The following is a 142758-nucleotide window of genomic DNA, read 5'->3' on the forward strand; positions in this document are numbered from 1 at the left end:
ATTCACAGTGCAACATTGTGCTTAGGAGGGCCTGTTCGTCGCTATTCTATCTTTCCAGGTAAAATGCATGGAAGAATCGCATTCGTTTAGTGTTAGGGTTAGGGTTGGGATTAGGTTAGGGGTTAGGTCCCCATGAAGTCGGCGGAAAATGAAGGGGCCAATGAATTCACGGCAACATTATGCTTAGGAGGGTTAGGGTTAGGGGTTGGGTTAGGGTTGGGGTTGGGGTCCCCATGAAGTCGAGCGGAAAATGGATGTCTCCAATGAATTCACAGTGCAACATTTTGCTTAGGAGGGTATGACCTTTTCAGTCAGGCTATTCTATCTTTCCAGGTAAAATACATGGAAGAATCGCATTCGGGTTTAGTGTTAGGGTTAGGGTTGGGATTAGGGTTGGGGTTGGGTTGGGTCCCCATGAAGTCGAGGCGGAAAATGATGTGCCAATGAATTCCAGCGCAACATTATGCTTAGGAGGGGAGGGTTGGGCCTTTGCGGGCCGGGCTATTCTCTGTCGGGTAAAATACATGGAAGATCGCGTTCCGCCGGTTAGGGTTAGGAGGTTAGGGTTGGGGTTAGGGTTAGGGTTGGGTCCCCATGAAGTCGAGCGGAAAATGGATGTCGCCAATGAATTCACAGTGCAACATTATGCTTGGGAGGGGTAGGGCTTTCGGGTCGGCATTCTACGTTCAGGTAAAATACAGGAAGGGGGAATGCGGTCTGCGGTTGGGTTAGGGTTAGGTTAGGGTTAGGGTTGGGTTGAGTTGGGTCCCCATGAAGTCGGGCCGGAAAATGGATGTCTGCCAATGAATTCACAGTGCAACATTGTGCTTAGGAGGATATGACTTTTCAGTCAGCTATTCATCTTTCCGGGTAATACATGGGTGGTTTAGTGTTAGGGTTAGGGTTGGGATTAGGGTTGGGTTAGGTCCCCATGAAGTCGAGCGGAAAATGGATGTCGCCAATGAATTCACAGTGCAACATTGTGCTTAGGAGGGTATGACCTTTTCAGTCAGGCTATTCTATCTTTCAGGTAAAATACATGGAAGATCGCATTAGGGTTGTGTTGGTTGGGTTGGGTTAGGGTTAGGGTTGGGTTGGGTCCCCATGAAGTCGAGGCGGAAAATGGATGTCGCCAATGAATTCACAGTGCAACATTGTGCTTAGGAGAGGTGTGACCTTTTCGGTCAGGCTATTCTATCTTTCCAGGTAAAATACATGGAAGAATGCGTAATTCCGGTGGCTTGGGTTGGGGGTGGGGGTTAAGTTAGGGTTGGGTTAGGGTTAGGGTTCGGGTGGGTTGGGTCCCCATGAAGTCGAGGGCAGAAAATGAAGTCGCCAATGAATTCCGCGCAACATTATGCTTAGGAGGGTAGGGTTAGGGTTGGGGTTAGGGTTGGGGTTAGGTCCCCATGAAGTCGAGCGGAAAATGGATGTCTCCAATGAATTCACAGTGCAACATTGTGCTTGGGAGGGTATGACCTTTTCAGTCAGGCTATTCTATCTTTCCAGGTAAAATACATGGAAGAATCGCATTCGAGGTTTAGTGTTAGGGTTAGGGTTCGGTTGGGATTAGGGTTAGGGTTAGGGTTGGGTCCCCATGAAGTCGAGGCGGAAAATGGATGTATGCCAATGAATTCACAGTGCAACATTATGCTTAGGAGGGTATGGCGTTAGCGCTAGTTGAGCCCCCCCCCCCCCCCCCCCCCCCCCTCGGGTAAAATCTGGAAGCGCGTTCGGTTTAGTGTTAGGGTTGGGGGCCGTTAGGTGTGGTCCCCATGGTCAAAAATACATGGTCGCCAATGAATTCCGGCGCAACATTATGCTTAGGAGGGTTAGGGTTGGGGTTAGGGTTGGGTTAGGGTTAGGTCCCCATGAAGTCCCCCCCGCCCCGGCGGAAAATGGATGTCTCCAATGAATTCACAGTGCAACATTTTGCTTAGGAGGGGTATGACCTTTTCAGTCAGGCTATTCTATCTTTCCAGGTAAAATACATGGAAGAATCGCATTCCAGGTTTAGTGTTAGGGTTGGGGTTGGGATTAGGGTTGGGGTTGGGTCCCCATGAAGTCGGGGCGGAAAATGAATGTCGCCAATGAATTCACAGCGCAACATTATGCTTAGGAGGATGGTTAGGGTTAGGGTTAGGGTTGGGCCCCCCCCCCCCCCCCCCCCCCCCCCCCCCCCCCCCCCCCCCCCCCCCCGCCTTTCAGGAACGTGGGGGCGAATGCGGGTTGCCGTTAGGTTAGGGTTAGGGTTAGGGTTAGGGTTGGGCCGCCCCCAGGAAGTCAAGAAGAATGAATGCCAGTGCAAAATCAGGCGGCGGCCAGGCTTGGGGGCCGGGTTAGGTTAGTTAGAGTTAGGGTTAGGTCCCCATGAAGTCGAGCGGAAAATGGATGTCTCCAATGAATTCACGGTGCAACATTGTGCTTAGGAGGGGTATGACCTTTTCAGTCAGGCTATTCTATCTTTCCAGGTAAAATACATGGAAGAATGCATTCGAGTTTAGTGTTAGGGTTAGGTTGGGATTAGGGTTAGGGTTAGGGTTGGGTCCCCATGAAGTCGGGCGGAAAATGAATGTCGCCAATGAATTCCGTGCAACATTATGCTTAGGAGGGTATGGCCTTTTCAGTCAGGCATTCAGCTTTCCAGGGAAAAGACATGGAGAATCGCTTCGAGGTTTAGTGTTAGGTTAGGGTTGGGATTAGGGTTGGGGTTAGGTCCCCATGAAGTCGGGCAGAAAATGGATGTACCAATGAATTCACGGTGCAACATTATGCTTAGGAGGGTAGGGTTAGTCAGGGTGGGGGTTGGGCCCCTCCCGGGTTTGGGGTTAGGGTTGGGGTGGGGTTAGCGTTGGGTTTGGGTTGGGTCCCCATGAGTCGGGCAGAAAATGGCGTCGCCAATGAATGCCCGGCGCATTATGCTTAGGAAGTAGGGTTGGGTTAGGGTTAGGGTTAGGGTTAGGGTTGGTCCCCATGAAGTCGAAGCAGAAAATGGATGTCTCCAATGAATTCACAGTGCAACATTGTGTTTGGGAGGGTATGACCTTTTCAGTCAGGCTATTCTATCTTTCCAGGTAAAATACATGGAAGAATCGCATTCGGTTTAGTGTTAGGGTTAGGGTTAGGATTGGGATTAGGGTTAGGGGTGTGGTCCCCATGAAGTCGAGCGGAAAATGAATGTATGCCAATGAATTCACGGTGCAACATTATGCTTAGGAGGGGGTATGACCTTTTCGTCAGGCTATTCTATCTTTCCAGGTAAAATACATGGAACGCATTCAGGTTTAGTGTTGGGTTAGGGTTGGGTTGGGGTCCCCATGGGTCGAAGCGGAAAATGGATGTCCCAATGAATTCACGCACCAGGGGAGGAGGGTGGAAACTGGGCGGTCGGGCCATTGAATTCCCAGGCAACATTATGCTTAGGCAGTTTAGTGTTAGGGTTAGGGTTGGGTTGGGTTAGGGTTAGGTCCCCATGAAGTCAAGCAGAAAATGGATGTCTCCAATGAATTCACAGTGCAACATTGTGCTTAGGAGGGTATCTATCTTTCCGGGAGGGGGCGGGGGTTGGGGTTCGGTTCGGGCTAGGGTTGGGTCCCTATGACTTTCCGGAGTAAATACATGCCAAGAATTCCCGCGCGTTAGTGTTTAGGGTTAGGGTTGGGATTGGGTTTAGGGTTGGGTCCCCATGAAGTCGAGGCGGAAAATGGATGTCGCCAATGAATTCACAGTGCAACATTGTGCTTAGGAGGGTATGACCTTTTCAGTCAGGCTATTCTATCTTTCCAGGTAAAAATACATGGAAGAATCGCATTCACGGTTTAGTGTTAGGGTTGGGGTTGGGGTTGGGTGGTTGGGTCCCCATGAAGTCGGCCGGAAAATGGATGTCCCAATGAATTCACAGTGCAACATTGTCTTGGGGGTTAGGGTGGCCTTTTCAGTCAGGCTATTCTATCTTCCCAGGTAAAATACATGGAAGAATCGCATTCGGGTTTAGTGTTGCCCCGCGCACAGGCTAGGGGGGGGTTAGGGTTAGGGTTAGGGTTGGGTTAGGTCCCCATGAAGTCGAAGCGGAAAATGGATGTCTCCAATGAATTCACAGTGCAACATTGTGCTTAGGGTGTGACCTTTTCAGTCAGGCTATTCTATCTTTCCAGGTAAAATACATGGAGAATGCATTGGTTTAGTGTTAGGGTTAGGGTTGGGATTAGGGTTGGTTGGGGTTAGGTCCCCATGAAGTCGAGGCGGAAAATGAACGTCTGCCAATGAATTCACAGTGCAACATTGTGCTTGGGAGGGTTATGACCTTTTCAGTCAGGCTATTCTATCTTTCCAGGTAAAATACATGGAAGAATCGCATCGTCGCCTGCCGAGGGTTGGGGTTGGGTTGGGGGGGGGGGTAGCGGGTTAGGGGTTAGGGTTAGGGTTAGGGTTAGGGTTGGGGTTGGGTCCCCATGAAGTCGAGGCGGAAAATGGATGTCTCCAATGAATTCACGGTGCAACATTGTGCTTGGGAGGGGTATGACCTTTTCAGTCAGGCTATTCTATCTTTCCAGGTAAAATACATGGAAGAATCGCATTCAGGTTTAGTGTTAGTGTTAGGGTTGGGATTAGGGTTAGGGTTAGGTCCCCATGAAGTCGAGACGGAAAATGAATGTCGCCAATGAATTCACCGCACATTATGCTTGCTTAGGAGGTTAGGGTTAGGGTTAGGTTGGGTCCCCGGTCGGCCGGGAAATGGAGTCTCCAAGAATCACGCGCCTTGTGGGGGTTAGGGTTGGGTTAGGGTTAAGGTTGGGTTGGTCCCCATGAAGTCGGCAGAAAATGAATGTTCGCCAATGAATTCACGGCGCAACATTATGCTTAGGAGGGATAGGGTTAGGGTTGGGGTTAGGGTTGGGGTTGGGTCCCCATGAAGTCGAGCGGAAAATGGATGTCTCCAATGAATTCACAGTGCAACATTTTGCTTAGGAGGGTATGACCTTTTCAGTCAGGCTATTCTATCTTTCCAGGTAAAATACATGGAAGAATCGCATTCAGGTTTAGTGTTAGGGTTAGGGTTGGGATTAGGTTGGGTTGGGGTTGGTCCCCATGAAGTCGAGGCGGAAAATGGCGTCGCCAATGAATTCACAGCGCGACATTATGCTTAGGAGGTGGGTTAGGGTTTTTCGGTCGGGCTTAGGTTGGTTGGGTCCCCAGAGGTCGAGGCGGAAAATGGGCGGCCAAGAATTCGCGCGCCAGTATGCTTAGGGGATAGGGTTGGTTAGGGTTAGGGTTGGGGTTGGGTTAGGGTAGGGTTGAGGTCCCCATGAAGTCGGCAGAAAATGGATGTCTCCAATGAATTCACAGTGCAACATTTTGCTTAGGAGGGTATGACCTTTTCAGTCGGGCTATTCTATCTTTCCAGGTAAAATACATGGAAGAATCGCATTCGGTTTAGTGTTGGTTAGGGTTGGGGTTAGGGTTAGGTTAGGTCCCCATGAAGTCGAGCGGAAAATGAGCGTCGCCAATGAATTCACGCGCAACATTATGCTTAGGAGGGATAGGGCCTTGGGGGAATGCTTGGGGCCCGGTTAGGGTTAGGGTTGGGGTTGGTTGGTCCCCATGAAGTCGAGCGGAAAATGGATGTCTCCAATGAATTCACAGTGCAACATTGTGCTTAGGAGGGTATGGCCTTTTCGTCAGGCTATTCTATCTTTCCAGGTAAAATACATGGAGATCGCATTCAGTTTAGTGTTGGGTTGGGTTGGGTTAGGGTTAGGGTTGGGTGCCCCAGGTCGGCGGAAAGGGGTCCCCAGGAGTGCCAGGCTGAGGTCCCGAATTCACGGCGCAACATTATGCTTGGAGGGTGGTTAGGGTTAGGGTTGGAGTTGGGGTTAGGGTTAGGGTTAGGTCCCCATGAAGTCGAGCGGAAAATGGATGTCTCCAATGAATTCACAGTGCAACATTTTGCTTAGGAGGGGTATGACCTTTTCAGTCAGGCTATTCTATCTTTCCAGGTAAAATACATGGAAGAATCGCTTCCAGGTTTAGTGTTAGGGTTAGGGTTGGGATTAGGGTTAGGGTTGGGTCCCCATGAAGTCGGCGGAAAATGGGCGTCGCCAATGAATTCACAGTGCAACATTATGCTTGGGGGGTATGCTTAGTGGGGCTTTTCTTTCTTCCCCCCCCCCCCCCCCCCACACCCACAAAAAAAAAAAGGTGGGGGCAGGAAGCGCGGTTGGCCTTTTCAGGGTTGGGGTCGGGCAGGGTTGGGTCCCCCCCCCCCCCCCGTTTTCTCTTCCCCTTTCTATCTTTCCAGGTAAGTACATGGAGGAATCAGCGTGTTAGTGTTAGTGTTAGGGTTGGGATTAGGGTTAGGGTTAGGGTTGGGTCCCCAGGAAGTCGGGCGGAAAATGAATGTGCCAATGAATTCACAGCGCGCTTATGCTTAGGAGGATAGGCGTTAGGCTGGCTTGTGGGGTGAGGGTTTGGGTTCCCCCAGGTTAGGGTTGGGGGTTAGGTCCCCATGAAGTCCAAGCGGAAAATGGATGTCTCCAATGAATTCACAGTGCAACATTGTGCTTAGGAGGGCTATGACCTTTTCAGTCAGACTATTCTATCTTTCCAGGTAAAATACATGGAAGATCGCATTCAGGTTTAGTGTTAGGGTTAGGGTTGGGATTAGGGTTGGGGTTAGGTCCCCATGAAGTCGAAGCGGAAAATGGATGTAGCCAATGAATTCACAGTGCAACATTATGCTTAGGAGGGTGTGACCTTCGTCGGCTGTTCTATCTTTCCAGGTAAAATCAGAAGGCTTCGGTTTAGTGTTAGGGTTAGGGTAGGTTAGGATTAGGTTAGGGTTAGGTCCCCATGAAGTCGGCGGAAAATGAACGTCCCAATGAATTCCCAGCGCAACATATGCTTAGGAGGATAGGGTTAGGTTGGGTTAGGGGGTGGGGTTGGAAGGTCCCCATGAAGTCAGCCGGAAAATGGATGTCTCCAATGAATTCACAGTGCAACATTTTGCTTAGGAGGGGATGACCTTTTCGTCAGGCTATTCTATCTTTCCAGGTAAAATACATGGAAGAATCGCATTCAGGTTTAGTGTTAGGGTTAGGGTTGGGATTAGGGTTAGGGTTGGGGTCCCCATGAAGTCGAAGCGGAAAATGGATGTCGCCAATGAATTCACAGTGCAACATTATGCTTAGGGGAGGGCATGACCGTCGTCGGCATTCTATCTTTCCAGGTAAAATACATGGAAGAATCGCATTCAGTGGTTTAGTGTTAGGGGTTAGGGTTGGGGTTAGGGTTAGGGTTAGGGTTAGGTCCCCATGAAGTCGAGCGGAAAATGGATGTCTGCCAATGAATTCACAGTGCAACATTGTGCTTAGGAGGGGTATGACCTTTTCAGTCGGGCTATTCTATCTTTCCAGGTAAAATACATGGAAGAATCGCATTCCGGTTCAGTGTTAGGGTTAGGGTTGGGTTAGGGGTTAGGGTTAGGGTTAGGGTTGGGTCCCCATGAAGTCGAGGCAGAAAATGGCGTCTCCAATGAATTCACAGTGCAACATTATGCTTAGGAGGGGTATGGCCTTTTCGTCAGGCATTCTATCTTTCAGGTAAATCAGGAGGATCGCTTAGTGTTTAGGTTAGGTTTGGGTTAGGGTTGGGTTAGGGTTGGGTTAGGGTTAGGTCCCCATGAAGTCGGCGGAAAATGGATGTCGCCAATGAATTCACAGTGCAACATTTTGCTTAGGGGGTGTGCTTTTTCGGTCGGCTATTCATCTTTCCAGGTAAAATCTGGAGAATCGCTTCGGGGTTAGTGTTAGGGTTAGGGTTGGGTTTAGGGTTAGGGTTAGGGTTAGGTCCCCATGAAGTCGAGCGGAAAATGGATGTCTCCAATGAATTCACAGTGCAACATTGTGCTTAGGAGGGGTATGACCTTTTCAGTCAGGCTATTCTATCTTTCCAGGTAAAATACATGGAAGAATCGCATTCAGGTTTAGTGTTAGGGTTAGGGTTGGGATTAGGGTTAGGGTTGGGTTAGGTTCCCCATGAAGTCGAGGCAGAAAATGAACGTCCCAATGAATTCACAGCGCAACATTATGCTTAGGAGGGATAGGGTTAGGGTTAGGGGTTAGGGGTTAGGGTTAGGGTTAGGGTGGGTCCCCATGAGTCGAGGCGGAAAATGGATGTCCAATGAATTCACGGCGCAACATTATGCTCCCCCCTCTTTCAGGTAGAATGCGGGGGGTCGCCGTGGTTTAGGGTTAGGGTTAGGGTTAGGGTTGGGTTAGGTCCCCATGAAGTCGAGCGGAAAATGGATGTCTCCAATGAATTCACAGTGCAACATTTTGCTTAGAGGGGGTATGACCTTTTCGTCAGGCTATTCTATCTTTCCAGGTAAAATACATGGAGAATCGATTCAGGTTTAGTGTTAGGGTTAGGGTTGGGATAAGGTTAGGGTTAGGGTTAGGTCCCCATGAAGTCGAGGCGGAAAATGGATGTCGCCAATGAATTCACAGTGCAACATTATGCTTAGGAGGGTATGACCTTTTCAGTCAGGCTATTCTATCTTTCCAGGTAAAATACATGAAGAATGCATTCGGGTTTAGTGTTAGGGTTAGGGTTGGGATTAGGGTTAGGGTTAGGGTTAGGGTTGGTTGGTCCCCATGAAGTCAAGCGGAAAATGGATGTCCCAATGAATTCACAGTGCAACATTGTGCTTAGGAGGGGTTGACCTTTTCAGTCAGGCTATTCTATCTTTCCAGGTAAAATACATGGAAGAATCCCGTTATGGTTTAATGTTAGGGTTAGGGTTAGGATTAGGGTTGGTTGGGTCCCCATGAAGTCCAGGCGAAAATGTGCGCCCAATGAATTCCCGTGCAACATTATGCTTAGGAGGATAGGTTAGGGTTGGTTGGGTTAGGGTTGGGTCCCCATGAGGGAGGGAAAATGGTGCCCCATGAGGTCGCGCAACATTATTCTATCTTTCAGGCGAATGCTTGCGGGTGCGCTTAGGGTTTAGTGTTAGGTTAGGGTTAGGGTTAGGGTTGGGGTTAGGTCCCCATGAAGTCGAAGCGGAAAATGGATGTCTCCAATGAATTCACAGTGCAACATTTTGCTTAGGAGGGGTATGACCTTTTCAGTCAGGCTATTCTATCTTTCCAGGTAAAATACATGGAAGAATCGCAGTGTTAGTTGGTTAGGGTTAGGGTTGGGTCCCCACCCCGTTAATGAGCGTCGCCAATGAATTCACGCGCACTTATGCTTAGGAGGGATAGGTTGGGTTAGGGTTAGGGTTAGGGTTAGGTCCCCATGAAGTCGAGGCGGAAAATGGATGTCTCCAATGAATTCACAGTGCAACATTTTGCTTAGGAGGGGTATGACCTTTTCAGTCAGGCTATTCTATCTTTCCAGGTAAAATACATGGAAGAATCGCATTCCAGGTTTAGTGTTAGGGTTAGGGTTGGGATTAGGGTTAGGTTGGGTTGGGTCCCCATGAAGTCGAGGCGGAAAATGGAGCGTGCCAATGAATTCACAGCGCAACATTATGCTTAGGAGGGGGAGGGTTAGGGTTATGGGTTAGGTCCCCGTGGGTGGGGGCGATTCTGGCGCCTTCGGTGGGACGGCTTGGGTTAGGGTTAGGGTGGGTTGGGTTAGTGGTGGGGTCGCGAGTCGATGGAAAATGACGCCCAATGAATTCACGCGCAACATTATGCTTAGGAGGGTAGGCCTTTTCGTCGGCTGTTCTATCTTTCCGGTAAAATCGAAACATTCAGGTTTAGTGTTGGTTAGGGTTGGGGTTAGGGTTAGGGTGGTTGGGTCCCCATGAAGTCGAAGCGGAAAATGGATGTCTCCAATGAATTCACAGTGCAACATTTTGCTTAGGAGGGGTATGACCTTTTCAGTCAGGCTATTCTATCTTTCCAGGTAAAATACATGGAAGAATCGCATTCGCGTTTAGTGTTAGGGTTAGGGGTTAGGGTTGGGATTAGGGTTAGGGTTAGGTCCCCATGAAGTCGAGCGGAAAATGAACGTCCCCAATGAATTCACAGCGCAACATTATGCTTGGGAGGAAAATGACCTTTTCGCCAATGAATTCCCAGGCAACATTATGCTTAGAGGATACGTTAGGTTTAGGGTTAGGGTTGGGTTGGGTTAGGGTTAGGTGGTCCCCATGAAGTCGAAGCGGAAAATGGATGTCTCCAATGAATTCACAGTGCAACATTTTGCTTAGGGGGTATGACCTTTTCAGTCAGGCTATTCATCTTTCCAGGTAAAATACATGGAGAGTCGCTTAGGGTTTAGTGTTAGGGTTAGGGTTGGGTTAGGGTTAGGGTTAGGGTTGGGTCCCCATGAAGTCGAGGCGGAAAATGGATGTTCCAATGAATTCACAGTGCAACATTGTGCTTAGGAGGGTATGACCTTTTCGTCGGCTATTCTATCTTTCCAGGTAAAATACATGGAAGAATCCTCATTGGGTTTAGTGTTAGGTTAGGGTTGGGATTAGGGTTAGGGTTGGGTCCCCATGAAGTCGAAGCGGAAAATGAATGTCTGCCAATGAATTCACAGCGCAACATTATGCTTTAGGGGGTTAGGTTAGCCTTTTCGGTCGGCTGTTCTAGGGTGCTCCCCAGAGTAGGAAGACATGGAGCCGGAATGCCGCGCACGTAGTGTTAGGGTTAGGGTTAGGGAGGTTAGGGTTAGGGTTAGGGTTGGGTCCCCATGAAGTCGAGCGGAAAATGGATGTCTCCAATGAATTCACAGTGCAACATTTTGCTTAGGAGGGTATGACCTTTTCAGTCAGGCTATTCTATCTTTCCAGGTAAAATACATGGAAGAATCGTTTTAGTGTTGGTTTAGTGTTAGGGTTAGGGTTGGGATTAGGGTTATGGGGTTGGGTTAGGTCCCCATGAAGTCGAGGCGGAAAATGAACGTCGCCAATGAATTCACAGCACAACATTAGGCTTAGGAGGATAGGGTTAGGGTTAGGGTTAGGGTTAGGGTTAGGGTTAGGGTGGGTTGGGTCCCCATGAAGTCCCGGAAAATGGATGTCTCCAATGAATTCACAGTGCGGTGCTTAGGAGGGAGTATGACCTTTTCAATTGAGCTATTCTATGCTTTCCAGGTAATACAATGGAAGAATCGCATTAAGTAGTTTCACGGTTAGGGTGGGGATTAGGGTTGAGGTTGGAGTCCCATGAAGTCGAGGTGGAAAATGAACGTTGCCAATGAATTCACAGTGCAACATTAGCTTTAGGAGGGTATGACCTTTTCAGTCAGGCTATTCTATCTTTCCAGGTAAAATACATGGAAGAATCGCATTAGAGTGGTTTAGTGTTAGGGTTAGGGTTGGGTTAGGGTTAGGGTTAGGGTTAGGTCCCCATGAAGTCGAGGCGGAAAATGAATGTGCCAATGAATTCACAGCGCAACATTGTGCTTAGGAGGGTATGACCTTTTCAATTAAGGCTGGTTCTATCTTTCCAGGTTACATGGGAACCGCATTGGGAGGTTCAGGGTTAGGGTTAGGGTTAGGTGGGTTGGAGTCCCCATGAAGTCGGGCGGAAAATGAAGCGTCGTAATGAATTCACAGCGCAACATTATGCTTAGGAGGGAGGGTAGGGTTAGGGTTAGGGTAGGGTTAGGGTTAGGGTTAGGGTTAGGTCCCCATGAAGTCGAAGCAGGAAAATGGATGTCTGCAATGAATTCACAGTGCAACATTTTGCAGGAGTGGAGGGTATGTACAGTCAGGCTATTCTATCTTTCCTTAGGTAAATACATGGAAGAATCATTCGGGGTTTAGGGTTAGGGTTAGGGTTGGGATTAGGGTTAGGGTTAGGTCCCCATGAAGTCGAGGCGGAAAATGAACATGTATCCAATGAATTCACAGTGCAACATTGTGCTTAGGAGGGGTATGACCTTTTCAGTCAGGCTATTCTATCTTTCCAGGTAAAATACATGGAAGAATCGCATTCGAGTTTAGTGTTAGGGTTAGGGTTGGGATTAGGGTTAGGGTTAGGGTTAGGTCCCCATGAAGTCGAAGCGGAAAATGAATGTCTCCAATGAATTCACAGCGCAACATTGTGCTTAGGAGGGTAGGGTAGGGTTGCTTATTCAGAGTATTCTTCTCAGGTAGGGGTCACAGGGTTTAGGGTTAGGGTTAGGGTTAGGGTTAGGTCCCCATGAAGTCGAAGCGAAGAAAATGAGCATGTCTCCAATGAATTCACAGTGCAACATTGTGTGCTTAGGAGGGTATGACCTTTTCAGTCAGGCTATTCTATCTTTCCAGGTAAAAATACATGGAAGAATCGCATTCGTGTGGTTTAGGGTTAGGGTTAGGGTTAGGGTTAGGGTTAGGGTTGGGTCCCCATGAAGTCGAAGCGGAAAATGGATGTCTCCAATGAATTCACAGCGCAACATTATGCTTAGGAGGGGGTATGACCTTTTCAGTCAGGCTATTCTATCTTTCCAGGTAAAATACATGGAAGAATCGCATTCGAGGTTTAGTGTTAGGGTTAGGGTTGGGATTAGGGTTAGGGTTGGGTCCCCATGAAGTCGGAGCAGAAAATGAGCGTCGCCAATGAATTCACAGCGCAACATTATGCTTAGGAGGGATAGGGTTAGGGTTAGGGTTAGGGTTAGGGTTAGGTCCCCATGAAGTCGAGCGGAAAATGGATGTCTCAATGAATTCACAGTGCAACATTTTGCTTAGGAGGGATGACCTTTTCAGTTGGGATTAGGGTATCCCCATGAAGTCGGGCGGTAAAATACATGGAATGAATTCACATTCAACATTAGTGCTTAGGGTTAGGGTTGGGATTAGGGTTAGGGTTAGGTCCCCATGAAGTCGAGGCGGAAAATGAACGTCGCCAATGAATTCACAGTGCAACATTGGGTTTAGGAGGGGTATGACCTTTTCAGTCAGGCTATTCTATCTTTCCAGGAAAATACATGGAAAATCGCGTTCCAGTGGTCAGGGTTATGCTTAGGAGGGTTAGGGTTAGGGTTAGGGTTAGGTTAGGTCCCCATGAAGTCGAAGCGGAAAATGGATGTCTCCAATGAATTCACAGTGCAACATTGTGCTTAGGAGGGTATGACCTTTTCAGTCAGGCTATTCTATCTTTCCAGGTAAAATACATGGAAGAATCACATTAGTGGTTTAGTGTTAGGGTTAGGGTTGGGATTAGGGTTAGGGTTAGGTCCCCATGAAGTCGAGGCGGAAAATGAATGTCGCCAATGAATTCACAGCGCAACATTGTGCTTAGGAGGGTATGACCTTTTCAGTCAGGCTATTCTATCTTTCCAGGTAAAATACATGGAAGAATCGCATTCAGGGTTTAGTGTTAGGGTTAGGGTTGGGATTAGGGTTAGGGTTAGGGTTAGGGTTAGGGTAAAGGTCCCCATGAAGTCGAGCGGAAAATGAATGTCGCCAATGAATTCACAGTGCAACATTGTGCTTAGGAGGGGTATGACCTTTTCAGTCAGGTTATTCTAGGGTTCCAGGTAAAATACATGGAAGAATCGCATTCGAGGTTTAGTGTTAGGGTTAGGGTTGGGATTAGGGTTAGGGTTAGGGTTAGGGTTGGGTTCCCCATGAAGTCGAGGCGAAAATGAATGTCGCCAATGAATTCACAGTGCAACATTATGCTTAGGGAGGGATAGGGTTAGGGTTAGGGTTAGGGTTAGGGTTAGGGTTAGGGTTAGGTCCCCATGAAGTCGAAGCGGAAAATGGATGTCTCAATGAATTCACAGTGCAACATTGTGCTTAGGAGGGTATGACCTTTTCAGTCAGGCTATTCTATCTTTCCAGGTAAAATACATGGAAGAATCGCATTCGAGGTTTAGTGTTAGGGTTAGGGTTGGGATTAGGGTTAGGGTTAGGTCCCCATGAAGTCGAGGCGGAAAATGAACGTCGCCAATGAATTCACAGCGCAACATTATGCTTAGGAGGGGTAGGACCTTTTCAGGAGTCAGGCTAGGGTCTAGGGTTTCCCCATGTAGTTGGAAGAAAATGATGTCGCTAATAATGCACAGCGCAACATTATGGGGATTAGGGTTAGGGTTAGGGTTAGGGTTAGGGTTAGGTCCCCATGAAGTCGAAGCGGAAAATGGATGTCTGCAATGAATTCACAGTGCAACATTTTGCTTAGGAGGGGTATGACCTTTTCAGTCAGGCTATTCTATCTTTCCAGGTAAAATACATGGAAGAATCGTGATTCGAGGTTTAGTGTTAGGGTTAGGGTTGGGATTAGGGTTAGGGTTGGGTCCCCATGAAGTCGAGACGGAAAATGAACGTCGCCAATGAATTCACAGCGCAACATTATGCTTAGGAGGGATAGGGTTAGGGTTAGGTTAATGGGTTAGGGTTAGGGTTAGGGTTAGGGTTAGGTCCCCATGAAGTCGAAGAAGAAAATGGATGTCTGCAATGAATTCACAGTACAACATTATGCTTAGGAGGGATAGGGTTAGGGTTAGGTTGGGATTGGTAGTAAATAAGGAGTTCGCAATGAATCACAGTTAGGGTTAGGGTTAGGGTTAGGTTAGGTTAGGGTTAGGTCCCCATGAAGTCGAAGCGGAAAATGGATGTCTCCAATGAATTCACAGTGCAACATTGTGCTTAGGAGGGTATGACCTTTTCAGTCAGGCTATTCTATCTTTCCAGGTAAAATACATGGAAGAATCGTATTCGAGGTTTAGTGTTAGGGTTAGGGTTGGGATTAGGGTTAGGGTTAGGGTTAGGTCCCCATGAAGTCGAAGCGGAAAATGAATGTACGCAATGAATTCACAGGCAACATTATGCTTAGGAGGGTAGGATTTTAGGGTTAGGGTTAGGTTTAGGGTTAGGGTTAGGAAAATCCCCATTCAGAAGTCGTTTAGGAGCGGAAAATGGATGTCTCCAATGAATTCACAGTGCAACATTGTGCTTAGGAGGGTATGACCTTTTCAGTCAGGCTATTCTATCTTTCCAGGTAAAATACATGGAAGAATCGCATTCGTAGGTTTAGGTGTTAGGGTTAGGGTTGGGATTAGGGTTAGGGTTGGGTCCCCATGAAGTCGAGGAGAAAATGAATGTCGCTGCCAATGAATTCACAGCGCAACATTATGCTTAGGAGGGATAGGGTTAGGGTTAGGGGTTAGGGTTAGGGTTAGGTCCCCATGAAGTCGAAGCGGAAAATGGATGTCTCCAATGAATTCACAGTGCAACATTTTGCTTAGGAGGGTATGACCTTTTCAGTCAGGCTATTCTATCTTTCCAGGTAAAATACATGGAAGAATCGCATTAGTGGTTTAGTGTTAGGGTTAGGGTTGGGATTAGGGTTAGGGTTAGGTCCCCATGAAGTCGAGGCGGAAAATGAAAGTCGCCAATGAATTCACAGTGCAACATTGCGCTTAGGAGGGTTATGACCTTTTCAGGGTCAGGCTATTCTATCTTTCCAGGTAAAATACATGGAAGAATTCATTCAACATTTAGTGTTAGGGTTAGGGTTGGGATTAGGGTTAGGGTTAGGGTTAGGGTTAGGTCCCCATGAAGTCGAAGCGGAAAATGGATGTCTCAATGAATTCACAGTGCAACATTGTGCTTAGGAGGGTATGACCTTTTCAGTCAGGCTATTCTATCTTTCCAGGTAAAATACATGGAAGAATCGCATTCGAGGTTTAGTGTTAGGGTTAGGGTTGGGATTAGGGTTAGGGTTAGGTCCCCATGAAGTCGAGGCAGAAAATGAATGTCGCCAATGAATTCACAGCGCAACATTATGCTTAGGAGGGATAGGGTTAGGGTTAGGGTTAGGGTTAGGGTTAGGTCCCCATGAAGTCGAAGCGGAAAATGGATGTCTCCAATGAATTCACAGTGCAACATTGTGCTTAGGAGGGGTATGACCTTTTCAGTCAGGCTATTCTATCTTTCCAGGTAAAATACATGGAAGAATCGCATTCGTGGTTTAGTGTTAGGGTTAGGGTTGGGATTAGGGTTAGGGTTAGGTCCCCATGAAGTCGAAGCGGAAAATGGATGTCTCAATGAATTCACAGTGCAACATTGTGCTTAGGAGGGGTATGACCTTTTCAGTCAGGCTATTCTATCTTTCCAGGTAAAATACATGGAAGAATCGCATTCGAGGTTTAGTGTTAGGGTTAGGGTTGGGATTAGGTTAGGGTTAGGGTTAGGTCCCCATGAAGTCGAAGCGGAAAATGGATGTTCCAATGAATTCACAGTGCAACATTGCTTATGCTTAGGAGGGATAGGAAGACGTTAGGGTTAGGTTAGGTTAGGTTGGGATTAGGGTTAGGGTTAGGTCCCCATGAGTCGAATCAGAAAATGGATGTCCAATGAATTCACAGGAACATTTGCTAGGAGGGTAAGGGTAGGTTAGGGTTGGGCCCCATGAAGTCGAGAAAAATGAATGTCGCCAATGAATTCACAGCGCAACATTATGCTTAGGAGGATAGGGTTAGGTTAGGGTTAGGGTTAGGGTTAGGTCCCCATGAAGTCGAAGCGGAAAATGGATGTCTGCAATGAATTCACAGTGCAACATTTTGCTTAGGAGGGTATGACCTTTTCAGTCAGGCTATTCTATCTTTCCAGGTAAAATACATGGAAGAATCGATTCAAGGTTTAGTGTTAGGGTTAGGGTTGGGATTAGGGTTAGGGTTAGGTCCCCATGAAGTCGAGGCGGAAAATGAACGTTCAGGCAATGAAGGTTCAGTCAGGCTACAACATTATGCTTAGGAGGGATAGGGTTAGGGTTAGGGTTAGGGTTAGGGGTTAGAGGGTTAGGTCCCCATGAAGTCGAAGCGGAAAATGGATGTCTGCAATGAATTCACAGTACAACATTATGCTTAGGAGGGATAGGGTTAGGGTTAGGGTTAGGGTTGGGATTAGGGTTAGGGTTAGGTCCCCATGAAGTCGAGGCGGAAAATGAACGTCGCCAATGAATTCACAGCGCAACATTATGCTTAGGAGGGATAGGGTTAGGGGTTAGGGTTAGGGTTAGGGTTAGGTCCCCATGAAGTCGAAGCGGAAAATGGATGTCTCCAATGAATTCACAGTGCAACATTGTGCTTAGGAGGGTATGACCTTTTCAGTCAGGCTATTCTATCTTTCCAGGTAAAATACATGGAAGAATCGCATTCGGGTTTAGTGGTTAGGGTTAGGGTTGGGATTAGGGTTAGGGTTAGGGTTAGGTCCCCATGAAGTCGAAGCGGAAAATGGATGTCTCAATGAATTCACAGTGCAACATTATGCTTAGGAGGGACCTTTTCAGGGTTAGGTAAAATCATGGTTGGGTTAGGTTAGGGTTAGGGTTGGGTTAGGGTTGGCCCCATGAAGTCGAGGCGAAAATGAAGTCGCCAATGAATTCACAGCGCAACATTATGCTTAGGAGGGATAGGGTTAGGGTTAGGGTTAGGGTTGGGTTAGGGTTAGGTCCCCATGAAGTCGAAGCGGAAAATGGATGTCTCCAATGAATTCACAGTGCAACATTGTGCTTAGGAGGGTATGACCTTTTCAGTCAGGCTATTCTATCTTTCCAGGTAAAATACATGGAAGAATCGCATTCGAGGTTTAGTGTTAGGGTTAGGATTAGGGTTAGGGTTAGGTCCCCATGAAGTGAGGGAAAATGAGGTCGCCAATGAATTCAGGCAACATTGCTTAGGAAAAGTCAGGCAATGACTGTCGCCAATGAATTCACAGCGCAACATTATGCTTAGGAGGGATAGGGTTAGGGTTAGGGTTAGGGTTAGGGTTAGGTCCCCATGAAGTCGAAGCGGAAAATGGATGTCTCCAATGAATTCACAGTGCAACATTGTGCTTAGGAGGGTATGACCTTTTCAGTCAGGTTATTCTATCTTTCCAGGTAAAATACATGGAAGAATCGATTCGAGTTTAGTGTTAGGGTTAGGGTTGGGATTAGGGTTAGGTTAGGTCCCCATGAAGTCGAGGCGGAAAATGAACGTCGCCAATGAATTCACAGCGCAACATTATGCTTAGGAGGGATATGACCTTTTCAGTCAGGCTATTCTATCTTTCCAGGTAAAATACATGGAAGAATCGATTCAGGTTTAGTGTTAGGGTTAGGGTTGGGATTGGGTTAGGTTAGGGTTAGGTCCCATGAAGTCGAGCGGAAAATGGATGTCTCCAATGAATTCACAGTGCAACATTGTGCTTAGGAGGGTATGACCTTTCAGTCAGGCTATTTATTTTCAGGTAGGATCTCAGGGTTAGGTTAGGGTTGGGATTAGGTTAGGGTTAGGTCCCCATGAAGTCGAGCGGAAAATGGATGTCGCAATGAATTCACAGGCAACATTATGCTTAGGAGGGATAGGTTAGGGTTAGGTTTAGGGTAGGGGTTAGGGTTAGGGTTAGGGTTGGGCCCCATGAAGTCGAGGAGAAAATGAATGTCGCCAATGAATTCACAGCGCAACATTATGCTTAGGAGGGATAGGGTTAGGGTTAGGGTTAGGGTTAGGTTAGTCCCCATGAAGTCGAAGCGGAAAATGGATGTCTGCAATGAATTCACAGTGCAACATTTTGCTTAGGAGGGGTATGACCTTTTCAGTCAGGCTATTCTATCTTTCCAGGTAAAATACATGGAAGAATCGCATTCGAGGTTTAGTGTTAGGGTTAGGGTTGGGATTAGGGTTAGGGTTAGGTCCCCATGAAGTCGAGGCGGAAAATGAATGTCGCCAATGAATTCACAGCACAACATTATGCTTAGGAGGGATAGGGTTAGGGTAAGATAGGGTTAGGGTTAGGGTTAGGGTTAGGTCCCCATGAAGTCGAAGCAGAAAATGGATGTCTGCAATGAATTGACAGTGCAACATTATGCTTAGGAGGGATAGGGTTAGGGTTAGGGTTAGGGTTAGGGTTAGGGTTAGGGTTAGGTCCCCATATAGTCGAGGCGGAAAATGAACGTCGCCAATGAATTCACAGCGCAACATTATGCTTAGGAGGGATAGGGTTAGGGTTAGGGTTAGGGTTAGGGGTTAGGTCCCCATGAAGTCGAGCGGAAAATGGATGTCTCCAATGAATTCACAGTGCAACATTTTGCTTAGGAGGGGTATGACCTTTTCAGTCAGGCTATTCTATCTTTCCAGGTAAAATACATGGAAGAATCGCATTCGAGGTTTAGTGTTAGGGTTAGGGTTGGGATTAGGGTTAGGGTTAGGTCCCCATGAAGTCGAGGCGGAAAATGAACGTCGCCAATGAATTCACAGTGCAACATTATGCTTAGGAGGGTAGGACCTAGGGTTAGGCTAGGGTAGGGTTAGGTCCCCATGAAGTCGAAAAAATGGAAGTCTGCAATGAATTCACAGTGCAACATTATGCTTAGGAGGGGTAGGGTTAGGGTTAGGGTAGGTTCCCCATGAAGTCGAGCGGAAAATGGAGTCCCAATGAATTCACAGGCAACATTAGTGTTAGGAGGGTAGTTGGTTTTGGGTTAAGGAAGAATTCAGGATGTTAGGGTAGGTTGGTTAGGGTTAGGTGGTTGGTCCCCATGAAGTCGAAGCGGAAAATGGATGTCTCCAATGAATTCACAGTGCAACATTGTGCTTAGGAGGGTATGACCTTTTCAGTCAGGCTATTCTATCTTTCCAGGTAAAATACATGGAAGAATCGATTCGAGGTTTAGTGTTAGGGTTTAGGGTTGGGATTAGGGTTAGGGTTAGGTCCCCATGAAGTCGAGGACAGAAAATGAACGTCGCCAATGAATTCACAGCACAACATTATGCTTAGGAGGGATAGGGTTAGGGTTAGGGTTAGGGTTAGGGTTAGGTCCCCATGAAGTCGAGGGAAAATGGATGTCTCAATGAATTCACAGTGCAACATTGTGCTTAGGAGGGTATGACCTTTTCAGTCAGGTTATTCTATCTTTCCAGGTAAAATACATGGAAGAATGCTTCACAGGATTATGTAGGAGGGATAGGGTTAGGGTTAGGGTTAGGGTTAGGGTTAGGTCCCCATGAAGTCGAAGCGGAAAATGGATGTCTCCAATGAATTCACAGTGCAACATTTGCTTAGGAGGGTATGACCTTTTCAGTCAGGCTATTCTATCTTTCCAGGTAAAATACATGGAAGAATCGCATTCGAGGTTAGTGTTAGGTTAGGGTTAGGGTTAGGTCCAGTTGGGATTATGGGTTTAGGTAGGTTAGGTCCCCATGAAGTCGAGGCGGAAAATGGATGTCTCCAATGAATTCACAGCGCAACATTATGCTTAGGAGGGTATGACCTTTTCAGGGCTATTCTATCTTTCCAGGTAAATACATGGAAGAATCCATTGGGTTTAGGTTAGGGTTAGGGTTAGGGTTAGGGTTAGGGTTAGGTCCCCATGAAGTCGAAGCGGAAAATGGATGTCTCCAATGAATTCACAGTGCAACATTGTGCTTAGGAGGGTATGACCTTTTCAGTCAGGCTATTCTATCTTTCCAGGTAAAATACATGGAAGAATCGCATTCAGAGGTTTAGTGTTAGGGTTAGGGTTGGGATTAGGTTAGGGTTAGGGTTAGGGTCCCCATGAAGTCGAAGCGGAAAATGGATGTCTCCAATGAATTCACAGTGCAACATTGTGCTTAGGAGGGTATGACCTTTTCAGTCAGGCTATTCTATCTTTCCAGGTAAAATACATGGAAGAATCGCATTCGGGTTAGTGTTAGGGTTAGGGTTAGGGTTAGGGGTTAGGTCCCATGAAGTCGAGGGAAAATGAGTCCCAATGAATTCACAGCAACATTATGCTTAGGAGGATAGGTTAGGGTTGGTTAGGTGGTTGCCCATGAAGTCGAGGCAGAAAATGAATGTCGCCAATGAATTCACAGCGCAACATTATGCTTAGGAGGGATAGGGTTAGGGTTAGGGTTAGGGTTAGGGTTAGGTCCCCATGAAGTCGAAGCGGAAAATGGATGTCTGCAATGAATTCACAGTGCAACATTGTGCTTAGGAGGGTATGACCTTTTCAGTCAGGCTATTCTATCTTTCCAGGTAAAATACATGGAAGAATCGCATTCGAGGTTTAGTGTTAGGGTTAGGGTTGGGATTAGGGTTAGGGTTAGGTCCCCATGAAGTCGAGGCGGAAAATGAATGTCGCCAATGAATTCACAGCGCAACATTATGCTTAGGAGGGATAGGTTTTCAGGGTTAGGGTGGTTTCCCAGAAGTCGAAATAAAATGATGTCGAATGAATTACAGCAACATTATGCTTAGGATAGGTTAGGTAGGGGTTAGGAATGATGCAGAATACGCCAATTATGTTAGGGTAGGGTTAGGTTAGGGTTAGGGTTAGGGTAGGTCCCCATGAAGTCGAAGCGGAAAATGGATGTCTCCAATGAATTCACAGTGCAACATTGTGCTTAGGAGGGTATGACCTTTTCAGTCAGGCTATTCTATCTTTCCAGGTAAAATACATGGAAGAATCGCATTCGAGGTTTAGTGTTAGGGTTAGGGTTGGGATTAGGGTTAGGGTTAGGGTTAGGTCCCCATGAAGTCGAGCGGAAAATGGATGTCTCCAATGAATTCACAGTGCAACATTATGCTTAGGAGGGGTATGACCTTTTCAGTCAGGCTATTCTATCTTTCCAGGTAAAATACATGGAAGAATCGCATTCGAGGTTAGTGTTAGGGTTAGGGTTGGGATTAGGGTTAGGTCCCCATGAAGTCGAGGCGGAAAATGAATGTCGCCAATGAATTCACAGCCAACATTATGCTTAGGAGGGATAGGGTTAGGGTTAGGTAGGGTTAGGTCCCCATGAAGTCGAGCGGAAAATGGATGTCTCCAATGAATTCACAGTGCAACATTTGCTTAGGAGGGGTATGACCTTTTCAGTCAGGCTATTCTATCTTTCCAGGTAAAATACATGGAAGAATCACATTCGTGGTTTAGTGTTAGGGTTAGGGTTAGGGTTGGGATTAGGGTTAGGGTTAGGTCCCCATGAAGTCGAGGCGGAAAATGAACGTCGCCAATGAATTCACAGCGCAACATTTGCTTAGGAGGGGTATGACCTTTTCAGTCAGGCTATTCTATCTTTCCAGGTAAAATACATGGAAGAATCGCATTCAAGTTTAGTGTTAGGGTTAGGGTTGGTTAGATTAGGGATTAGGGTTAGGTTAGGTAAGGTCCCCATGAAGTCGAAGCGGAAAATGGATGTCTCCAATGAATTCACAGTGCAACATTGTGCTTAGGAGGGGTATGACCTTTTCAGTCAGGCTATTCTATCTTTCCAGGTAAAATACATGGAAGAATCGCATTCGCCAACATTATGCTTAGGAGGGATAGGGTTAGGGTTAGGGTTAGGGTTAGGGTTAGGTCCCCATGAAGTCGAAGCGGAAAATGGATGTCTGCAATGAATTCACAGTGCAACATTTTGCTTAGGAGGGGTATGACCTTTTCAGTCAGGCTATTCTATCTTTCCAGGTAAAATACATGGAAGAATCGTATTCGAGGTTTAGTGTTAGGTTAGGGTTGGGATTAGGGTTAGGGTTAGGGTTAGGTCCCCATGAAGTCGAGGCGGAAAATGAACGTCGCCAATGAATTCACAGCGCAACATTATGCTTAGGAGGGATAGGGTTAGGGTTAGGGTTAGGGTTAGGGTTAGGTCCCCATGAAGTCGAAGCGGAAAATGGATGTCTCCAATGAATTCACAGTGCAACATTATGCTTAGGAGGGTATGATTTTAGTAGGTTTCTACTTCAGGAAAATACATGGAAATGATTCGAGGTTAGGTTAGGGTAGGGTTGGATTAGGGTTAGGGTTAGGTCCCCATGAAGTCGAAGCGGAAAATGGATGTCTCCAATGAATTCACAGTGCAACATTGTGCTTAGGAGGGGTATGACCTTTTCAGTCAGGCTATTCTATCTTTCCAGGTAAAATACATGGAAGAATCAATTCAAGGTTTAGTGTTAGGGTTAGGGTTGGGATTAGGGTTAGGTTAGGTTAGGTCCCCATGAAGTCGAAGCGAAAATGGATGTCTCCAATGAATTCACAGTGCAACATTGTGCTTAGGAGGGTAGATTTTCAGTAGGGTATTTATTCAGGAAAATATGGGCAGTTAGGGTTGGGAGGTTAGGGTTAGGGTTAGGGTTAGGGTTTAGGTCCCCATGAAGTCGAGGCGGAAAATGAACGTCGCCAATGAATTCACAGCGCAACATTATGCTTAGGAGGAAGGGTTAGGGGTTAGGTTAGGGTTAGGTCCCCATGAAGTCGAAGCGGAAAATGGATGTCTCCAATGAATTCACAGTGCAACATTTTGCTTAGGAGGGGTATGACCTTTTCAGTCAGGCTATTCTATCTTTCCAGGTAAAATACATGGAAGAATCGCATTCGTGGTTTAGTGTTAGGGTTAGGGTTGGGATTAGGTTAGGTTAGGTTAGGTCCCATGAAGTCGAGGCGGAAAATGAATGTCGCCAATGAATTCACAGCAACATTGGCTTAGGAGGTATGACCTTTTCAGTCAGGCTATTCTATCTTTCCAGGTAAAATACATGGAAGAATCGCATTCAACGTTTAGTGTTAGGTTGTTAGGGTTGGGATTAGGGTTAGGGTTAGGTTAGGTCCCCATGAAGTCGAAGCGGAAAATGGATGTCTCCAATGAATTCACAGTGCAACATTGTGCTTAGGAGGGTAGGTTTAGGTATTTTCAGTAGGTTAGGTTAGGGAAGTCATGAGAAGAAATGAATGTCGCAATGAATTCAGCCAACATTATGCTTAGGAGGATAGGGTTAGGGTTAGGGTTAGGGTTAGGGTTAGGTCCCCATGAAGTCGAAGCGGAAAATGGATGTCTGCAATGAATTCACAGTGCAACATTTTGCTTAGGAGGGTATGACCTTTTCAGTCAGGCTATTCTATCTTTCCAGGTAAAATACATGGAAGAATCGCATTCGAGGTTTAGTGTTAGGGTTAGGGTTGGGATTAGGGTTAGGGTTAGGTCCCCATGAAGTCGAGGCGGAAAATGAACGTCGCCAATGAATTCACAGCACAACATTATGCTTAGGAGGGATAGGGTTAGGTTAGGTTAGGGTAGGGTTAGGTCCCCATGAAGTCGAAGAAGAAAATGGATGTCTGCAATGAATTACAGCAACATTATGGTAGGAGGTGGTAGGGTTAGGGTTAGGGTTAGGTTAGGTGGTCCCCATGAAGTCGAGGCGAAAATGAACGTCGCAATGAATTCACAGCGCAACATTATGCTTAGGAGGGATAGGGTTAGGGTTAGGGTTAGGGTTAGGTTAGTCCCCATGAAGTCGAAGCGGAAAATGGATGTCTCCAATGAATTCACAGTGCAACATTGTGCTTAGGAGGGTATGACCTTTTCAGTCAGGCTATTCTATCTTTCCAGGTAAAATACATGGAAGAATCATTCGAGGTTTAGTGTTAGGTTAGGTTGTAGTTGGTAGTAGGATTAGTTCACAGCACTTATTTAGGAGGTAGGGTTAGGGTTAGGTTGGTTAGGTCCCCATGAAGTCGAGCGGAAAATGGATGTCTCCAATGAATTCACAGTGCAACATTGTGCTTAGGAGGGTATGACCTTTTCAGTCAGGCTATTCTATCTTTCCAGGTAAAATACATGGAAGAATCGCATTCGAGGTTTAGGTTAGGGTTAGGGTTGGGGTTAGGGTTAGGGTTAGGAATAGGGTTAGGTCCCCATGAAGTCGAGGCGGAAAATGGATGTCTCCAATGAATTCACAGTGCAACATTGTGCTTAGGAGGGGTATGACCTTTTCAGTCAGGCTATTCTATCTTTCCAGGTAAAATACATGGAAGAATCGCATTCGGGTTTAGTTTAGGGTTAGGGTTAGGGTTAGGTTAGGTTAGGTCCCATGAAGTCGAAGCGGAAAATGGATGTCTCCAATGAATTCACAGTGCAACATTGTGCTTAGGAGGGTATGACCTTTTCAGTCAGGCTATTCTATCTTTCCAGGTAAAATACATGGAAGAATCGATTCGAGGTTTAGTGTTAGGGTTAGGGTTGGGATTAGGTTAGGTTAGGTCCCCATGAAGTCGAGACGGAAAATGAATGTCGCCAATGAATTCACAGCGCAACATTATGCTTAGGAGGGATAGGGTTAGGGTTAGGGAGGTTAGGTCCCCATGAAGTCGAAGCGAAAATGGATGTCTGCAATGAATTCACAGGCAACATTATGCTTAGGAGGATAGGTTAGTAGGTTAGGTTAGGGTGGGTTAGGGTTAGGGTTGTAGGGTTGGGTCCCCAGGCGGAAAATGAATGTCGCCAATGAATTCACAGCACAACATTATGCTTAGGAGGGATAGGTTAGGGTTAGGGTTAGGTTAGGGTCCCCATGAAGTCGAAGCGGAAAATGGATGTCTCAATGAATTCACAGTGCAACATTGTGCTTAGGAGGGGTATGACCTTTTCAGTCAGGCTATTCTATCTTTCCAGGTAAAATACATGGAAGAATCGCATTCGAGGTTTAGTGTTAGGGTTAGGGTTGGGATTAGGGAGTTAGGAGTTAGGGTTAGTCCCCATGAAGTCGAAGGTCATGAAAAAATGGATGTTCCAATGAATTCACAGCAACATTATGCTTAGGAGGGATAGGGTTAGGTTAGGGGTTAGGGTTAGGGTTAGGTTTGAAGTCGAGAGAAAATGAGTCCAATGAATTAGTTAGTGATAGGTTAGAGGTAGGTTAGGAGTTAGGTCCCCATGAAGTGAGGGAAAATGAATGTCGCAATGAATTCACAGCGCAACATTATGCTTAGGAGGGTTAGGGTTAGGGTTAGGGTTAGGGTTAGGGTTAGGTCCCCATGAAGTCGAAGCGGAAAATGGATGTCTCCAATGAATTCACAGTGCAACATTTTGCTTAGGAGGGTATGACCTTTTCAGTCAGGCTATTCTATCTTTCCAGGTAAAATACATGGAAGAATCGCATTCAAGGTTTAGTGTTAGGGTTAGGGTTGGGATTAGGGTTAGGGTTAGGTCCCCATGAAGTCGAGGCGGAAAATGAACTTCGCCAATGAATTCACAGCACAACATTATGCTTAGGAGGGTATCTTTAGTCAGGTATTCTATTTCAGGAAAATTGGATGGGTTTGGTTATTAGGGTTGGGGTAGGTCCCCATGAAGTCAAAGGAAAATGATGTCTGCAATGAATTACAGTACAACATTATGCTTAGGAGGGATAGGGTTAGGGTTAGGGTTGGGATTAGGGTTAGGGTTAGGGTAGGTTTAGGTCCCCATGAAGTCGAGACGGAAAATGAACGTCGCCAATGAATTCACAGCACAACATTATGCTTAGGAGGGATAGGGTTAGGTTAGGGTTAGGGTAGGGTTAGGTCCCCATGAAGTCGAAGCGGAAAATGGATGTCTGCAATGAATTCACAGTGCAACATTTTGCTTAGGAGGGTATGACCTTTTCAGTCAGGCTATTCTATCTTTCCAGGTAAAATACATGGAAGAATCGATTCGAGGTTTAGTGTTAGGGTTAGGGTTGGGATTAGGGTTAGGGTTAGGTCCCCATGAAGTCGAGGCGGAAAATGAACGTTGCCAATGAATTCACAGCACAACATTATGCTTAGGAGGGATAGGGTTAGGGTTAGGATTTGGGATTAGGTTAGGTGAGGTTAGGTCCCCATGAAGTCGAAGATGAAAATGGATGTCTGCAATGAATTGACAGCACAACATTATGCTTAGGAGGGATAGGGTTAGGGTTAGGGTTAGGGTTGGGTTAGGGTTAGGGTTAGGGTTAGGTCCCCATGAAGTCGAGGCGGAAAATGAACGTCGCCAATGAATTCACAGCGCAACATTATGCTTAGGAGGGATAGGGTTAGGGTTAGGTAGGGGTTAGGTCCCCATGAAGTCGAAGCGGAAAATGGATGTCTCAATGAATTCACAGTGCAACATTTTGCTTAGGAGGGTATGACCTTTTCAGTCAGGCTATTCTATCTTTCCAGGTAAAATACATGGAAGAATCGTATTCGGTTTAGTGTTAGGGTTAGGGTTGGGATTAGGGTTAGGGTTAGGGTCCCCATGAAGTCGAGGTGGAAAATGAACGTCGCCAATGAATTCACACAGCCAACATTATGCTTAGGAGGGAGAGGTTTAGTTAGGCTATTCTATCTTTCAGGTAAAATAATGAGAATGATTCAAGTTTATGTGGTTAGGTTAGGTTAGGGGTTGGGTAGTTAGGTGTAGTCCCCATGAAGTCGAGGAAAATGGATGTCTCCAATGAATTCACAGTGCAACATTGTGCTTAGGAGGGTATGACCTTTTCAGTCAGGCTATCTATCTTTCCAGGTAAAATACATGGAAGAATCGCATTCGAGGTTTAGTGTTAGGGTTAGGGTTGGGAGGGTTGGGAGTTAGGTTAGGGTCCCATGAAGTCGAGGCGGAAAATGAATGTCGCCAATGAATTCACAGCGCAACATTATGCTTAGGAGGGATAGGGTTAGGGTTAGGGTTAGGGTTAGGGTTAGGTCCCCATGAAGTCGAAGCGGAAAATGGATGTCTCCAATGAATTCACAGTGCAACATTTGTTTAGGAGGGTATACCTTTTCAGTCAGGTTATTCTATCTTTCCAGGTAAAATACATGGAAGAATCACATTCGTGGTTTAGTGTTAGGTTAGGGTTGGGTTAGGGTTAGAGTCCCCATGAAGTCGAAGCGGAAAATGGATGTCTCCAATGAATTCACAGTGCAACATTGTGCTTAGGAGGGGTATGACCTTTTCAGTCAGGCTATTCTATCTTTCCAGGTAAAATACATGGAAGAATCGCATTCAAGGTTTAGTGTTAGGGTTAGGGTTGGGATTAGGGTTAGGGTTAGGGTTAGGTCCCCATGAAGTCGAAGCGAAAATGGATGTCTCCAATGAATTCACAGTGCAACATTGTGCTTAGGAGGGTATGACCTTTTCAGTCAGGCTATTCTATCTTTCCAGGTAAAATACATGGAAGAATCGCATTCGAGGTTTAGTGTTAGGGTTGGTTAGGTTGGGGTTAGGTTGCCCATGAAGTCGAAGCAGAAAATGAATGTCTCCAATGAATTCACAGCAACATTATGCTTAGGAGGGTAGTTAGGGTTAGGTAGGGGTAGGTTAGGGTTAGGTTAGGGTTATGGTTGGTAGCCCATAGAAGTTGAGGAAGAAATGGCCATGAAGTCGAAAATGAATGTCGCCAATGAATTCACAGCGCAACATTATGCTTAGGAGGGATAGGGTTAGGGTTAGGGTTAGGGTTGGGGTTAGGGTTAGGTCCCCATGAAGTCGAAGCGGAAAATGGATGTCTCCAATGAATTCACAGTGCAACATTTTGCTTAGGAGTGGTATGACCTTTTCAGTCAGGCTATTCTATCTTTCCAGGTAAAATACATGGAAGAATCATTCAAGGTTTAGTGGTTGGGATTAGGGTTAGGGTTAGGTCCCCATGAAGTCGAGACGGAAAATGAACGTCGCCAATGAATTCACAGCACAACATTATGCTTAGGAGGGATAGGGTTAGGGTTAGGATTGGGTTAGGCTTAGGGGGGTTAGGTTGTCCCCATGAAGTCGAAGCAGAAAATGGATGTCTGCAATGAATTGACAGCACAACATTATGCTTAGGAGGGATAGGGTTAGGGTTAGGGTTAGGGTTGGGTTAGGGTTAGGGGTAGGAGGGTTAGGTCCCCATGAAGTCGAGGCGGAAAATGAACGTCGCCAATGAATTCACAGCGCAACATTATGCTTAGGAGGGATAGGGTTAGGGTTAGGGTTAGGGTTAGGGTTAGGTCCCCATGAAGTCGAAGCGGAAAATGGATGTCTCCAATGAATTCACAGTGCAACATTTTGCTTGGGAGGGTATGACCTTTTCAGTCAGGCTATTCTATCTTTCCAGGTAAAATACATGGAAGAATCGTTCGAGGTTTAGTGTTAGGGTTAGGGTTGGGATTAGGGTTAGGTTAGGTCCCCATGAAGTCGAGGCGGAAAATGGACGTCGCCAATGAATTCACAGTGCAACATTGTGCTTAGGAGGGGTATGACTTTAGTAGGCTATTCTAGGGTAAAATACATGGAAGAATGGCATTTGTAGGTGTTAGGGTTAGGTTGGTTAGGGTTAGGGTAGGGTTAGGCATGTAGGAGTCCCCATGAAGTCGAAGGAAAATGGATGTCCGTCTTCAATGAATTCACAGTGCAACATTGTGCTTAGGAGGGTATGACCTTTTCAGTCAGGCTATTCTATCTTTCCAGGTAAAATACATGGAAGAATCGCATTCGAGGTTTAGGTTAGGGTTGGGTTGGATTAGGGTTAGGTAGGTCCCCATGAAGTCGAGGGAAAATGAATGTCGCCAATGAATTCACAGCGCAACATTATGCTTAGGAGGGTATGACTTTTCAGTCAGGCTATTCTATCTTTCCAGGTAAAATACATGGAATAATACGATTTGTAGGTAGGTTAGGGTTAGGGTTAGGGTTAGGGTTAGGAGTCCCCATGAAGTCGAAGCGGAAAATGGATGTCTCCAATGAATTCACAGTGCAACATTGTGCTTAGGAGGGGTATGACCTTTTCAGTCAGGCTATTCTATCTTTCCAGGTAAAATACATGGAAGAATCATGAGTTCAGAGGTTAGGGTTGTAGTAGGTTAGGTCCCGAGTGAGAGCATGATTAGGAATTATTTAGAGATGGTTAGGGTTAGGTTGGCCCATGAAGTCGAAGCGGAAAAAATGGATGTATCCAATGAATTCACAGTGCAACATTGTGCTTAGGAGGGGTATGACCTTTTCAGTCAGGCTATTCTATCTTTCCAGGTAAAATACATGAAGAATCGATTCGAGGTTTAGTGTTAGGGTTGGGTTAGGTTAGGTGTCCCCATGAAGTCGACGAAAATGAATGTCCCAATGAATTCACAGCAACATTATGCTTAGGAGGTTATTAGGGTTAGGTTAGGGTTAGTAGGTTAGGTTAGGTTAGCCCCATGAAGTCGAGGAGAAAATGAAGTCGCCAATGAATTCACAGCGCAACATTATGCTTAGGAGGGATAGGTTAGTGGTATCCGTATGAAGTCGAATTGGGTTAGGGTTAGTTAGGTTAGTCCCCATGAAGTCGAGGCGAAAATGGATGTCGCCAATGAATTCACAGTGCAACATTGTGCTTAGGAGGGTATGACCTTTTCAGTCAGGCTATTCTATCTTTCCAGGTAAAATACATGGAAGAATCGCATTCGGGTTTAGGTTAGGTTTAGGGTTGGGATTAGGTTAGGGTTAGGTCCCCATGAAGTCGAGCGGAAAATGGATGTCTCCAATGAATTCACAGTGCAACATTGTGCTTAGGAGGGTATGACCTTTTCAGTCAGGCTATTCTATTTTCCAGGTAAAATACATGGAAGAATCGCATTCGAGGTTTAGTGTTAGGGTTAGGTTGGGTTAGGGTTAGGGTTAGGGTTGGCCCCATGAAGTCGAGGCAGAAAATGAATGTCTCAATGAATTCACAGCAACATTATGCTTAGGAAGAGGGTTAGGAGGGTGGGTTAGGGTAGGGTTAGGGTTAGGGTTAGGTTAGGTTAGGTCCCCATGAAGTCAAAGCAGAAAATGATGTCTCCAATGAATTCACAGTGCAACATTGTGCTTAGGAGGGTATGACCTTTCAGTCAGACTATTCTATCTTTCCAGGTAAAATACATGGAAGAATCGCATTGAGGTTTAGTGTTAGGGTTAGGGTTGGGATTAGGGTTAGGGTTAGGGTTAGGTCCCCATGAAGTCGAAGCGGAAAATGGATGTATCCAATGAATTCACAGTGCAACATTGTGCTTAGGAGGGTATGACCTTTCAGTCAGACTATTCTATATTTCCAGGTAAAATACATGGAAGAATCGCATTCGAGGTTTAGTGTTAGTGTTAGGGTTGGGATTAGGGTTAGGGTTAGGTCCCCATGAAGTTGAATCGGAAAATGAATGATCCAATGAATTCACAGCACAACATTATGCTTAGGAGGGTGTTAGGGTTAGGGTAGGGGTTAGGTAGGAGTTGGGCCCCATGAAGTTGAGGAAGAAAATGAATGTCGCCAATAAATGCACAGCGCAACATTATGCTTAGGACGGTAGGGTTAGGTCCCCATGAAGTCGAGCGGAAAATGAAAGTCGCCAATGAATTTACAGCGCAACATTATGCTTAGGAGGGGTAGGGTTACCGTTAGGGTTAGGGTTAGGGTTAGGTCCCCATGAACTCGAGGCGGAAAATGGATTTGTGCAATGAATTCACAGTGCAACATTGTGCTTAGGAGGGGTATGACCTTTTCAGTCAGCCTATTCTATCTTTCTAGGTAAAATACATGGAAGAATCGCATTTCAAGTTTAGGGTTAGGGTTAGGGTTGGGTTTAGGGTTAGGGTTAGGGTTAGGGTAAGGTCCCCATGAAGTCGAAGCGGAAAATGGATGTATCCAATGAATTCACAGTGTAACATTGTGCTTAGGAGGGGTATGACCTTTTCAGTCAGGCTATTCTATATTTCCAGGTAAAATACATGGAAGAATCGCACTGATGGTGGGACGGAGAAGGTGGTTGGCATCCTCGTCCAATATTTACGATGTTTTGTTAACCACCGACAGAACAATTGGGTGACTTACCTCCCTTTGGCGGAGTTTGCCTTCAATAACTCTCAGTACACCTCCACTCACATGACACCTTTTTACGCAAATGTGGGTTTCCATCCGAGGTTTTTCCCATTGTCGATCTTGGATTCCCCGGTTCCCGAGACGCAGGACTTTTTGTCGGAACTGCATTCGGTTCCCCAATTGGTTTCACAGCAATTGGACGGGCTAAGGCGGACTACAAAAGGTTCGCGGATCGTTCGCGTCGGGCGACGCCTCCGTTGGCTGTGGGAGACAGGGTGTGGTTATCCACGAAGCATCTACGGGTCGACCGTCCGGTCAAGAAGTTGGACCATCGCTTCTTTGGTCCCTTCCGATGGGGTCGGTCCCTTCCGACCATTGGTCCCTTCCGAGGCGGTCATCAATCCCGTTGCTTATCGGCTCACCCTAGCGCGCTCCATGCGCATTCATCCTGTCTTCCACTGTTCCCTTCTGGTTCCTGATGCCCCATCGTGTGCTCTCCATTCCCCCACTGGTATGGTTTCTCCATCTGTACCGGCGATGATCCCGCTGCTGACGACACGGTGGTCAGCATTCGGGATTCTCGCTGGCTGAAAGGACGATTTCAATATTTCGTCGAGAGGCTAGGGGATGAACCGGAGGCTCTTTCCTGGGTGGATGCTTCCACGGTTCACGCCCCAGACCTTATCCGGAGATTCCATGAACAGTTTCCATTGAAACTGCATCCGGATCGTCAGACTCGGGGAAGGGCCCTGCTGTGAGAGATAGTGTTGTGACTCGGAGGTTTGAGCCTGCTCTGTTAGAAGACACAGACTTGAGCAATAAGGAAGAGGAGGATTTGGCCTTGAGGTTTGAGCCTGCTTTGCTGGAGGACACAGACTTGAGCCATGAGGAAGAGGAGGATTTGGCTCTGAGGTTTGAGCCTGCTTTGCTGGAGGATTTGGAATTGCCTTCCTCCCCAGGACCTTCCTCCCTGGTTGTACCTCAGGTGTCGGCAGATAATCAGGAGAGCGTAGCGGAGCCTCTGGCTGAGGATCAAACTGAGGAATGTTGGTTTGATGCAAGGCAAAGACGCAGGCATAGGCGTGAGATGCAACGCAGAAGGAAAGGACAAATCAGGGACTGAGATTAGAGACTGACACGCCCCTCGGGGAATAAAAGGGGGCGTGTTAGCTCTGGATTCTCATTCGGGACAATTTGTTAATTTGGGATAGAAGCTTCGACAAATTCTGTGTGTGGCGTTTGCCTGTGATTTATGTTCTGGCTTTATTATCGGACTTGGCAGGCAGCTTGTGGGAGACTGCCAAGGACTTCTCCAGCCAAAGGAATTTAACCCTGTCGTTACTGGTCTTGTCTGCTTGTTTATATTCCTTTGGAAACTTGGACTCTCACCTCGTGGGCACAGGTGAGACATAACATATACATATATACATTTTGCAGCAAAAGTTGAACAATGGTTACACATTTTTTTATCCCCCTAACATTGACGTGATTACGTGTTACAGTACCTTCTTCGTTCTTTTAATGCTTTAATTTCACAAAATACTTTATGATTATACGCACGTCTTCCATAATTTCATAACTTATCCAGTTGACAAGTATTGCCTTTTCTTTAACCTTATACCAAGTATCTATACCAAGTATATTTCTTTTCTTATACCAAGAATTCCATGTTTTATAGTAATCACTATCTTGGTTATTTTTTAGTAATTAGTTAGGCTAGCCATCTCTGCGCACTCGTGAATATTTTTGATGACCATCTCCTCTGAGAGAGTAGTAGACAATTTCCAATTTTGTGCATAGCTTATTCCGGCTTCCGTTATAATGTGCAAGATTAAATATTGGTGTTTTTTTTTCCATTTTTGAATCTATCATGCCTAGCAGGAAGGTTTCGGGTTCAAGTTTTACATCTTGTTTAGTTATGTTTAGTATCCAATTTCTAATGTTTCTCCAAAACTTCTGAGCACATGGGCACATCCACCACATGTGAAAGTATGTTCCCTGGATGCAGTTACACTTCCAACAATTTGCCGGGAGATTCGGGAACATCTTAGCCAGTCTCGCAGGTGGCAGATGCCAACGGTAAACCATTTTATACAAATTCTCTTTGTACGAGACTGACATGGTTAATCTGTAATTTATTTGCTAAATATGTTCCCACTTGTCTAATTCAATACTGTGGCCCACATTTTTAGCCCAAATTATCATACATTCCTTGACTGTTTCTTCTTTTAATTTATAGTCCAAAAGATACTTGTATATTTTACTAATCATTTTCCTTTCCTCTCCATGCCAAATCTTATCTAATTCTTGCTGAGTCATATTAAAGCCAAATTGTTCTTTATCTTTTTATAATGTCTTTGTATTTGTGCATAGGGCCACCATGCTATTTCCTTTCCTTGGATTTGTATTTGATTCCTACCCTGTAACTCTCTGGTTTCATGTAATAAGTCTTTGTATCTTACAATGCTATCATGGACTAAAACGTTTGGATGTGTAACTGCCTCCATTGTAGATAACCAGAGTGGGTTGCCTGGATTATTTTAAAATAGTTGAAATTCAGGTATTTTTTCTCTTCCCAAAGAAAGTTCAGCTGTTGTTTTGGGGTGTTTCAGGACATCTGGCTGGACGCAACCCTACTTCATCGCCCTACACGACACAAGGGGACTATTGAGAGGGCTGAAAAAAGTGAATTATGACTGGTCATCGCGCTTATGACTTTGCACTTAGCCACGCCCACCCGGTCACATGACCCCCTAGCCACACCTACCCGGTCACACGACCACCTAGCCACACCCACAGAACCGGTAGTAAAAAAACTGTGACTCCCCCCCGCCGTGTTCCGCTGGCTTACCTGTGGGGGACGGTTGCTGGCGGATGGCTGAGGCGGCAGGCAGAGCCTGGCAGGTAGATGGCTGCCAGGCCTGGTTGCTCTTCTGGGACCACTGGGGGAAAAAGACCCTTCTTTAGAAAGAGAAACTATCTGACCCCAATTAAAGACATTGATTTTGATGAGAGTTTTATATCTCAGGTGGGTTTGAGAGAAGCGTTGGGTCTTTATTTCCAAATATTGGGTGCCAACTGGTATTTCTGGCATCTCAACTCTTCACCCTCGCCTGGAAGTGCAGACTACGGAATAAAAAAGGGAGGTTTCCATCTTCCTCCGTCTCTCTGTCCTGAAACCAGCATTTCATAGGGAAAAAAATCTAGCTGCAGCCTCTGCTGGCATCATTTGTCTTTCCCCTTTTCAACCCTCCTTTTGAGAGCCTGGCAGGTGGGAGGATTGAACAGCCTCCTAACTGTTTTGTGATATTTTAGTCCTCTCAATAAAGTTATTTATACCTTAAATAATGGAATACCTTGATTTCCATTACAGCCATTTTCTCCCAGGACAGAATTAGAGGGGAGAAACTCTTACTCGTGGCAAGTCCATTTACCACATTAAGAGGCACCAAAGTTCACCGGCTCCAACTTGGAGACTGGACTAATTATGAAATGAATCATCCATTTAAAAAAAATTGAACAATGCTTAACAAACAATATAAACCATCCTGGTATATAAGCATACAAATAACACCCACCCACGATGGCTGGGCAGTCCAGATGTAGTAAAAGATAAGTAAAGAGGTGGGGACTGCACACATATTTACCACATACCTAAAATACTCCCATATTGTGGTCTATTGCTAATGAAATAAACTATAAAATCCACCCAAATTTCATTGAATTTTCGCCTACATTCATCTCGCCTACGATGGATTTTGCATTTTTTTTCCTGATGTAGTATTCAAAGAGGCCTTATTAATCCTCTAAATAGAATACCTTTATTGTCATTGCATTCCACGAATACAATGAAATTTGAAAGCTACTCCAGCACAGTGCCCCAAACACTACAACCCAATCATACTACAGAGAATAATAATAATAATAATAATAATAATAATAATAATAATAATAATAATAATAATAATAATAATACGAAACCACAAACGGACTGTTTGAATCAGGACAATTACTGCCTTGAAAAAGAAACTGTTTCTCAATCTATTAGTCCTCATTTTAAGACACCTATAATGCCTCCCTGATGGTAACAGTTTGAAATATGAATGTCCAGGATGAGAACGTCTGTGGAGAATTTTAGTGCTCTAGAGAGGAGTCTGGTCTTCGCAATCTTTTCCAAAGAAGAAAGAGAGCAACCAATGATGTTTTGTGCTATTTATAACTCTCTGGAGCATCTTCTCATCCACTGCAGAGCATCCAGCACACCACACCGTTACACAGTATGCCAGAATGCTCTCGATGGTAGAACGGTAAAAAGTAACCGGCAACTTCTCACCCAGACCACTCTTTTTCAGCAGCCTCAGAAAGTGTAGGCGCTGTTGGGCCTTCTTGGCAGTGGCCATAGTGTGAACCGACCAAGTAAGGTTGTCGGAAATATGAGTTCCTAGAAATTTAAGACTATGAACTCTTTCCACAAAGTCTCCATTGATAAAACTGACTCGTCTCCCCCCAGAGAGGGTCTCTCTGAGTGGGGCTGCACCCTCAGTTGTGGGGAACTTTAGCATTACCTACTTTAATAAATGAGAAGAAAGCTGGATAGATATGGGGTATTTTTTAAGTTTAAGCAGCAAATGCAACAGATGAAAGCATTTTATATAAGTTTTGTCTAATTTCCTGCAGAAACTCAAATGAAACACCATATAAAGCGTAACTATTAAAGCTAAACCGGAGACCTTGAAAGCTGCCTTAGTTTGGCACCCTGGTTTGGAACTGGGTTAACCTTGGACTCGATGGCGTAAAGGCTGGAATCGTATTTATGCTTTTGAGGCTGCTGTGAATCATATACAAATGGAGCAAATCCATGAGCTCCTTACAGGCAGAACTTGGACAAAGGCAGGAGGCTTAAAGGGTTTCATCTTTCCCACCCAGGTCCATTACAGGCAGTCCTGGACTTATGGCCGTATCTTTAATAATGCTTCAAAGTTACAACGGCCTCAGACAAAGTGACTTACAACCTGTACTCGCACTTACAACCGTCGCAACATCCCTGGGGTCACCTGATCCCAATGTGGTTTTTTTTTGCCAATTTCAGGCATTGGGGAAGCCAGAGTTGCTCAACCACAGCCTGATTCACTTAATAACTGTGTGATTTGCTTAATGAGTGGTAATTCACTTAACAACCTTTGAGAGCTCTGTGCAGTGAAATTTCATTTTAATCTATGTTGATTAGTCTATAGTTAAAGTGACGATCAAGTTTATTCTATTCTATATTCTATATTCCATTCTTATTCTATTTTGTTCTTACTCTATTCTGTTCTATTCTATATTCTCTTCTATTTTATTCTATTCAATTCTATATTCTATTCTAATTCTGTATTTTATTCTAATACAGTCAAGATGGAGGCCCGGAAACATCATCATGGCAACGGGTATATTTTTTATTAGCTGAGACCTTTTGCTGCTTCTTCGGGCTGATCCACTTGGACAGGGGGATTCTGGGCAGGCAGAGAGTCTTTGGAACTTCTGAAATCCTGGGGGGGGGGGTCATTCCTGACCTTCCTGGGAGCTGGTGAGGGAGCAGCCCAGGAAATAGGGGGGCGGTTGTATCTGAGCCTTCATGGAGGGAAGGAGCCTCCCTCTCGAACCCCTCACCTGCTCCTTCTCCAACGGGGTCTTCGCCCTGCTTTTATGGCCAGAAGTGCCTGCAGGATGGCAGGTCTCTCACTGCCCCCCCCCTCCTCTGGATGCCTCCTGGAGGCCAAAAGACTGGCCACCCTCCTCTCTGTGGAAGTCAGACTGGCCAGCAGATCCAGGGAAGGGCTGGAGGGCAGAGGGGACTCAGAACATCTCCGTTGGCGCTGCAAATTCCCTCCCAGTTCTTGGACCCCTCCAGCCATCGCTCGGCTGAGGTCGCAGCAGGGCCAGGGTGGCTGAGAATTGGGATAGAAGGTGCCACATAGACTCAACAAATTCCAGGATGGAATTTGTGTTATATCACAACAGTTCTCAACAACTGGTTCTTTTCTTCTTTTTCTTCTTCTTCCTTCTCCTTTTCTTCTCCTTCTTTTCTTTCTCTTCCTCTTCCTCCTCCTTCTACTTCTTTTCTTCTTCCACTTTTCTTCTTCTTTTCTTCCTTCTTCTTCTTCTTTTCTTCTTCCTTCTCCTTCTTCCCTCCTTCCCTCCATTCAGCTGACCCAGGGAGTTCGTGCAACCGCCTCGTTCGCGAGGATCGCCTCCCTTCTCTCCTCGGACAGCGGATGGCACAGAAACGCCGCCTTCGCTTCCCTTCTGTCGCAGAGGGAGAGGAGACCCGTCCTTGTCTCGGGCTTCGCTTCTGAAAAGACGCCCAAGAGAGAGAGAGAGAAAAGGAGCAGCGAGACGCCCCCCTTTGCCGACGGGAGTCTCGCTCCCTGGCTCCCATTCAGACGCTCCCCCGGTGCCCGGAGGCTCCCGAGGGAGAGGAACCGGCTCCGCGTCTCTCGGGGGGCTGGGAAGAGGCCGAGACCGGGAGGCTCCCGACAAAGCTCCCGCAGACGGAGGAGTCCCCCTGGGGAGGAGGAGGGCCGGGCAGCGCTCCGGCTGAATGAGGGAGCCGGTGGGGGCTGTCCTAGCGGGAGACTTCGGGGACCGTCGGGCAGAGCGGAGGGCGAGGAGGAGCTGGGATGCTGGCGGCCCGATGGGGAAGGGAAGGAGGGGCAGGAAAAGGCGACCCTGCTGGCCGGCTGCTTCTCCGCAACTCCGCCCCGCTCGCCCCTCCAGCTGAGACCCCCCAGCATCCCTGCTTAGCACCGGAGACGCTCCAGCCGCGCTGCCAGCCGAGCCGTCGAAGCCGCCGCGGGAGACTAGGCGAGTAGGCAGAATAACAGAGTTGGAAGGGACCTTGGGGGTCTTCTAGTCCAACCCCTGCTTAGGCAGGACCTCGTGGATTCCCCACTGCTGAGGGCCACTAAACTGTTCTTGGGCCCCTTCAGCTCGCTTCTCCTGCGGCTCCTCTGCCGCCTTTCTCGGGCGTTTTGCCCGCTGCTCTCCCGCTCCCTCCCCAAGCACGAAGCGCCCCTCTCCTCCCGCCCTCCCCGACAGACAGCCCGGCTCTTCCCCTTCTCCTCGCCCGCCCCGCTTCCTTGGCCCAGACCAGCCACCCCCCCTCCAGGGACCCCGAAATCCTCGCCCCCCTCCTCACCCCCACCAAGACCCCTCGCCGCTCCTCTCTGAGGGGAAACAGAGCTCTCAGTCCCTGCCCCGCCCCCCCCGCGTTCTTTCTCAGCGCCTGTCTGGGTAAAAGGCGCCTTTTCTTTTGAGCGTCTCATCCAATCACAGCGCTCCTTGTTCCTTTGAATCTGTGGTAGAACGAGGAAAATAACGGTTATAATGATGGCGCCCCATCTTAGTCTCTTCCAAAGAGGCTCCGTTGTACAATGAGGAGAATAACGGTCATAATGTAAAAAATCCATGCAAGTCAATAGCCACCAGCATGTCTTATAATGGTTCCCATAGTAAATGTTTTGCTATGTGGAAAAAGCACAAAAAGCCACAAACAAAAAGCCACAAATATTCCCTAAATAATAGGGCGGGGGCGGGAGGGCTGCTGAATCCCCCGGGGGAGCCTCTTCCTCAGCGGCGGGGCTGCTCTGGAAAAGGGGCGCCAGGCGATCTGCCCGGATGGCGGTCCTGGAGGGAGGGGACCTGGAGGCAGCCCCCCTGCTCGGTGGGGCGGGCAGGGAGGGACCCTCGGAGAGGAGGGGGAGGCTCCTGCAGGTATGCCGGCCCCGTCCTGTCCCCGGCCTTCCAAGCGGTGGGCAGCGGCTTCCGGGCCCCGGGGGATCGTCTGGATAGCCTCGCAGGCCTGGGCACGGAGGCCTCGTGGGGTGGGGGAGGGGTTAGGGGGTCCTCCTGTCACTCAGGCGGGCCGGTTCCGGGGCTTCCCGGGTGACTGGAGCCCGCGGAGGTCGGACGGGGAGGAATCCGCCCCACCTGAACCCCAATGCAAGGCAGGTCTCTCCCGCCGGAGTGGCTTCTCTCCTCTCTCTCCGCCCCCGAGGCTCCCTCGCCTCCTCCGGGGTTGCCGCCTGTGGTTGGCGGGATGAAGAAGGGCCCAACTCCCCCCCCCCCCATGACTTCCCAAGAGGCGGAAGGTCTGGGGGTGGACGGGCCCCTCAGCCCCACAGCCAGGGCGAAAGGCAGGAGCGGAGGGTCCCTCGGCTGCCCCTCCTGGCTGCTCAGCCCCGCCGCCCCCGGAGGAGAGACTGGGGGGCGGGGGCAGAGAAGGCCGGGGGTCCTTTCAAAGCCTTTTGGGGGGGGCAGTTTGGAGCTCTTGGCAGGGAAGCGGTTGGGGGGGTGTCACTCCTCCTTTCCCTCCTTCACCTCCCCTTCTTCCCACTCCTCTTCTCCCCTTCTCCTTTCCCCTCTTTCTCTTCCTCTTCCTCCCCTCCTCCTCTTCCTCTCTCTTATTTGCCTCCACTCCCATTCCTCCTCTTTTCCCTCCTTCACCTCCCCTTTCTCCTTCTCCCCCTCTTTCTGCTCCTTTCTTTTCCTCCTCCCCTATTCCTCTTCCTCTCTTCTCTTGCCTCCTCTCCCACTCTTCCTCCTTTCCCTCCTTCACCTCTCCTCCTTCCCACTCCTCTTCTCCCCTTCTCCTTTCCCCTCATTCTCTTCCTCTCTTTTCTCTTGCCTCCCCTCCTTCATCTCCCCTGCCTCCTTCTCTCCCTCTACTTTCTGCACCTCTTTCTTTTCCTCCTCTCCTCCCTCTTTCTTATCTTGCCTCCCCTCCCTCTCTCCCTTCCCCCTCCTCCCCTCTTCCTCCCCTCCTCTCTCCTCCCCCTCCACTTCTCCCCCTTGTCCCTCACCTTCCTCCCCCTCTTCCCCTTCCCCTCCTGCCCCTCTTCTTTTCCCTCCTCCTCCTCCTCCTCCCCTCCTGCTCCTCTCACTTGTCCTCCTTTCCCTCCTCCCTTCTCCTTCTCCCCTCTCTCCTCTCTCTCTCTCTCTCTCTCTCTCTCTCTCTCTCTTCTCTTGCCTCACCTCTCCCCTCTCTTCTTTTCTTCCTTCACCTCCCTTTCTTCCCCCTCCTCTTCTCCCCTTCCTCTTTCCCCTCTTTCTCTTCCTCTCCCCTCCTCCTCTTCTCCTCTCTTTTCTCTTGCCTCCCATCCTTCTCCTTCTTTCCCTCAGTCACCTCCCCTTCTTCCCATTCCTCTTCTCAGGCGGCTGAGTCCTACATTTCCTCTTCCGACCATTCAGTGACTGAGGGCTCCTCCTGCTCTTCTCTGATGGGTCCATAGGCAGTGTCTCCTCCACCTGGACCTCACCTGCTTGCCTGCTGCTTCCGATTGGGCCCACCTGTTTCCAGACTTCACCTGCTGCTCCTGGACTCACCTGCTCCTGTTTGCCTGCCATAGCCTGCTGCAGCAGCCATTGGGCCCACCTGCTCCTGGAGCTCAGCTGCTGCTCCCAGACTTCACCTGCTGTATGCCATTGCTGATCAATCATCATCTCCCACTGGATGGCCACAGCAGGTCATTCAGGTCTATTACTGAAAGAGAAAAGGGATGGAAGAAGAAGAATAAATTTCTGGTTTTAATGGTTGGTGGTTCCCCTCCAAGACTAACCATCCCAAGGTCAAACTCCCAAGCAAGGAAAAAAAAATACCCGAGACCAGAAACCAAGTCCTGCTCACTCTCAGTCTGTCTGTCTCAGGCTCTGTCTCAGGGCTCTGGCTCTGCATCCCTCTTCCTCTCTCTCTCTCTGATCCACTTAAGTTTTCATAGCCTGCATGCCCCCCCCATCAACGGAAAAGAGTCCCAACACAATCCAGGTATCCAGGTAAGCTAGAGATCAAACAACACTTCTCCCTCTACTCAACCCTTGACCCCTCCCTCCCTTGGAATCCCCCCCCTTTCAGCTTAGAAGGGAAGGTTAACAGTTTAGTGGCCCTCAGCAGTGGGGAATCCACGGGGTCCTGCCTAAGCAGGGGTTGGACTAGAAGACCCCCAAGGTCCCTTCCAACTCTGTTATTCTGTCTACTTGAAATTCTGTCTACCTGAAACTGCCAGCAACCAGCCGTGGCAGGAAAAGCACAGATCACATCCCTGCTCAGAGTTGGAAGGCTAAGAATAAACCACCTTTGGTGTCCTTGCCTGGGTCACGAAGCAGAGCCCTGAATGTGAACCGTAGGCTCGCCAGATTCTGTGGGGCTTTCTGAGAAGTGACCATCCAAACTTTGGCTCAATCCCACCCATGTCCCACAGACTCGGCCATCAAATAATACCTTCACTCATGGCAGAAAATCCATTCCTCCAAAGCAGGCCTGACAGGTTCACCTGCTATTTGCAAAGGGAACCTCCCGTACAAGATGTCAGCTTTGGAAGCCATCTTAGTACCAGAAGCTTCCATGCCGCCACATTCCTGTGCCTGGGAAAGTAGAAGGGGGCATTTTTAGAGTGTTGGTAGATAGACACCATAGCATTCTTCCTTTCAGTCAAGGTCATGTTTTCCTGCGCCTGGAGGGGAGTGGTTAGAGGGATGTTTCAAGTTGGGACGGATGGTGTTTGGACCATGTGAGGGCAATCTGGCTGCAACATCTGTCACCCCATTGATCGCCAGGGTTGATTGGGCTGGTCTGGCTGGCTAGGCGGGGACCATGTGATGGACTGGTGGGTTTTGGACTTTTGAATTTCTAAGGGGAAACCCGGAACTCTCAGATTCGGGTTTTCCCAGATGTGCCAGTAGAACTACTCTAATAAAAGGAACCTTTGAGGAAACGCCTGTCTCGGAGTCTTTCCTTGGAGTTGGGCTTTTCTGGGACCCTGACAGAAGACCTGGGGTGCAGCCTAAACGGAAGGCTCTTCCACTTCATCCCTTTCCCTTGTTCAGCGACCGGACAGACTTTGGAAGCACCATCCTTCTTTGGGGCATCTTCAGTGCACACCCCAAAGGGGCTTTTCAAAAAACAACTGGGATGTCTTGGTTTTTCCTTGAAAACATTTTGCTTCTCATCCAAGAAGCTTCTTCCGTTGTGACTGAATGGTGGGGAATGGAAGGACGTCTCCTCTTTGCAGCCGTTTGGCGGTGAGCATTGCGAAGGTCAGCCATGAGCTCCCTGGGAGCCCTTGAGGCCCCCGGGGGATTTATCTGCATCTTCAGGGTCACCTGAATCAGAGGGCAAATGGGGGGGCACCTCCTTGGAACTGGGGCACTGGAGATGACCTTTGAACACCTCTCTGTCCAAGGTCAAAGGGATCAAGTGGATCACTCAGCTCCCTCTCAACCCACCATCTCCCCTCCTCCCCTTCTCTATCCCAGATCCTCTTTTCCTTTCTTTCATGAATCTGACTCCCTTCCCTTCGATCCCTTTGCGTTCTATTTTGGGAGGTGGGACATGGGAGGCAGCTTTCTCTTTATCCACTAGTTTAGAGTAAGGACAGAACAGGGAGGGGGACTTTTGATGGGGGGCCTTCTGACAAGAGGGCAGGGGCAGCGGTGGCCTTCAGCCGGTTCTGGCCGGTCCTGCAGAACCGTTAGCGGAGATTCTGAGCAGTTCAGAGAACCGGCCAATGCTGCCTCTGACTGGAGATTTCACAGCCTCCTTCCCCTGCCACGCCCACCAAGCCACGCTCACAGAACCGGTAGTAAAGACATTTGAATCCCACCACTGAGCCCGGGGTGCCATTCCTTTAGTTGGCTGTGACTAAGCAAAGCCCGGGGGACTTGTCATTATGGTGAGGAAAGAAGCGGGTGGTCAGAGTGATGGGGAAGTGGAGTTGGAAGGGACCTTAGAGGTCATCTGTCCGGCTGCCCAGTGCAGGGCCTGCTAGGGCAGGTTGCTCAACCTTAGCAAAGATGTCTGGACTTCAACTCCCTGAATTCCCTGTCCAGCACTCAAGGCCCTCAGTCCCCTTTCCAGGCTTTAGCTGTCCCTCACACTGCCTATAAGGGGCAGTCTACAGGCTGGCCTTTCAGTCCCAGGTCCCCCCCAGGCAGTGAGAAGAACAAGTAAAGCGGGTGAGGGAGCTGAGTGTGACTTTCAGCTCTTTATTTAGTTCTTAAAATCTGTCTTAACCGCGGAGCCGCGGCAGCCTCTTTTATAGCGGCTGCTCGAGGCTCGCGGCCAATGACGGCTCCTTGAATCTCCGGCCGATCTGGCGGCCCAATCACAAGGCGGCAATGCGCACCAATGCGAGTGGCCTTTCAGAACCAATCACCAAGCAGTATTTGTGGACCAATCAGAAGAAGGTATTAGAAGTATGTAAATATAGAACACTCAGCTCTGCCTTTACTTCTCGTTTTCAATTCCTTCAGTCTTCCTTCAAATGAGTTATCTTCTTTTACCTTAAATAACCTTCTTCCTGTTCTCTGAATCTTATTCTCTCTTTTTTAAAAACTTTTTAAAAGACAATGTGTGAAAAAGGGAGCTTACCAGAAAGGGGAAATATTTTTCTAATAGTTTTACACATTACTAGATTCCAGCTGTCTGATGAAATGGATAACCAAGGTCCTAGTGATATGACCCCCTCCTAATAAGGATTTGGGCTTAATATACTTAATACACTTTTAGAGATGCTGAATAAAACCCAACTGGATGAAGACAGATGATGTCAGCTATGATTAGTTGTGGCATCTTTTAGGTCTTCAGGTATAATTCTTTTTTCAATTAATGACACAGATGTTGAAAGGGTAGCTTTATTAAGATCCACTTCTATCGTATTGATCTACAATCTGAACCCCAACTCAAAAGACTCTTCTTGTTTTCATCAAGTGGGTCAGAATTCAACCTGTGCTTAATTCTCCAGTTAAACTCATTAGGAAATCATGTTTTAATTTGTTTAGACAGTATTGGTAGTATTTTTAAAGAATTTTCTGTACTGAAATATTAATGTTATTGGGCTAGAAGCAACCTTCCTCCTTTGGATAATTTAGAAGGGCTCAAAATATATTTATTTTTCTCAGGCCTTTTAATGCCACCATTTTAGAATTTGTGTTTAATATCCATTCTCATTATTCCTCTTATTCTACATTTCATGGAGATCAGTGGTGTTTTATTGCATCTTGTAAATCGCCAAAAGTTGTTAAAGGAATAGGCAACTTACAGCTTTTAAAAATATATAATGTGGATGAGATGCAAATCCATGCACCTAAAATGAATTAAAAAGTAGACAGTTAGCTGGTGCATAATCTCTTTTAGTATCCCAAGTTGATGGTGAAGCTTCTATCTTCTCCATTCAAAATCAATCCAGATTCTATTCTAAATTGGCTCTTTTGTTCTAGCAGGCAGCTGTACTGACTATCAGCCCCCCCCCTCGAGAAGAATGGCTTCCTGCCTTAGTCCTAATAGCATTTCCACAGGTGGAAGGGACGTTGAGTGGCTGCATTAGTTTTTTCTATGTTCAGCTGCACCACAGTTGCCATTTAATTTCATCAGCCATTGCAAGGTGTGTATGTGTAAGACTGAGCCTGCATCACACAAGAGGACTGTTCTTAAAATAGGTAAGTAATTGATCTTAGCAATTCATTTTTGTTAAAGTTTAAGATTCTAATTGCATTTTAAGTGTATCTGTCTTTAGCAGATAGACAATGTTTCTACAGCAAGAGAAGCTTTAAGTTTCTTTTCTATGATCTTGGGAACATAATTGACATAATTGTTTCCCTTCATGGAAAGTGGAGAATATATGAAAACAAGTCCTATTATTAAAACAAAAAACAAAACTGCCTTGTATGTCCTACTCACTTTGTGCTTCTCCCAGCAGGCCCAAAATGGAAAACTGAAGCTTTGACCTCCAAAAAATTGTCCCTTCTACTCTGGAATAATACTTGCATCTGTCTCTGGCCCAAGTTATCATTATTTTTTATTTATCGCAAAACTCCCACAGATAAGCATTTCAGCACTTAACTAGTACTATCTTACAAAATAAGAAAAAGAAACTTTGCTTTAATTGCTTTTTAAAAATGCCCAAACCTTTCAACCTATACCATGTTCTTCAGCAATTATAAATATTTAACCAGGGAGAACCCAAATCGAATGGATTGATGTCTGTTCTAAACACCTTAATTCAGTTTCTTGAGAGAATAATTTGTGGTTTTCATAAGTTGGGGTGAAGCAATAACAAATCTAAGAAAATTGAAATCCAATCATACTATGCAATAAGGAGATTTTATTCTGAAGAACAAAAGGTCTTTTCTCAAGGGTAGACTATGGAGAAAACGGGCTGAAGGAATTTGGTTTTATAACAGGACTGGTCCTTTGTGTGAACTTGGGGTTTATGTACATGTTGGTCTCAATGTGTCCTTCCTATGCAATTCAGGATGCCCGTTCTGAGCTCTGATCCTGTGTGAAATGTGGAAGAGGTAGGAACTTTGCCCTCAGATAGGTAGGCTCCATCTCTGGCGTCTCCCCACCCCACTCTGAGGGATTTCCTGTCTTCCCAGGGAGCCAGTGAGGTACCAAGAAACGAGGGGAGGCAGATTGGAGATCTTTGAAGCTTCTAACAGTGGTAAAAGCACATTGAATCAACAGTGTTAATTGTTTTAAAGCTCATTTGTCAAGAGATTGACTGAGCTAGGGCTCATATACTTAGTCCTTTAAAAACCATGCCTCAAAGATAATTTAGAGCCTTTTAAAACCTTATCTTCAGTTCTATTATAGTAACACGGAAAATAAGTTAGATCCAATGGAGCATCGGTTGGAAATTAAGAACTAAATTATTATAATTATTTATTCCACTGATATTAACAGACACTATATAAGGTGGTTTCTACACAATGAAAAACCGAACAATCATTTCCAAAGATGCGAATCCCACTTTTTTATATCATCCAATAAAATTATGGTGTTTAACCCTCTCATCCCTATTAATTAACACTGAATAAAGAGTAAGGACATTTTTTAACTATATGAAAGAATCTCATGTAATGATAGCAATTTCCTCAAATAATTAAAGAATGGCATTTCACATGTTGGTCTGTCTTCTCTCCTGCTTTAACCATTCACTTACAGTTGCTCTTCTCACACAGGTTTGCCTTAGCGCAGACAGAAAGGCAGGAACATAGAGGAAATTTTATCCTATAGACATACATGTTTAAGGCAGGAATGTGGGATAAGATAGGTAGCCTCAACCTTACCTTCCTACAAATGTTAAAGTTTAATTTATTCAGAAGCATCTGAATAAATTAAAGATATGACAATTTTCTCCATAAGAAATCTAAGAAATATGGGGGAAATTATCATCTTACAGAATTGCTTCCTACACCCTTCATAATAAGATTCTTTATTTGATTAACCTGTTTAGATCAGGGCTGTCAAACTCGTGGCCTGCGGGCCGGATGCATCACGTGCTGGCCACGCCCCACCTAGTTTGCAAAGGGGGGGAAAGTCCCGATATGTCATGTGACAATGCCATGACAACATGAGTTTGACACCCGGTTTAGTTTACAGCAGACAACAAAGAGTAGGAATTAATCCGTTTTATACCATCCATAAATTCTTTGAAGTGGCTGCTTCCAACAACCAACCTTCAACACAATTTTCTGGCTAACTAACTAAAATGATTTGACCAACTTTGAGTATAACTTCATTTATTCAGGGCAGACACTATCCCTGAATCATTTTCCAAAGGTGATTTTATACTTTTTCAAATAATTTCAGAAAGATACATTTCTTCTCATTTTAAAAAGAAGCCTAGAAATAAAGAGAAGGAAATATATTTTCTTTCCCAAATTGATTAAGAGATTTTATGTAAGAATAACCCTATTGGGGGGATTTTCACAATAGACTATAACAGTACTTTCATGTACATTTCATCCCATGGTAATACTTCACTTGTATTTCTATAACAGAACACATTATTTTCACTTTAAAACTATCCTACCACATTCAACATTTTGTCCACGGATGCAGTTACATTATTTTGTTTCTTGTTTGAATTTTACACCAGAAAACATCATTGGAATACAGCTGCCATCTGCTGGATACATGACTTGCTATATTTTTCTATCAGCTTCTGAGAATGTTTTCAAGTCAACCTGATAGCCATATCAACCATATATTATGCCAATCTATTTTCATGTACATTGCCCTCTTTGAACTTGGGGTCCATTAATCTCCTGCCAAATGGTTAGACTGTCACCATTGGTCTTAGTTGTAGTGTCCGGGGGTGTCCAACCTTGGCAACTTTTAAGATTTGTGGACTTCTATTCCCAGAATTCTCTAGCCAGTGTGGCTGGCTGAGAAATTCTGGGAGTTCAAGTCCACAAGTTGTCAAGGTCCACAAGTTGTCAAGGTTGTCAGGCACCTCTGTTGTAGAATATTTCCTCCCCACTCCGGACTGTCAAGCAAAAGAGGAAATGCCATTTCCTTTATAAATTAAAAGTATTGCATTACAGTGGAAAATAGTTTAGTCTTTTCTAATATACTTACTGGTAAGTCTGGCAGGTAACTCAATATGTCATTTTATAAAAATTCTCTTTAAGTTTAGAGCATAATGTAAATTTTAGTCCATTTAGCCAAGTTTTTTTTTATCATTGTTCCATTTGCATATTGTAAGCAAAGTTTTGGCCCCTTTATCATACATTATTCTACTCCTTTTTCTCTCTCATATGTCAACAAAACATACATTTTATGTATGTTTCATATCATACATCATACATGTTTAGATACATTACAAATCATACATTTTAGCAATAACATTAGCATATCTGTAGCACCTAATTCAGTATCATCATTCGATTAATAGTTGACTGGAAACTCCTTGCAGAGTTTTTGCATGAAATGGGGAAAATGCACTTGTAACAGATGGTTTTAATGATTAAAAATGGTCAATAGAAAACAGTGAGAGCTTTTTGTAACCAGAGTAAGAGATAATTTTATTATATCTGCTACAGAAGAAATCAGAAGCTTCTTTCTATCTTTTTATTGTTTCTCTCTGCACTTTTTAAAGTTTTCCTTCTTTCTCCCTTTATTATATTAGTGTTGTTTTTATGTTTTCTTTAAAACATTTAAAAAAAAAAAAGACAGTGATGTCCGGTCAACGAAGCAATCTGGACCATGCTCACAAAACAAACTCGACAATCCTGGGCAGGGGTCTCCAACCTTAGCAACTTTAAGACTTATGGACTTCGACTCCCAGAATTCCTCAGCCAGCGACTTTAAGACTTATGGACTTCAACTCCTAGAATTCCTGGCTGAGGAATTCTGGGAGTTGAAGTCCACAAGACTTAAAGTTGCCAAGGTTGGACACCCCTGTCCTGGGGGATCTGGCTTCACGCCTTGGCTAAGCCCAGCAACTGAATTTCCACACAGTGGCTGAACAACGCCCGGCAGACCCGCCCAACACGGTTTCCCAAGGCGACCACTGGAGGCGCTCTTCTTCCTCGTTAGGAGCGTCGCAGCCAATCCGCTTTCCCTAGCAACGGTGCCCGGTTGACCTTAGCAACGCTTGGCGCAAACTGCAAAAGGCGAAGCGTTTCGGCCAGGCCGAATCTTGCGCTCGCCCCTTTTGCCAAATGGAAGAACCCCGAAGACCAGCCGGGGACCCCAACGTGCCTGATGCGGACGGGGTCCCCTGTGAAGAGAGCCAGCCGCTGGGTCCGGCTCGGTGCAGCCCCAGCGAGCGCCGTCTACCAGCCTGAGCAGCCTCGGCTGAGCGTTACGACCAGCAGCAGGAAGGCCGAGGCAACGTCTACCAGCCCCAGCAAGCCAGAGGCGCCCTCTTTCAATCGAGGGGCACCATGGCGGATTCGAGGGCGGCGTGTCTTGGCAGCAGCTGCCGCAGCAGCCACCCAGCTTCCTGGATCAGAGGCCAGGGACCACTTTCCCAACCTCGGCATCCAGGAGCAGCCAGATCCTGCAGTCGGACAGTCACGGCCCTTATCAGCCCCAGGAACCTGGCTACCTGTCCCAGCTGGGGATGATGAGTTTATACAAAGACCAAATTCCGGATCCGGGTCCTCGGGCTCTGGTGATAAAGAATGCCAAAGCCTACCTGTTGTGAACCAGCGTCAAAACTGGCGTCAGCTTGTGAGTAGTAGAGGAATGGAACCAAAAACTGCCTCGGCCAGGAAACCTGCACCCGCAGGTGCCAGTGATTCTCAGGCAGGGCTGTGTTAATGCCTGGGCCTGATGGGCACTTGCCCCTGGGCCCATACTAATCTGTGTACATCGGGGGTCCCCAAACTTGGCAACTTTAAGACATGTAGACTTCAACTTCCCAGAATTGAACTGGGAGTTGAAGTCCACACGTCTTAAAGTTGCCAAGTTTGGAGACCTCTGGTGTACGTTAACCCTTCAATCCACCTTGTGTCATATAAACAGAGCAAGCTATTGCTTACATTTTACTGCGTTTTAAAAAAAATTAATACTAACCTGCAAATATATGTTTCATTGTATTGACCGTTTTTATTCCTGTGAGTAGTTGTCATAGGGGCCTCAGTACACTGCTTTGCCCGGGCCCCTTAATGCTGTTAAGACGGCCCTGTTCATGGGGAAAGAAAAAAAAGAAACAAGATTAATTGCAGGCAGTGTTGGGTTTGCCTACCACACTCCGTTTAACTTTTGTGGTTGTGGGAAGCCGGCCATTGTGAGTTTTTGAGCAACGGCAGTCCAACCAGAGTTTAACGTTTGAACCAATGGGTACATTTTAGAGCTGGATTGGGAAGCGGGACCTCACACAAAAAATAAGAAATTTATACTTATGCGATTGCTGCTGCAGAAGCCCGATAAGACACTAGATGGCAGCAAAGAGATAGAGGAAACTCCAGCCTTTTAAGTCAAAACCCTGATATTTGCAACTCGGATCTGATAAATTTGCAGAACCTGTAACTCCAAAAGTTACAGAAGTTGATCTCATTTATCTCCAAACTCTTTATTTAAAAATATTACTCCGTCCCAGCTTTAAAGATTATAAAGGAGCACTGAGCTTTTAAATTAATCCAAGCTGAATAATAGTTTCCAGAATTGTCATTGGATTAGTTTGCTTGAGTAAAACCCGAGTTGTGTGGCCTGTTTTTAAAATTGATACATTTCATAAGTCTGCTATACCTGGGTAGCAAATATTTGCATCATTGCTAAATGACAGCAAAGAACTTTCAGTATCCTTTTACTGATACCTAGATTTATTGACACTCTAAATTTATTATGGCATACTTGAGGATTATGCTGTAACAAATTTAGCTCACTTCATTGGATGCATCAACCTTAAGAAATGGATTACAGACCACAAAGGCTTGTATCACTATTTATTTACAATTACATGGATATTCTGTGTTTTGTACAGGACTCAACACTGTACATAATGCTCCCACTTTTTGTTCTCCTAATAATGCTCCCACTTTTTGATCAGTTGGACTGGGACAAAATTTCTGTCCAAACGTCACCCCATGCTTCTGTGATGGAGGATGAACTAAAAGTTAGTCCTCCATCCTCTGAGCCCAGCATCTTGATGATAATAAAGTTTGTAACATCTTCAGGTGTCATAGGTCTTCTCTGACAATGGTTGGTTTTAAAGCTAATGAAGTAGCATGGGAGAGGAATGAGCCAGTGATTGGTGGTCCTAGTTGGTCAATAGCAATTCTTTTTCATAATTACATAGGTGTTATGTCTCACCTTCACAGGATAGATGAGAAGTCCCAACTCCGACCAAATACAAGCAGACAAGAAGATTCAGTATTTACTGAGTTAAATTCCTTGAGCTGGCTATGTTTTTGGCAGTATCTCACACCGTTGCCTGCCAAGTCCGACGAGATAACAGGAACATAAATCACTAGAGCTTTCCAGAAACAGGATACAACGAATCTCCACAGAAAAATTCACACTTTGTCCCGTGCGAAGTTCCTAGAGCAAACACACCCACTTTTATTCCCTGTGGGGTATGTCACTAACTCAGCTCAGTCTCTGATTCGTCCACGCCTCCTGCGCTGCATCTCACACTTCCTCCTGCGACGTTGCCTAGCATCAAGCCAGCATTCGTCTGCTTGATTCTCTGTCACAGGCTGCTCCGATATGCCCTCCTCCTCCTCCTGATTAGCCTCATGCTGTCCCTCTCGGTTATCTGCCGAAACCTGAGGCATAATCAGGGAGGAAGGCATTGCCGAAGAGGAAGGTCCTGGGGAGGAAGGCATTCCCAATTCCACCTCCTCCTCATCTTCTGAATCCTCTTCCTCTAAGAATGCAGACTCAGGACTCGGAGCCACAACACATAGGTATGACCATCTTTCTGACATGTTGGCAAAGATTCTGGAAGAGCGGCCTGAAAATCCAGCAGATATAATCGAGAACATCAGTAAGGATATAAAGTGTGCTCGATTCCAAAAGAAATTGGACACCCTCCGAGATGAATTTGAAAAACATCCAACATTTGAATTGGCTGAAATGTACAAAACTCTGTTCCAAAAGGCAGGTGGTGGAGATGGCGCAGATCAAAAACCAGAAGAGGAATTGGTGAGTCAGTCCAATAAAATAGTCCTTCACTTATAAGCACAATTGAGCCCAAAATTTATATAGCTACGTAAAACATTTGCTAAGTGAATTTTGCTCCATTTTGCCCTATTTTATGGGGCATGTACATGCTGCATGGTTGTAGAAAGGAGATAAACAGACAAACCTTATACAGGTATTCCTTGATGTACAGACACAATTGAGTCCAAAATTTCCATTGTTTTTTTTTTTAAGTTTTTATTTCTTAAGACAAACATATACAAACAAAACATAAAAACATAAAACCATCTTCCATTTTATATACATACAATGTGTCAGTTGGTTACAAATCTTTTGTGCTATCCTTTTGTAGTCATTACTCACAGTTTATATCAATTTTCATATTGTCAAACTAACATATGCTTATATATTTATCAGTTATTAATCATCCATGACTAAACTATTTATTCCATCATTTTATACGAGATATTCCAAATTTTATTTTAAAATTTATGTTACACTTTCATCTAATGGTTATATATGTCTATATTATATTTTATATCAATCTATTAAATTTCTATTACAAAATTATTTAGTCTATTACATTATAAAATTTCCATTGTTAAGTGAGACATTTGTTAAGTGAGTTTTCCCCCATTTTACTGTTGTTAAGTGAATCACTGGAGTTGTTAAATTAGTAACACAGTTGTTAAGACAATGGGGCTTCCCTGTTGACTTTGTCAGGGGATTGCAGAAGGTGGTCACATGACCCCAAGACACTGCAGGCATCATAAATCAACCATCATAAATATGAACCAATTGCCAAGCATCCAAATTTTGATCATGATTTTAACTGTGTACAGGATTCCTACAAATGGTCATAGGTGTGTGAAGAATGGTCATAAGTCACTTTTTTCCAGTGCTGTTATAACTTCAAACGGTCACTACATGAACAATTGTAAGTCAAGTATCAGTATATCTCAAGCAGATGCATATTCATTCACAGATATATTACACAAATGATTAGGGATGGAGATAAATGTGGGATTTTCTGCATAATTTTCATCAACCATTTGATAGAATTTGTACCATGGGTTGATCATAAGTTTCATAAACTATTTGGTATGTTTGTACCATGCTGGTTAGCTTGATCAAAAGCAGGTTATCTGCTACTCCAATTAACCCTATATTCAGGTAGTAGACTATATTCAGGTAGCATTGTACTCTTGCGCGCAGTAATTTTTCAGACTATTCACTGCAACGAACATTACATGGGAGGAAAATGTCAAGGCTATGTATTACTTGTGAGTGAATCCTATTAAATTCAGTGCTAATTTATAAGTATGTTTAGGATTGCTCCAGTAGGAATAAATGCTTAGATATATAGTGAAACACTATTCCATTATTATGCTTCCTAATTGAAGGTTTTCCTCTTTAGCCAGAAACTCCTCTACCCAATGTAATGGAGACAGCTTACTATTTTGAACAGGCTGGAATTGGTTTGAGCTCAGAAGAATACTATCACATATTCCTTGCCCTCAAACAACTGGTTGCCACTCATCCAATCCAAACATGTCGCTTCTGGGGCAAACTCTTAGGTATTGAAGCCAACTATATTGTAGCTGAAGTTGAATTCCGTGAAGGAGAAGAAGAGGAAGAAGCAGAGGAAGAAGAAACTGCCGAGGAAGGACTAAAAGAGGGAATTGAGGCCAGGGATGAAGATGAAGAAGATGAAGAAGGAAAAGATGAGCCACCAAAACCCAACTACAAGCCACCACCCGTAATCCCAAAAGAAGATTATCGGACCGGTGCTAATAAATACACTTATTATGTTTGCAATGAACCAGGCAAACCTTGGATGAAATTACCCCAGGTGACTCCAGCTCAGATCGTGAACGCCAGGAAAATTAAGAAGTTCTTAGTGGGAAAGTTAGATGCTGCCGTTGTGTGCTATCCACCTTTCCCAGGCAATGAAGCTAATTATCTGAGGGCTCAGATTGCCCGCATTTCAGCGGCAACACAGGTCACTCCACTCGGGTTTTATCAGTTTGGAGAAGAAGAAGGAGACGAAGAAGAAGAAGGCGGAGCTGGAAGAGACAATTATGAAGAAAATCCTGACTTTGAACCCATTCCTGTGCCAGAGATGTTGGATACCCTTTCCAACTGGGTGCATCATGTACAGAATATTTTAAAACAGGTATGCTTAACAAAATCTGCACTTGTTGCTAGGGTTCAAAAAAAAATCCCCCAGAACAGCTTTAGTGCTATCAATTACAACTCTAGTAATTTTTATTTTCTTAACACATTTCAGAAAAAAAAAAAAACATCTTCTGTAATTTTTCCCATCATTAAAATTAATGAACAAGGATAGAAAGCTTTATTGGTGGTGGCCTCCCTGATAATATAAGTGTTTTACATGATCAATAAAAACATAAGAAAACTAATTCAAAATAACCTGTTTTCTGTTTGTGTTCTCCAAGCATTCATACTAAAAAGCATCAGAAATGGTATAATGCTGGAAATAACACAATATACTTTTGTCAAAAAGCCACCTGTTCCCTATCTGTCAGTATTTATGTATATAGATCTTTCTATTGATGTAATCTGCCTCTCACCTGTTACCTGCATTACACAGCTAATAATATGAGACAGGTGTAAGATTTTGATAGGAAATAAGGACAAGACAATCAGCTTTACTTTATTGAACCATGCTGTGTAGTTTATTTAACCTCTGGGATTAGATATATATGGATGTTCCTGGAAATTGACTATGCCTGTTCTGAAAGCAATGAAAATATTATCAGAATGATGGCAATAGGATAATAATTGTACATTCGTATGATGGTTTTACATAATTATCTTTAATGTAGTTAAATGTAGTAATATATAATGCAGTTAATGTAGATATTACATGTATGTATGTATGTATGTATATAGTATAGTATAGTATATGTATATGTACGCTGCTCAAAAAAATAAAGGGAACACTTAAACAACACAATGTAACTCCAAGTCAATCACACTTCTGTGAAATCAAACTGTCCACTTAGGTAGCAACACTGATTGACAATCAATTTCACATACTGTTGTGCAAATGGAATAGACAACAGGTGGAAAGCAGAGGCAGTTAGCAAGACATCCCCAATAAAGGAGTGGTTCTGCAGGTGGTGACCACAGACCACTTCTCAGTTCCTATGCTTTCTGGCTGATGGTTTGGTCACTTTTGAATGCTGGTGGCGCTTTCACTCTAGTGGTAGCATGAGACGGAGTCTACAACCCACACAAATGGCTCAGGTAGTGCAGCTCATCCAGGATGGTACATCAATGCGAGCTGTGGCAAGAAGGTTTGCTGTGTCTGTCAGTGTAGTGTTCAGAGCATGGAGGCGCTACCAGGAGACAGGCCAGTACATCAGGAGACGTGGAGGAGGCCGTAGGAGGGCAACAACCCATCATCAGGACCGCTACCTCCGCCTTTGTGCAAGGAGGGACAGGAGGAGCACTGCCAGAGCCCTGCAAAATGACCTCCAGCGGGCCACAAATGTGCATGTGGCTGTTCAAACGGTCAGAAACAGACTCCATGAGGGTGGTATGAGGGCCTGACGTCCACAGGTGGGGGTTGTGCTTACAGCCCAACACAGTGCAGGACGTTTGGCATTTGCCAGAGAACACCAAGATTGGCAAATTCGCCACTGGCGCCCTGTGCTCTTCACAGATGAAAGCAGGTTCACACTGAGCACACGTGACAGGGTCTGGAGACGCCGTGGAGAATGTTCTGCTGCCTGCAACATCCTCCAGCATGACAGGTTTGGCAGTGGGTCAGTAATGGTGTGGGGTGGCATTTCTTTAGGGGGCCGCACAGCCCTCCATGTGCTCGCCAGAGGTAACCTGACTGCCATTAGGTACCGAGATGAGATCCTCAGACCCCTTGTGAGACCATATGCTGTGCCAGAATGGTTTTTTCTTCATCCTGATTGGTTGGGAGTCTTGGTCTGATTGGTCCCAACCAATCAGGATGAAGAAAAAACCATTCTGGCACAGCAGTAGGCTAGCCCCAAATTTAAAACAGAAACGTCTGTGAAAGTCTGACTCACAGACGAACGCAATACAGAAGCCTGATGGTGGCAGATGAGATTCTGTCGAAACGTTGCTACAACTTTAATAATGTTAATAACTTTTAATAATGTTAGAGTCTTCTGCTTTTTGTTTTAGGAAATTTGATAACATTTACTGGGGTCACAAATACAGTCCAGAAAATTTCAACCCTACATTGCCACCTCCAGTGCAGCTCGAATATATTATTGGACCTGAAGTCACTGAAGGCCTTGATCCAACTGTGGAAGAAGAGATGGCACTCAAGGTTGCCCAAGAGGAGGCACTGGAAGCAGAAGAAATGGAAGAAATGGAGGAAGAGGAAGACGAGGATGATTAAGCTCAAAAATTCTGTTATAGTTTTGTTAAGGATAAACTTTTTTACAAATGTATTCTAATACTGTATTCTGTAAAATACATTGATGGTTTGTAGTAACTTTGATGAGTAAATCAAAAATAAAACTCTGAAATAGTTATTTTTAAAAAAGAAAGCAGTTTGAAATAGCAATAAATCTCAATTTTGAATGAAATTTGTTTCCAGCAGTTGTGATGTATCACCAAGATGAAAAAGAGTAATGTTTAATAGCTTATTAACTATTTTATTTCAACAAGGAAACAATTTATTAAATATGGTACTGGTGGCAATCTTAGATAACTCACAAACCTTGCTTAAAGCCAGATGCAGTAAGACAAAATGGCGATACTGTGTGTTCATAAGCCAGTTTTTCACAAATATGATATGTCAATACCATCCATGTTATTCCAAAGAAAACATATTTTACACAAATACTTGCCATCCTTATTTTCCAACCTCGTCATCTTGAACATATACATCTTTGCCCTTCCTTCCTTTTTCTTTCTTTCTTCCAAAGGCAATACATAATCAATCATAGCCATATTTAATTTTTGATTTCCTTACAAGGTTACTTCAGATTAATAGAGTTGGAAGGGACCTTGTAAGTCAGGGGTGTCAAACTCAAGGCCCAGGGGCAAATCCAGCCCATGGGGTGCTTAGATCTCGCCCAGGGGACTGCCCTGGAAAGAGTGAAGAACTGTCCCGCAGTGCCTCTGCCAGCGAAAACGGACCTCCCGAGCTCCATTTTCACTGGCCGAAGGTTGCAGGAGGCCATTGCAGCCCAAAATGGAGTTCAGGAGCCTGGTTTTGCTGGCAGAGTGCTCGGGCCACCACAGGCGCCCCCAACACAAGCCATGTCAAGCTGGCACTACCCACTCCGGGCCTCCAAGATCAAACCCAACCCTGATGCAGCCCTCAATGAAATCAAGTTTAACACCCCTGTTGTAGGTCATCTAGTCCAACCCCCGCTCCAGCAGGAGACCCTACACTATTTCTGATAGATGGCAGTCCAATCTTTTCTTGAAAGCTTCCAGTGATGAAGCTCCCACAACATCCGAAAGCAGCTTCTGTTCCATGGGTTGATTGCTCTCACTGGCAGAAAACTTCTCCTTATTTCCAGATTGACTCTCTCCTTGCTCCATTTCCATCTGTTGGAAGAAATATCAGTTCCAAGCGGGGGAAAGACCCCGGAAACGTGGAGGTGGGGGGCCCAACAGAGGGTATATAACGAAGGGTCTCTCGGCCCCTTGGCCCTTCTTTTCCTTCACCCAACATCCTGAAGCACCTGATGGTCCTTTTCACTTTGACGCTCCAAGCCATGGGGGGGTCCTGTCCATCCTGGAAGCATCTTTCCAAGCAGCCTCCACCTTTCCAGTGTCTTTTCCCCCACTTGGAACTGAATCCCGAAGGATATTTCTTCCAACACATCCATCACCTGGACTACCACACTTTGTATCCCCCCCCCCATCTCATTACAACCGCATTTCCATCTGACCCGTTTATGCTGATGCAACCGATTGGGGCCTTCGGGGTCTCTTTCATCCCGCAACCCCAGATTCACGCTTGGCCGTGGTCAGTGGGAGCACCGTGGTTTGATTTAGCGAACCACGATGCTTCCCCTGACCATGGCTAGAGCCTGGTCCATGAACGCAGCCACTGGTTCCAATTTGGCAGCTGACCAAAGAAGCGGAGACACGACCGGGACCCCGGGCTCGTTTTGCAGGGTTTAAACCGAAGGCCTCCTTCAGCCAATCAGCGTCCGCTTTCGCGGTTCTTCGGCCTTCTAAGGCCCGCCTTTTTAACTCTATCCCCAACCGCCGGTTTTTTGTTTTTTAAAGGCAAATAATACGAAATATAGATAGATATACATATATCGCCACTCATTTTTCACGTTTCTCCTTCCTGGAAGAAAAGCGACCGGAATCCATACCGCATGGACTTCTCCTCTAATAATGATTAATTCCATCCCGTTTCTTCCTTTCGCCCTTGGCGACCCACCCACCCTCTCTGGAATAATGGTTCAGTCCGCCTTGGGAGGAACTTGGTCTTGCCTCGCCAACCGACCAATCGGAAGCGCCCTGGGAGAAAATTTAAACACGGAGGCTCCGTTGGGAAAAGAAAAGACCTTTAGAAGCCAGGCGGCGGGAGGGAAGAAGGGGGCGTTACCGTTTGCGTGAGAGTGCGGCCGCTCATTGCGAGGTGGTTTTAGTTTTATTATTAGTATTATTATGGTTAGATAGGGGTTGCCTTTTTTTTTCTGATTTGCTCTTTCGGGGTCGCCAGTTTTGTAGCTCCGCTTTTCCTCCAGTTCAATGTAGCATTTGTAGTACGGAGCTTATGAAAGTAAGTTAAAGGGAGAGACGGAGAAGGAAGGAACTGACTTTATCTAATGTAGAGGGAGGAATAATTAATAATAATAATAATAATAATAATAATAATAATAATAATAATTAATAATAATAATAATAATAATAATAATAATAATAATAATAATAATAATATATAATAATTAATAATAATAATAATAATAATAATAATAAATAATAGAGAGGGAATAATAGGATTCTCCTTTCCAATTTTCCCTTTCATAGTAGGAGCTTATGAAAATAAGTTAAATGGAGAGACAGAAGGAAGGAACTGACTTTATCTAATCTAATGTATATAAGGAGGGAATAAATCCTACACCCCCATCCTCCTTCCAGGGGTCAGTATAGTGAAATGTTTAATATTAAACTGTGATCTGAATGTCTGTAGGGATTCTCAGTCCTTCAGGTCTTGGTTGTCCCAAAGGTGCTTTTTCAGGAGGTGTTGAGGTAATTCCCCATTAGGAGAATGAGCGCATACAGGGAGACGTATTTGAGAGAAGTGTTGGAATAATACACAGTACACAGATACACTGTAGAGTAAATGTGGGTTTTTACTTCCAGAAAGGTTTAAGCAAAGTCCAAAATAAGCAGTCCAAAGTCATTCACAAGTTGAATCAGTCAGTTTTCAATCCAGTAACAAATTCCAGTGTCAAAAACAGTTCAGTATCAGACTTACATTAAATCCAATAATATCAGTCAATTAGAAGAAATGGAGCAAGGGCAATACTTTCCAACAGAAGGAAACAGAGATACTCAACTCAGACACACTCTCTTCTGAGACTAAGACTAAACAACCCAGGTTTCTGGCTCCATCTTATGGCTGTTTGAGAAACCACACCCAATTGCATGGTCTTGCATTCCCTTAAAGATATAGTACTAAAATGTTTATCCTGGTTTATATATTTCTAACCCAAATACCTGTTAGGTGACTCATATTCCTAACAGGAGGCAACTGAACTTTCTGGTTTTTTCTTTTGAAAACGTTTCACTGCTATGATCTGAATGATTAGGATTTGGGTCTGACCTGTCTGTTCTATCTCGTTTTCCTGAAAAGGCTTCTCTGTCTGAAATGCACTCATTATGGAGAAAATCTATCTGGTTACTAAGAATCAGCATGGACTTGATGGTGCCTAATCAATCTGAAGTGCACCAGAAGAGTCCTAATTTCCATTATTTATTTTATTTATCGAATTTATATTGCTGCCTATTCGCCCATGGCGACTCGAGGCGGCTTACAGAATGTAAAACCATATTTAAAATAAAAAACAATAAAAACTAACAAAAAGAATCAAATAAATTAATAAAGTACAATAGAACAAAACCTGGGGGAAAAAATCACCCCCCAACTCCCACCCCCTGCCCCGACGACAACAGATCACATGAGCCATTTGGTGGTCTCCATCCCACTCTGGGTTCCCCAGGCCCGCTGGCAGAACCAGGTCTTCAGTGCTTTCCGGAAGAGTATTAGAGTGGGGGCCATTCTAATCTCTAAGAATAATAAATAACAATAATCTTATTCCCATTTATAATTGGGTAAAACTCTACTCTTTCTCATGTTAGTTTACATACCAGCTGAGAGTGTGGTATGCATTTTTTGATTTCAGAAACTACAAACCTTGTGTGTGGATGAGATCCACAAACTGTTAACACTCATCAAGGGGCATATTAATTTTTAAGGAAAAGGTTTCTCTTTATTCCTGAAATAATCTAATGACCTGAAAACCCGATTCATTCTTTCAGAGAAAATGAAGATCTTGTTGATGAAAAAGGACAGGTTTCATGGAAAAGTGAAGACTGCACTGTATCACAAATAGATGGAACCAACTCGTTTGTCTTTGGTAAGCTCTTGATAACTCCTGATATGTGTATTTGTGTGGTTTTCAGCATGAGTATATGTAAAGTAATAGGAGAATTTACGAATGGAATGTCTTGATTAATTAAAATGCCATACTAAATGTAGTAACTAACCTTCTTGATCTTTGTTCATTTTATATGTGTATAGCAGATGCATACTGGTGTTTTTTTTAGGAGAAGCATTGAATATCATTCTTTGTTTTGGTAATCTGTAATCCAGTCTGTTTTTCTGGTGGCTAAAGATAGCATATATGATGGGAAGATATCACTGTTCTTTCTATGCCCAGAACAGTGACTCTTGTAAATGTATGAATGAATAATAATTCTTTGACTTGTTCAATTGCAGTGCATGCATTGCTACATCTTCTGTAACTAATTGTTCATGTTACATTCAATATTACCTTTCATTTTTACCTCCAAGAAGTAACTGTTTTTTGAATTTATTAGCTCTAAAAACCAGGAGACTATGAATTCTAGATTTGACTAGGGCACAAAAATTGTTTGGGTGTCATTGGCCTTGTCACTTTTTCATAGCCCAATCCATCTCACAGTGTTGTTGAGAAAAGATTAGTAGATAGATAGGATCAGTAGGTTTGCCTACTGATGACAAAAGAAAGGCGAGACAAAAAGCTAATTTATCAAAAAGATGAGTAATTTTCTCTATTGATGCTTAAGCACCGAAGAGCCTGTCTTGGAATATGGTAGATTTTTACAGAGGCCATCATTTTGGTGATATATTTGTCATTTTTCTCTTTGCTGGGCAACCTAGTTGTCTCTTGAGTTTTGCCAATTAACATCATAACTTGCTATGATTGTTGTTCCATAGTTCTGTTTTCAGTAAATTTTTAAAATTACAAATGAGATTTTCCTGTTTAAGTTTTTATCTCTTTTTCGGATTTTCTGCTCTCTTATTTTTCAGCAGTTCCTTTTCTGGAAATTTTCGTATCTTAATTTTTGTTCTTCTGTCTTTGGTGAATTTTCTTACATCTTCATTTTTCCACAGAAAAATGAATATTGTGCATTTCCAGGTTATACTCAGAATAAAAAACTTTATGTATAACCATTAAATAGGATACTATATGAAGGATAATACTTGTGATTCAGCATAAGCCAAATAACTATACAAATGCTAATACTTATCGTACAGCTCATTCCCAATTGTTGTTCATTATTGGCAAAGTTGCTTCAGCTTACAAAATACTGGCAGTCATTGATTTACCACAATTGAGCCCAAGGTTTGTTTTTAAGGAAGACAAGTGAGTTTTGCTCCATTTTACGATGTTCCTTGCCACAGTAAATCACTACAGTTGTTAAGTTAGTAACATGGTTAAGTGAATGTGGCTTCCCCATTGACTTTGCTCGTTAGAAGATCACAAAAAGTGATCACATGATCCCAGGACACTGCAACTGTCATAAATATGAGTCAGTTATCAGGTGTCCAAATTTTTGATCCTGTGGAGATGCTGTAAATGTTGTAAGTGTGAAAAATGGTCATAAGTTGAGTTTTTCAGTGTCATTGTAACTTCAAATAGTCACTAAATGAATGGTTGTAAATTGAGGAATACCTATATTAGCCTGGTGATTTTTCAGGGACTGGGCACGGTGTCTACAAATTAAACTTTTTGCTTTCTTTTGAAGATCGTGTGTTCCACTCTAACAACAGTACAAAGGAAGTCTACCAAGGTGTGACTGCTTCTATTATCAAGTCGGCAGTTCAAGGATATAATGGTACTTTGAATAATAACCTTTTGTGTATATTTGTGCATGTGGCTATTAATTTAAAGTAGTCATTCTACTTCTTTTTAGGCACTATTTTTGCTTACGGTCAGATAGCTTCTGGCAAAACGTACACAACATTGGGTACCAAAGATGAGCCAGGTATCCTACCAATGGCAATTGACGATGTTTTTAGTACAATCTGTGGAGTAAGTGATTCTACTGAATGTTTCTATTTCAGCTAACCAATGCTTTTGCCGAAATGGATATGACTGATATTGAAAGTGCATCTGAGTTCCTAGCCTCTCGTGTCAGCATTTTTCAGGCTGTATGTCATGATTGCCATCCCAGAGGCTACAAGAAAATGAATGGAAGGTTATCAGAGAGTCTCACTCCCTCTGGTTTTCCAGCTCCATGTAAAAATATGCTGGGTTGAAAGCAACTTTCCAGAGCCCGTTGTAGAAGCAGTAAATGTTCTTTTAATTTAACACAACTTATGTATCTTTTAAAGGCGTAATCAGGGAGGCTTCTGTGTAAAGTTCTGGTCAACTGACCCAATCTACAGTGTGCACAGAAGATTACTGTGGAAGAGAAAAGAGGCTGGGGTTATATCAAGGAGGCTGCCAGAGCCAAAAGCAAATCAGAACACTTATTGGGAAGTGTGCTCTTCTGCTCACAAAAAGTTGGGGTCATAGTAGCAATAACAGACTTATATATCACTTCACGATGCTTTACAGCCCTCTCTAAGCTGTTTACAGAGTCAGCATGTTGCCCCCAACAATCTGGGTCCTCATTTTGCCCACCTCGGAAGGATGAAAGGCCGAGTCAACCTTGAGCCTTTTGAGATTTGAACTGCTGGCAGCTGGCAGTCAGTAGAAGTAGCCTGCAGTTCTGCACTCTAACCACTGCGCCATCAAAGCTCATATATAATTAACATATTGGAAGGCTAGATAAAGAAATTTGGAGTTTGCTTTCAGTTGTAACTAGCCATACCTGGAAAATAATTTTGCATGAGTGCCCACAATACAGGTTGTTTTTCACTTACACAACCATAATTGGGACTGAAACTTCTAAGCAAGGCAGTTAAGTGAGCCTCCTATGATTTTGTGATTTTTTTTCTGCAGTTGGTAAACAAATATAGCTTCCCACATTGATTTTGCTTGTCGGAAGTTGGCTGGGAAAGTCTCAGTGATCATGTGACCTCCATTATAAACTGCCAATTGCCAAACACTGACCACGGGGATGCTGCAATAGTTGTAAGTGGGAGGATGGCCATAAGTCTTTTTTTTTTTAAGTTGCTGTAATTTTGAAAAGTCATAAGTCAGTGACTACCTGTATGCTTTTACAATTCAAAATAACAGCTAAAAGCCTCTTTCACGAAGTTTTTTAGCCGCATAGAAAGAATAATGTTTTAAATTCACTATCTGGGGGAGCACATTCTTGGGACTGTCACAAGTTGAGTTAAAAACCTTTTTGACCACAAAATTCTTATGAAGAAGGTTGTGTTATAAATGTATACATTTGCCTTTCTTTAGCCATGAGTCCTCTAGTGTTAAACTGTCATCATCACTGACATCTAGATGACTTGATGTAATTAGAGGTGTAGCCTAACAAAGAATAAAGCATGGCTAGGAATGCAAATAGGAAAGCTTAGTGATTAATGGCATTAATCTGTGGAACAAGTTGTCTTCAGAAGTATTGGCGAATGTAATATCTCATAATTTTTAGATTCCAGACAGGGAATTCCTGCTCCGTGTATCATACATGGAAATTCATAATGAAACTATACAAGACTTGCTATGCAGTAACATTAGGAAAAAGAAGTCCTTGGTAGTTCGTGAAGACATCAATGTAAGTACATGAGGCTGGACACCCCTAGTGCTGCTCTCCAGCAAGACTATTGCAGGCACTGCCTCGCTAGTCTCAATTACTCTGGGTTGTTCCCAGACTGGCTAGGTTTTTCTGAAGGTTTTATTCATGGTTAAATCAGAGTCAACCATTGAGCCCAGTTATGTATGCAAGTACAAGGCACAATATTCACAACTGATAAAGAATATTGATTGGTATAATAATCGAGTGTTTCATTCTCTTCTAGAGAACAATCTATGTTGAAGATCTGAATGAAGAAGTAGTGGTTTCTCCAGAACAGGTTATGAGCTGGCTGAAGAAAGGAGAAAGTAAGATTTACTGCCTAAAGTTTAAATGAGCATTATAAGCAAATCTCAGATTTCTAGATCTGTTAAAAGTCAGGCCTCTGTACCTGTAAATGAATACATACTGTCTTCAATACACTTTTCTTTAGTGTCTCCTCCCTGCAGATAGATACTCTCCCATACATAACCTGTGTTTCTTGTCCACCTGGGCAACATGCTCATGTATGCTCACGTATACACTTATAGCACTTAGATTTATATATCACCCCATAGTGCTTTAGAGCCCTCTCTGAGTGGTTTACAACGTCAGCATATTGCCTCCAACAATCTGGGTCCTCATTTTACCAACCTCGGAAAGATGGAAGGCTGAGTGAACCTTGAGCCTGTCAGGATCGAATTCCAGAGTGTGGTCAGAGTTTGCCTGCAATACTGCATTCTAACAACTGCACCATTAGGGCTCCTATATAACTTACTTTCTCCGTTCCTCAGGCACACATGCAAACATGTGCATGGAATGAAACCACTATGCTGAATTAGCCATTGGTGGTATAGTACATTTTAGCCCTTTCCTTGAAAATAAAAGAAGAAGAACTTGCTATGTTGCTACCGTTGTAGTAGGAGTGTGATGATCTTCTGTTGTTTGGGGGAAAATAAAGGGCTGCTGTAAGAGTTTCCAGAAAAGAAGTGCAAAGTTGGTGGAGTTGGTTCTTTTATTTCTAACAAAATAACAAGAGTTGGAAGGGAAGTTGGAGGTTGTGTAGGAGTTCAGTGAATATGGGATGTGGGGAAAGGGAGTCAGGTGCATTTGTAGGCACCATCTGCTGAGGTCTATTTTATGGGAAACGAGAATAAGTCAGAAGAGAAAATCCAGTTTTAAGAACAATCTGTATCTAATGTTTCTTCTAAACAGAAAACAGGCATTACGGTGAGACAAAAATGAATGAAAGAAGCAGCCGTTCTCATACGATTTTTAGAATGGTAAGTGATTGCTAATTTTTGTGTTCCTGCCTTCATTTAGTTCATGCCACAGCATTCAGCAGCATCTGCTATGCAGTTAAGCACATTATACAAAATATTGAATGGCACATATCTTCCAAGTAAATAAACCTGGGCTGAAAACCATATACGTAGACTGAGGCACTTCAGTTCTTAGTGACTCCTGTAGGACGAATAAGGCCACAGGTCTGATGAAGAAAATCCTGACCTCAAAGTTTTGGAATTTATAATGATAAATATAATACTCCCTTGGTGATTTTGAGGAGCATGTTCTTTATTTTTATTTGGCCAAACCATAAATCCTGTTTCCAGACAAATGGCTGCTCAATTTTTCTTGAAAACTATATTGACAGAACACCCTTAATTCTAGGAAGCAGACTTGACTGATAGCTCTCAAGATCAGGAAGTTATTTTGAGTTTGGTTCTCTCTGTGTAAAGCTTTCATCCATTGGTTCTTGTCCTACCACTCTAGAGAATCAATCCACATTCCTGCTGATAGTATTTCTATCATATATCCCCTTAGCCACCTTCTTCACACTTTGAATTGGGCTTTATATTCTAACAATAGATAAATAAACTGATAAATAAAATAATCCCTGATGGGGAAGCATATACTAGCATGTTTGTGCAAGGGAAACCTTTACCTTTACCTATACAAATAGCTTCATCCAGTTGTGTTGGGGAGGACTGAACTCTGGGACAACACAGTTTTTGTTTCAGGCTAGGCAAAGTTGGATACTATCCCTCAAGGTAGGGGAAATTAACCCTGTACACACATTGCAGTAAAATTAATGTGATGTGTGGTTTCATTTTGATTTTTGTCTAGCTCTGTTCTCTAATGTATAAAGGTGTTGTTAAATCTGGTTCATGATATTACTTTTTTTTAAAAAGATCATTGAAAGTAAAGAAAAGCATACTTCTGGCTCAAGCTACGAAGGAGCTGTAATGGTTTCTCATTTGGTGAGTTATTTGTATGATGGAACAGGGGTTATAATAAGTGGGATATGATAGTACGCTGATGTAACTTTATAAACATTAAGTAACAGTTATGTTTTGATTTATACTCAGACAGGGTAGGCTAATAAATTTCTAAAATTCATCCTATCAAATTGTTTATATTTTTTAAAAAAGTGACAGGAATTTCATGTAAGACAAGGCTGAAGCTGCTGCACAAAGCTGCCACAAAGATGGTGGCTTAGAAACAGGGTGTGGACAAAAGCTGGAAAAAGCTCCCTCAGGGAACCAAGTTGTTAAGGAAACAAAGGGAAAAAATGTTACTTGAATCAGACAAAAGAAATTGGGCCTCACATGGGAAACCCCTCCCCAAGTCCCACCAACAGCTACCAGAACAAAGCAAGGACTTTGGAGGATAAAGGGTCCTTGAAGTCCACCCACTCTTTTTTGTCTTTGGATCCAGACTTGGTGACTTCCGTCCCTCTGGCTGATGACTGCCAGCCTAGTTGAGGATGTGGTTAAGTGTGGATGAAGGGTGAACAGCAAATATATATGTTGTAGCCGGTAAAGTCCGCTAATATTTCAAATTCAGTGGGTCTTTGTTTATTCTAAAGAACCGTTTGTTCCTCAGTGTTCGCTAAAAGGTGATATTTTCCAGGGCTGTGAGTAAGTGACCATAAGCTGAACTTGGGAGCACGTGTGTAACACATTCTGTCTCAATTTTTCAGAATTTTGTAGATCTGGCAGGAAGTGAAAGAGCCAGCCAAACGGGCTGAAGGTATGTCTTTACTCCTCAATGAGATTTTCGGTAAATTCTATAGTAACTTGTTCCTAACTTATTGCCTTAAGTCGACTACATTCACATCCTCCCGTTTTCAAAGGCCCACCTCATAAATTAGGGTTTCTCCCTTTATCTTCTCCACACTCTCTAAAGTAAAAAGATTCTTCCAGGGAAACTCCTGCTTTGAATTACAAGTAGTCCCCGACTTAAAACAATTCATTTAGTGCCATTCAAAGTTACAACAGCACTGAAAAAAGTGACTTGAGACCATTTTTTACTTACGACCATTGCAGCATCCCCATGTTGACCTAATCAAAATTCAGACACTTGGCAACTGTCTCATATTTATGACGGTTGCTGTGTCCTGGGGTCACGTGATCCCCTTTTGTGACCTTCTGACAAGCAAAGTCAATGGGGAAGCCAGATTCACTTGAGAACCATGTTACTAACTTAACTGCAGCGATTCACATAACAACTGTGACAAGCAAGGTTGTAAAACGGAAAAATTCACTTAAGCAAATTCCTCACTTGTATCAGAAATTGTCGTAAGTCAAGGATTACTTGTAAATGTAGTCATGTGGGAATAGAGGGATAACACATAATTGTCCATTCCTAAATGAACGGCTCTTAATAAAGTGCTCATACTGATCACTAGGAACTTTGATGTTATATCTGCATCAAGTTAAATAGCCATTGTTTCCTAGAAATGTAAGAATAAAATCACAGCACAGCTATCTTTAATCTGTGTTAGAGTGTGTTCTCACTTCTGTAATTATTAACGGTTAGATATCCTAAACTATTAATGTCCTCCTATCAGAATAGACAAGTTTAAAAGGAAACTAGACAAATTCATGGGGTGTAGGGTCTGTCAAGGATTTCCAGTTGTGGTGGCTGTCTCATCTTTATTGTTGAGATCCATATTTCCCAATTCCAGTTGTTGAAGAATCTGAATGGAGAATCACATTCACCCATACCTAGGCTTTAAAAAGGATCCATCTGGTTACTTGTCTTTTTTTTTTAACGCTGGGCTGTATATTTGATTCAGTATAACTTTTCCTATGGCCTTAAAATGAGCACTGATTTATGATGCCTTAAATCCATCCAGCAACAACTGAAATGGTGCTTTTTATGTATGTGCTTAGGGATTCATCTGAAAGAAGGTGGTAATATTAACAGGAGCCAATTCATCTTGGGCCAAGTCATCAAGAAACTTTGTGATGATCAGTCTGGGTAAGAAAAAAAATATTCCTGTTTCAATTAGAGCAGCAAAAGGTTGATGAGGTCTGAATCTCCCCTTTCCCAACTTCATATTTTGACATGCGTCTTTTCACATTTTTTCATCTAGATAGTTTCATTTTTCAACTGATTAGTGTTCTCAGTTCATCTAAAGATAATGAGTTGGCTATTGAAGCCATTTTCCCTCAGCCACATCCATAATATTTTATTCTTCTTTCTCTTATCCCTTTGCACCAGAGGCTTTATCAACTACCGGGATAGTAAACTCACAAGAATTCTGCACAACTCCTTGGGTGGAAATGCCAAGACTCTGATCATTTGTACAATTACACCAGCATCTTTGGGAGAAACTCTTGACACGCTCCAGGTAATTTTTAAACGTTCTTGTCAAAAGAACATTTTGGGTATGGATAAGCACAAGCAGAAAGGTGCAAATGGCAGTTATCACTTCAAAACTATATACCATAGTTACTCTTCATGTGATATTATATGTATGTATGTATGTATGTATGTATGTATGTATGTATGTATGTATGTTATGTCTCACCTATATTCTCAAGTGAGCATACAGAGTTCCAGAGTTCAAAATATTCAAACAAGAACAAAACCAGACTAAAAAGGGTTAACAGAACTATTTTTCCAGTCCTTGGCAGACTTCCCGGAATCTGTCTGGTAATTCAGAATTGTTCATCAATCACAGAGGCCGCTCCACAGGTATGCTTTCGACTCATCTAACACTTTGCTTCCAAGCAAAGTTTGAGAGTCAGCACACCTCCTTAAATCACCTGGATGGGCGTGTCAATCTCTAATCAATGTCTGGCTTGACGCCACCCATCAGATTGACGTTTCCTAGTTCTCCTGGTTCTAGCGTCAAGCCATGATCTGTCAGTTTCCTCGCTAGAAGCTTCTGTCTCATTTTGTGGATCATTTGCTGGCATGAGCGAAGTCGAAGGTTCTGGGGAGGATTGTCTCTGCGACAATCTCTCATCCTCCTGGCTCACATCTGTGTCCTCTGATAATTCAGCTAATTCAGACTCCATATTCACAGCAGGTTCCAACCTTCCATTTTCAGAGTCATCAGAGTCAAAACTCCCAGCAGGATCGATCCTTCCAGTCACAACATACATATATATATATATATATATATATATATATATATATATATATATATATATATATATATATTATATATATATATATATATATATATTATATATATATATTTGTATTTTTGTATATGTATATATATTATGTATATATATATATAAGTATATATTCTCAACTATTAAGTGAATATATATATATATCATAGAGAGAATATATATATATTCTCTCCAACTATTGTGCTATGTGGAAAAGTGTGAGTATATTCTACTTTTATTTTGTTGATTTGTTGTAGTTTTGTTTATCTTCCAACATTGGCCTCACTACACGTCATTTTCGAAAGCTTCTAGAATTGTATTGCTACTTATAGCTAAAGAGTATCATTGTTCTGTGTACAGGATTTGTTCATACATAGACCTAAAATTAAGAGTGGTAGGAATTTGTGGCCTTCCAGGTGCCAGTCTATGAATTGGCCTAATGTACTATTAGTCTAATTGGCTGACTGATTCTGTCTTGGAATCTTGCATAGTAGCTCATCAAGGGGCAGAAGTAGCCCCCCCATGGTTTTACATACTTCTCAATTTTGTTTACACAAAATGCTAATGGGGGGGTGGGGGGAAACACTTCATAAAGAAAGAAATATACATTAGAGCAGAAATATCCAGTAAGAATAGCATGTTTTCAGTTTATGAATGTAATGAAAATTTTTAAAAATTATACTGATTTTTATTATATTACTGGCCTTCTCTACATATTTTGTCTCTTCTAGTTTGCCAGTACGGCCAAAAAAATGAAGAATACCCCGAAAGTCAATGACGTTCTTAATGATGATGCTTTTCTAAAGCGATACTGTAATGAAATAGAAGATTTGAAACGCCAACTGGAAGAAGTAAGTTGCCTAATCTAAATGGATTGGATCGGTCGTTTTCCAGGCCAGCAGGCCAAATCCATCAGTTAGCATGCCCCTTGAAAGTGTCCCTGTTCTAAAAACTCATTAATTGTCCAGTTTCTTGAATGATGCATGTCACAAACTTTCAGACTCTGAACTTCATTTTCTTCCAAGAGAATAAATGACTCGTTATGTATGTTTAGATGCTACCTACGTTTCAGTTGAATATGGCAAAAGTATTAGGACAAATAGAAAAACTGGGGGGAAATGCATCTAGCGATAGGAGCAGGAGTAGAGTCTGAACAGAAATTTTAAGAACCAGTGAAGAAGCTGGGACAATTACTTAATAGAACTCCACAACTTATGGACTCCTGACAATCACAAGGGAAAGGGAGAAGCTTCTTATTATATGTTAGTAATCTGTAGTTAGCTCTTTTTATTTCTCCTCTGGTGACTTTAATAATTTTATTTTTTAAAGTCACTAGTAAATTTTCCTCTTTGTTGGGGACACTGGGAAGCAGGAAAGTGTTGATCCACTGAACCTTTGCTTGACTTAGAAAGTGATTTCTATGATCTCCAGCTGAAGAAGTCAAAAATATTCTCTTCTTCCTTGGACATGCTACCATAGATAATGTTTCCTGGACTACCTTTTCACAGACCATATGATTGCAGCCTTAAGTTAAACCCTGTAATGCAAATGTAAATGTTCAAATTCTTCCTATTTATTTCCTTGCAGAACCAAAATTTCCATTTGATAAGCAGCCTTGGTATCTTCTGTTTTAGGTTTTGTCACATTCTCCTACCAAAGATCAGTTAGCACAACTCTTGGAAGAGAAGAATTCTGTTCAGAAGGAGCAGCAAGACAGGATAAGAGAGCTGACAGAAATGTTGGTGACCGCATCCTCTTTTTTGCAAGAGCGGGAGCTAAAGGTAAGTATGAAGATTAAATATGACATAAAATTAGAAAATATTGTTTGTTTTGGAATTGTTATGCGTGGGAGGATGGGGAAAGTTTATGTAAACATAAAGAAACACACACACACACACACTCATTTTCTTAGCCTTTCAGAAGTCCATTAAGATTTAGTTTTTTATTCAGACACTGGAATGTAGTGAGTATGTCTGGAGTAAGTTGTTAGGCATCGCAAGGGTTGATAAAGAAGCCAGGTTTTGTTTAGATTTTAGTAGTAATGGCTTTTATTCTTGTGATGATATAAGAAATATGATAAATCTCAAAACAAATAGCATGTCTTAAGTTCTAGATTTTTTAAATTTTAAAAATCCCACCATTGTAAGTCCAGGGTAAATAAAAAAATGATACATAAAACATGAGATATATTTTAAGGCACTGTTGATTTACACCAGGCGTGTCAAACTCGATTTCATTGAGGGCCACATCAGGGTTGTTTTTGACCTTTGGGGGTGGGGAGCGTTTTTGCTTTTAGTTTGTTTTGCTAGCCCTTTGCCAGCCAAATGGAGCTCGGGGGAGCTGTGCGCTGCCTCCTACAGTCTTCTGCCAGTGAAAATGGAGCATACGCCCCCCCCCCAGCTCCATTTTCGCTGGCAGAGGCACCATGGGCTGGTTCTTCACTGTTTCCAGGGCAACCAGATCTAAGCACCCCGCGGACCTTGAGTTTGGCACCCCTGATTTAGACACCGAAATAGAAAAAAAAATAGGAAGCCTTCTTTCTCGTCTTAGTGATAGCCTGAGTAGTTGCATTTGTATGAAATTGTATTTTTGATGGTTCTGCAACTGTTTGAGAAAATAGTAAAAACTCTTAAATCAAGCTCGTCTTCTGCTATCTTCATATAAACAGTCTTCCGTTGACAATGCTTATTTGTCAGAACTCTTATCTATGTTTCTCAAGCTTATACTAATAGCATATATCACAAAACTTAAGCATTGCTTGTCAGGCTGCTCTAAATTAAGACCAGTGGGTCATAATGTCAGGTGCTGTTTACATTTACATGCTCTACACCTTCCCTGCCAAAGACTTTTCGAAATCAACATTGCCAATATTTTTCCCACTATAACAGTTTCTGCTAGAGTTCCTGACTCTACAGAGAACAAATTTGAACTCATTGTATTTATAACAGGTATAATGTACCTATTATATCAAGTCCTTTCTCAGATAGGTACAGGTGTATTAAGATTTCACATCTCAAAATTCCTCAACCTGCCTGCTGGCCAAGAAATTCCCACCATGTTTGAAATGTGGGAAAGCTTGGCCAACATATTGTTTACGTGTATGCTTATTTTTATTTTATTCTTAATTTAAGGCTAAAAAGAAGAGGCGTGTGACCTGGGCCCCTGGGGCTGTAAGCCAAGATGGGGGAATGCCTTTCTTAGAAGATTTTCCTAGTAGACCTAAACGCTTTAAAACTTCTCCATCTTGTGTCACAGAGATGGAAGAATGTAAGTTCTTTTCCTAAGAAAATTTATTTATTTAATGTTATTATTTGTCAATTGCTTACAAGATAATAGGTATAAGTAAAAACATAGTTATGAATACATGGATACATATAAGAAAAATAAAAAAATATATAAAAGAAACAATAGGACAGGGACTGTAGGCACGTTGGTGCGCTTATGCACGCCCCCCTGTTTTTTGTTTTTTTTTTAATTTCATTTTCATTTGACTCCATAGAATTTCCATTTCCATTTAATTTTATATACTTTGGGTTGGGGGTGTTTTTAATTCTTAGCTGTCTCCTCGGAATTCTCAGAATATGATGATCAATGCATGACAGCCAGTATTATAATGCCTGAGGAAGAATGGATCCCAGGATCTGAAAGAAACTTTGTAAGTATTACGGGCTGATGGGGAAAAAAAAACCAAGCGGAATTTGCCAAGAGGGTTAGATATATTGATGAACCAATTTTTCCCAAGCAGTGGGCAAACATGCTTCAGTGGTGTGTAGAATTGCACATTAAGGGAAAATACAGTTTGTTGAAAACTCTTCCCCGATGCCTCTGTTTCATGCCAGCAGTGTCTTAATCTGCCTGTAAAGGAAGAAAGGCAACAGGTTCTCTTTGCTTATTATCTTTATTCCTAACTAGATCTATATTAATATAAATCCAATAAAATAAATGCTATTTGCACATTATTATGTGTAAAAAAAGAGAACTTTTCTTGAAGCTGGGAACATAATTTGGTGATGAAGCAGAATGGTCTGAGGCAACAATCCCTTGTTAATCCATTACATTTGATATTTTGCGAAGTAGAAGAATGTTGTTGCCTACTGAATTTTTATTTTTTTTAGACTTCTAAAGACTTTACCGAGTCATTTCAGCTTCGCCAAAGGCTCGTGGAAGAAAGGGTGAGTCATTTTTGTAGGTTGCAAGATATTCAACCAGAAGTTATGGGTAAAAAGATGTAATTTCCACCTTTGGGAGGTACTTTTTTATTGGGTTAAGATTTAATTTAAATGTGGCTTGATTTCATGTGGCTTGATTTTTTTTTAAAGAATCTGGGACTTCAGGAACAACTGAGGGAGGCTAATAATTCTCTCAGCGAATACAAGAAAATGGTAGAAGAGCTGAAAGGGAAAACCTTAGCCCCAGATTCTCAGATTTCAAAAATTGATGAGGAATTGAAACAAAAGGAAGGAAAATGTGTGACACTTTAAAAGCATTATTATTATTTATTAGATTTAAAGACCACCTGGTTCCAGAATAATTTTGTTCAGTTTATAGTTTTTTAAAAAGAAAACATCTGAAGCATTTGGAAAACTATATCCCATATATCCCTCCCGCAAAATAAAAAATATTCCACCAACAACAAGCCTTCTGAAATCCTTTGCTGTAAGGCCTTTAAAGATTCTTGGAATATCATCAGGGAAGGAGTTACATTGGATCTCAGAAAGGATAGGCAGAAGCCATGAGAGATATCCAGATACAGCTTCATAGGTTATAAACAACACCTTGAATTGCACCTGGAGCTTCTAATTGGTCTTCAAAGGCAGCCCGACCTAGATTGCATTGCAGTAATTCCACCTGTAGGTTACTAGGACTTGAGAAACCATCTTTGACGGGTTTCCTGATCCAGGAATGAATGCAATGGGTAACACCAGATGAAATTATGCATAGTTGCTACCTGCTCTTCAAGTAGGAGCAACAAGTACCAGATAACCCACAGATTAAACACCAGTCGTGACAAGAGGAGTGTAACCTCATCCAAGGCTAAAGTTGGTAAAACCAAGTGGCTGGGTGCTCAAAAGTACACAGCTACCTGGTTTTGACAGGATTGAGCACGATGCTTTCAACATCTGCTGTTTAAAGTTCTCAGTGCCCTCATCAATAATTTTTATTTGAAAGTTCACAGTTATTCTAAAGTTCACCGTTATTGAAACTCTTGATGTTTTCTTGAATTGCATTATAGAAATTGATGTGCCGACTGGGTTTTATTTCATGATGTAATGAGTTTTGTTTTCTTTTTTTCTTTTTTTATATTTTAGGCTGAGGATACTCAATTGGAGATGGAGAAATTGTTAGCTTATGTAAAATTACAAGAAGATGAGGTTAATACACAGAAGAATTTAGTTCTTGAGGAACAACAGATGTTTCAGAAACTTGAAGAGGAATTTAAAGAAGAAACAAAAAACTAAAAGAAAAGGTAAGTAAATGACAAGTAGAATAATGTTCATAAATATGGCCTAAAAATTCAGAATGACTTTTTAAGTAAGCCCAGGGTTTTTTTGACAATATGTCCCTTTTATATTTTAAATTATTTCTAAAAGCATCTAATTTTAAAAATTCAAGATAGTATAGATGAAAAGGAACTCTTTTCCCAAAATTACACAGAACATATTCAGAAAGTAGAATTGATTATCAGTTGCAATGGTGATAAATTTGAAAATGGGATTACCCGAATTAATAGAGGAATGGAACATTTTTCCAAATTACCAGAAGGTGAGCATGATATCTTGCTGATGTCCTCTGAGGAATCGGTCTTAAGGGAAGAAAAGATGAACTGGTTAGGACTTTGGTTTAATCCACCATGATTCTTTGACATTCATTGAGGCTTGATTTTTTCTTACAAAATCTATAAAATAAATTAAAACTTGGGGAGCAGAGGTGTATTGAGTTTCATATTTGTTTTATTTCTATAAGCCATCCAGAGTTATCATTAGTTGGGAAGCCATATAAATTTCTTTAATAAATTAAAATTTTGTCTTGATTCAACTGATAAATTTTCAGTTCAATCTGTACAGAAAATTCTGCTGCCAAAGTCATTTATAAAGCAGAGTTCTAACGTGGAAGGACTATGGCTTGGCCAGTTCCTGTTCATTTTTTCCCCCATAAATGTTATGGTGGATCACTTAGATTTAACTTTCTGAACGCATCTCCTTTCAACTTTAAGCAGACAGAGGAGCACTGGTAGCTCTGGTTCAATTTTGCAGGGACGATCCTTTGGACACAAACCATCATAGTACCAAAATCCTGCCAGAAGGATTTTGCCAGAAGACCTAAGAGAAAAATGAGTTAAATTCTTGGACATGATCTTCCATGATAGCTCTTAAGTAGGTCATGGAAGCTGTCCTGCACAATATCCCCAGAGAAGTACCACCACCATTCTAAAAACTTTTTGATTAAACTGAGATTTGCAGATCTCAAACTATAAACTTAAGAAAAGTCTCTGGCACAAATGTATGGTATTCGGTTGTGTCTCTTTTCACTCTTAAGATGTTCTACAACTGGAGAACGGCCAATTGAATGAGAAGGGCAGAATATGTTGTCAGCATTCAGTTCTAGATATCCCTGCATACACACTACACCATTGCTAGATGGGTACCAGATTATTTGTAACAATTTTTGCTGGTCAAACTATTATCCCTTGAGCTCTCCCCTCCACCCCCAGCCATCTTTTTTTTAAAAAAAATCTTCTATGTTACAAATTGACCAATTCATTCTTTATGTGGCACAGTTTTCTATCATATTGAATCAGAGAACTGGGGATAGGGTATAAGCCCCAAAATTCCCAGGACATCATTTTTAAAAGTGGGAAACTTCCAAATTACTACCTTCTCATTAACCCTACAATGCACATGGGGAAAAAATAAGACAAAATCCTGACATCTATGACATTGTCCCATTATCAACCTATAAACCTTGTGTAAATGTTTCCTCTGGATTCTGATTGTTAAAAATAAACCCTCTGCTATACACTCTTGGTGCCTTTCTTCGTATTTCTAAATAATCAGAAGTTTTGGACTTAACTCCCAAATAATCAGGGGTAAATGCAAAGCAGCCCAATTCCTCTTCATCAAAATCATGTTTCAGATCCAACACCTAGAAAACAATTCTTGCGAGCTGCAGCAACTGCTCTGCCTGAAAGAAGAGGAGAGTCAGCAGAATGTAGACAACACGAAGGATGCAGAACAGCTGGAAAGTATCTCTGAGTCCCAAATGGAAGCCCCGCAGAGGGAGAAAGCCGAGCTGGTTCAGAAAGTTCAGAGCACTGAAGAAAACATCAAATATATCAGCCAAGAAAAAGAGCATCTGAGAACAGAAATGGAGGTTCTTCAAACCGAGAAGGATAACATGATTCAAACTGTCCACCATCTGAGTGTGACTATAGCGAGGCTTGTTCCAGTGGTAAGAATTCATTCACATTCATTCATTCATTCAATTTATATGCCGCCATCTTGTTTCAAAGTAAATTAATTTGCTGCCACCTTTGAGGGAAGTCCTTTTTATTGGAATAGCATTTTATTTAAATGTGGTGGTCAACTTGATTGCATGTGACTATTATTATTTTGTTGTTGTTAAAGAATTTGGAACTGCAGCAAGAACTGAAGGAGGCTAATAATTCTCTCAGAGAACATAAGGAAATGGTAGAAGAACTAAAAGAAAAAATTGTATCTACAGATTTGTATCTACAGACTTTGAAAATTCATGAGGAGCTGAAGAAAAAGGTAAGAAAGATGCAATTTTTAAATGTTTTAATACTAAAGAGTGTCTCTTGTTTTAAACTCCCCTTCCCTGGTCAATATTTTTTATTTAAACTAAAGGAATTGGTGGAATCACAATTTCATGAACTTAATATTTCTTTGTTTTATACATTTATGTCCTGAATAATTGTATCTCATGACATAATCTCTCTCCTTTCCTCTCTCTCCCCCTCTACACACACACACACACACACACACACACACACACACACACACACACACTAAGAGTGAGGATAGTCAACTTGAACTGGAAAAATTGATGTATGTAAAATCACAAGAAGATGAGGTAAATATTCAGAAGAATTTGCTTCTTGAGAAACAGCAGATGTTTCAGAAATTTGAACAAGAGATTAAAGAAGAAACAAAGCTTTGAGACCTAGCGCCATGCAACAGGGTGAGCTGCTGTTATTGCCCCCTGTAACTGACTACCTAGCAGTTCTAAAGCATGCAAATGCAAGTAGATAAATAGGTACCACTTTGATGGGAAAGTAACACATTCTATGTACTTCAGCATATGATCATGCTGATCACATGGCCACGGAAGTGTCTTCATACAACGTTGGCTTCCTCAGCTAAGAAACAAAGATGAGCACCGCCCTCTAGAATCAGACCTGATTGGAGAAGGGAAGCCTTGAGCTTTATATACCGTACTAGCCATTTCTATAACAACAAACCTATCTAATCAACAAAACCCAAAATCGAAGTTTCATATTTTTTTCCATTTCAAGCACAAAAATCCAAAAGTGGCTTCCAAATAGAAGCAAAATTAAGTGTATTCATTTATTTAATCAAAGCAGTCAATTTAGCCATCCCTGCTAACACCATCCATTTTTTGCAACCATTCGTCCGTTGCAGGAATCAAAAATGTCTTTCCATTTTTAGAGTTCTATTAAGTATCCTATTTAATTGGACATAATCTGCTCATATTGATAATAAGTCAGATAATAAGTCACCACTGAATATATATTCTCCTTTCCAGGATTCTGAAATGAATGTCAAACGAAAGACGCAAGACTGCTTTGAAATCTTGGAGACAAAAATATTCCGAATAATGGTAAATGCTATCACCATTTATTTCCCATTGATTGAATCTGCATTAAGTGGAGTTCTAACTTCTACCTTTTATCCTTCTTCTGCCTACTCTCACAACAAAGACTGAACTCCATTTCCAATTATACCCAATCTATCTATAACTTGTATATTATACCAGAAAACAGAGGAACATCCTTTTGCAATCCAGGAGGTCTTGATATAGAAAGATGAATTGTAAATCTAGTGGTTTCCTCAGAATAATTGCTACTCCAAGAACTCTTCTCTTGTGCTGCTGGTATCAGGGGTGTCTTCAGATTATGGTAAAAAAAACAACCCAACCACCTCACAATGGCACTGGTAACAGTGTGATTGAAACTCCATTTCTTTTTTGGAATATTGTACTTAAAAGATGGACAGTGTTGATTATGCAATTGTGGCTGCCATTTTGAGATTGTCATTTTTTAAAATCACACTCTGCAGATATCTTGCACAGCTACTTTTCCTCAGCTGTCTATGAATATATAATATATATTCTGCTAAGGGGGAGGATTAGAGCAAGGGGAGATCTAATGTTCAACAATGGGTACAGTAGCTTGTTCACATGAATGCAATTTAAAAAATGCACTCTGGTTGATCAAGACATGTTTCTTAATAGCACAAGATTGTGATCTTTTTGACTATGAAATTTTATTTTATTCCTGCTATGGAATAAAATAAAATTTCATAGTCAAAAAGATCACAATCTATGCCTTTAGTGGTTGTGAGAAAAACCACTGATTTTAAAAGATGAAAACCTTTGTTAATTTCAGCCTGTTTCCTTTTTATTTCAGGAGGCTCTGAAGAAATTTCCAGAGCTGGAAAAAAGATCTGAATATTTCATAAAAATCTCTCTTCAGATCAAGAATCAGTTTGATAGCAAGAAAGCTGTAATAGCCCAGTGGCTTCCTGACATTTCTCCCCAGGAAGCCAATAACATCAAAAGGCTTCAAACAGAAGATGAGCGTATAAGTAACAGCCTCTACAACTCGTTGAACAAACTTCAGGTACTAGCTTTAAACAATGTTTCGTATCACATGCTAAACCAGGGGTCCCAAACTTGGTAACTTCTTGGTAGAATTCTGGGAGTTGAAGTCCACAAGTCTTAAAGTTGCCAAGTTTGGAGACCTCTGTGCTAAACTATTAAGTGCTTTGTTTAGTTTAGTTTTGTATGTACAGGTGGGCCATGACTTACAATTGTAATGGAGTCTGCCCATTCAGGTCATAAGTTGTGACCACCATAGAACAGGTGATCACCATAATATGATGATTGTAAACAAAGGGGAAAAGAAATACGACAGAGAAGGGAAGCCGGTAAGGCAGAGGCTAGAAGAAGGGGGGGTAGAAAGGTTTGTTGGGAAAAGAAAGAAAGGGAAAAGGTGGAGAAAAGCTACAATGTTTTGAAATTAAATGGAAAAAAGGAATTTTTTATGGATAATGGATAAAGTATAATTTTTTTTTTAAAAAAAAAAAGATTTTGCAAGGTACATAAGATGAGATGGTAGTATTGTAATGGTTTAAGAGTTGATAAGAGATTAAAATGTTAAAATGTTTAAAAATGATTGGCTTTAAAACTTAATAATAGGAGAGGTTTAGAATATTGTTTTAATTAAAGAGTTTAATAAAATTATGGTATTGATGGTATTATAAAATTTTTATTATAGTATTTCTTTTTAATATTTGGATTTATTGTCTAATTATGCACTTAATTGTGTTGGATGTATTAGTTAGATAGAATGTACCAAGCAAAATCTGATTGGGTATTAGATATTATTTTAAAGATTAATTTGATTAACTTAGGGGGGAGATAGAAAGGCATCATACTCTGATTAATGATTTCAGGAGAAACTGATTTTCTTTTTTTTTTATAAGGGATGAGACAAAGGGATGATAAAAAATGGACAAAAGATACAAGTATAATGATTTAAACTAAGATGATTAATTAAGGTAGAATTAAGAAGTGTGAAATATGTGGAGAAGTTAATATAGAAGGTTTAGAATGGTAAATAAAATAAGTAATGATATGTAAGATGAGCATGAATATAATTGAAGTCCATGAAGAGAGAGATACCTGGGCCCAAGTTACTTTCCAAAAGATTTTTTTATGTTTTGTGTGTTGTGTGTATATGTCTTTTTGGGGGAGAATTGGTAAAAACTTGTAGAAATATAGAATGAGAATAATGGTAACTAAGTCAGAAAGAATCAGATGAAATAATAATAATGATATTGAATAAGAGTAAAGAGAAGTAAAGAGAAATTGAATAAGAGGTTTTGGTATATTATATGGAAATGGTTTAAAACAGAATCATAATTTATCTGACTTGTTAAATTTACAATGGAAAAAGGTTTAAACATGTAATGAATAATGATAATTTGTGTGTCTTAAAAATTAATAAAACTTGTTTAAAAAAAAAAAAAAAGAACAGGTGATCACACAAGTGACCCAATTTTACAACATTTTAGGCAGTTTGCCATTAGTGAACTGTAGTCATTAAGTGAACCCATTGTTCATTAATGACCACAAATTGGGAAAACTAGCATTAACTTCCAGGTTTGGGCAAAACCCAGAAGTTAATGCTAGTTTTCAGCATAAAATATGATAAACCCAGTCATGTGACCACACAACACAGGAAATGACTGCGTGGTGGCCACGGCTGTCAGAACTTCACAACAAGGTTGTAAGTACCATTGGGTTTTGTCTGTGGTAACTTTGGTCACTAAGCGACCGGTGATTAGTCAAGGACTACCTGTATCTAAATCTATCCTTTGGGTTTAAACTATGATTCATGGCTTAGTGGACCTTGCAAACTCAGTTATGGCTTGATCAGTAAATTAAGTTAAATAAATTCCTAGAATAAAGTCACATGTGAATCTGTTAGTTTCTATTAGTTCTTTCGTACACTTTACATTACAGGTAATCCTCAACTTGCAACCACAATTATGCCCAACATTTCTGTTGCTAAGCAAGACAGTTGTTAAATGAGTTTTGTCCCATATTACGACCTTTCCTGTCATAGTCAGTGAATCAACACGGTTGTTAAGTTAGTATCACAGTTGTTAAGTGATAATGGCTTCTCCATTAAGTTTGCTTGTCAGAAGGCCGTAAAAGGTGATTACATGACCCCGGGACTCTGTAACCATCATAAATATGAGCTAGTTACCAAGGATCTTAATTTTGATCACAAGACCATGGGGATGCTGCAGTGGCCATAAATATATTAACAACTTTTAACAGTCAGTAAATGTAAATATGTTCAGGTTTTAAGGCAGATCTCTCTTGTATCAGAGCAGAGGTCTATCTAGCTCAACCTTCCCAGAATTCCCTAGCCAGCAACCCTTTGTTGGGAATTTGAGACAATGTCTATATATCCGGAGGGCACCCAGGTTGGGAAAGTTGATCCAGTCCACAATTCTGTTGTTTGTAGTCTATTGGTATCTTAGGAACAGCCAGTTCTGCACCTCAGGAACAAACACCACAAACTCTCTTCAACGATGGGCAACGTATGATTCAATAAGTGGGAAAAAGAACAGGCTGTTGCAGTTTTTAATAGGGGTGGTAGCCCACATTAAAGAAGACAGGTTTTGTGGCACCTTTGAAAGCTGAACAAACGTATTGTAAAGTTTAAGTTTAGTTACGGAGTAAAGCTAAAATGGTGTGTGTGCAGCTTATCCCAAGATAAATTACTAAACTCAACTAGTTTTTGAGCTCTTGTGTTCGGTTAGTAATAGCAATAGCACTTAAACTTGTATACTACTTCATAGTTCTTTTCAGCCCCTCTCTAAGCAGTTTACAGAATCAGCATATTGCCTCCAACAATCTGGGTCCTCATTTTACCCACCTCGGAAGGATGGAAGGCTGAGTCAACCTTGAGGAGGAGTTCCAGGATCGAATTCCTGCCTATGGGCAGAGTCAGCCTGTAATACTGCAGTTTAACCACTATACCACCACAGCTCTTAATTAACTTCTTCATCTCCAGCAGTACTTGTTTAGCTGCTTGTGCGACAAAAGAAAGGAATACTACACAAACGTCAGCAAGTACACAAGGGAGCTGCTTGATGAGCGAAAAAATCAACATGCACAGCGAATGCAAATTCAGGAACTCGGAAAGCCTCACTTGAAACAGCAGGGACCTGGATCGCAGCAGCCTGGTCTCTCTGAACTGATGCAGAGCTTGGATGGTCTCACTGAGGTAATGGTTTTCCAAAGATTGCCTGCTTGGGACTGGAGTTGGGGAAAGCAACATTGCCAGGACATTGCTACGTCTCCAAGCACCATTTCCAAACCCCCTCCCTCAACTAAACTACAGTTCAGAAGAATGAAATGGCCAAAATAACATGCATTTGGAAAATTTCACACACTCCCACAACATTTGGATATGGAAGCATCTTGACCATTGCATAACAGAACCTGAAATATTTGTCATCCTGTGTTGTGGGCTGTGATAATGACTTCCATCATTTGCTGATTTTTTTTTAAAAAACTATTTAATTAGAAAATGTACATTTGTTGGTTATACAACAATAAAAGCAATAACCCTGCAGCTCCCTGGCAACAGCAATCAGTTAAAGAAGCCCCTTGATGAGACCTATCCCACTCCAGATTCCCCAGGCCCATTGGCAAAGCCAAGGTCTTCAGAGCCTTGTGAAACAGGGTCAAAGTGGGGGCTAGTCTTATCTCTGCTGAGATGATGAGTTAATAGCAAAAGCAATAGCACTTAGACTTATATACCACTTTATAATGCTTTACAGCCCTCTCTCAGTAGTTTACAGAGTCAGCATATTTCCCCCAACAATTTGGCTCCTCATTTTATACCGACCTCGGAAGGATAGAAGGCTGAGTCAACCTTGAGCCTGATGTGATTCAAACTGCCAAATTGCAGGCAGCAGAAGTAGCCTGCAGTACTGAACTCTAACTACTGCGCCACCACGGCTCCGAGTTAAGGTCAGTCTTTAGAGCCATTTCCTGGAGACTTGTGTTCCAGAAGTCAATAGGCTACTAAGGCTGATGCCGCAAAGGTTCTGCCTCTGATCCACAATGATATTGTACAATGCCATTGAAAAGCCAAGGTCTTTCAGAAGTCAGTGAAGGACTAGAGAGCCACTGGCTTTTTTTTTTCTGTTACCTTTCGCACCTGGATTCAAAAGGAAAAATACCTATGCTTCATGGAAGACAGGTTATTAACAAGTTAAAACTTTTTACCTTTGATGCCTATGGAGATTCTTAGTCCTCCGGGTCATGGTTGTCCCATGGGTGCTTTTTCAAGAGCTGAAGAAGTTCTTGCAAAACATATTCAAAGAAAAACCAGAAAGTCCAATTGCCTCTTGAAATAAAGCACCTTTGGGTTTTTATCTCGATGTAATAATAGATGCTGTCAATACTGCTTTTCTTTCCAAGAGAGCTCAGGGCAGTTTCTGAGAGAAGAATTAAAAAAAAATGTAAATGAAACCATCATATAAAAAGTTGAACATTCTGTTTGACAAAAATAAATATTTACATAATTTGGGGGGAGGCTACTTTGTCAATTATATTCAAGATGGCACAGAAGAAGGAATACTAAACCAGAGTTAAGCATTTTTCCTAAAGGTACAGCATTTTTCAAAATCAGCCCTTGGCATGTCCAATTAAAACTTGCAAGAAGAAAATAATGTATCTATTGGTATTTCATTCCCACTATGATGGCTCTTTGGACAGGGTGGGAAGATAAATCAGCTTAACGTTTCTTTTCAGTGTGGTTAATTGAGCTAGAAGGGTTAATACTGTATCTGTGTTAAAAGGTTTCTGCATAAATTCTCTTCCCAGTTACCATGCTGCAAAAAATAAGTCATGATACATGTCTTGACAAACCAGATCATTTTTATGTATTTCTTGGCGCAGCAAATGTCAAAAGAAGTTTCTGAAATGGAAGAAGAACTCGGTAGCACAGAGGTTACGTTACAAGAGTTGGAACATAAGAACACTGAGGTGGAACAGTATTTGGAACGGTGCTCATATGTTGATTTCCAAGGCTTTGAGGCAACAACAAAGCAAAATATTGAAAAGTTTCAGTCCATTAATCAATTTCTTCAATAGCTCAGGTACGAGATGCAGATTTAAAAGGTGTAGCACAATATTATTGTTTTTGCCTTGTCAAGGGTGCGCTTGGAGATAATGCTGTACATGTAGTTGCGTGTTTCTTATAGTTTAATAATCCAAAGCAACTTGGATTATTGGACGTTGATCTAATTTGCAGAAGGTGTGTTCTGGTGTAATTGGATGACTCTATGTAAGAGATAGCAATGTAACATACCTCCCTTAAGATTTATCGCTGCCTTTATATTACAGCCCTATTTTCAAGCTAGATCTGCGTTGGAAGCCATAAATGCCAACTACTGCAGAGAGATTGATGCTACTCTGAAAGCATGTAGAGAAGAAACAAAGGAACTGATTCTACAGTTAGATATGTTAGAAAAAGATCAAAAATCCTGTGGTGTTGCTAATACCTCACGAGAAGAAGAAAACCATAAGCTAAGATATAAACTGGAAGCAACCGAACAAGATACAAAGGTGTGTTTTTGTTAAACTCCTGTTTGACACCTCAGCCTGATGTCTCTTCATTTGTCTAATCTGATTAATGCTTAGTTCTTTTCTATTCAGCTTTTCCTGGTATGCCATTTATTAAATTTCTATTTAGTCTCTGCTTTCCCAAATATATGATGTTCCCAAATCCATTCTAGTTCTTAAATAGGTTTCCTGAGAGAATAAGTTTTATCCAACTTTTTTAGTTGAAAAGAACAGACATCAATGAGGCAGACTTTGACAAATCATGACATTTTGATTTAAAATAAATCTATAGGATGACGCTTATAAATCTGTGGTTGCAGGAAACATGATATTGGGTAATCTCTGCCATATAAAAATAAAGAGTGTTTTCCCAATCGATGCATGAAATGGCACCGGGTTACCTTTTATAAATGAGGAAGTACACTGTTGGGAATTAGTTTTGCTTATATTCGTCTTCCTTTGATGCTGCATCTCTTACTATTGTTTTTCTGATCGTTTTCACTGTTTTCAGGCCACACTTTTTTTTATAAAGAGCCCAGCATTCAAAATATTGGAATCATTGTGATCTTCAGAGCTTCAGATCCAATTAACTCTACATGTATCGGAGTTATCACCAATAACAGCTAAACGTTTTTTCCACCTTTGAAAATAAAATCTGGAAGTGGTGTTCCATTTTCTAATAACACACTTTCTTTTTCAAAGAATCTGCAGTTGAAAATCCAAGAACTAGAAAGCATAATAAATGAAGGAAGTAAGAATCTCCAGGAAAAAGAGAAAACAATAGCCATACTAGAAATGAAACTTAATGTGAAAGCTTCCAGGAGTGAAGTCATCAAGCTTCAAGCTGCATTAGAGGAAAAAGAAAATTGCTTAAGAAATGCATTAAGTGAGAGAGAAGCACTCAGGGTATTGTATGTATAAGTGACTTCTCATGTTGGGAGTAAAATATTTATTCATGGGATTCACACAAATGTCTTAGATCTTCACATTTTCTCTCTGCAATTCCTATATAAAACTTATGCAATGTTCTGGGCTGCTGGACACTGGAAGGCAAGTTTATACAAAGGAATTATCAGCTCACAATGTTATGCTTCCTCCCAGCCTTGCTTGTGGCTAAACATACTCCTCCTCAAAGAAAATGAAAGTGCTCTACAACTTTGGCCCATTCTCTGGTGTTCTCTAGTATTTTTAATGCAATTCAGTTATTTGTGGAATGAAACCATGGAAGGACAATTTCCTGCAGATCAGATAAGGCACCAACTGTTAGCACCACAGGGTGCTAACTCTGATCTCTTGCTGGATCCAAACCTCCATCTGAAAAGGGTCCTGACATTATTACTTTGATCTGAAGAGGTATGTAGCTCATTTTTACTAAAAGTCTATTATCTAATATGTAAATATGATTTCATTTTCTAAAGTGCTTATTGGGCACTTGGAAATATACAACTGTTGTTGTCTTCTCAAGAGATCATGTTTTTCTTTTTCTTACTAGGCCCTGGTGGATAAAGGTGTTGGATTATATAAGGAGGAAATTGAAGGCCTGAGAACTCAGCTTGTTAAAGCTGATATGGCAAAAATGAAACAATCCAAATTGTTTGATCGAGAGTAAGTTCCATTTCCTTGAAAAGGCAATTCTATAGAGCACAGATTCTGTCCTCATTTGGATATTTATCATCTTGGTGCATTTTTCCGTATCTGAGAAAGCAAAAAAGCAATATTTCTTTAATATTTTGTCCTTTTATCTTACAAGAAATGCCTTCTTTGGATAACAGCTGATACCTTGGGCATTTCACAAAAGTATTTCTTAATTTCATTAAAAAGAGCATAAGAAGGATATAATTTTTTTTAGAAAAATGTAGTTAGGTATATGAAGTTGAGGGAAGTGCTAGGATGGTAATTATTTCCAGTATAATGTGTAGAATCTTCATAGGAACCTATGTTATTAGAAGTTAACAATGAATCATATAATCTTTTTATGCAAACATCCTGAGTCCTGCCACCTGGCAGTTAATATACTGGACTTTTTTTTTTTAGTATTTATTTGATTTGTCAATCGCTTACAAGATACAGGTATAAGAATAAATATACTGTAGTTTTGAATACATGAGATAGATACTTACAAGAAAAATAAAAAAACAATAGGACAGGGATGGTAGGCACGATAGGTGCGCTTATGCATGCCCTTACAGGCCTCTTATGAAGGGGATGAGGTCAATAGTAGCAGTCTAAGGTTAAGTTTTTGGGGGTTTGGAGGAAGAAACCACAGAGTCAGGTAGAGTATTCCAAACATTGACCACTCTGTTCACTGGAAGTCGTATTTTTCTGCAGTCAAGTTTGGTGAGTTTGTATCTGTTGTGTGCTCTTGTATTGTTATAATTAAAGCTGAAGTATACATTTTGCAGTAGGACATTGCAATGTATGATTTTATATACTATATTTGGAATCGGACCGGAGGCGGCGTAGTTTCTAGGTTTTCTAGGTCCTAGAGTTTCTAGAGTGACCTTACTTGGATTTGGGGGAGAATTCTAGAGAGATCAAATAGAAAGTGTTTTAAATGAGATCTAGTTTGGTTTTGGGGAGAATTCTGGGGGTCAAATAGGAAGTATTACATTGATAGACTGTTTTATAAAAGAAAAATAAACAAACCTGCTATAATCAAACAAACTGAAAATTACACTGCTAACCAGTGAAAAAATTTTATAAATTTTATTTATACAATTTTATTTTATATATTTTTGTTCTATCTCACCTGTGTACGGTGAGAGTCCAAATATCCAGGAGGAAAAACAACAAACAGAACAATATCAGGAACAACAGAGTTAACTTTCCTTTAAACCCAATTAAGTAGACATGGTTTTCCCAGAAGCTGTCAGCAAATTCAGATAATGACCAGAACTATAAATCAGAGCTGAATGGCAAACAGAAAACTTTTTCCAAACTGCAAAACGCAAATAACAAAGTTTGACCCGAGCGGGATTCCAAGCTAACACGCCTCCTTATATTTCCTGAGGGGCATGTCAGTCTCTTTCCTCAGTCCTTGATTGACGTCTCCTTCCAGTTTGTGCTTGACGTTTCTGCTTATGTCTGTTCCTTGCATCAAACCAAGATTCTTCGAGTTTGATCTTCATCCAAGGACTCTGGCATGTTCTCCTGATTATCTGCCAACACAGGTGTAACTAATGAGGAAGGTCCTGGAGAGGATGAGGATTCGGAAACTTCCAGCAAAGCAGGTTCAAACCCTATCTTCCTCTTCCTCTTGGCTCACATTTGTGTCACTCAACAAGGCAAGCTCAAACCTTAATGCCAGATCTTCCTCGAGCCTATGTCTTCTGACAGAGCAGGTTCAAACCTCTGAGTCACAACATTTATTTATATTTATAATTTAAAGAGGACAAAATGAATTTTCTAACGGAGATATTCCAAACAAGAGTAAGGAATACATATGGGTTCAAAGACCATGATTTTCATCTTGCCAGAGGAGGAAAAATGAAGTGGCATCTGTCTTGCACAGCGTCTATGAAGGAATCTGACTGTCACTGAGCCTTGCAATTAGAAATATCTACTTTAATCTTAATCTCCAGCCTTTTAGTATCCCCTCTCTGTTGTATTCCTCTTTTCTGTTGCTTTCTGACATTATATCGATTTTTCACCTTATTTTTCCCTTTCTTGGTTGTTTTTTTAGAACTTAAATTCTCCATTTTCTTTTCCCTTTTACCCTTTTCTTTCTCATTTAAAATCATATGTCCATTAAAGGTGGCTTCATCCCAGCCTTTTTCTTGTTGCATTTCCTGATAAGTAGAAATTGCCATTTCTAAGAAGCAAAGGATAGATCCAAAGGAGCCCTTGCCTTCTTCTTCCTCTTCTCTTAATTTTTCAAATTGCATTTTCAATTCTTCAACAGATACCATTGTGAAAAATTTTTAAACAATCCAAATGTTTTCTTAGTCTTTCAAAAGATAGTTCACAAAAGTCCCAAAGTCATCAAGCAATCAAAATCAGCACAATCAGCACAGTCTGTTTCATTTAGCACTTTCTTCTACTTTCTCTTCCTGGGGTAGAATTCAATTACACAATTCCAAGGTATTTTTGGAAGTTTTATTGCAATTTAATCTCTGATCTTATAAAACTCCAAGCAATCTCCTTCAACAAACGTTGGTATAAATCATTTACCTCTCTTCCTTCCCACTTAAAGCAAAAAGATTTTAATTTTTAAATGTCAGTGTTTAGAAATCTAATGTCCTCTTGGCTTTAATTTTCAGAGTTAGTACCTTCTGCTGCCAAAGTGGGTATTTCCGATTTCCATCTGCTGTCTTCTTGGGGAAGGAGAGTGAGGAGAAAAGAAAAACTTTCCCTTTACTTTCCACCGCAGCTTAACGATCTTCTGGGAAACAATATATCACTTAAAGAGCCAAAGTTCCAGGGTATTCAGATGTTAATTGTCGTCCCGGTTCAGCCTTCTCTTTCTTCACTTCCTCCTGCACAAAACTTGTCCAAGTGCTTGGTCTTTTTAAAATTGGAATTTGAAAGGAAATAAAAGGAATTCCATTATAATAAAATAAAAACCCTGAAAACTGAAACGCTAGAATATTACAAGGGGAAAAAGATACATGAAGAAATTGCCCTGGGATTATTTGGTGACTTTGGGAAAAAGTTGGAAAAGAAATCAACAGAAGGAAGCTGGAAACAAAGATTTACAGACACTGACTGTTGAAATTTAATATAAAAGACGCTGGTTGCAATAAACTACTGGACAATTGAATTGGACATAAATATGAAAGAAAGGAAAATAAAAGAAGAAGTAGTGTACAAAATGGGAGAAATGTGTGTGGAAATAAAATTGGAACAACAAAATAGGAAGGAAATGATGAAAGAAAGTTTGGAAATGTACAGCATTATACTACAAAAATTAGAAATGGTAATGCAGATTAAAGAACAAAGAGAACCAGAGGGGAGGAGTGAAATAAAGAGGAAACCAGCCCTAAAGAACAAGTGGAACAACATTAAAACAAGGAAAAAAATTAAAGTTAAAAATGTGAGGTTTGATGTGATAATTAAAGGGGGAATTGTTTGGAAAATTAAACAAAGGAAAAGGAAACAGCAGAAGAGGGAATTACAGAGGAGAAATCAAGAGAGGGAGGGGGATAAAATAAATAGTTGGAATAAGAAATGGAGAGAAATTATAAAGGAAAAAGGAGGAATTAAGACAAAGGACCAGAAAATGATGGGAAGTAGAAAGCAAACAATGAAAAGAAATTATATAGTCTGGAGAATGAGATACAATGGGTAGAAGAAGAACAGGAAGGGGGATTCTGCAAGATAACGTGTCGTGATATATAAGAACATAGATTTAAAAATGGAAAAGAATGGAACTGATATTTTTCTTTTAAGGATTATTGTTAAACCAGACAAAGATTTAATGAAATAGATATGAAAATGGGAATTTACTGTAATAATATTAATTTATATTTAATAAAGCAGTGAATAAAGTTAAAATGAGATGAGAATTGCAATGGAAAGACTATTATCAGTTTCTAAAATTAATTGAATAAATATTTTTGAAATAGATGATTTAGAATGTAATTGAGAAAAAAAATACCATGCGGAATCTGACACACACACACACAAACACACACACACATAAATACATGTGTGATATGTAGTAGTTAGATTGTTATTAATGTAGAATGTGATAATTAAAAAATGACTATACTACGGTAAAGCTTTATAATGATTTAAAGGGAATAAATTGGGGGAGTGTATAAGGCAAAGGGGTGGCAAGCTCGAATTGACAATTAAAGGGGACACCTGGATTATTAGAATTAGGATGGAACCTATTGAACAATGAATGGAATAATAGTATGTGATGGAATTGCAAATGTGACAGATAAAAGTAAATATATGTACTGAATATAGAAATAAGAACCTTAGATAATACTGTAAAACAAGATATGAGAATATTTAAAGAAAAATGAAATAAGTTATATGAATTGGAATTGGATAAGTGTAATGAATATAAGAATATTTGAGAATATTTAAAGGAAAATGGAATAAGTAATAATACGATATGAAATTGAACACGAAAGATGAATATGTAACTGTTATGTCTCGCCTATATTCACAAGTGAGCATACAAAGTTCCACAGTTCCAAACATTCAAACAAAACAGAAGCAGACTACAAAAGGGTTAATAATGCTATATTCCAGTCCTTGGCAGACTTCCCGGAATCTGTCTGGTAATTCAGAATGTCCATAAATTACAAAGGCCGCTCCACACGTATCCTTTCGACACATCAAACACTTTGCTTCCAAGCAAAGTTTGAGAATCATCACGCCTCCTTAAATCACCTGGATGGGCGTGTCAATCTCCCTAATCAATGTCTGGCTTGACGCCTCCCCTCAGCTTGACGTTTCAGTCTCCTCCTAGTTCTGGCGTCAAGCCACGATCTGTCAGCTTCCCTACTCGACGCCTCTGACTCATTTTGTGGATCAGTTGCTGGCATGAATGAGGTCGAAGGTTCTGGCGAGGAGTGTCTGTCCGACAACCTCTCATCCCCTGGCTCACATCTGTGTCCTCTAATAATTCAGACTCCACATTTACAGCAGGCCCCACCCTTTCATCTTCAGAATCATCAGAGTCAAAACTCACAGCAGGATCGATCCTTTCAGTCACAACATGTAACTATGGTCATTTTGTATTGAAATGTAAAAACCTGGAACCACACTGTTCACCAAGAGATGTATTTTTAAAATATAAAAATAAAAAAATTATTAAAACAAAAGAAAGGGAGGCAGGGGAACATGGGATATGGGTTTCTGCATCCCCAGGTCTCAAAGGAGGTCGAAAGAGGATTTTGCATGTCTGTTTTCCGTCTGCAAAACAAAGCTCCTGAGCTCCCCTTCCCTCCCTCCTTTCCCCACACGGGGTGAGAGGCTGCCTTGATTCCTCCATCTCTTTTCACTTGGTTGTCTCTGACTTCTCCCTCTCTGTGTGTGTGTTTGTTTTGGGGTGTGATTTTTTTCAACTATGCAAAGTTCTGATAACTAGTTTTTCATTAAAGTTCATTTTATTCTTGGAATCCGGCCACAATATTACATCAACCCCTTTGTGAAGGTGTCACTGAGCATGTTTTCAAAATAAAGAAAACGTCGCTTCCATTTCAGACCTGTGACACACTCAGACATTAACTGTCTCCCGGGATTGTCTCTTTAACCACGATGCCAACAAGTGTCACACTTCTTTTTGTCTTCATCCACAGGTGCCGTGTATTCCCTCTGGGGCCAATTTCAAGAATGAAGCTCCCAAACCTCTCAATTCCAGATGACGGATTTAATTCGATCTCTGTCCCTGTCATTATGAACCACATAGGGATTATTTCCCTTTCATTTCCCTGCAGAGAAAGGCCCAAGAAACTCTGAGTGCAAGAACCAGCTGACCTATCTAGGGATCCCTTCTGAGAGGGAGAATTATGATCAAAGTTTCAGCTCTGCTCTGTGGCCGAATCCTCCCGGGAGACTCTGGGCAGAGTCTGTGGCAGCTTCTCTCTTCTCCCCCCTGACCCCGGATGGAAACTTTCCCTGCTGGAGAACTTGGCTTCAGGCAAAAAGTTTCATTGAACAATTTGAGAACTTTGAACTTCTCTCCTCCTTAAAGATCAGGGCTGCCTGGATCCCTTCCCAGCAAAGTTTGCTCCCCTGGGGAAAAGAAGGGCAAATGGAGCCCCCAAGAAGCCCCTTTTCCATCTCTGCTTCCTTACAATTCAAGGGCTGAAAGTTTCTCCTGGTTTCTTCCCATTGGGGCGATGGCTGGGCAAACCACCTTTGGGGTCCCTGCAGAGGCAGAAGAGGGAGTCCGCTGGCCTAGGTTGGTTAGCATTAAAGTTGGACTGCTCAATTTGTGGTGAGTGTGTGTGTATGAATGCTTTATTGGCCAAGAGCGATTGGACACACAAGGAATCTGTCTTGGTGCAAATGCTCTCAGTGTCCATAAAAGAACAGATACATTCATCAAGCATCATCAGGTACAACACTTAATGATAGTCATAGGAAACAAAAAGCAATCAAATCATACTTAGGAAACATTAAAAAAATCATGAGGATACAAGCAACAAAGTTAAAATCTTACAGTCACAAGTGTGCGTGTGTGTGTGTGAGAGAGAGAGAGAGAGAGAGAGAAGTCCAACCTCCAATAGCATTCTACCCATCCTATAGAGTCTATACAGACAGTATATATTCTATACATCCCAGGATTTCTCCCCCCCCCAGGGTGGAATCTTGCCAGGCGTGGGAAAATCCGCCGCTCCTTTCCCACGGGGAGGGGCACCCAGGCCCTTTTCCCACCGCCTTCCACAATCCTCCTCCCCCCCCGCCTAAGGGGGAAACCCCGAAAAGCCCTTTGGTTCTCCCCAGCAGCCTCTAGGACCCCCCCCAAAAAAAAGACCTAGCCCTGCCTGCGCACAAAGTCCCACCATCGCTCCAGGGTCCCCACCCGAGCAGTTCAGGGCGGGGAAAGGGGAGGAGCCCAATCCTGGCCCCGCCTCCCCGCAGGGGGGCAGAGCAGAGCCGATTCCCATCGCGCGACCCCCCCGTGGAGAGGCCCCCCTCCTTCCCGCCCCGGGGAAGCCTCGCAGCATCGGGCGCAGAAAGCCGGGAACAGCAGTTTCAGAGGAAGAAGGGCGCATGCGCGAGCGAACGTTGCCCATATCAGCCAGATGGAGAGATGATTCCACCTGTGAGGCTCTTCCACGGAAGGCCGGAAGTAGGCATTCCTTTCCGCTCTAGGACCTGGCAGCTCTCTGGCCTTAACCCTTGCGCTGCGCCTCGATCAGTCAGGCATAGATGACGCGGACTACAGAACACACTGGGCCTCCCCGCAGCCCCCCCGATAAGGTCCCTGGCGGTTCCTGCACGCCAAGTCCCCCCAGCGCCCCCCCAGCAGTCCAAGGCGGATCAAAGGGAGGGGCCAAGTTGGGGGGGGGAGCAAAGCCGGATTGCCTCCTGCGACCCCCTGCCCATCCTGAAGCCTCCGATCCTGGGAGGCTTCAGAGGGCGAACAGAGCATGCGCGAGAGGACGTTGCCTGCAGTGATTTATGTACGGGGGGGAGGAGAGAATTCCACGCGGAAGGAAGCGGGTACTCCTTTCCGCTCTAGGATGTCACAACTCTCTGGCCTTAACCCTTGCGCTGCACTCTGCTCTGGCAGGCGGAGATGAGAGATACAAACTCTATATCACCCATGAACAGGGCGTCACTGGGCGCTAGGCCTTTCTCGAGAGGTGAGCTCCTCCGTGTCCCATCATCCACTCCCCGCACCCGTCTGGTCTCAACGCCTCTGGGATTGGGGCGCAAAGGCGCGTCTCTCTCCTGCCTCTGCTCGCAAGGGGAGCTGCCGTGGCTGGCCGGGACCACCAGGGGGCGCCCTCCGCAGGCGGCCTGCGAGCCTCAAGAAAGGGACTGAGCATGCGCGTCTGCCTCTTGCGCGCCTCTGCTTCTCTCGGTCCCCAGCCTGATGGAAAGTCCCGGGGGGGGGAGAGGGAAGAGGGGGTGAAGGTACTTTGTGAAGGTACATTTCCGGGTACATTGTGTCCCCCCCGCCCTTTGCACCTAGATACGCCCCCCCCCAGGTCCAAGAGGCTGCAAGAGAGTCTGCCAGGGAGGAGCCTGCCCAGGAAGGGGGTCCCACCAGAGGGCAGGCTGGAGCGGGGCGGGGGGCTCACAAGTAGGGGGGGTTCCTATCTCCTCCGAGCCCCAATCGCAGCCAGTGCAGGAGTTTCTTTCCTTTTAGGCTTCTTTCCCACTTGATGCCAGGAACGTTTGGATGCTCTTTGGGAGCACCGGGAAGGAATCTCGCCACAAATGGGGTCTCCCCACAAATGCCAAGCAAAGGGGGGGTGGCCACTGTCCTCTCCTCCCCTCCCCCAGACAATCCAGGACTTCCCTGCAGGGGAGCAGCTGATGGCAGCATTGCTGGCGGTCTCATGCACAGACTGGGAGGGGGCGTTTTGGGAGTGAGGGATACCAGCCTTCCCCCCCCCATTCTTTTTTTTTTTTTTTTTAAACAAGTTTTATTAATTTTAAAACACAAAAATTATCATTATATAAACTATCCCTCCCCCTCCCACCCCAACAGCGCTGCACTCTGCTCTGGCAGGCGGAGATGAGAGATACGAACTCTCTATCACCCATGAAGTACTACTACATGGCGTCCCTGGGCCTTTCTCGAGAGCTGAGCTCCTCCGTGTCCCATCATCCACTCCCCGCACCCGTCTGGTCTCAAGGCCGCTGGGATTGGGGCGCAAAGGCGCGTCCCTCTCCTGCCTCCCTCTCGCAAGGGGAGCTGCCGTGGCACTGGCCGGGACCACCAGGGGCCCCCGCAGGCGGCCTGCGAGCCTCAAGAAAGGGACTGAGCATGCGCGTCTGCCTCTTGCGCGCCTCTGCTTCTCTCGCTCCCCAGCCTGATGGAAAGTCCCGGGGGAGGGGAAGAGGGGGGGGCTTCTTCCCGGGTACATTGTGTCCCCCCGCCCTTTGCACCTAGATATGCGCCCCCCAGCCTCCCCGGGTCCAAGAGGCTGCAAGAGGGTCTGGCAGGGAGGAGCCTCCCCAGGAAGGGGGTCCCACCAGAGGGCAGGCTGGAGCGGGGCGGGGGCTCGCAAGGAGGGGGTTCCTATCCCTCCGAGCCCCAATCGCAGCCAGTGCAGGAGTTTCTTTCCTTTTAGGCTTCTTTCCCACTTGATGCCAGGAACGTTTGGATGCTCTTTGGGAGGCCCGGGAAGGAATCTCGCCTTTAGGGGTCTCCCCACAGAATGCCAAGGCAATGGCCCGTGGCCACTGTCCTCTCCTCCCTCCCCCCCAAACAAAAACCCCCCCCCCGGAAAGGGGAAGGCTTCACCTGGGGGGCCCCCACAAAAAAAGAAAAAGGGGGGGGGGGGAGGCGGGCCCCCCCCCCCCCCCCCCCCCGGGGGGGGGGGGGGGCGCCCCCCCCCCCCCCCCCCCCCCCCCCCTGATGGCAGGGGGGGAAGGGGGGAGGGGGGGGGGGGCAAAAAAGGGGGGGGAGGGGGGGGGGGGGGGGGGGGGGGGGGGCCCCCCGCCCCCCCGGCGGGGGGGGGGGGGGGGGGGGGCGCCCCCCCCCCCCCCCCCCCCCCCCCCCCCCTCCCCCCCCCCCCCCCCCCTTCGAGCTAGTGAGGGGGCCCCCCCCCCCCCCCCCCCCCCCCCCCCCGACTGGGAGGCTGGTGGGTGATTCCAGTGCGAGACTCAGCCTGGATCCCCCTCCCCTCCGTAGGTGGGAGGCCCAGAGGGTGGGAGAGGGCTGGGAAGGGCCGTTTCTGCCCAGCTCCAAGGCCGGGAACCCTGGCAAGGCCCCCTCCACCCCCGGGGCCATGTGAGGGAGGCTTCCGTGGCCCTGAAGAGCCAGCCTGGAGGGGCCGGATCCCAGGCACTTGGGACGCCTCTCTCAGCCAGGGACCCCGGAGGGAGGAGGAGAGCAGGAGCTGCCCAAAGGGACGGAGCAGATGGGCAGAGGCCCAAGAATGTGGACCCTTTCCGGCCAAGAGAAAGGAGGGAAACCCCCCTTTGCAAAGCAGAGGAAGAACCAGCCCAGCCAGGACTGACTGGTGGAAGGCGGCTTATCTGGGGGGGGGGGCAGCTGCATCCCCAAAACTCCCTTGAATCTGCAGGTGTTTTTCCCCTAAAGAGATCCCAGATGACTGCGATCGGCTGGAGAGAGGAAAGGATCCCCCTGGACCACAAGGGGAGCTTCTCCCTGTCTGGAGGGGGGGCTGAAGGGGGCTCCCTGCTCTCCCCACAGACACCATGCCAGCCCCGGGAGGGAAAGGGGGGGTTGCAGAGCAGCAGAGGGAGGGGAAGCCCCCCCCGTCCTTCTGGGAAAGGGGACTGGGGAGGACTCAGGCCCAGCCTCAGGAGAAGCAGCCCCCAGGAAGGAGGAAGCGCCAGTCTGGGGCTCCCCAGCCCCCCCACTTCAGGGAGGGGAGCTGCCATGAGGGACCCTGGGAAACGGGGGCTGCCTCCCCCACCCTCTGTGGCTGGACCAGGAGGGGCCCCCGAGGTTCAGGTGGGGGGGCTGGGGGTCCCACTTGGATCCCTTCCCGGCCCCCCTGTCCCTGGAGACAGCTGGGTTTGGGGTGGTGGAGGGGAGGCCTTTGCCCAGCTGAAGAAGGAGGCTCCTTCCTGGGGAGCAGAGCTGCTCAGGCCCCCCGCCTGTCCCAGGCCTCCCTGCCCGCCTCTCCTGGGGCCAAGACCGGATGGAGCAAAGGCCTCCCTTCCCCTTTGCTTGGCCCAGATCCCTTCCCTCCTCCCGGTTCAGGGCTGGCGAAAGGGCTGCAGAGGGAGAGGATCCAGCCCTTCCACCCCCCCTTCCTTCCTTGGCTCCCAGGCTGGAATGGAGGGGATCTCCCAGGCAAGAGGGACCCTGCACAGCCCCCCCAACAGCCACACTCTGTGTGTGTGTGTGTGTGTGTGCGTGTGTGTCTCTCTCTCTCTGGGGGATCCAAGTGGGGACCCAGCCGAGGTAAGGAAGGCGGCAAAGTCCCAGGAGGCCCCACCTGCCTCGCTTCGTCACAGTCGCACTCTGGGCCTCTGGTCGCCATTGTGGGTCTTTGTGTTCAATGTGGCTGCCCCATTTGGGAAGGAGGCCTCCAAATGAGCCTCTAGAGCAGGGGTGTCAAACACAAGGCCCGCGGGCCAAATCCGGCCCGCCAGACCTCGTCTGATGGCCCGCGGTGCCGCCGCCAGCCTTGCAGCCTCCCCCTTTTTTTTTTCAATGAATTTACTCCGTGCCTGCACGGAGTAAATTCATTTTAAAAATGGCTCAAGTTAAAAAAAAAAAAAAAATTTACTTACCTTCCGGGACCTGGCCCGACTTCTTCCTGCCCCGCACTGCTCCCTGGGTGTCGGACGTGGACGTCATCACGTGACGTCCGCCCGACATCTCCAGGGATCAGAGGAGCGCGCGGACGCCGCGGAGAGGAGCAAGAAGAAAGAAGTAAAAGAAAGAAAGAAGTAAAAGGTAAGTAAAGTAAATGGAGGGGGCAGATGGCTGGGCACTATAAAAGGGGGCAGTCCAACAGCAGCCTGAAAGCGAAGTTCCAGGATGCGACAGTCGACGACTTTTACCGTCTCCTCCCCCCTGCTTTGATGCCACAGCTCCGACTTCAAGCTGCACGTGTTCTGTCCATGTTTGGGAGCACTTATCTATGTGAACAGATGTTTTCAGTCATGAATCTGAACAAGACCAAGCTCAGATCACGCATCACTGATGATAACCTCCATGCTGTTTTGCGGATTGCTACAGCACAAGACCTAACGCCAAACATCGATGGACTGACCTTAGGAAAACGATGTCAGCCATCTAGTCAGTAAAGTTAAAAAAAAGGTAATGCCTTGTGTTTTCCATATGTTTAATAAACAGTGTTTGGCAATATTTGTATGTTTAAAAAAAAAATAATGTTTGTTACCAAAAAACATTTTTCAATACATTGTACAATAATTGTACATTTGAATATCTACTTGTCATTATTCTGACTATGTTTCTGCTTTCAGAGCTAGTTATTACTTACATTATTACAAAAAACAGTAATAATTGAATGCAGTGACATTAATTTATGATAATAAAGAGTGGACACATAGACCTACAGATACAACCGGCCCTTTGATGGGGACCAAACTGCTGATGCGGCCCCCGATGAATTTGAGTTTGACACCCCTGCTCTAGAGGGTCCTCAACTGACAACCATAATGGAGCCCCCCACCCAAAGTGCTGCGACTCCCCCCCAGCACCTGGACAAGGACCCTGGTCTCTCCTCCTGGGCCTCCATTGTCCCCCCAAGAGAGAGGAGCCAAGTGGGGGGCTCCCAGGGGCGAAGTCCCCCCTCATGGAGGGGCAGGAACCAGGACGGGGGGTGGCTCAGGGAGGGGGGAGCTTCCCAGGAGCAGGAGGGGCTTCTGGGGGGCAGGAAAGGCCCCTCCAGGCCGCCCTTCTCTCCCCTCTGCAGGGGAAGGGAAAAGGGACAGTGGTTTAGTTTAACGTCATTGTACCTTGTTCAACGAAATCTTCAGTGCACATCATAACCATGAAAATAAACACAAACATCCTTCACATTGAACCGAAACTGCACCCATGACACCACACCAAGACCGCACTATACAGCAGCTCCTTGGTCTTATTGGTGTTGAGGACCAAGTTATTGTCTCCACACCACAAAAGCAACTGGCCTGTACTGTCCAGACAGTATATAGTTAATTGGGAATTGGGAGCTGTCCCCTTAAGGGAATGTCTCATGGGAAATGTAGTTCATGTCATGTGGTCCCATCTGTAATCCTGATTGGTCACTGAATTGACCCTTGGTTGGGTTGGGGGAGTTGCCTTTACTCTTGCTTGGACCCCAGCAGCGTGTTGGAGTCTCACCCTTTGCTCCATCATTACGGGATGAAGATCACTATACTTTCACACTATGAAGTCAGCTATGCAAAGATTTGGACATTAGATGAATCTCGACATAACTGTGAGTTATACCTTGAGGATGCCTTGTGATTCAATAAAGAAACTTTGTATGGAAGCCTTTGTAGAGTTTGCCTGACTGTCTTTATATTCAGCCAGCAATTTAAAGACAGAACAGGGTCCATGAGTCCCCCCACCACCCAGTTCCTCAGACTTTCCTCCCCCTGAGCCCTGTCTTTCCTGCCCCTCCCTCCTTCCCCGAGTCTGATGGGAGGGGGGCCCACTTGGGGCCAGAGAGAAAGCGGCTCCTCTGCTGACCGACAGGCCCAGCCAGGATGCCTGGAACGGTCTGGATGGAGAGAAACCCGCTCAGGGTCCCACGAGTCCCAGCAGACGGGAAGAAATTGGGGGGGGATGGTCAGAGAGACCCCCAAAGGAGGTGGACGGGTCTCTCCCCCTTGTCTTTCCATGGCAACTGAGACGCCCCTGAGGATAGTTCGAAGTCACCCATGGAGCTTTTCTTTTGAAGGCAGGATTAGAATGGAAGGAAATAAATAGGAGGAGGAAAGGAAAAGGAAGAAGCAGAAAAGGAAGATGGGAAGGAAGTGAAGTCAATAGATGAGGAAGGGAGGAGGAAAAGGAATAGGAAAGGAAAGGGAAAGAAGGTACGGAAAGGAAAGGAAAGGGAAGGAAAAAGAATGGGGAAAGAAGGGAAGGGAAGGAGGATCCCAGAAGGAACCAGCAGGGTTGCACAAAGACCCCATAACCTGAAAGAAGACAAGAGAGACAAATATCAAAGGCAGAATCAGGGAGATGCAACTAAAGCAGAGCCCCCATTTTTAGGGAAACCAGGAAATCGGAGGCTCCGAATGAACAAAGCCAAACACTGAAAGGAGGAAAAAGAGATTTCTTTCCAAAGGAACGGAGGGGGCTGGGGGGGCGGCAGGGACGGTAGGGGCGCCCGGGGGAGAAGCGTTCGGGGGGAGCGGGATAGCAGCGGGGGGAGCCTCCCTGGGGAGGGGGAGGGGGAGCCCACCCTCTCTTGGGGGAGGGGGTCAAGTGTCACCCCCCCTCCCCCCACCCACTTCCCCGCCAAGAGCTCCCAACTGCCCCCCCAAAGGCTCTGAAAGGACCCCCGGCCTTCTCTGCCCCCCCCCCAGTTTCTCCTCCGGGGGCGGCAGGGCTGAGCAGCCAGGAGGGGCAGCCGAGGGACCCTCCGCTCCTGCCTTTCGCCCTGGCTGTGGGGCTGAGGGGTACGTGGCTGCCCCCTCCTCCCCCCCAGAGTCGGGCCCTTCTTCATCCCACCAACCACAGGCAGCAACCCCGGAGGAGGCGAGGGAGCCTCTGGGGCGGAGAGAGAGGAGAGAAGCCACTCCGGGGGAAGAAACCTGCCTTGCATTGGGGTTCAGGTGGGGCGGATTCCTCCCCGTCCGACCTCCGCGGGGTTCAGTCACCCGGGCAGCCCTGGAACCGGCCCACCTGAGAGACAGGTGGACCCCCCCACCCCCACCCCACGAGGCTTCCGTTCCCAGGCCTGCGAGGCCATCCAGACGATCCCCCAGGGCCCGGAAGCCGCTGGCCACCGCTTTGAAGGCCGGGGACAGGACGGGGCCGGCATACCTGCAGGAGCCTCCCCCTCCTCTCCGAGGGTCCCTCCCTGGTCGCCCCACCGAGCCAGAGGGGGGGCTGCCTCCGGGTCCCCTCCCTCCAGGACCGCCATCTGGGGAGATCGCCTGGCGCCCCTTTTCCAGAGCAGCCCCGCCGCTGAGGAAGAGGCTCCCCCGGGAGATTCAGCAGCCCCCCCGCCCCTCCCCCTATTATTTAGGGAATTGTGTTTGTGTCTTTTTGTGCTTTTTCCACACAGCAAAACATTTACTATGGAATCCATTATGAGACATGCTGGAGGCTGTGAACTTGCATGGATTTTAAAAATTATTTTATTCCTTTGTCGTGCATCAAGTTCCATTTCTACAGCGACAGTGCACTGTCTGTGTCGGGTCTTTTTTTAAAATGTCCATCATATTTTACACCCTGATTATGACCGTTATTCTCCTCATTGTACAACGGAGCCTCTTTGGAAGAGACTAACATCTGGCGCCGTCATATTAACCGTTATTCTCCTAGTTCTACCAAAGACCCAAAGGAACAAGGAGCGCTGTAATTGGATGAGACTCTCAAAAGAAAAGGCGCCTTTTGACTTCCGGTTTGCAAGGCTGCGGAGGCAGCAGAAATCCGTGATCGTGCGCGGTTCCTGCTGCGCTCGCCGCTAAAGTACCCCCGATCCAGCTGGATTTGGGGGTTAATAGTAACCCCGTAGAGGTGACTGAAGATAGGGGAGACCCAGCAGGGGTCCGGGGGAATCGCAATCCCCCTCCTCAGCTGGCTTTACTCCCTTTTCCAAAAGCGGTGGAGCGGCGGTCAGCAATGGCCTCCACAAAGAAGCTTTCATCCGGACAAGAAAGTGCAGCAGGAAGCTGAGAAAGTGAAAGTTTTTGGCTGAACCGGGATAACAAATAACATCTAAACACCCTGGAAACTTAACTTCATTAAACATACATTGTTCCCAAAGAAGATCGTAAAAAGCGGCGGTAGAAAGTTTAAAAGGGAAAGTTCGTTTTCTCTCACTCTCCTTCCCTACGGAAATAGCAGATGGAAATCGGAAAAACTCATTTTGGCATCAAGGTAATTAAATTTGAAAATCAAAGCCAAGGGGACATTAAAGATTTCTGAACATTGGAATTAAAAAAACAATTACCGTATTTGCCGGCGTATAAGACGACTTTTTTGCCCTGAAAAACATGCCTCCAATTGGGGGGGTCGTCTTATATGCCGGGTCGTCTTATACGCCGGCAAATAGTAATTGGGAAGCACTGCGGCTGCCCGCGGCTGAGGCACTTTTGCGGACCGCGGAAACGAATCCCGTGAAGCCGAAAGGAGCAGCCAGCCTTCTCCCAGCTCCCAAGGAAACGAGGCTCGCACCGCCCGAGCTCCGCTGAGGTATCCGGCTGGGGCTGTCAGGAGTTGTTACCGCTGGCGCGGCTCCGCGCGGCTCCAGTCCCACGTTGCCTCGGGAAGGGAAAGGCAAAACCAGGAGCCGCTGCTGCCATTGCAAAGCGCCGCCGCGGCTCTTCCTTTTTGCCTTTCCCTTCCCGAGGCAACGCGGGACTGGAGCCGCGCGGAGCCGCGCCAGCGGTAACAACTCCTGACAGCCCCAGCCGGATACCTCAGCGGAGCCCGGGCGGTGCGAGCCTCGTTTCCTTGGGAGCTGGGAGAAGGCTGGCTGCTCCTTTCGGCTTCACGGGATTCGTTTCCACGGTGCACAAAAGTGCCTCAAAAAAAAAAAAAAGTGCAAAAGTGGAAGGCGTGCGGAAGAGGGGGCGAGTATATAACAAACTATATTTTGAGTGGAAATGTTGGGGGGTCGTCTTATACGCCGGGTCGTCTTATACGCCGGCATATACGGTATTATTTTTTTGCTATAAGTGGGAAGGGAGAGGTACAGAATTAATATTAAGACTTTGCTGGAGGAGGCTGCTTGGAGCTTATAAGATCAGAGTTGAATTGTAATAAGACTTCTAAAAGATATACTTTGGAACTTTACAATTGAACTGTACCCCAGGAAGAGAAAGTTTAAAAAGAAGAAAGTGCTAAATGAAACAGCTTGTGTTTATTTGGGTTGCTTGGTGACTTTGGGACTTTTTGAAATTATTATTTGAAAGATTAAAAACTTTTGGGTTGTCTAAAAAAGTTTTCACAATGGCATTATCTGTTGAAGAACTGAAAATGGAATTTAAAAAGCTAAAAGAAGAGGAACAAAAAGGGAAGGGCTCTTCTGGAACTGTTTTTCATTTCTTAGAAATGGCGATTTCTACCTATCAGAAATTACAAGAACAAGAAGGCTGGGATGAAGAAAAAGCCATCTTTAATGAACAAACAACTTTAGTTGGGGAAGAAAAGGGGAAAGAGAATAGAGAATTTAAGACTTAAAAAAACAACCAAAAAAGGGAAAAATAAGGTGAAAAATCGATACAATGTTAGGAAGCAACAGAAAAGAGAAATACAGAAGAGAGTGGAAACTAAGAGGGTGGAGATCAAGAGACGGGGGGGGGGGTAAAAAGACTAGATCGGAGAAGAGAGGTAGAGAAAAAGGGAAGAGAAGTTATAAAGGTTTGAAACAAGGTGCAAAGAAACAGGATTTTTTCAGAGATAATGGGTAAAAATATAACTACAAAAGAGATTCTGCAAAAGTGCATAAGACTGTATTGTTGTATTTTTATTTGAAACAATGTTAGAAAACTGGATCATTATATGATTTAATAAAACATTAAAGGGAATGTGTAAAATGCTTAAGATTTAATGATAGAGTTTAATTTGCTATGGATTATTGTTTTAATTATATTATAAACTTATTATTTTTCTATTTTAAAATGTATGTAGCTTTAGAATGTGCTAAGCAGAATCAGAATGAAAATTATATATTATTTTAAGTGTTAAATTTAGGGGAAAGATATAAAGGCGTCATACTTCAATCAGTGATTACAGGAGAAATATTGTGTTAATGAGAAAAGAAGAATAGATAATTGAAACAGAACGGACAAAAGATATAACATAATGATTTAAATTGAGATGAAATAAATAAAATAGAATTAAAAGAGTGAAAAGAGGGGAGAAGCCGTATAGAAAATACAGAATGGTAAATAACATATGAAATGATATATAAAGTGAGCATGAACTTGATTTATGTCTGTACCAAAAGATGTAACCCGGGACCAAGCCGCTTTCCAAAAAGAAGTTTTATGTTTTCATGTTTTGTGTTTTGCTTGTGTATGTTTGTTTATTGAAAATTAATAAAATTTCTTTTTTAAAAAAAGGCGCCTTTTACCCAGACAGGTGCTGAGAAAGAGCGCGGGGGGGAGGGCTGAGGGTTCCGGTTCCCCTCAGAGAGGAGCGGCGAGGGGTCTTGGCGGAGGGGGGGGGAGGAGGGGGATGAGGATTTCGAGGTCCCTGGAGGGGGCGGTGGCTGGTCCGGGCCAAGGAAGCGGGGCAGGCGAGGAGAAGGGGGAGAGCCAGGCTGTCTGTCGGGGAGGGGAGCCGGGGGCACTGCTAAGGGCAAAGCATTTGCGAGGGGTCTGGGTGGGGGGTGTGGTGGGGGGAGGAGAGTGCTTGGGGGAGCAAGGGGGCCTTGAAGAAAGGGCGGGAACGAGGGGGAACGTGGCAGGGCGGGGGGGGCAGAGCGCCGCTGAAAGGCCGGAGAGGAGCCGCCGAAGGGAGCGAGCCAAAGGGGCGCTGTTCTCTTCGACGGCTCGGCTGGCAGTGCGCCTGGAGCCCCCACTCCCACCTTCTCCAAATCCCCCCCTTTCCCTTCGTGCTGCCCGACGGTGCCAGAAGTCCGCCAGCTCCAAGGCCTCTGCCGCCCCCTACTGGAGTCCCGCGGGAGTGCTGCCTCACCCTTCCCACAGGGGGCGCTCTTCCTCCCCATCTTCCAAGGGGGATCCGGGGTTGCTGGGAAGGGAGAGTGGGAGAGAGAGGGAGGGAGAGACCTAGAAAAAAGAAAATAGATTGAGCAACCTGTGAGTTAGCCAAGTCTTGGTGCAGGGCTTTAACTCCTCACAAAAGGGAAGAAGGGAGACCAGCATTTTCCAAAGTTGGAAGTTGAAGATGAAGGGACTTTCATTCCCAGAATTCCCTGCCCAGCATGAGGAAGTCCATGCATTGTTGGGAGGGGAACTCTGGGGGTTGAAATCCATTCCTCCTCAAGTTTGAAAAACTCGGATGCAGACCAGCCCCTCTCCACATCCTGCCTCCATTTTGGGGAAGAACAAAGACCCCTGAAGAGACCCTCAGTCATTGGCTAGCTTGCAGAACGCAGGAACCCTGGTTTCTTATGGCCATCAGAAGTGAAACAACCTCTCCCCCAGGCCCCCTCCCTCCTTGCCCTCACTAGGGAGGGGGCAGACCCCTGCAGACCCCCCTGGCACTGCAGGACCCCTGTGTGCCCCCCTCCTCACAGCACAGCCCCCTGCCAAACCCTCTCCGAATCCAGCCCGTTGGAGGCCGCTTGACCAGCGAGGAAGAAGCCAGGCCCAGAGAGGCCCCTCAGCCTTGCCCAGCTGGGCGGGAAGGTTGCCCGGAAGCCCCCAGGGGAAGCTGCTCAGAAGCGGTTGCCAATGCCTCTTTTCCAGGGCTCCAAGAGAGCAGCTGGTTCAGAGCCTCCTAGCTGGCTTGGCACCCCAGGCAGGACTGGAACTCAGGGCCCCCTGGGATTGAACTACCACCCCACCTTACTGACTCTTGTGAGATCCACACGACCCACTGAACGACCCTCTTCCCCAGGGGCTGCATTCACACCTGCACCTTTTAACCGTGATGACCCAAAGGGGCGTGGCCCAAAGTCAACCCAGTCAGATAATCAGTAGGAGTCCCTTTATTAGCTCCAACTTTGCCCCCAATGTCGTGGTTACCTTCTGGGCTGGAGGAAAACTCTCCCAGGAACATCCTTTGGCTGCAGAGAATCAAGACCAAAACGTGGTCAACAAACACTGTAACTAGAAGTGCAATCAAGGCAAGAGGAGGTCATTAGTTCGGCAGGGCAGGAGAAGGAATTCCAGACTTGAAGGCATGGCAATAACTCAACACGGTTGGGAAGACGCCAGGAACACAGATAAGCAAAGTCAACACAAGATAAACTCACGTTTGCTCCCAGCAGACACTGCACTCAGCTTGCATCTCTTTTAAACTCTCTTCCCAATGGGGTGAGTGCCGGTGCCTCAAATGCCCCCTGCCACCTCTTAGCGTCCCCAAGGGGGCCGTCAGAGGGGCACTAAGAGGCAGCAGGGGAGCGTTCAAGGTACCGGCCCTGCAGGCTCACCCCATTGACTGTTGCACCAATCCAGAGCCAGTGCCTCGAATGTGGTCGCGGCGGCTTTGCTCTAATTTCCCAATGTGCTGCCGTATTCGAGGCGCCGGTTTCGGAGTAGTGCGACAGTCAATGGGGTGAGCCTGCGGGGCCAGCACCTCAAACACCCCCCTGCCATCTCTTAGTGGCAGGAGGATGCTGCAACGGCCATAAGGGTCATAAGTCACTTGGTTCAGTGCCGCTGTAGCTTCTCATGGTTGTAAGTCGAGGGCTGCCTCTTTCATGAAACGATCGGTCCCTCTGGATCGAAACAAAAGCTCCCTTCCTCCACCTGAATGAATTCGCCTCAAGAAAGGTGGGGAACCTCTCGCACCGTCTCCAAGATTTTAGGGCCTCCCCAGACGAGCGTTAAATCCCATCCTGAACTTTGGATCGCTTTCACTTGCTTGGTCTTGCCCAGCCACCTGGGGCCTGAGACCGTGTGGCTCCAGGTGTTTCTCTGGATACACCTCAGGCTCCTTCACCCTCTCGCTTTCTTCCTCTCCTCAGTTAAGGTGGCTGACATGCTGGAAAGCCAAACACGGTCCCTGGCAAGTTCATCTCAACGGAAAAGGACTTTTCCCTCAACCAGTTTACCTCTAACACAGGAGAATTGTAGATCTTCTGAGAATGGGATGAAAAGAGAGAGTCTGCTTTGCAAGAGTGGAACCTCCCACACCAACGTTGTCCTCTCTGTAGCCTGGTGACTTGTCTTGGGAACGGGGAAGACTCCTCTGGCTGCCATTTTGAGAGGGTGCCCAAAGCAGATCCCCTCCCCCAGATTCAAATAGGCCCCTAGCCTCAAAAGGTTGCCTCAATCGGGGTCTCCCTTTCCTCACCTTCCTTCTGATGTGCGACTCACATGGAGCTTTGCTTTTTCTGTCTCCCAAGTGCAAAGAGCTGATGAGCCCAGTGAAGAAGTCCCTGAAGCATCTGGATGAGCCAGAAAAAAAGCCATTAGAGAGGAAGAGCAGCTGGAACAAAGTCGGAGTTGCCTGCTCAAGGTAGACCACATGGCTGAATGTTTGAAAATCCACCCTGAACAGGAAGTTCTTGAAGAATGGAGACGGTGATTTGCCTGCCCACCAATTCTGCAATCTCCCTCTCTCCCCCCTCTCTCTTGTCCAGATGTTGCAGTCAGATTTGTGAGTCAGGAGTCTTTTTCAGTTTGGAGGTCTAGGGGAAGAAGAGGCAGAACCTGGGGATGGAGTTAAAAGAGGAATCGCCTAGAATCTCTACATAGCCACAAGCAAACAGTCCAACTCCCCTTGAATACCTGCTGCAATGCCTCAAATGAGATGCCGTCTCCAATTGTTGATTTCCCCTATGTGGAAATATGTTGTTAAATATGAATGTTAAAAACAAAATCCACATTTTAGTCCAAACCCCTAGAAAACCACGATACCGGCATTTGCAGTAGTCAAGAAAAGTAGCAGATTGGTCATGCCATGCTTGCATCAAACTCTGCAGACTTTATCTTGGGAGTCTTCATCACTCAAGTTTGAAGTAAGACATTTTTGTGTAAGAGGGAACTTTTGGGCCCCAGAAGAAAGCATCTCTCCATCACTGCTTCTTTGGGGCATCTCTTTCCTCCTGCATGAAAAGTCTGGGCTTCTGGCCCAGCTCCTAAAAAGAGAAAATTAAAATAGCTGTTCACCTCCTTTCAGGAATCTATGGGTATTTGCCTCCAAGTTTATTGAATTGAACACCAAGAAAGTACATAAGTGTCAGTCGGTGCTCCATTCAAAATCCAAGAAAGAAATACTTAGACTCCATAAATTAGAGAAAAGAATTCTTTTACTGAAAAAGAAGCGGTAGCATCAGTAGGATTCTGAATCTGAGAAATAAGGCGCGCAAATCAGATATACAAAGTGATGGAATTGTTCCCACCCCCATAGTTCAAAAGATTCCTCCAATTAAAAGTTCGAATATGATCATGTGGACATTTTCAGGTGGTGATGAGGCCTCTGTCCGTTGACCTTGACATATTTTGATAAAGGTTTGCAGCTGCAGAGAAAAGAAAGCTAAGCGAGAAATAGAAACCTAAAAGCAGGAATCTATGCTCCCCCCCCACTCCTCATTTACACAACACAAGAATGTAACACCTCCAGCTCTCTTCCCAGACATTAACCCCACTCCTCCCCCCGTTACTTATGGCAGCCAAAAGATGCAAAGCAGTAGTAGAAGATCTTGAAGGCTGACAATAAGTTGTACAAGATGACTAGCAAAAAGTAAGGCCGGGAACAGAAGGTAAGAACAGAGGGGTGTGTGTGTGTGCGTGCGTGTGTTGTGTGGTAGAATGAAAGGGATACAAATATAAATAAAGAGAAGGAAGGAAAGGGAACATTTTGTGCAAAAGAAAACCTCAGGAACGAGAGGAATTCTGGTTGAGCGTTTAGGCGGGACTGTGCTCTTCGTTTCCTTTCTCTTTCTTTTTTTCTTTCTTTCTTTCTTTCTTTCTTTCTTTCTTTCTTTCTTTCTTTCTTTCTTTCTTTCTTTCTTTCTTTCTTTCTTTCTTTCTTTCTTTCTTTCTTTCTTTCTTTCTTTCTTTCTTTCTTTCTTTCTTTCTTTCTTTCTTTCTTTCTTCTGGCTCTGCCATTGCTGTGTTAAGAGCCAGGCATTGGGTTGTAGAAGAGAGGAGGAGAAATCCTATCTTTAGGAGAGGGAAGACTGTCAATGCTCAGGGGACACAGGTTGGGGATCAAAGCCGTGGAGTCTTCTGGACACTCCTTGATGGGATTGGAATTCTCGGTGAGTCTCCAGCTCCTTTTGCTGGACTTGGCCCTTTATTAATCAATCAGAATAACAAAACATAATCATGGAGGGAAAAAACTGATCTCTATGAATATAAATGGATTGAACTCAGCTACCAAAAGAAGAAATTTTTTTCACAAATTAGAGAAGTTAAAATTTGATATAATTTGCTTACAAGAAGTACACATTAAAAACAACATGAACAATTACTGACACGACCAAAATTAGGGAAAATATTTACTTCCCTGACTCACTGTAAGAAAAGAGGAGTGGTTTTATACATTAAAGAAACTATCCCAGCAAAACTGATCCATACTGATGAAGATGGAAGAGTATTAATGGTTGAAATAGTGGATAATAATACAAAAACACTCCTGGTTGCAATTTATGCCCGAATGATAAACAAGAAGAATTCTATAAAAATTACATATGAAAATAATTGAACTGGACTATGCTAATATAGTTATGATGGGAGATTTCAATGGAATTGTAGACAATAAACTGGATTATACAGCGACAGCATCAAGACAAAATAGAAAGACTCTCCCCAAATCCTTTTTCAAAATGATAGGTGAATTAAACTTAAAAGATATATGGAAAGAAAGAAATGCTAAAATTCAACAATATACTTTTTACTCAAATAGACATTTATCATGGTCCAGAATAGATATGATTTGGACATCAACAGAATTAATATCTAATATTCAAGAAATAAATATTGAAACAAGTACATGGGCAGACCATAATCCAATGACAATTAAATGGAAAGGACAAAAAGAAGATCTAGATGGACATTAAATAATACTATTTTAAAGGAAAAAGACTTTACACAATGGATGGAGAAAGAATTGGCTTTCTTCTTTAGTGAAAATAAAAAAGAAGATACTTCAATACAGAATGTTTGGGATACAATGAAGGCATATGCGAGAGGATTAATAATAGACTATACAAAGAAAAAGAACGTTAGGAAGAGGCAAACCATCAAAGCTTTAGAAGTTGACCACAAAAACTGGAAAAAGAATTACAGAAAATGCCACAGAAAAAAGATATTAAACTTAAAATGGACATAATTAAACATAAAATGGGTCAGATAGAGAAAGAAGAATTGGCACAAAAATTAGAAGTGCTAAACAGAACTATTTTGAAGATGCAAATAGGCCAGGTAGATGGTTAGCATACAAACTGAGAAAGGAGAAAGAATCAAGGAAAATATTACAGTTAATAGACGATCAAGGCCAAATGTGCTATGGTGACAAGGAGAAAAAGGCAATTATCCGAGACTTTTATAGACAACTATATAAACAAGAGGATATTGATGAGGAAAAAATTAAACAGTATTTACAAAATGCTAACCTACCTAAGATACCTGAAGAGACTGAAAAAATGTTAGAAAGTACTATAACAATGATGGAACTAACCGAAGCACTCAACAGACAGAATAATGGAAAAGCACCAGGTCCAGATGGGCTTCCAGCAGAATTTTATAAAACACTACAAGAATCGTTGAGCATTCCATTGCTAGAAGTCATGAATGAAGTTATGTCAAATAAGAAGATACCTAAAACTTGGTCAGAAGCTTATATTACACTTATCCCAAAAGAAGGGGTCGACCCATTACAAATTAAGAACTATAGACCTATTTCTTTATTGAATGCAGATTATAAAATCTTTGCTTCAATTTTGGCAGAAAGGCTTTAAAAAATACTTAAATAATTTTATTCATCCTGATCAGAATGGATTTCTGCCAAAGAGACAAATCAAAGACAATATGAGAGTAATTCTGGACACCTTGGAATATTATGAGGCGCATCCTGAAAAACAAATGGCTTTGATATTTCTAGATGCCCAAAAGGTATTTGATAATGTGAACTGGAGATTTATGTCACTACTACTGGAACAGATGGGTTTTGCCAGAAAATTTATTCAAGCAATAGAAGCCATATACTATAAACAAACGGCAAAAGTAATGATAGAGGGAGAACTTACAGACTCTATTAACATAAGAAAAGGCACAAGACAAGGATGCCCATTATCACCTTTGCTATTTGTATTGACTTTGGAAGTGTTGAATAGAAATATTAGAGAGGACCAAAATATAAAAGGAATGAAAATCAAAAAGGAGGAATTTAAACTACAAGCCCTTGCAGATGATTTGGTTTTCATTTTGGAAGATCCTCTAGAGACAGCTTTAAAACTATTGGAAAAGATAGAGACGTACGGTGAGATGGCTGGTTTGAAAATAAATAAAGATAAAACAAAGATTCTGACAAAGAACATGTTATTAAGACAAAGAGAAGAACTGGCAGACCTATTGAAAATTCAAGTCACGAACAAGGTTAAGTACTTGGGGATATATTTGATGTCAAGGTGTACTACATTGAAAGAGAACAATTATATTAAACTCAAACAGCAGATAGCATTTGATTTGAAGAAATGGGAAAACCTACAACTGTCATTAATAGGCAGAATTTCAACAATCAAGATGAATATTTTACCCAGAATTTTATATTTGTTACAAACAATACCAATTAGGCTTGGCAAAGATTATTTTGAAGATTTAAATAAAATTGTGTTGAAGTATATATGGCAAGGTAAGAAAGCAAGAATAAAATTAAAACTTTTACAAGATGCTAGAACTAGAGGAGGATTTGGCCTTCCTAATTGGGAGCTGTATTATCAAGCTGCAAACTTGATGTGGGCCAAAGAATGGATAACATTAAGAAAGACTAGATTGTTGACACTAGAAGGACATGATTTATTACTGGGCTGGCATGCTTTTCTGTGCTATAAGGCAGTGGTCCCCAACCTTTTTTGTACCAGGGACCAGTTTCAAGCACAAACACTTTTTCAAGGGGAGGGGGGGGGGGATAAGAATCCGAGTTTGGTGGTTTGCTTGCAGACGTTTCATTACCTGACTAGGTAACATCTGATGTTGTTAGTCGGGTAATAAAACGTCTGCCAGCAAACCACCAAGTTCAGGGAGCGCCTCGGCCCTGCCTCCCTCAGCCCCATCCCTCAGGTGTCTCCCTCCCTCCCTCAGGTGTCTGCCTCGTTCCTCTCTCAGTCGCTCTCTCGCTGCTCCACCAGCCCAGGAAGAAACTGCTTCAAAGAAGCGGGGGGTGGCTTTTCCTGTCGCCGCAGCTCCTCCGAGCGCCCGTTTACCCCCACCCCCACCCCCCCCGCCGCCCGCGGTTCAATCCACAGTGCTCCGTTCTGCCTGCCTGCCTGCCTTCTTCGTTTCAGAGCAGCTTCGGCTGATAAAAAGAGGCGAATAGTTATTATTCTCAGCCGAAGCTGCTCCGAAACAACCAAACAGGCAGGCAGGCAGAACGGGCACTGAATTGAACCGCGCACGGGCGGGCGGGGTGGGGTAACGGGCGCTCGGAGGCGCTGCGGCGACAGGAAAAGCCACCCCCGGCTTCTTTGAAGCAGTTTCTTCCTGGGCTGGTGGAGCAGCGAGAGAGCGACTGAGAGAGGAACGAGGCGGGAGGAAACCGAAGCTGCTGAGCCAGAGAGCAGGACAGGCTTCGGTTGCTTCCTCCCTCCCCTTCTTTCATTTGTGTCCTTGATCCCTGATCCCAGCAGCATTCACCGAAGGCGAAGAAAGCCGCCATTTTTTTATTTTATTTTTCTTTGCGGCCCGGTACAGAGTGCTCCACGGACCAGTACCGGTCCACGGCCCGGTGGTTGAGGACCCCTGCTATAAGGGAACTAAATCGCAGGGCTATTTTAGAAGGCATTACATACGGGAGTCTTTATGGTTAAACTGGGAGAAAATTAAGAGACAATGCTATTTGAAAATCCCAGTTTGGTTATCAACTATTGAAGCTTTTTCTTATCCTATAACATACAAGAAGGAACAAACAGTTAGATATGGGGAAATATTGGATGAAAAGGGTGAACTTAAAACGATGCAAAATCTAGAAGAACAAGGTATAAAGATGAATTGGTTTTCAATGCGCAAATACATTCAAGGTATGTTAAAGATTCTAAAATAGAGGGATTCTATGATAAATTGACTGACTTAGATAAGATTTTGACAGGTACTGATGAAAAGGTGATTAAAAAACTATATGGTTATTTATTGGAAATTAAACTAGAGGAAGAACAAGTTAAAGAAACGATGATTGCTTGGGGGAAGAATTTTGGATATGGGATTGATTTAGAGAAATGGCAAAAATTGTGCTCTCAAAATTATAAAATGACAATGTCAACAGCATATAAAGAAAATCTGTATAAGATGTTTTACAGGTGGCATTTTCCCCCGACAAGAATAGCAAGAATGTTCAAGAATAAATCTGAAAAATGCTGGAAATGTCATCAGATACCTGGCTCATATTACCATATGTGGTGGACTTGTGAGGACGCTAGAAAATATTGGACTAAAATTTGCATATGGTTGGAAAAAATGACAAAGAAACATATAGATTTAAAACCAGAGATTTTTTTATTGGGAATCTTACCTGATACATACAATAAAAATCTGAAATATTTGATTGTAAATGTATTGACAGCGGCTAGGATTGTATTTGCTAAAAATTGGAAGAGTGAGAAAATACCATCACAGGAAGAAATAAGAAAATATTGGAATGTGCTGAAATGAGTAGATTGACATTTGAAATTAGAGAACAAGAAGATAAACAATTTTATGAAGTTTGGGACCTTTTCTATCAATGGCTAGATAATAAAATATAATAATAGAATATTTAGAATTTTAGGAAACAATGAATACATATTTCTTTTTTTTTCTTTTATACTATCCTTATAAAATTTTATTAAGATAGACTTGGTATGACTTTATTATTTGCTATAAAATAAATTAAGTAAATTATAGTTATCTCATTAAAGTATGAATTAACAAAATTATAGTCAAATGATTGTTTAATAATATCAGGCTATATAATTGTTGATTGATAATATGAGTTATTATGTAATATAACTACAATGGAGACTATGAAATGGATGCACAAAAAAAAGTGATAAACCAACCGATACACTGTCTGTAAACTCATGAAGGAAAGATGATGTTTTTATGTTTTATGTGTTTTTGTTTGTTGTTAAAATTAATAAAACTGTTAAAAAAAAAAGAAGAGAGCTGGAAGGGACCTTGGAGGTCTTCTAGTCCAACCCCTGCTCAAGCAGGAGACCCTATAGCGGGGTGAGATTCTACCGGTTCGGACTGGTTCTGTAGAACTGGTTGTTATGATTCTGCAGTTCGGAGAGCCAGCAAATCGTGCCCCTGGCTGGCCCCGCCCCTCTCCACCCTCCCCTCCCAGTCTTTATTGCGCCTGCCCGACATCACTGACTGTGCCCTTCCCCACCCAATCACTCCTGAAGGAATCTTCAGGTTCTTTTTCCCTTCCCGATGATCAGCTGTGCCGGGGTCCCCCTCGCTGTCTTACTGCTTTGCCCAGGATGCTTCCCTGAGGCCCAGGAGGCAAAAGGGGGCATGGGATGTGTATGTATGCTGCGTGCTCCACCCTGTGCTCGGTTTTGTGCCTTCTTGGGCCCCAGGGAAGACTTCTGGGAGCAAAAACGCCCCCCAGGAGGCTTCCCTGAGGTCCAGGAGGCCCAAAAACAAGGAGGGTGCTGCAAAGAAGAAGAAGAAGCCACGCCCACCCAGCCACGCCCACAGAACTGGTTGTTAAAACAATTGAATCCCACCCCTGCCCTATACCATGTCAGACAAGTGGCTGTCCAATCCCCATTGATGGACTTACACCCTCTTCTTCTTCTTCAAGTTGCCTGCTGAATGCAACTGTGGGGGTCCCTGGGTGCCAAAAGGGGCTCGCCTAGCAAACGTTGATGATGAAAACATTTTGGGCCACAAATGAGGAGGTGGGCGGAAGAAAGCCTGAAAGCTTTCACTTTTCTTTCTGTTTGTTTGTTTTCATCCTTTCCTCTAGAAGAGGCCCTCCAATATTCTCCAGTCATCTCTCTCTCCCCAGCTCTGGTTAATAAGACCCAAATCATTGTTACTGTTCACCTTTTGAGATTTCTGGCGATGTTTTCAGAAGAAGAAGGAAGAGGCAATGAGTGGAAGCGGCTTCGTCCAGAAACTCCTGGGCCCAGCCGAGATATTCCGAGATATTCAATATCTCCTGTCTCCTCACCCTTCCCAGATGCATGGACACCCACAAGAGAACCACCCACAGCCAAAGAGAAGACATTGCAGCCAAGCAGGTGAGCGGTTATCAGGCCCGGCCCAGATTGGACCTTCAGGAAAGAAAGACTGTCTCCATTTGCAGTCGAGTTGCATCCAGTAAAAGGTATGCTTTCACTAAAGCCAAGTGGTCACAGCGAAAGCAAAGCTAGATCTGAGGATTCCTGCATAAACCCGGTATCTTCCCTTTTTCTCCCTGGTCATCTACAATCATGTCCACTGAAGGCCAATCATGCAGATAAGGAAGAAAAGTATTTATTTAAAAATATTTTAGGGAGGAAGCAGGAGAATCCCATCTCTTTGCTCACTCACGCCAGACCAACGCAACACTCTTGTATCATAACAAGCAAATATCTGCATCCAGTGGCTACACCATTACGTCTCCTTGCTGAATGGGTGTTGCCCACCATGAAACTGGGATGAAAAGGGCAGAGTTGGACCATGAAAATTAAGGAAGGAAAAGGGAGCGAGGGAGAAATGAAAGGAAAAGGGAGGGAGAGAAAAGAAAGGAAAAGGGAGGGAGGGAGAAAAGTTGGGAAAAAGGGAGGGAGGGAGAGAAAGGAAAAAGGGAGGGAGGAGAAAAAGGAAGAAGGGAGGGAGATACAAAAAGGAAAAGGAGGCAGGGAGAAAAAGGAAAAGGAGAGAAAAGGGAGGGAAGGAGAAAAGAAAGGAAAAGGAGAGAGAGAAAAAAGGAAAAGAGAGGATGAAAAGAAAGGAAAAAGAAAGGGAGGGAGGAGGAGAAAAGAGAAAGGAAAAAGGGAGAGAGGGAGATAAGGAAAGAGAAAAAAGAAAAGGGAGGGAGAAAAGAAAGGAAAAGGGAGGGAGAGAAAAGAAAGGAAAAAGGGAGGGAGGAGAAAAAGAAGGAGGGAGAAAAGGAAAAGGGAGGGAGGGAGAGAAAAGGAAAAGGGAGGGAGGGAGAAAAGAAGGGAAAGGGAGGGAGGGAGAGAAAGAAAGGAAAAGGGAGGGAGGGAGAAAAAGAAGGAAAAGGGAGGAGGGAGAAAAGAAAGGAAAAAGGGAGGGAGAAAAAAAGGAAAAAGGGGGAGGGAGAAAAAAGAAAAAGGGAGGGAAGGGAGAAAAAGAAAGGAGAGAAAAGGAAAGGAGGAAGAGAAAAAGGAAAAAGGGAGGAAAAAAAGAGGAAAAGGAAAGGAGAGAGAAAAAGGAGAAGAAAGGAAAAGGAGGAGGAAAAGAAAGGAAAGAAAGAGAAAGGAAAAAGGGAGGTAGGGAGAGAAAAGAAAGGAAAATCGAGGGAGAGAAAAGAAAGGAAAAGGGAGGGGGGAGAAAAGAAGGGAAGGGAGGGAGGGAGAGAATAGAAAGGAAAAAGGGAGGGAGGGGAGAGAGAAAAGAAAGGAAAAGGGAGGGAGGGAGGGAAGTCGGCTGAATCTGCCATTTAAACCTCAAAGCAGCCCAAGGTTCCCAAAAGGGACCGTCCTCCTCCTTCCTCCTGGAGCCTCCAAAGTCAGCCCCCCCCCCCCAGTTTGGAGTGTATCGATAAGAGCCTGATCCCTGATCTAGAGAGAGAAAGAGAGACTTTGTGCTTGGCAGGGGGGCTCCTTTGCCCACCCCAAAATACCCTGTTTCTCCAACAATACGGCCTCCCCCAATAGGAAGTCCCAGCATGTTTTATAGGCATGAAATGAAATTAAGCCCCTCCCCCCAGATTAAGGCCTATATTAAAACATGCGAAATGGGGGGGAATGGGGGGGGGGGCTTGCTGTTAGGAAGTACTTTTGTTGCACACCCGGATATGGTGCTGCCTGCGTTGACCCCGATACGAAGTGCCCCACCAACGCCAAGGTCAACATCCAAGCCCTCGCCGCCTGCCTGCCCAAAGATGCCGGGGGGGGGGGGAATTAAGTCACCCCCGAAAAGACGGCCTAGCCATTTTTTCGGGGCTCAAAAAAAATAAGACCCGGCCTTATTATATGAGAAACATGGTACCACCACCTCCCCGAATAATTCAGGCAAAGCAAGCAGCATGCATTAAGGGGGCAGGGCAAGTCCTTTGGTGGGGCACCCAAACACAATGCATTCCGAGAGAGGTCGGCCGAGTGGTCAAGCAAAGGCCTGGATTGGGGGGGGTGAGATTTGAACCTCAGAAACCATCAAGTCCAGATAACAATCCAAGGGGCAAGATGTGTGGGCTGCGTTGCTCCTACCCAGCTGCGTTAGTGTCTTCCTGTAAACTCTGCATTCAAGGATTTCCAGGATAAGGTCTCTGTTGCGGAGTAGTTGCCGAAAGAGCCAGTTGTCACATAGGGAAGAAATGGCCTTGCCCAGAAGAGGAAACCTGCTTCCTTTAAGTAGGAGAGGCCCAGTTTGTATGTTTGCATGCCTACAGTGGTGTGATATAGACATGATGATTTTTATATTCATGAGTCATGAAAGCTTTGAAAATATCTAGACATACCTTTCTTTACAATTATCTACTGTGTTTCTCATATAATAAGGCTGGGTCTTATTTCTTTTTGAGCCCAAAAAATGGCTAGGCCATTTTTTCAGGGGTGACTTAATTCCCCCTTTGCATCTTTGGGCGGGCAGCAACGGCTTGGATGTTGACCTCGGCGTTGGTGGGGCACTTCGTATCGGGGTCAACGCAGGCAGCACCATATCCAGGTGTGCAACAAAAGTACTTCCTAATGGCAACCTCCCCACCATTCCCCCATTTCGCATGTTTTAATATAGGCCTTAATTTGGGGGAGGGGCTTAATTTCATTTCATGCCTATAAAACATGCTGGGACTTCCTATTGGGGAGGCCGTATTGTTGGAGAAACAGGGTATATATATATGCAAATCTCACTCAGAGTCAGTTTCGAGTTAAGGAATAATCAAGGGAAACATCCAAGGAGGAGAAATTAGGAGAAAACTTACGATTTATTGAGGTGGCTTAATTTCCGCAGAGACTAGTGAGAAATGAAACAATTTTGAAAAAAGCTCCTTCGTCCCCAGTGTACCTTGGAGCAGCTGCTCCACGGCGTCTGTCTGGTGGGTGGGACCCCCACTCGGCCTGTTCCTTGATCCCAGCAATCATATTTTGGAGATAAATACCATGCTAGAAGCCTCCCATTGCCCCATTTTTGACGTCCCATTTTCAGCCTCCCCAATGTCGGGCAGGCCAACAGCAGGCCCATTTTTGGCCTGCTGAGTGCTTCTGGATGCCAGGGAGGGTGAAAATGGGACGAGCAGAGGGTTTGAGAGGCCAAAAATAGGCCCGTATTCCCTCTATAAGATGCACAGATAGTTCCACTTTTTTTTGGGGGGGGGAGTGCATTTTATAGTCTGAAAAATACAGTAAGTCCCAGCTGAATAGGGTGGGAGGATAGGTAGGGTGAATGTTGCAGAGCCTCTACTGTCATTTGTAAGTATGAACGATGGCTGTGGTGCTGCAATACCCATAATTTCGGGACTGGGTCTCAAGTATTTGGGGGAGGGCTGGTCGTAATATGGAATGGTCGCTAGTGAACTGTCATAACTCGGGGATTACCTGTACCCTAGGACAGGGGTTGTCAACTGGTGGGCCGTGAGAAAATTTTGGTGGGCCGCAGAGAAATTTCACCCCCAGAGCACCCCCCCCCCAAAGCAATTAATCCAGGCTGTGCAGAAACACAAGGCTGCACTGCCCACATGGCCCACGGGAACTCTCCCGGCCCACTCACTCCTTACCCGGCAAACTTGCCTGCTAAATTGCTATTTTTCAGACCATCAGCTGTTCTGCTATGCCAGGAGATTTAGATTAGCTAGGACGCAGGAAATGGTTGGATTTCTTACTTTCTAGCTAGTATTTAGATCTTCGGCTCTGCTTTTAAGCACAGCCGAACCTCCCTTAGGACTGAAGGTTCTATTATTCAGTGCAGACTCACGGCAAGCAAATTTTATGTGACAGACTGAGCTAGCCGATGGCAGATAGATAGATCACTGAATGATTCTGTGAGCAATTCAATCTGCTTGCCTGCTTTGGGGTAAAAGTTGTTCCTTTTTTATAAAAAAAATCAATATTTACATACATGGTGTGTTGTGAGTTAATTTTGTGAGTTTGCTTGCAAGCAAATTTTATGTGACAGACTAATCTAGCCAATGGCAGATAGATAGATCTCTGAATGAATGTGTGATTCTGTGAGCAACTCAATCTGCCTGACTGCTTTGCCTGATTTTGGGTAAAAGTTGCTCTTTTTTTTTAAAAAGTGCAATATTTATATACATACTTATAATATTTACATACAAGCCATGCCCAGCCAGTCACATGACCACCAAGCCAAAACCCACAAATTAGGCCACACCCACAGAACCAGTTAATGGTCCCTGGGATTTAAAATTATGACTTTGGTGGTCCCTGAGGTCCAAAAGGTTGGCGACCCCTGGTCTAGGATGCTCTGAGTCACACTGCATGAGGCCTTTGTTCTTGGATTGGATTGGGAGAATGTGTCAGCCTTGGAAGCCATATTAGCACTGAAGCTTCCATGCTGCCACATTCTTGAGCATGGGAAGATGGGAGGGGGAATTTCATGGAGTGTATGTGGTTAGACATAATAGCATTCTTCATTACAGTCAAGGTCATGTTGTTCCTGCACCTGGTTGAGGAGGAGTAGAGGGGACAACTCAAGATGGGACGGATGGTGATTGGGGCATGTGATGGAATGATGTGAGCAGGGAGTGGATTTGTAATTTTTACTTATTGGAGAGAAACCTGGAATTTTCAGATTTGGGATTTCCCAGATGTGCCAGTTTACTACTCTAATAACAGGAACTTTGAGAACTTGTCTGTCTCGGAGTTTTTGAATGGAGTTGAGTTTTTCTGGAACGCTGACAGAATGCTCTTCCATGGGCTGAGCATGAAAGTTCTGTTCTCACATAATTTAGAGGTTTCAGAGGAGAAATGAGAACACACTCCTCTCACATGACCTCCACATAAAGCACACCTCATTCGTTTCAGCCTCCACAGATAAGTTCAAATAGAAATGGAAAAAACACAGATAAGAAATGGCAGAGAAAGCATCTAAGGAAAGAGACATTGACTCTTTCCTTCCTTGGAGCACGACAAGGCCAGATCCTTTCCTTCTCCCTCCCAGGAGACAATATTTGATTAGTGTTTTTTTTTAAATAAAAAACTAATTATAATCTCTCTTCCTGATTGGGGACTAGAAAAATCTTACCCAGAGAGACCACGTTCCTATGGTTTTCAAGCATGACTTCCGAATGCAGCGCTTTCTGGTCAGGATCCAGCTGAGACCATTCCTCCTCAGAGAAATACACAGCCACCTCCTCGAAGGACACAAGACCCTCCTGGACACGGAAAAAAGAACAGAACAGGAGGATTCGCAAGATCTGTTCATCTTCATCACTGATTTAGACAAGAGGATAGAAGGGGAACTCATCAAATTTGCACACAAGACCAAGTTGACAGGAATACCAACACTCCAGAAGATAAGCTCGAGATATAGAAGGATCGACAGATTGGGCCCCATCTAATAAAACAAAATCAACAGTGAGAAATGTAAGGTTCTACATTTAGGAAACAAAAACCAAATGTACTGGCATAGAATAGCGATACCTGGCTGAACAGCAGTAAGTGCAACAGGGATCTTGGAGTCCTAGTGGACAACCACTTAAATGTGAGCCAGCATATTATGCTACAATTGACAAAAAAAAAAAAACCCAACAGAATCTCCTAATCGAGGCGCAAATCAGAGGATTGGAAATTATTTTGTAGCCCAAAGTACCACGATTACATGCTCAACATGGCCACAACGTTTGGATTTTAATAGTCTGCTTTATTTTTTAATATGATTTCCTTATTTTTGAACTACAGGTTATAAATAAGGCTTTTAAAAAATGCTAATGTAGCAATGTATTTATTTATTTATTGTTTTCATCAGCCTTGCACAATTCCGAGTCAAAGAATTACCAAAAAAGGGGGGTCTCTAGCAATTCCTGCCACTGTGATACATGTATTCCTATTTCTTGAAGGACTTTTAAAAAATTGCTTCTTGTAAACTACAAGTTGGAGGAGAACCTAGCAGAACAAGACAACCAGAGGAAGCTATGCTGGCTGACAGCAACTTGAACCTGCTATTCTGCTCTCCATGTTGTGGAAGAACCCAAAAATAATCCAGGCCAAACAAGAGGAGGAAAACAGAAGGAGAGAGCCCTCTACACACACGCTTCATTTCCTGAAGGAAGAATACGAATCTAGTATCTTTTCCCTTTCTTACTTGATTTGGAGGTTCAACTGCTGTTTGATCTCCCTCATAAAAACCAGAAATCTTCATTCTTTGTTTCTCTGTAAGGAATAAATAATTTCAAAATGCATAATTAGCAAAATAGGAGGAGGTATTCTATAGGAGAGAAGTGAGAGCGAAGGGAAGACAGATGGGGGATCTGAGGATCTTCCATTACCTCCTGAGGGGTCCTGTCTTGGATCTTCCCAAGGGATCTTCCTGAAAAATAGCTCCCGAGGGGGATTTGATGGGTTCTTCTTTCCCTCAGGATCTCTGATCTCCACACTGCAGCACTTCAAATAGGAGGAAGGAAAAAAGAAGCAGAATTAATATACGTCACAAGACACAAAGTGGATTCTTCTATTCGGAACACAACTTCAAAGCCCCCAATATCCATCCGTGTGGCTGAGTGAGAAAACAGTGGAACAACGTCCTACCAGAAGTGGAGAACTGCTTCATATTATGAATGCAAGAGAAGTTTGGGAAGGAGGGGTGAAGCATTCAAACACTTTCTCTATTTATTCCCTTCCGAGCTCCCTAAAGTCTCCCACCTGCCCCTGGAGCTGCTCCTTCTGCTCCTCCGCCTGGCTCAGCAGGAAGCCTTCCGCCAGGGCCACCGCCTGGGAGCTGCTCTCTGCTCCACACTCCCGCACCCAGCCCTCCATCTCTGGGGGCAGGAGAGCCAGGAGCCGCTCCAGAACCACCAGGTCCAGCATCTGGGCTTTGCTGTGCTTTCCTGGGCTCAGCCATCGCCTGCACAAGTCACGGAGTCGGCTGCAAAGTCCTCGGGGACCCTCAGCCTCCCGGTATCGGATGGAGGTCCAGGGGGAAGTTCTGGAGGGAGGAGGGTTCCCTCCTGCAGGACCTCCTGCCCGGTTCTGGCCCAGCTCTCCCCACAGCTCCCAGGCTGAAGAGCCGCGGGGCCTTTTCCGCTCCCCTCCTTGGCCAAAGGGGGGGTCTCTCCATCCTTCCTCTCTCCCCGGCAGAGCAGCTCCAAAGGGCTCCGGGGACTCCGGGGGGATCTCCGGGGGCCTCTTCCTTCACGGGACCATTTCTGGGGCCGCAGGACGGATCCCTGCCGGTCCTTCTGCTTCCTTCCTTCCTTCCCCCGCCGAGGAGATCCTGGCTTGCAAAGGCTTCCGAGGGCTCCGAGGTTCCCGATCTGGGAGGGAGAGAAAAACCGACGCCCAGGATCAGAAAGGGGGATTCAGCCCCTGCACCCCCTTCCCCCAACCTGCCCGCAGCCCCAAGCGGCTCCTCCCAGCGCAGGGCCCAGGGTCCCCCCCCGCTTCTCATGGAGAGGGCGGCTGGGGAGCATGGGACTCGGGAAGAGCCCCCCCCCCCTCACCCGGGGCACGTCTGGATGTCCCCCCGCCGGACTCTCCCGCAGCCTCTCCGCGACCTGCGAGCTCCAGGGGTTGAGGAGAGCGAGTGCGGCGTCCTAGAGAGGCAAGGCTTTAGTGAGGTCACTTCCTTCGCTGCCGCCTCAAGGGGGAAGCGCCTGGAGTTCCCTTCCCTTGGCTAAGTGCGCCCCCTGGTGGACCTGGGGCATAGGGCCAGGAGGGTAGGAAGGGCGGGAAAGAGGAGCGCCTGGGAGGGGGAAGGGCAGGGATGATGGGCTTGGGAGTAGCAGGAAAGGCTTCCCTCTCACTACCTCTCTCTCTCCCCCACCTTTGTCATCCAGTGCAGCAGTTCTTCCTACGGCAGAATCTACCCGTGAAATATAGATCTTACACTGCAAAAACATATGGACGACACAACTCGATCAGGGCAAAGCAATAGGCGCAATCTACATAGACTTCTGTAAAGCCTTTGATTCAGTGGGACACGACAAACTACTCCTAAAACTAAAATCTTACGGTATCTCTGGACCCCTGCATAACTGGATAGAAGCATTCCTGTCAAACAGACAACAAATGGTCAAAATTGGGAGCGTCCTATCAAATTCTGTGCCTGTCAATAGTGGTGTCCCCCAAGGCAGTGTTCTAGGACCAACTCTCTTCATACTCTACATTAATTGTAAATGGGATGATAAATTATATCCCTAAAATCTGTCATTTAATGAAGACTTTTGTTTCACCTGAGTTTGGGGCTCAGCAAAGGTATAATCTTGTGTACATTTAAAAAAAATTCTGATCCTAATTTAAGGAAGATTAATTTTTAAGTAATAAATGAGAATATCAGACTTTATTTTGGCAAAGTCTTTATATTCTAAGAATGAGCAGATGAAGCAATTTGGTTCCATGCTGTATAGATTTATTGATAAGTTCAAGCACTGAACTAACTCAATATTTTACATCTTGTTATTTTCATTATTTCTCCATTTCACATCTTTTTGGTTAGGTTTCTTGCAATTGTATCACAATAGTGCATTTAGGACATGTTTTTGTTGTTATTTTTAACCTTAACTAACTTTGTTTTTGACTGGGGTTGCGGTTGTTCATATTTCACTATTTAACAAAGAGGGAAAGAGATATCAAAAAATGGAAAGCCCAGTACCAATGACGCCAAGGAATTTGATGTGAATATGTGTCATGCCCCTGGTGGAGACTGACTCTGAGGAACAGCCGACAGGAAGTGGAAGTGTGGCTCCGGAGGTTGTGGAGGAAGCTGGGGAAGGGCAGAGGCCGGCTGGGCAGTCAGAGGAAGACCCAGGTCCATTCCCTCTCCATCCTAGGGCACGAGGGAGGAGAGGATAAGGGAGAGACATGAATGGTGAATGGTGTGGTCCACGGGGGTGGAAAGGGCCTTGATCCTCTTCATGGGCTGCAGCTGTGAGAACTGTTTAAAAGGACAGACATGCGTATGGGCCAGTGCTGGAAACAAAGCGTGAAAATATCTCTAGTCTCTCTGTTCCTATCTGAGTTTGGCGTCCTTCCCAGTGTGTGTTCTGATCTCTGTAGATGTCTTCAAGCCCTTATCATGCCTGGTTCCTTTAATTGCTTCAGTGTGGTTTGTGTTGTTTTTGCTATTTATAATTTATAGGCATTTTTAGTTTAAACACCATTTCCTCCTTTTCATAACTGTGGGGGAGTTTTTTTTTTTTTTTGTCTCCAGTCAAGGATATTTGGAGCTTTGAAGCCAAGTTGAAGGAATAAAAGGGGCTTCACCTGTTTTTGTGACTTTATTTTTATCCCACCCTGGTCATCACAATATGAGTGTTTTACCTTTTAGTCCATAACATGGATCATTACAGCATTGGAGAAAAATAAACACATTTTACCCCCAATAACTGTATATTTAATTTACCACTCTCCTCTCACGATACCTTGATTTTATGGTAAGAATTTGGTTTTCTTTTGTTCCTCTTTGCTCCGTTGAGCCCAAAACTTTCCCTCTGTGATTCTTCAAGAAGGTCTTTCTGCTTATGGTGGTTGATGACCTTAATGGAACTGATTGCTTGATGTGGCTTATTTTGCAGCACTTTTGGGGCCAACATCTGTTTCAGATGAAGAAAAACCATGGAGATAAAGAATTCCCAATGTTTCAAAGAACTGAGATGTTCCTATAGGTAGAGAGATAACCAGGGAAGGACACATCCAAACTAGCAAACAGAAGAATGATTTTCCTTATCAAAAGTAAATCTGCCATAACTTCTATCTTTTCCTGGCCATTTTTCCTTCAAGATCTTTGGATTATTCTCTTTAGATGAGAAAATAACCTTCCATGTGTCTTTCAACAGGTACTTTCATCAAAATGTTCTGGATGGATCCAGTCCCGCAAGATCTCCCATTTTCCTCTGGTGTCACCCACCTTCCTGAGTGGAGAAGGTCCCCTCCGGACAAGGAACGCAGTCGTAGCAGCAAACTGGCTCTCCTTCCCGAGCCCTCTTGACAAACCCAGGAGGACAACTTTCCACACATCTGGACTGAGGCCGAGACTGAGCAGAAAAAGAAGGAAGGCCAAAGAAAGTGGGTTAGAGCTAGGAATCCATGGGAACTGGAGCCAAGTAGCCTCTGATCTTTGCTGAGGTAAATATTAAATCTCTGCCTACTTGACTATGACCCCAATTGAACCCAGATTTTATGTTGCAAAGTGAGGCATTTGTTAAGGGAATTTTGTCCCATTTTATGACCTTTCTTGGCCATAATTATTAAGTGAATCACTGCTTTTGTTAGTAGCACCTTTGCTAAGTGAATCTGGCTTCCCCATTCTTTGTCAGAAGGTCGCAAAAGGGGATCACACGACCACCACCCTGGGACACTGCAACCGTCATAAATATGAACCAATTGCCAAGCATCTGGATTTCGATCACATGTCCGTGGGGATGCTACAACGGTCATAAGTATGAAAAATGGACATAAGTCACTTCTTTCAGTGCGGTTGTCACTAAATGAACTGTTGTAAGTCAAAGACTGCCCTGAATGGCTCTGAATGACTGGGAGAGAAACAGCTCCTGGCAGGTTCTTCACCTGGTTCCTGTCATTCCCTTCCGGCGTTTCATATATTGCAAGAAAGGAATTTCCTACTTCACGAAGTCCAGAGAGACGGCGCTGAAAAACCTCTTTTCCACTCAGAGCGACCGAAGGTAGCTCAGCCAGGAAGAGAAACCATCCCACTCCAGGGGGGATTAGAGTCTCTTACAAGCCCAAGGCCATATCTAAATAAAATCTCTTTTCTCGTTTGAAGCTAGGAGGGCCCTCACTTTGGAACCAAGAAATGTTTCACGACTTCAGTTTTCTGGGTCAGGACACTATTTAATGAGAGACATTCTACTCACAAGACACTGTTTTTAAGCCACCCAGAGACACTCTGGAGGTATATAAATCTGCATATGAATTTGGAGAAGCTGAATTCTAACTCCAAAGCTCACTTCCCCCTGGGACCCACAGGACCTCCAGCCAGCCTTGAATGTTGGACACGGCTGAATTGCTTAGAACATTGTTCCATATTTCACAAGCTGAAGGACCCTTTCTTCATTGCACCCGAAGCCTCTCAAGCAGTCATTCCCCACATTCAGTTCTCAGTGAAGGTCATCCAGCATGGCCATAGAATAGAAATAGGAATGGAATGGAATGGAATGGAATGGAATGGAATGGAATGGAATGGAATGGAATGGAATGGAATAGAATAGAATAGAATAGAATAGAATAGAATAGAATAGAATAGAATAGAGAATAACAATAGAATTCAGCACAGAATAGAATAGAATTCAGAACAGAATAGAATAGCAGGATTGGAAGGGACCTTGGAGGTCTTCTAGTCCAACCCCCTGCTTAGACAGGAGACCCTATCCCACTTCAGACAAATGTGATTGGACTTAGCTCACTTGAAAGGGCTCCTGAGCCTTTGGAAAACAGAAAGGGCGCCAATATTTCACCCACCTTGTTGAGCAACTTTAGTCATGGAAGAGCAGCCTGTCGACAATTGTCTTTCAAAACTGCCCAGGATCTCTATGGTGTAATCCAGAGGTGGTATTCAGAATGGGCCAGAATGGTGCCACCAAGATCAGTTCCGCTTTCACCTTGGGTATTACAGGAATAGGGGGGAAGGCATATAGGAGGCCTGAGGGCCACCGGCAACATAGGGCGTTGATGTTTTCCGCCCCCTGAGATGGGTACCTCGAGATGAATCTCGGGAGCTGCGAGTTCAGAGGAGAGGCGAACAGACCTATCACTGGCATACCGAATCTCTGTACCGCCTCCTGAAACAGCTCCAGGTGCAGGTGCCACTCTGATGGATCGACTGTGGCCCTGCTGAGCCAGTCTGCCTGCGTGTTCCTCAGTCCTGAGATATGCTCCACTCTGATGGAAACCACATTCCTTTCCACCCAAAGGCACAGTTTCTCTGCTTCTCTCATGAGCTGTTTCGAGTGGGCACCCCCTTGTCTGTTGATATGTGCCTTTGTGGAGACGTTGTCTGTAAGTATAAGGATGTTCTTTGTCCGAATATGTGGAAGAAAACTGCGAAGGGCCAGAGGGACTGCCCTGAGTTCCAACCCATTTATGCTGTTCAACCGTTCTGCTGCTGACCAACGCCCTTGAGCCGATAGTGACTGGAAATGTGCCCCCCATCCAAACAGGCTGGCATCCGTAGTGATGGTGAGTCCGTGGGGCTCCAGTTCTGGCGACCCGGTAGCAAGAATTTGGCGTGGGTCGCGGAACTGTTAGCGACTTCTGGCTGGCCATGTCCCCAAACCAGTTCCCGGTCGCTCGAGTGGTCACCACATGCTTGCTTGCCCCACCCGTCCTCTCGCTGCTCTCGCTGCTCACTTGCCCCGCCCGCACTACGCTCGGCCCGCCCACCCCAAGCCCACCTGATGAAAACGCTTCGCCACATGGGCCTATCGCTTGCACCTGCTGCCTAAGCTGATTTGAGACTGACTCGACTCTACTTTTCCCAACGGACCTTCCGGCCTCCTCCTGCCTATAGGACCATGTAAGTCCTGACTTGCGGCTCCCCCCCCCTGCCCCGCCCAAGGGCTTCTAATAGCCCTGGGAAAACGTTTCTAAAAGAACCCACTTCCCTCCCACCTCCAGCCTCCAGCAAGCCCCTCCCTCCTTCAGGCGCCTTCTCCCGATTCCCGAACTGCTGCTGTAAACTTCTGCCTTGCTTGCGCTGCCTCCAGTTTCTTTGTGAGCCACTGATTCTGCCTGCCTGCTTTCTTCCCTTGAGTAAGTAAGTGGCTTTTTTTTTTTCTTATTTAAATCAGGGCAGAGGTCTTCAAACTTGGCAAGCTTAAGACTTGTGGACTTCAACTCCCGGGATTCCTGAGCTAACATGACTGGAGGAGGAGGAATTCTGGGAGTTGAAGTCCACAAGTCTTAAAGCCGTCAAGTTTGAAATCCCGATTTAAAAAAAAAACAGTAAGTGTGTTAAAAAAAATTTTTTTGTAGGAAATAGTCATATAAAATTTGGGAAATTTTACCTACTTTTCTGTTTTTAGAAAGCAGCTACTTTGTGAGGTTGTCATTGTGTGTGTATGGAAGTTCTTCTAAATTGTGTGAATGTTATGTGCCCATAAATTAAAGCTATATTTTTAGATTTTTCCAGCTGTATCTGCTTTGTGAGTGTGTAGTTTTCAGTTGTGTAGGGAGTGTGTTTTCAGTACATGACTGGATTGGCAGCAGACCCACAAAACTACACAACTGAAAACTACACACTCACAAAGCAGATACAGCTGGAAAAATCTAAAAATATAGCTTTAATTTATGGGCACATAACAACATGTCCTAGCATTTTTTGATGTTGATGCTTGCAGCATGCAGGCCAGGTGACATTTTGCGTGAAGTCCAGCTGCTTTTATGGTTTCTGAGAAAATTAGTCACTTGTTTTGGGGTATAACATTTCATCCTTATTCAAGCTGGTTTTAACATGTTGAGATTTCTGGAGCTGAGCCTGCTTGATGGGTTTCGAGTGCTCATGTTTGTCCCGCTTTTGTTCTTGCCTGGGTCTTTGGTCTTTCCTATCATGGTGGTTCATTCTGCCAGTTATCAGGAAAAGGGGACCCCCAGGTGAGTTACCTTAATAATGGCTGTACTTTGGTGGTGCTTTTTGTTGTCTTGCTTGTTTGCCTGGGGGTTTCTTAAAGGCAGAAGGGCTGAGATTTCTGGTGTGAGGTTTTGGGTCCTTGGGGGAACAATCCAGGGTTTTTATTGCAGCGGCTTTGTCTGGGGATTAAGTAAAAAACTGGTTTTTATCTGCAATATTTTTGGGGTGTGTGTATGTTTTCAAAGTTATCTACTCATTCAAATACTAATTTTTGCTTATCCTTTTACTAAACTTTCCTCATATAATTGGTGTTTTCTTTTATACTTTTACATTTCTAACTTCTGTTTCTGTTCGTTAGCCATTGATAAAAGAAATACCATGTTAAAAAGTATTCTAAGCCTTCTCCTTGATTGTAAATTTGTAATTGTCAATTTATTCATTTCTGCACATTCTAATATTTTAATTCATTCATTTTCATATCTTTGTTTTTCCATTGTTGTGCAAACACAATTCTAGCAGCTGTTGTATGTGTAAAATTAAATGAATCCAACAAAATATTTCTGGTTTTAAATCCAGAATGCCCTCTGTTGGGATTTGAATTTGAGCTTGTATTCTGATTGGTTGTCAGACATATAGTACCAAAAAAAGATAATGGTACAAAATCATCTAAGAAGTTAGATTACGAATGGAATTGATAGGCACATTCACAGAGCAATACTGAATTCTTTTTCTGAAATTTATTCCTCAGTTTAAAAAACTGGAATATATGAATTCAGTATTGGGCACTGCTAGTGTAGCTATTCAAGAGGATGTAGTGTCAAGGTTAGCAAAAATGGTAAAGCAACATATAGATTTAAATTTTAAAACCAGAAATATTTTTGTTGGCACCCACATAAAGAAAGGGAGTCCAATACATATTTAATGTTATGCGTGTTAACAGTGACTAGAATTATGTTTGCACAACAGTGGAAAAACGAAGAGATCCTCATAGATGAAAATGAAATTAAAAAATTACAATGTGCAGAAATGGATAGAGATAAGAGGTAGAAATTAGTTGGAGAATGATCATTGAATTATGAATTAATTAATTAATTAAAGTATGAATTAAATACAGAAGGTTGATAATTATAAACACGTTGATATAATTAACAAAATTAGAAAAAAGTCAATAGAAAGAAATTTAAGTATTTTTTCTGTTACACTGCTGTACTTATTGATATTTGTTTCTGCTTTGCTTTTTCATTCATGAAATATTTTATAATACTTTATAAGTATAATAGAATTAGGTAAGGTAAAGTAAGGATATATTGTTATAGAATAGATTGGTGATGATGAAATGAACATTAAAAAGTAGATTAAGTAAAAATGAAGATTTGCTCGCATAAAATGATGTAATATTAGTAGTCTAGTAAGTAATTGATAATAGTAATAATCTAAATATATATAGTGGATTTATGATATAAGGATTAATGCAAATTGGAAGGGAAAGACTGCAGAGATTGTACACAAGTAATTTGTACCAACCAACACATTGTATGTAACTGAAGATGGTTTATGTTTTAGGTTTGCTTTGTTTATGTATAAAAAAAATAAAACACTTTTATTTTTTTTTAAATTCCATTTATGTATGCATGCATGCAACTTCTTGTTACATTGATGTAGCTATATATTGATTTAAGCAGAAACAGATAATGTATAACATCAATCTAACAAGAAGTTGCCTACCTCATTTTTTATTTATTTATTTATTTTTAGTATCTGTTTTTGTTTTTATTAATCATAAAAACAAAAACAGATACTCAATAAATAAATAAATACATAAATACATAAATAAAAATTATTTTATTATTCATCTTGATGTTTTTTTCTCCTTTGCTTAAAGAAACATCAAGATGAATAGTAAAATAATTTTTATTTTATTTATGTATTTATTTATTTCTTTAGTATCTGTTTTTGTTTTTATTAATCATAATTTGAATTGCACCCTTTTCAGAGAAGAAAAATAGGAGTAAGGGGAATGAGTACTAATGAGTAGTTGTGTTCATTTTCCCCACAACAACAACAACCCTGTGAGGTGAGTTGGGCTGCGAGAGAATGACTGGCCCAAAGTTACCCACATGGCTTTCATTTCATCCGTAGAGGAGGTGGTGTTGCTATCTTCTATAAAAAGTCTAAAAACATCCAAGTTTCCCAAGAGCTTGCTCTTCCTGAGACCATCATCTGTGAACTGTCCTTAAATATCACATTTCGATTCTTACCCTGTTACAGAGCCCCAGATTATGACATCAAACATGTAAGCAAGCTAAATTCACTACTAACATGGGCAACATCCTTCCCACATGTTTTATCTTTCTTGGTGACTTCAATCTACCTCATATTAACTGGATCCTTAAGGAATGTACAACTGAACGCACACATGCAACCTTCTACAATGCAGTAACAAATCTGGGACTGGAACAACTAGGGGCTTAGAGAGTGGCCCAAAGTTACCCAGAAGGCTTTCATGATCAAGGCGGGACTTGAACTCACACCCTCTTGCTTTCTAGATCAGGGGCTTAACCAGTAGACCAAATTGGCTCCCTTACATACTTATGAAGGTTGGCACAATTCTTCATCCAGTGCATCATTAATGTTCTTATATGAGATACTATAATTTATCAAATCCTAAAACCAGATAGTTTTCTACTGCTTTTTAGTCATACAGTTCTTTTTAGGAGGAAATCAGAAATATTTTTTCTGGAAATTTGGTAATGTTTAAATAAGGTCAAAGTATATTTGCATGAGAATTGTTATAAATATTATATGATAGCAATTTATCAACTCTATTATATTAATGACAACATAGAAAAATTGATGAATTATGACAAAATGTTATATCTTCCCAATTTTATGGCAAAGATTTAAAAAACTAAATATTATTTGAGTACCATTTTTAAATCAGTTTTTATCCACTTAATTATCATACCATCCACCCCTCACTTAACTGGGTTTCTGATCACATCACAAAATTGTTTATTACTCTTTCCTGAGATTGAGTTATATCAGCAGTATTTCCATAATGTGTTTAGGAAATGAAATAATATGTGAGGATGGCTTGCATAGAGCACGTAAGTTATATCCCCCCCCCTTTCCCACAACCCATTTAGAAAGGGCAGTCATAGGAGGGAATGACTTTTGGGGGGTGGAGGAGAGATTCTGCCTGGGGAAGAAGCAGATAAGAGGAGGACACCTACAGCTGCATAAAAAAAGGGTCGGTGGGAGATTTGTACTTTCTGACTCCCCAAATCATGCCAGTGCAGCTGGGAGTTCATAAATCTCCTTTTTTCTGTTGTTCAACTATATTTTGTCAAAATCTATATTGTCAAAATATGATCGACAAATTTTTGTGAACTTTTTTCATTCACTTGTAAGATAGTGGAAACACCTATTTTCCTAATGAAGCATGTCTGTAAATTAGGCAACTACAGAAGAAAGATTCAAATGTGAAAAAGCGTCTGGGATAATAAACAAAGTTTTCTGCTTTTAAAATTGCTGCATGTTCCCATTCTAGTTCCATCCTTTTCTAGAGAAGAATGAGTTTATAAATATTTTGGACCTTCAATTCTACATGGACCCAAATGGAAAGGTAGCAGCAGATTTTGGGCTACTTGGTTCTTCCCAGGGATGATCTTAGGAGAGAAACTCTGGTGTATTTTAAAAGACAGAGACTTTCTATCAACCAAGATGCTCTTTCACAGCTAAAGGTGCTCAACAAGGTAGGAGAAAGTTTGATGTCTTTCCTCTATTTTCCAAAGCCTGAGGTCCCATTTCAATAGGGCTGATGCTATTCCCCAAAGATGGTTGACCTTCACCGAGAACTGAATCTGGGCAGTAGAAACTGGATTTTTTCCCTTAGGCTGCTTGGGAGGCTTCAATATTGTTCCATTTTGTGGACCCCGTACAATTAAGGGTCTCCATCAAAGGGGTGAGAAACCCACAAGGGCTGGGAAATGTGTCGCTAGTAGCTTCTGGTTGTTTGCTCCTGGTGCCCAGAAGAGCAACGAAGGCGGCGATGGGATTGAATCGTGATTGGATGGAGGTCATTTTGGCCCCATTGGGGGAAAGAAGCTTCTGCTCATCCTGCTTGGGGAAAAGTGTCCCCTGAAGGGGCAGCTCCATAATCTGGGAGGCTCTTAAGGAGGCCAGACCTGGCCAGAGCTCTCCATGCCTCCCTTTCACCCTCCCTGGGATGGAGCAATGGGCCTTCTGCTCCTAGGAAGCAGCTCCAAGGCTTTCAGTTCACCTGAAATTATCAAGATTGTTCTGATATCACACCTTAAAATTATGGGTGTAAGAAGAGGGGAGAAATGCGTGTTAATGGGGTCATGAGAAGGAACCGGCTTAATGCTGAAATCTTTTCTCAATTCCATCCAGGGGTGGGATTCAAATTTTGTAACAACCGGTTCTGTGGGCGTGGCTTAATTTGTGGGCGTGGCTTGGTGGTCACATGACCAGATGGGCATGTCTTGTTGGCCATATGACTGGGTGGGCAGGACCATGTGACCATGTGACTGGCAAACCAAATACAAGTGGTCCTCACTACATGGCCAATTGCTTAGCAAGTGTTCTAATTTATGACTGATCTCCCCAGACCTCCTTGACCTGTTTTTGGAGGTTTGACAACCATACACACACACACACACACACACACACAGCGTTCTAACCCTTGCAGGCCAGCCCTAGATTGCTGCTTCAAAGTCTTCTGAAACCAGGGTTTGTGTCCTTCCTTCCTCTCCCTTTTTTCTCTTTCCCTCCCTCCCTCCTTCCATGTATTTATCTATCCATTCATATATCTCATTCACTTTCTCCATTCTTCCCCTTTTTTCTTATTCTTTCTTTGTCCCTTCCTTCCATCTCTCCCTTTCTTTGTCTATCCCTTTTCTTCCTTTTGCTTCCTTTCTCTCCTTTCTTTCTTTCTCTTTCTCTTTTCTTTCTTGTCTCTCTCTTTCCTCTCTCATTCCCTCTTTTTGTCTCTTTCCCTCTCTTTCTCTCTCTCTTTCTCCCCTCTCTGTTTCTCTCTGTCTGTCTCTCTCTCTGCCTCTTTCCCTATCTTCCCCTCTCCCCCCACTCACTTTGTGTGTGTGTGTGTGTGTGTGTGTTTGTGTAAAAGAGAGGCATGGATAAGTCTGACCAGGTCTGGTCTCTTTAAGAACCTCCCCAACTATGAACTGGCCCTTTCAGGGGACACTCTTCCCCAAGCAGGACGAAGCTTCTGTCCCAATGGGACCAAAAGGACCTCCACGCAATCATGATTCAAATTCATCTGAATTCAGGCCCTGGTCAACAGAATTCCCTTGTTCTTTGCTAGTTTGGGCACAAGGAGCAAACAAACTTGAAGCTCTTAGTGACACATTCTCCAGCCCTTGTGGGATTCTCACCAGTTTGAAGGAGATACTCAAGCATAGATGGTTCACAAAATGGAGCAGTGCGAGAAGGTAAGGGTGACGGTGGGCGATAGCGAAGCGGCCGGGTCCCTATCTCCCCCTCTCTGTGTATGTGTCTGTGAATGTGTTTGTGTCTCCCTCAAAGCTGTGGCTGGGCCAAGCCAACAAGCTCTCCTTAGTGCTCTTCGCTACTTCTTTCATTTCTTCTTTTTCGAATCCAGACTGGCTGAACAATGATTGCCAGACTGTGGTGGAAGCGTCTAAGCTCTTAGTGACACATTCCCCAGCCCTTGTGGGTTTCTCATCAGCTTGAAGGAGATACTAAACCATAGATGGTTCACAAAATGGAGCAGTGCGAGAAGATAAGAGTGACGGTAGGGGATAGTGAAGTGGCTGGGTCCCTATCTCCCCCCTCTCTCTCCCCCACTTTGTGTGTGTGTGTGTGTGTGTGTGTATCTCAAAGCCACAGCTGGGCCAAGCCAGCAAGCTCTCCTTGGTGCTCTTCACTAGGTTGGATGGCCTGGAGCGGCTGAGATCCCAGTGAGCATTGCACCACAGGTTCACCTGATCTCCCACTTCTTTGGTGCTGGCTTTACGGAGCCATGGGGTGAGGCCTGGGCTGACATGTGACAGCAGTGCCTTTAGCTGCACTCACTTGTAAGAGTCCAAATAATCTGGCAAAGACACCGGAGTCGCTCAGGTAGACTTACCCCTCCACAATCCTCCTCCTGCAGAAAACGGCCATTCCCTGAGTTAAGAAGGCAAGGAGTTGCACCTCGTCTCACCCAATTCGTAGGACTACCCCAAATGGTCCCAATTCGGCGCGGAGAGAGTGGCTCCCCTGGCAATCCCCCTTTCCCTCGATGCTCTGATTTCCCGTGGCCCACCAGCGGCCTGAACGCCAGGTCGGACCACTAGAAGGCCACTTCCCGCTTCTCAGCAGTGCTCCTGTGCTGGCCACTGCAGGACCCTCCACCTCCTTTCCCAAATCATTCAAAATGACGAAGCCTGTTGCCAACATGGGTGCGACCGGATGGGTGTGGCAGGGCCATCCAGGGCTGATTGTTCGGGGACCAACAAAGGGGCTCCTCACCCAGGGAGATCAGGCAGGGCCACAGCGGAAGGCATGCAGCAATGGCTAGCCTGGCAAGTGGGCAAAAGCAGGCTGCAGGCGATGCTGCGCATGCATGATAAGGACTGACTGGGCGCAGAGGGGAGGGGCAGGAGAAGAGGGGCAGGGCCAGCCAGTGGTGCGATTTGCTGGTTCTCTGAACTGCGCAGAATCATAACAACCGGTTCTATAGAACTGGACAGAACCAGTAGAATCTCACCCCTGGTTCCATCTCTCCAGACTTTTCTATTTAATATAGTCCTTAATAATTTAATAAAATAATTTAATAAAATAAAAACATGGCATTTCATATCATTCCGGCATTTTTAGGGAGAGGATCAGGCAACCAAGCTGGTGTTTGGTTCCCACAGCTTCCTCCTGACCTCATTTCCTACTCATTCTCTCACACCCACCCACATGTTTAGCTGCTGTCAGTTGGAACAAGTACGTCAATCATTTTTTATAAGGTGTCATGTTCAGTATCTGTTGCTGAACAGCTGAATTCCTCTCAATTTTACAGAGGTCTCTTTAGCAATATTTATTGAAGGGGGGGAACTACAAGAATTCCAGTCATTCAACAATTCCCCATTTTGAAACATACAGATATCATTTTCTTTGACTCCTGCATACTATCTAAATGGAAATCAAATAAAAGAAACATGAACAATTCTTCCACTATCATAATGATGCTATATCTCATGTTTTTACATTTGTTCTGGCTGTGAGATGCTCCTTCGTGTTCAGCTCTGGCCTCAGAAGGATAATGTAGGACTTGGGGATGAAGATGCAGACCAGCAGACCAGCACTGGAGGCCAGGATGGAGAAGACCTGCATGGCCACCATGTGTTTCCCTTTGGTGCTGAGGTAGGTGGGCACAAAAGTCACCCAGACACTGCAGAAGACCAGCATGCTGAAGGTGATCAGCTTGGCTTCGTTGAAGGCCCCAGGCAGATTCCTGGCCAGGAAAGCCACTGTGAAGCAGATGGCAGCCAGGAAGCCCATGCAGCTGAGGGTGACGTAGAACATGACAACGGCCCCTTGGTTGCATTGCAGGATGATCTCTCCAGGCTGGGAGTGGAGGTCAGCATCAGGGAAGGGGGAGAAACTCCCAGCCAGATGGAGCAAATGAGAATTTGGACAGCAGAAGAAGAAAGGATGATGGAGTTGGCCAAGCTCTTCCTCAACCATCTCTTCACTCGGTTTCCTGGTTTTGTGGCCAGGAAAGCCAGCACCACCGTGATGGTTTTGGCCAAGAGAGAAGAAACAGCGACCGAGAAGATGATGCTGAAAACCGTTTGTCGGAGAAGGCAGGTGGCTTTCTTTGGTTGACCAACGAAGAGAGAAGAAGACAAGAAGGAAAGCAGGAGGGAGACCAGGAGGATGTAGGAGAGGTCCCGGTTGTTGGCTTTGACAAGGGGAGTTTCTCGGTATTTGATGAAGATGATTAAAACAAGGCTTGTGGTTAGGAACAAGAATAGGGCAAAAGAGACCAGGATGATGCCCAGAAGTTCTTCATAAGACAGGAAGGTTATCACTTTGGGGATACATTGGACTCTTTCTTTATTTGGGTATTTATCATCTGGACACTTGGTGCATTTTTCTGTATCTGAGGGGGAGGGGGGGAAACCAACCGCATATTTCTTTGTCCTTTGCATTTCAAGATATATTGTACGTTCTTTGGCAACAAGTGATTATTGAGAGCATTTTCTGGGATGGATTTCTTAATATCTCCAGAGACAGAAAATAAGTGTATCACTTTTTAAAAAATATACCTACGATATATTTTTGATAGGCTATGAAATTGAGTGAAGGCTTAGGACTTGAAAGATTTCCTTTGTAATGTTCAGAATATTGATAGGAACCTGCATTACTAAAGGTAAATAATGAATCAATTAATCTTTCTAGAGAAACTTACCTGCCAGGTGGCAATTCTTGTTTACTTGCCTCAGAGGATGCTGGCGGATCAAGTGACTGCTGCAAATAATTTGGAATGGCCATTGGAGCAGTGGTGATACAGGTGCAGCCAGATACAGGCATCACTATCCATGCCACTACATTGTGCATCTCATATATCAGCAATACCTTTTCAGTGTTCCTCAAAGGGAACCCATGTAGACTGCATTGCAATCCTCCTTTCAGGAGGTGGACCTAAACCAATTCCTCACATTTTAAGGAACTCAGGTATTCCTAGAGAAGTAAATGTGGAAGGAAGGACACATCCAAGGTAAAAAGAAGAAATATTTTCTCTGGCAGTAGTAAAGCTTGCCCAATCTTCCACTGCCACCTCTCTCTATCCAGCCCCTCCTTCACAGTCTTTTTGTTCTTCTGTTTAGAGAAGAAATGGGGCATTTTGGAAATAAACCGGAAATCAATTATGCTTCAAAGTCTTTTTTAATTCACACTTTCATGACAATGCTCTGGATGGATCCAGTTCCACCAGGCCTCCCATTTTCCTCTGGTGTCACCCACCTTTCTGAGTGGAGAAGGTCCCCTCCGGACAAGGAACGCAGTCGTAACAGCAAACTGGCTCTCCTTCTCGAGCCCTCTTGACAAATCCAGGATGACAACTTTCCACACATTCAGATTGAGGAAAGGACTGAGCAGAAAAAAAATAGGATTGCCAAAGGAAATGTGTTAGGACTCTCCATCCATGGAAAATGGAGGTAAAAATGGATATTAGACAAGATATTAGATATTAGCCTCTGGTCTTCACTTAAGTAAAGACAAAATCTCTCACTATTTACAAATGGTTGGAGATACAACTCCTGAAAGATTCTTCCTTTAGTTCCTCTCTTTTGCTTTTGGCATCTCACATTGCCAAAAAAAAAAAAAAGGACTTTATTAAATAGAAAAGTCTGGAGAGATGGAACCAGTGGTGGGATTCTACTGGTTCTGTCCAGTTCTATAGAACCGGTTGTTATGATTCTGCGCCAGTTCAGGGAACCGGCAACTCGCAACACTGGCTGACCATGCCCCTCTCTGCCCGCCCCTCCCCTCCGCTCCTAGTCAGTCCTTATCGTGCATGCACTGCAGCCTGCTTTTGCCCACTCGCCAACCCAGCCATTGCTGCATGCCTTCCGCTGTGGCCTTACTTGATCTCCCTGGGTGAGTGAGGCTCTGCAAGCTCTGGGGCCCAGTCGCCTACCTGCCACTGCCGGTCACCTTTACCCCCCCATCCAACTTGCCTTTTGCTGCCACCACCCGCCGCCCTCATCCCCAGCAGGGAAGGCCCAGCAGCTGCGGTGAATCCAGGCGGGGGCGAGATGCAGACTGGTGGGGACCTGAGCTACATTTCGCTGTACTGGAAGACATGTGTACAGGCTCGTGTTCTCCTACTGCTGGGAGAGCAAGAGAGTCTTTCCCAGCACAGGTCCGGGCGGCAGAGAGAAACAGGATTCAAGTGGACTGCTTCTCTGCCGCCCAGAGCTGCCTGTTTCCCTATTGGAGGGGAAGTTGCAAACTTTTCGCTGTGCCGGGAAAGACTCTCTTGCTTTCCCAGCAGCAGGAGACCATGAGCCTCTCCACATGGGATTAGCTGGGATTCACACAGCTGCTGGACCCTGCTGGCGGTGAGGCAGAGATGTGGGGGAGGGAGACCAGGGAGCATGGCCCATTTGCCTACCATCCCTTCCCTCTCCCACCCACATCCCCTTTGTTGGACCCAGAATTATCAGCCCTGGTTGGCCCTGCCACGCCCACCCAATTGCACCCATGTAGGCAACAGGCGTTGTCATTTCGAAGTTGAGGGAGAATTTGGGGAAGGAGGTGAAGGGTCCTTCAGTGGCTGGTACAGGAGCGCCATTGAGAAGCAGGGAAGTGGCCTTCTAGTGGTCCGACCTGGTGTTCAGGATGGAGGCGGGCCACAGGAAGTCAGACCACCAAGGGAAAGGGGGATTGCCAGGTGGAGCTGCCCTCTCCTAGAAGAATTGGGACCATTGGGGTAGTCCTAGGAATTGGGTGAGTCGAGCCACAGCTCCTTGCCTTCTTAGCTCAGGGAACGGCCTTTTTGTGCAGGAGGAAGACTGCAGAGGGGGAAGGTCTAACTGGGCATCTCCCCCGGTGTCTTCACCAGATTATTTGGACACATACAAGCGAGCACAGTTAAAGGCACTGCTGTCATATGTCAGCCCAGGCCTCACCCCGTGGCTCCGTAAAGCCAACACCAAAGAAGTGGTCAATCAGGTGAACCTGTGGTGCAATGCTCACTCGGATCTCGGCCGATCCAGGCCGTCCGACCTCAAAGCCACTTGGGAGCCGCCATTCCCAGGCCTCACCTGTGCTTGGTCGCCCCCTCTTCACCTTGCTGAAGCGGCTGGCCCTGCCCCTCACCCTCCCCTCCCTCGCCTGCCCTGAGAAGGTAAGGGTGACGGTGGGGGATAGCGAAGCGGCCGGGTCCCTATCTTCCCTCTCTCTCTCTCTCCCACTCTGTGTGTGTGTGTGTGTGTGTGTGTGTGTGTGTGTCTCCCTGAAAGCCGTGGCATGGCCAAGCCAGCAAGCTCTCCTTGGCACTCTTCACTACTTCTTTCATTTCTTCTTTTTGGAATCCAGACTAGCTGAACAACGATTGCCAGACTGCAGTGGAAGCGTCCCTTCAGGCGACACTTCTCTTCCTCCTCGTCCTCCTCCTCTCGCAACCAGTGGTTGTGGCAGGGCCGGGAGGGTGCACGTGCATGGGGAGATGCTCCTCAAGCAAATGCCAAAGCACAGCAAAACCGGGTACGGGGCGGGTGACTGCTCACTTGAGGAATGAGTGTCTCCCCAAACAACTGCACTCTCCTGATCCATCCACAGCTGCCGGGTGCGAGAGGAGGAGGAGGATGAGGAGGGTCGCCCGAATGGACGCTTCCACCGCGGTCTGGCAATCGTTGTTCAGCCAGTCTGGATTTGAAAAAGAAGAAATGAAAGAAGTAGCGAAGAGCACCAAGGAGAGCTTGCTGAGCTTTGAGGGAGACACACACACATTCACAGATATATACACACACACACAGAGTGGGGGGGGGGGAGAGGAGAAGATATCCCCCACCGTCACCCTTACCTTCTCGCACTGCCCCATTTTGTGAACCATCTATGGTTTAGTATCTCCTTCAAACTGGTGAGAAACCCACAAGGGCTGGGGAATGTGTCACTAAGAGCTCCAGGTTTGTTTGCTCCTTGTGCCCAAAATAGGAAAGAAAAAAAAAAGGGAATTCTGTTGAGCAGGGCCTGAATTCAGATGAATTTGAATCATGATTGGGTGGAGGTCCTTTTGGTCCCATTGGGAGAGAAGCTTCGTCCTGCTTGGGGAAAAGTGTCCCCCCCCCCCCCCCCCCCCCCCCCCCCCCCCCCCCCCCCCCCCCCCCCCCCCCCCCCCCCCCCCCCCCCCCCCCCCCCCCCCCCCCCCCCCCCCCCCCCCCCCCCCCCCCCCCCCCCCCCCCCCCCCTGAAAGGGCCGGTTCATAGTTGGGGAGGTTCTTCGGCACTTATAGTGGGCTCTCATGAACCCCTTCCAGCCTCCCCACCTCGAGGCTCTGAAAGGTGCCCTTGGGGTCCCGTGTCTCAGGCTCTCCGTCGTTGGAGTTTCAATCTCCTTACATCCCTTGGCCAGGAGGGAGGAACTGGGGGTCGAGAAAGGAGGGGGAGCAGGAGGAGAGGGGCAGGGGCGCAAGAAGTTCCAGATGCCCAGGGCAGCCCCATCACCCAGAGCAGGAGGAACTTCCTGCGTGAGGGAGGAGGAGGCCCCACCAGGCGGGGAGGGGCTCCCAGAGCCAGAGAGGTAGAGAACTGGCCGGGCTTCTCCGAACACCGAGTGGTTTCCTGACGTGTGGCTGGGCCGTCCTCCCATGGTTGTCCAGGCCTCACTTGGAACCTCCAGGTGGGATGAACCTTCCCACCTTCCCAGGGAGTGCCATTCAGCCTTAGGTCTCTTCAGGTTCTGGCTGGTCTTTTCCCCCTCTTGGAGACCCCTGGAGAACTGGGCACATGGCAGGCTTATTCTGGAGGGAAGAGCTCCGTCTTGGATTCAGGAGTGCCACTCAGAAAATGTCACCTTAGATATCCCCCGGCTGTTCTTCTTTGGGGGGTGGATCTGTCAGGTGACAAAGTCTATGGAGGAATGCCAGTCATCTTTATTGGCAAGTGTGGGATGAAGGCAACAGGCACCAGGGGTTCTGGATCAAGCTGGCTAACAAGATGATCCCAAGGAGGTTTCCCTCCACTGGAAACAACCCCCTCACCCAATTTGGCCACCCGGTTCTGTTCTGGACATTGGATCCCTCCCACTTTAAGCAATGGCTGTGATGAGGAGGAGGGAGGAATTCAGAATTTAAGAGGGATTTCTAATACCAGAGAGACCGAGGGGCTATTCAGGCCTTGATTTTGGGTCTTGCACCCATTTGGCTGCCTGGGCCAAAGGATTAAATGAGATTATTGAAATTGTCCACCTGAAAATGGACTGAAATGAGTCTTACAGGACTGATCTGTCCCCTTTTGAAAGAAAACCTCTCAAGGGGGGAAAGCGGCCTTATGAGAGCAGGGGAGGGCCAGAGTCTGAAATTATGCAGGGACAATCAAGGCTAAATCGAGGCTGGGCCAGGAATTCTCCAGGTCCAGAGCTTCCTAGTCAGGACAGGACCCATAATTCCGTTATTCGTTGTATTTTTCCATTCACTGGGACCTGGTTTCCAAGCGGCAGCTGAAGGAAAACTCCCTGGGGAGCAAGAGGGAGGAAGAAAATAAATCCCTGCCTTTCCCTGTCATAGGGGAAGACGCCTCTGCAGGGCTGGGAATGAGCCTGTCAACAGGACTGCCTCAGTTTCAGAGCTCCAGATTTGAAATTCCCTGTGGGAAGCCTCATATTCTTGCTGAAAGGAACAAGGCTGATGTGGTGGACAAAGAAGGAGCAATCCTGGCTGTTTATCCCAGGTTTCCTGCCCTCCTGAAAAGGGCTCCCTGCAGATGGAGACTTCAGTGGCTCAAGACTGCCCAGAGCCAACCCTCCCCGGGTCTCAGGCTGGGTCTCCCTCTACACTTTTCGGGGCACATTTGGGCCATTTGGGGAGTCAAGTGCACCCACCCAACAGGGGGAGTGCAGGGCGGTCCCAAAGCAGCAGCTGCATCAGACTGAAACAATCCCCAAATTGGAAGTTGCAGCAGGTGAATGAAAACCAACGTCTAGCAATCTGTCCGCTCCAGCAAGGTCCTGCAGTGAATATGGGAGACAACCTTCCTTCCTCCCTGGACCTTTCCCTCATCCACCAGGTCCCCACCCAAATCACCCTGGATAAAAGACCCTGGTTGCAACTGGAGCCAGTGGGATCTCCTCTTGGCCAGGACCAGAGGGTGCAATACTCAATGGGTGGCCTTTCTTTTTGCCTTTCCTCCCCTTGGGGCTGCGAGAGGCTG

At 44.4% G+C, this 142758-nt stretch overlaps 3 protein-coding genes, 2 long non-coding RNA genes and 1 pseudogene across 7 annotated transcripts in view; 5 read left to right on the forward strand and 1 right to left on the reverse strand.

Moving 5' to 3' along the window:
• Positions 1 to 49019: 49019 nt before the first annotated feature.
• LOC148130092 (radial spoke head protein 6 homolog A-like) lies at positions 49020 to 56313 on the forward strand (annotated as a pseudogene).
• A 2147-nt stretch (positions 56314 to 58460) lies between these two features.
• On the forward strand, positions 58461 to 67143 carry LOC113428495 (uncharacterized). Its single transcript, XM_087969114.1, has 9 exons — positions 58461 to 58527; positions 60435 to 60532; positions 62187 to 62276; positions 62355 to 62473; positions 63993 to 64115; positions 64360 to 64441; positions 65328 to 65395; positions 66305 to 66373; positions 67096 to 67143. The coding sequence occupies exons 4-9, from the start codon at positions 62438 to 62440 to the stop codon at positions 67141 to 67143; spliced, it is 426 nt and encodes a 141-aa protein (XP_087825240.1). The 5' UTR covers positions 58461 to 58527; positions 60435 to 60532; positions 62187 to 62276; positions 62355 to 62437.
• Positions 67144 to 72637: 5494 nt separating this feature from the next.
• On the forward strand, positions 72638 to 74986 carry LOC113431456 (uncharacterized). Its single transcript, XM_087969115.1, has 4 exons — positions 72638 to 72793; positions 73084 to 73181; positions 73642 to 73698; positions 74836 to 74986. Exons 1-4 carry the CDS (start codon positions 72715 to 72717, stop codon positions 74983 to 74985), a joined length of 384 nt encoding a protein of 127 aa, XP_087825241.1. The 5' UTR covers positions 72638 to 72714; the 3' UTR covers position 74986.
• A 1293-nt stretch (positions 74987 to 76279) lies between these two features.
• On the forward strand, positions 76280 to 84326 carry LOC113429248 (uncharacterized). Of its 2 annotated transcripts, none has more exons than XR_015750197.1 (6): positions 76280 to 76975; positions 77152 to 77295; positions 77558 to 77725; positions 78311 to 78385; positions 79194 to 79406; positions 84275 to 84326. It is a non-coding gene; the product is annotated as an uncharacterized LOC113429248 (long non-coding RNA). The 2 variants fall into 2 exon arrangements; XR_015750198.1 differs by lacking the exon at positions 84275 to 84326 and adding an exon at positions 82380 to 82854.
• Positions 84327 to 107289: 22963 nt separating this feature from the next.
• On the reverse strand, positions 107290 to 122872 carry LOC113428892 (uncharacterized). 2 transcript variants are annotated; one of them, XM_087969175.1, is made up of 6 exons: positions 122763 to 122872; positions 121966 to 122576; positions 121593 to 121707; positions 121409 to 121476; positions 120350 to 120479; positions 107290 to 107910 (listed from the first exon to the last, which is right to left on the reverse strand). In XM_087969175.1, the coding sequence occupies exons 2-6, from the start codon at positions 122128 to 122130 to the stop codon at positions 107780 to 107782; spliced, it is 609 nt and encodes a 202-aa protein (XP_087825301.1). In that variant the 5' UTR covers positions 122131 to 122576; positions 122763 to 122872; the 3' UTR covers positions 107290 to 107779. The 2 variants fall into 2 exon arrangements, with proteins under 2 accessions (XP_087825301.1, XP_087825302.1); XM_087969176.1 differs by lacking the exon at positions 107290 to 107910 and adding an exon at positions 108221 to 109068.
• Positions 122873 to 127679: 4807 nt separating this feature from the next.
• Positions 127680 to 142758, forward strand: part of LOC148130093 (uncharacterized) — a 109072-nt gene continuing 93993 nt past the window's right edge. Inside the window, exons 1-2 of the long non-coding RNA XR_015750246.1 lie at positions 127680 to 127792; positions 127894 to 128028. This is a non-coding gene — a long non-coding RNA (uncharacterized LOC148130093). The remainder of the gene's footprint in view (positions 127793 to 127893; positions 128029 to 142758) is intronic.

This window comes from Notechis scutatus, chromosome 6, assembly GCF_049901735.1.
Source record: "Notechis scutatus isolate UNSWTSFEM ecotype Mainland chromosome 6, rNotScu1.2, whole genome shotgun sequence".
Taxonomy (NCBI): Eukaryota; Metazoa; Chordata; class Lepidosauria; order Squamata; family Elapidae; genus Notechis; species Notechis scutatus.

Coding starts and splice junctions, on each gene's coding strand:
- LOC113428495 (XM_087969114.1), top strand. CDS start 62,438: ATGGCAATTGACGATGTTTTTAGTACAATCTGTGGA. Junction 62,474..63,992: donor TTTTTAGTACAATCTGTGGA/GTAAGTGATTCT, acceptor CATAATTTTTAG/ATTCCAGACAGGGAATTCCT. Junction 64,116..64,359: donor TAGTTCGTGAAGACATCAAT/GTAAGTACATGA, acceptor ATTCTCTTCTAG/AGAACAATCTATGTTGAAGA.
- LOC113428892 (XM_087969175.1), bottom strand. CDS start 122,130: ATGCTGGACCTGGTGGTTCTGGAGCGGCTCCTGGCTCTCCTGCCCCCA. Junction 121,708..121,965: donor AGGAGCAGCTCCAGGGGCAG/GTGGGAGACTTT, acceptor TCCTATTTGAAG/TGCTGCAGTGTGGAGATCAG. Junction 107,911..120,349: donor TAGGAACGTGGTCTCTCTGG/GTAAGATTTTTC, acceptor TTCTCTTTTTAG/GAGCTGGGCCAGAAGCCCAG.
- LOC113431456 (XM_087969115.1), top strand. CDS start 72,715: ATGCCTTTCTTAGAAGATTTTCCTAGTAGACCTAAACGCTTTAAAACT. Junction 72,794..73,083: donor TGTCACAGAGATGGAAGAAT/GTAAGTTCTTTT, acceptor TTTAATTCTTAG/CTGTCTCCTCGGAATTCTCA. Junction 73,699..74,835: donor AAAGGCTCGTGGAAGAAAGG/GTGAGTCATTTT, acceptor TTTATATTTTAG/GCTGAGGATACTCAATTGGA.